Below are 144,179 nucleotides of genomic sequence, written 5' to 3'. Positions count from 1 at the left end.
CTCTGTACACTGAGCAGTCTATACCGACCTCTGTACACTGAGCAGTCTATACCGACCTCTGTACACTGAGCAGTCTATACCGCCCTCTGTATACTGAGCAGTCTATACCGCCCTCTGTATACTGAGCAGTCTATACCGCCCTCTGTATACTGAGCAGTCTATACCGCCCTCTGTATACTGAGCAGTCTATACCGCCCTCTGTATACTGAGCAGTCTATACCGACCTCTGTATACTGAGCAGTCTATAGCGACCTCTGTATACTGAGCAGTCTATACCGCCCTCTGTATAGTGAGCAGTCTATACCGACCTCTGTATACTGAGCAGTCTATACCGACCTCTGTATACTGAGCAGTCTATACCGACCTCTGTATACTGAGCAGTCTATACCGCCCTCTGTATACTGAGCAGTCTATACCGCCCTCTGTATACTGAGCAGTCTATACCGCCCTCTGTATACTGAGCAGTCTATACCGCCCTCTGTACACTGAGCAGTCTATACCGACCTCTGTACACTGAGCAGTCTATACCGCCCTCTGTATACTGAGCAGTCTATACCGCCCTCTGTATACTGAGCAGTCTATACCGCCCTCTGTATACTGAGCAGTCTATACCGCCCTCTGTATACTGAGCAGTCTATACCGCCCTCTGTATACTGAGCAGTCTATACCGCCCTCTGTATACTGAGCAGTCTATACCGACCTCTGTATACTGAGCAGTCTATATCGACCTCTGTATACTGAGCAGTCTATACCGCCCTCTGTATAGTGAGCAGTCTATACCGACCTCTGTATACTGAGCAGTCTATACCGCCCTCTGTATACTGAGCAGTCTAGACCGACCTCTGTATACTGAGCAGTCTAGACCGACCTCTGTATACTGAGCAGTCTATACTGCCCTCTGTATACTGAACAGTCTATACCGCCCTCTGTATACTGAGCAGTCTATACCGCCCTCTGTATACTGAGCAGTCTATACCGCCCTCTGTATACTGAGCAGTCTATACCGCCCTCTGTATACTGAGCAGTCTATACCGACCTCTGTGTACTGAGCAGTCTATACCGCCCTCTGTATAGTGAGCAGTCTATACCGACCTCTGTATACTGAGCAGTCTATACCGCCCTCTGTATACTGAGCAGTCTAGACCGACCTCTGTATACTGAGCAGTCTAGACCGACCTCTGTATACTGAGCAGTCTATACTGCCCTCTGTATACTGAACAGTCTATACCGCCCTCTGTATACTGAGCAGTCTATACCGCCCTCTGTATACTGAGCAGTCTATACCGCCCTCTGTATACTGAGCAGTCTATACCGACCTCTGTGTACTGAGCAGTATATACCGACCTCTGTATAGTGAGCAGTCTAGACCGACCTCTGTATACTGAGCAGTCTATACCGACCTCTGTATACTGAGCAGTCTATACCGCCCTCTGTATACTGAGCAGTCTATACCGCCCTCTGTATACTGAGCAGTCTATACCGACCTCTGTATACTGAGCAGTCTATACCGACCTCTGTATACTGAGCAGTCTATACCGACCTCTGTATACTGAGCAGTCTATACCGCCCTCTGTATACTGAGCAGTCTATACCGCCCTCTGTATACTGAGCAGTCTATACCGACCTCTGTATAGTGAGCAGTCTATACCGCCCTCTGTATACTGAGCAGTCTATACCGACCTCTGTGTACTGAGCAGTATATACCGACCTCTGTATAGTGAGCAGTCTAGACCGACCTCTGTATACTGAGCAGTCTATACCGACCTCTGTATACTGAGCAGTCTATACCGCCCTCTGTATACTGAGCAGTCTATACCGCCCTCTGTATACTGAGCAGTCTATACCGACCTCTGTATACTGAGCAGTCTATACCGACCTCTGTATACTGAGCAGTCTATACCGACCTCTGTATACTGAGCAGTCTATACCGCCCTCTGTATACTGAGCAGTCTATACCGCCCTCTGTATACTGAGCAGTCTATACCGACCTCTGTATAGTGAGCAGTCTATACCGCCCTCTGTATACTGAGCAGTCTATACCGACCTCTGTATACTGAGCAGTCTATACCGACCTCTGTATACTGAGCAGTCTATACCGCCCTCTGTATAGTGAGCAGTCTATACCGCCCTCTGTATACTGAGCAGTCTATACCGCCCTCTGTATACTGAGCAGTCTATACCGCCCTCTGTATACTGAGCAGTCTATACCGCCCTCTGTATACTGAGCAGTCTATACCGCCCTCTGTATACTGAGCAGTCTATACCGCCCTCTGTATACTGAGCAGTCTATACCGCCCTCTGTATAGTGAGCAGTCTATACCGCCCTCTGTATAGTGAGCAGTCTATACCGCCCTCTGTATACTGAGCAGTCTATACCGCCCTCTGTATAGTGAGCAGTCTATACCGCCCTCTGTATAGTGAGCAGTCTATACCGCCCTCTGTATACTGAGCAGTCTATACCGCCCTCTGTATACTGAGCAGTCTATACCGACCTCTGTATACTGAGCAGTCTATACCGACCTCTGTATAGTGAGCAGTCTATACCGCCCTCTGTATACTGAGCAGTCTATACCGCCCTCTGTATACTGAGCAGTCTATACCGCCCTCTGTATACTGAGCAGTCTATACCGGATGTTGTATACAGAGCAGTCTATACTGGATGCCGTATACAGAGCAGTCTATACTGGACGCTGTATACAGAGCAGTCTATACTGGATGCTGTATACAGAGCAGTCTATACTGGATGCTGTATACAGAGCAGTCTATACTGGATGCCGTATACAGAGCAGTCTATACTGGATGCTGTATACAGAGCAGTCTATACTGGATGCCGTATACAGAGCAGTCTATACTGGATGCTGTATACGGAGCAGTCTATACTGGATGCTGTATACAGAGCAGTCTATACTGGATGCTGTATACAGAGCAGTCTATACTGGATGCTGTATACAGAGCAGTTTATACCGGATGCTGTATACAGAGCAGTCTATACCGGATGCTGTATACAGAGCAGTCTATACCGGATGCCGTATACAGAGCAGTCTATACTGGATGCCGTATACAGAGCAGTCTATACTGGACGCTGTATACAGAGCAGTCTATACTGGACGCCGTATACAGAGCAGTCTATACCGGATGCCGTATACAGAGCAGTCTATACTGGACGCCGTATACAGAGCAGTCTATACTGGACGCTGTATACAGAGCAGTCTATACTGGATGCTGTATACAGAGCAGTCTATACTGGACGCCGTATACAGAGCAGTCTATACTGGATGCTGTATACAGAGCAGTCTATACTGGATGCTGTATACAGAGCAGTTTATACCGGATGCTGTATACAGAGCAGTCTATACCGGATGCCGTATACAGAGCAGTCTATACTGGATGCTGTATACAGAGCAGTCTATACCGGATGCTGTATACAGAGCAGTCTATACCGGATGCCGTATACAGAGCAGTCTATACCGGATGCCGTATACAGAGCAGTCTATACCGGATGCCGTATACAGAGCAGTCTATACCGGATGCCGTATACAGAGCAGTCTATACCGGATGCCGTATACAGAGCAGTCTATACCGGATGCTGTATACAGAGCAGTCTATACCGGATGCTGTATACAGAGCAGTCTATACCGGATGCTCTATACAGAGCAGTCTATACTGGATGCTGTATACAGAGCAGTCTATATCGGATGCTGTATACAGAGCAGTCTATACCGGACGCTGTATACAGAGCAGTCTATACCGGACGCTGTATACAGAGCAGTCTATACTGGACGCTGTATACAGAGCAGTCTATACTGGACGCTGTATACAGAGCAGTCTATACTGGATGCTGTATACAGAGCAGTCTATACTGGACGCTGTATACAGAGCAGTCTATACTGGATGCCGTATACAGAGCAGTCTATACTGGATGCCGTATACAGAGCAGTCTATACTGGATGCCGTATACAGAGCAGTCTATACTGGACGCTGTATACAGAGCAGTCTATACTGGACGCTGTATACAGAGCAGTCTATAACGGATGCTGTATACAGAGCAGTCTATACTGGATGCCGTATACAGAGCAGTCTATACTGGACGCTGTATACAGAGCAGTCTATACTGGACGCTGTATACAGAGCAGTCTATACTGGATGCTGTATACAGAGCAGTCTATACTGGACGCTGTATACAGAGCAGTCTATACTGGATGCCGTATACAGAGCAGTCTATACTGGATGCCGTATACAGAGCAGTCTATACTGGACGCTGTATACAGAGCAGTCTATACTGGACGCCGTATACAGAGCAGTCTATACTGGACGCCGTATACAGAGCAGTCTATACTGGACGCCGTATACAGAGCAGTCTATACTGGACGCTGTATACAGAGCAGTCTATACTGGACGCTGTATACGGAGCAGTCTATACTGGATGCTGTATACAGAGCAGTCTATACTGGATGCCGTATACAGAGCAGTCTATACTGGACGCTGTATACAGAGCAGTCTATACTGGACGCCGTATACAGAGCAGTCTATACTGGACGCCGTATACAGAGCAGTCTATACTGGACGCCGTATACAGAGCAGTCTATACTGGATGCCGTATACAGAGCAGTTTATACCGGATGCTGTATACGGAGCAGTCTATACTGGACGCCGTATACAGAGCAGTTTATACTGGACGCCGTATACAGAGCAGTCTATACTGGACGCCGTATACAGAGCAGTCTATACTGGACGCCGTATACAGAGCAGTCTATACTGGACGCCGTATACAGAGCAGTTTATACTGGATGCTGTATACGGAGCAGTCTATACTGGATGCTGTATACAGAGCAGTCTATACTGGATGCCGTATACAGAGCAGTCTCATAGGCAGAGCACTCGGAGGCCCAGTACTGATGAAGGTCACTTTGCCACCAGGGTCTTCGCCCTACCCCCCCCCCCCTTCCATCACAGACGCCTGATATAATCCCCAATGAGCCTTACATTCGGCAGTAGTACCAGCTGCAGAGACTATGGGGAACCTGCGCAGGGGCTGGAGGCAGAGAAGGTGACCCCTCTGTGCAGGCGCGATGCGGGGGCTTTATGTAAGGCGTTGCACAGTGCTGCGCATGAGCTGACATTCAGAGGGACAGAGGATGGGGGCTGGGAGCACGGACATATGGCAGAGATGTGAGAGGATAATCCCCACCAGGAGCAATCGGGGGGGGACAAGTCTAGATGTGTAATAAAGCAAGAGATCAACGAGATTCTGTGCATCCGATACAGCCCCGAACAACCCCGGGGAGATATTATACAGTGTAATACAGGAGCTGCACGGTGTATTATACAGTGTAATACAGGAGCTGTACGGTGTATTATATAGTGTAATAGAGGAGCTGTACGGTGTATTATATAGTGTAATAGAGGAGCTGTACGGTGTATTATACAGTGTAATAGAGGAGCTGTACGGTGTATTATATAGTGTAATACAGGAGCTGCACGGTGTATTATATAGTGTAATACAGGAGCTGTACGGTGTATTATATAGTGTAATAGAGGAGCTGTACGGTGTATTATATAGTGTAATAGAGGAGCTGTACGGTGTATTATACAGTGTAATAGAGGAGCTGTACGGTGTATTATATAGTGTAATAGAGGAGCTGCACGGTATATTATACAGTGTAATACAGGAGCTGTACGGTGTATTATACAGTGTAATACAGGAGCTGTACGGTGTATTATACAGTGTAATACAGGAGCTGTACGGTGTATTATATAGTGTAATACAGGAGCTGTACTGTGTATTATATAGTGTAATAGAGGAGCTGCACGGTGTATTATATAGTGTAATAGAGAAGCTGTACAGTGTATTATACAGTGTAATACAGGAGCTGTACTGTGTATTATATAGTGTAATACAGGAGCTGTACGGTGTATTATATAGTGTAATAGAGGAGCTGTACGGTGTATTATACAGTGTAATACAGGAGCTGTACTGTGTATTATATAGTGTAATAGAGGAGCTGTACAGTGTATTATATAGTGTAATACAGGAGCTGCACAGTGTATTATATAGTGTAATAGAGGAGCTGCACGGTGTATTATATAGTGTAATAGAGGAGCTGTACGGTGTATTATATAGTGTAATAGAGGAGCTGTACGGTGTATTATATAGTGTAATAGAGGAGCTGTACGGTGTATTATACAGTGTAATAGAGGAGCTGCACGGTGTATTATATAGTGTAATAGAGGAGCTGCACGGTATATTATACAGTGTAATACAGGAGCTGTACGGTGTATTATACAGTGTAATACAGGAGCTGTACTGTGTATTATATAGTGTAATACAGGAGCTGTACGGTGTATTATATAGTGTAATAGAGGAGCTGTACGGTGTATTATATAGTGTAATAGAGGAGCTGTACGGTGTATTATATAGTGTAATAGAGGAGCTGTACTGTGTATTATACAGTGTAATACAGGAGCTGCACGGTGTATTATATAGTGTAATAGAGGAGCTGCACGGTGTATTATATAGTGTAATAGAGGAGCTGTACGGTGTATTATACAGTGTAATAGAGGAGCTGCACGGTGTATTATACAGTGTAATACAGGAGCTGCACGGTGTATTATATAGTATAATAGAGGAGCTGTACTGTGTATTATATAGTGTAATAGAGGAGCTGTATGGTGTATTATATAGTATAATAGAGGAGCTGTACTGTGTATTATATAGTGTAATAGAGGAACTGCACGGTGTATTATATAGTGTAATACAGGAGCTGCACGGTGTATTATACAGTGTAATACAGGAGCTGCACGGTGTATTATACAGTGTAATACAGGAGCTGCACGGTGTATTATACAGTGTAATACAGGAGCTGTACGGTGTATTATATAGTGTAATAGAGGAGCTGTACAGTGTATCATATAGTGTATTAGAGGAGCTGTACAGTGTATTATACAGTGTAAGACAGGAGCTGTACGGTGTATTATATAGTGTAATAGAGGAGCTGCACGGTGTATTATATAGTGTAATAGAGGAGCTGTACGGTGTATTATATAGTGTAATAGAGGAGCTGCACGGTGTATTATATAGTGTAATAGAGGAGCTGTACGGTGTATTATATAGTTGTAATGGACCGTTTCAGCAGACAAGGGGTTAAGATCCGTTTAGGCGATTTGCCCCTTTCTGAGAGACAGGCACAGCTACTGCAGAACACCAAACTCCCGAACTGGATACAAAATAGCACTCCAAACTGGAACCTCGCGAATAGCTGCTAGCAGACGAACAGGAAAAGCTTACAATCAGATTACACTCCTGGCAATCAGTCTCTAACAGCATATAGGGAATCCCCCCAATAACGAGACAAGGCTCCGTGTTGAGGGTCAAGCAGTGGTCTGACTGTACTTCAGGTACAGCCTCTTTTATTCATAAAAAACAAACATAGTACTGCCCACAGGGTTTTGAAATCCAACCAATCAATATCTTACAACACACACAATGCAAGTACAGCAACCAATCGTTCACGCCCCCTAGAGGACTAGAAGGGAGACTGCGACACAGAACAGATACAACACATCCCCACAATGCATCAGGGTTTCCTCCTCTCTGTCCCGGAGACAACTGAGGGCAATCCAATTATCTCTCAGGACAAAGGGAGATCGCCAATACACATGTAGAGACAACAGGACAGACATCACCATTTAAACACACAATGGGACAATGGCACAATGGGATAATAGAAACACACCCAGCATATTCCTCCCAAGCTGACAAGTTACACTTATTATAAATAGTTACAACTTTGTGAGGTTACATTGTCCAAACATATAACTTACATCAATTTAAACAGTATAACTTGGGGACAAACCTATCCAAAATTCCCTGGAATAGGTTCAGGGGTTTAAAAGTTAGTATGGCCCATAATCCTGAGGCAAGAGGCGTTTAAACAGGCCTCTCCAAAACCCAGTGGCGAGGTTGGTTTCGCCACAATAGTGTAATAGAGGAGCTGTACGGTGTATTATATAGTGTAATACAGGAGCTGTACGGTGTATTATATAGTGTAATAGAGGAGCTTTACAGTGTATTATATAGTGTACTAGAGGAGCTGTACGGTGTATTATATAGTGTAATAGAGGAGCTGTACGGTGTATTATATAGTGTAATAGAGGAGCTGTACGGTGTATTATACAGTGTAATACAGGAGCTGCACGGTGTATTATATAGTGTAATAGTGGAGCTGTACAGTGTATTATATAGTGTAATAGAGGAGCTGTACGGTGTATTATACAGTGTAATACAGGAGCTGTACGGTGTATTATATAGTGTAATAGAGGAGCTGTACGGTGTATTATATAGTGTAATAGAGGAGCTGTACGGTGTATTATATAGTTGTAACGGACCGTTTCAGCAGACAAGGGGTTAAGATCCGTTTAGGCGATTTGCCCCTTTCTGAGTGACAGGCACAGCTACTGCAGAACACCAAACTCCCGAACTGAATACAAAATAACACTCCAAACTGGAACCTCGCGAATAGCTGCTAGCAGACGAACAGGAAAAGCATACAATCAGCTTACACTCCTGGCAATCAGTCTCTAACAGCATACAGGGAATCCCCCCAATAACGAGACAATGCTCCGTGTTGAGGGTCAAGCAGTGGTCTGACTGTACTTCAGGTACAGCCTCTTTTATTCATAAAAAACAAACATAGTACTGCCCACAGGGTTTTGAAATCCAACCAATCAATATCTTACAACACACACAATGCAAGTACAGCAACCAATCATTCCCGCCCCCTAGAGGACCAGAAGGGAGACTGCGACACAGAACAGATACAACACATCCCCACAATGCATCATTGTTTTCTCCTCTCTGTCCCGGAGACAACCGATGGCAATCCAATTATCTCTCAGGACAAAGGGAAGTCGCCAATACACATGTGGAGACAACAGGACAGACATCACCATTTAAACACACAATGGGATAATAGAACCACACCCAGCATATTCCTCCCAAGCTGACAAGTTACACTTATTATAAATTGTTACAACTTTGTGAGGTTACATTGTCCATACATATAACTTACATCAATTTAAACAGTATAACTTGGGGGACAAACCTATCCAAAATTCCCTGGAATAGGTTCAGGGATTTAAAAGTTAGTATGGGCCATAATCCTGAGGCAAGAGGCGTTTAAACAGCCCCCTCCAAAACCCAGTGGCGAGGTTGGTTTCGCCACAATAGTGTAATAGAGGAGCTGTACGGTGTATTATATAGTGTAATAGCGGAGCTGTACGGTGTATTATATAGTGTAATAGAGGAGCTGTACGGTGTATTATATAGTGTAAAAGAGGAGCTGTACGGTGTATTATATAGTGTAATAGAGGAGCTGTACGGTGTATTATATAGTGTAATAGAGGAGCTGTACGGTGTATTATATAGTGTAATAGAGGAGCTGTACGGTGTATTATATAGTGTAATAGAGGAGCTGTACTGTGTATTATACAGTGTAATAGAGGAGCTGTACAGTGTATTATATAGTGTAATAGAGGAGCTGTACGGTGTATTATATAGTGTAATACAGGAGCTGTACGGTGTATTATATAGTGTAATAGAGGAGCTGTACGGTGTATTATATAGTGTAATAGAGGAGCTGTACGGTGTATTATATAGTGTAATAGAGGAGCTGTACGGTGTATTATATAGTGTAATAGAGGAGCTGTACGGTGTATTATATAGTGTAATAAAGGAGCTGCACAGTGTATTATATAGTATAATAGAGGAGCTGTACGGTGTATTATATAGTGTAATAGAGGAGCTGTACGGTGTATTATATAGTGTAATAAAGGAGCTGTACGGTGTATTATATAGTGTAAAAGAGGAGCTGCACGGTGTATTATATAGTGTAATAGAGGAGCTGTACGGTGTATTATATAGTGTAATACAGGAGCTGTACAATGTATTATATAGTGTACTAGAGGAGCTGTACGGTGTATTATACAGTGTAATACAGGAGCTGTACGGTGTATTATATAGTGTAATAGAGGAGCTGTACGGTGTATTATATAGTGTAATAGAGGAGCTGTACGGTGTATTATATAGTGTAATAGAGGAGCTGTACGGTGTATTATATAGTGTACTAGAGGAGCTGTACGGTGTATTATACAGTGTAATACAGGAGCTGTACGGTGTATTAAATAGTGTAATAGAGGAGCTGCACGGTGTATTATATAGTGTAATAGAGGAGCTATACGTTGTATTATACAGTATAATACAGGAGCTGTACGGTGTATTATATAGTGTAATAGAGGAGCTGTATGGTATATTAAATAGTATTATAGAAGAGCTGTACGGTGTTATAGAGCAGGAGGAGCTGAGCAGATTATATATAAAGAGAACCTGTCACCATGTAATCTGCAGGCAGTGTGTTATAGAGCAGGAGGAGCTGAGCAGATTATATAGAAAGAGAACCTGTAATCATGTAATCTGCAGGCAGCGTGTTATAGAGCAGGAGGAGCTGAGCAGATTATATATAAAGAGAACCTGTCACCGTGTAATCTGCAGGCAGTGTGTTATAGAGCAGAAGGAGCTGAGCAGATTATATATAAAGAGAACCTGTCACCATGTAATCTGCAGGCAGTGTGTTATAGAGCAGGAGGAGCTGAGCTTTTTATATATACAGAGAATCTTTCACCATGTAATCTGCAGGCAGTGTGTTATAGAGCAGGAGGAGCTGAGCAGATTATATATAAAGAGAACCTGTCACCGTGTGTAACGGACCGTTTCAGCAGACAAGGGGTTAAAATCCGTTTAGGCAATATGCCCCTTTCTGAGAGACAGGCACAGCTACTGCAGAAGACCAAACTCCCGAACTGGATACAAAATAGCACTCCAAACTGGAACCTCGCTAATAGCTGCTAGCAGACGAACAGGAAAAGCATACAATCAGCTTACACTCCTGTCAATCAGCCTCTAACAGCATACAGGGAATCCCCCCAAGAACGAGACAAGGCTCCGTGTTGAGGGTCAAGCAGTGGTCTGACGTGCTGGCACACCCAGCCTGGTTTTTATTACAGTTGTTGCAAATACAGGACAGATACAATACATCCCCACAATGCATCATGGTTTCCTCCTCTCTGTCCCGGAGACGACCGAAGAGCAATCCAATTATCTCTCAGGACAATGGGAAATCGCCAATACACATGTGGAGACAACAGCACAGACATCACCATTTAAACACACAATGGGACAATGGGACAATAGAACCACACCCAGCTTATTCCTCCCAAGCTGACAAGTTACACTTATTATAAATTGTTACAACTTTGTGAGGTTATATTGTCCATACATATAACTTACATCAATTTAAACAGTATAACTTGGGGGACAAACCTATCCAAAATTCACTTGAATGGGTTCAGGGGTTTAAAAGTTAGCATGGGCCATAATCCTGAGGCAAGAGGCCTTCAAACAGCCCCCTCCAAAACACCGTGGCGAGGCTGGTTTCGCCACACATCTCCCCCCCCCCCCAGGGAAGACTAACCAGATACCTGACCTCATGCCGGTCGGTACCTGAGTTAGTCTGGCAGGCCACCCACAACCAAATACTGGACCTGTTGAATTTAGTAGCCTGTCTCTGTCCAGTGAATCCACCAAGGTTATATTGGTAGCTGGTACTCCCGGTCTCTGAGTTGCTCCCTGGCTTGGAGTGGAGGTTGCTTTGTGGGCAGGGATCAGCGGGACTCTGCCCTGGTACCAGTGCTACCACGGAAGAAGCCTGGTTGGAGTCTGGTTGTTGGAGGGGGAAACTGACTGTCTCCCCTTTGGCTAAACAGCCCTGTTGCTGGGGCACAGGACCGACTGTCCCTACCCCCTGTGCTGTAAGTGCAGAGACCACGGTCCCATTTGCACTGTTGTGGGGCTTACTATCTCCCCCTGGTGCGTTAAGCTGCCGCTGGGGAGAGGGGGTAACGAGCTCCTCTCCCATACATACTTCCAGCCGCTGGGGAGGGCGACCGACCGCCTCCGCTCCCAATACAGTGTCCTGCTGCTGGGGAAAGGAGACTGGGCTCTCTATTCCCTGTAGGACACTCTGCCGCTGGGGGACAGGACCGACTGTCTCTGCCCCCTGTAACTCCGCCTGCCGCTGGGGAATGGAGACTGGGCTCCCAATTCCCTGTACATCACACGGCCGCTGGGGAATGGAGACTGGGCTCCCAATTCCCAAAAAATCATGCTGCTGCTGGGGGGCAGGAACAACTACCTCTGCCCCCTGTAACTCAGCCTGCCACTGGGGAGGGAGGACGTTGCTCTCCTCTCCCTGCATTTCACACTGCCTTCCCGGCATATCACTCTGCTGCTGGGGAGCAGGAACAACTACCTCTGCCCCCTGTAACTCAGCCTGCCGCTGGGGAGGGAGGACGCTGCTCTCCTCTCCCTGCATTTCACACTGCCTTCCCGGCATATCACTCTGCTGCTGGGGGGCAGGAACAACTACCTGTGCCCCCTGTAACTCAGCCTGCCGCTGGGGAGGGAGGCCGCTGCTCTCCCCTCCCTGCACTTCACACTGCCGCTGGGGAATGGAGACTGGGCTCCCAATTCCCTGCAATTCACACTGCCGCTGGGGAATGGAGACTGGGCTCCCTCTGTCCCGCAACTGTAACTTCCGATGGAGGTCCACCCAACGTGGCAGCTGACCGTCACCTTCTGCCCGGTATAGTAGGGTCTTGAACACTAGACTCCTCACGAACTTCATGTATTTCTCAGCTGGATTGGGTCCGAAGAAGTTCAGCCGCAACCACATCATACGGTCAAATTCCTCAACAGAGTATCTGTACTCCACTGCTGGTTCCATCCTGGTGCTTTTAGGGTCGCTGTACTGAGACCTGCGTTGCCCTTAAGTTGTAAAATCCAAAGAAATGGTGTCTCCTGTAGCTGTCCTTCTGGCTGTAGGAACGATCCCGCTGCTTGCCACCAATTGTAACGGACCATTTCAGCAGACAAGGGGTTAAAATCAGTTTAGGCGATATGCCCCTTTCTGAGAGACAGGCACAGCTATTGCAGAACACCAAACTCCCGAACTGGATACAAAATAGCACTCCAAACTGGAACCTCGCGAATAGCTGCTAGCAGATGAACAGGAAAAGCATACAATCAGCTTACACTCCTGGCAATCAGTCTCCAACAGCATACAGGGAATCCCCCCAATAACGAGACAAGGCTCCGTGTTGAGGGTCAAGCAGTGGTCTGACGTGCTGGCACACCCAGCCTGGTTTTTATTACAGTTGTTGCAAATACAGGACAGATACAATACATCCCCACAATGCATCATGGTTTCCTTCTCTCTGTCCTGGAGACAACCGAAGAGCAATCCAGTTATCTCTCAGGACAAAGGGAAATCGCCAATACACATGTGGAGACAACAGGACAGACATCACCATTTAAACGCACAATGGGACAATAGAAACACACCCAGCATATTCCTCCCAAGCTGACAAGTTACACTTATTATAAATTGTTACAACTTTGTGAGGTTACATTGTCCATACATATAACTTACATCAATTTAAACAGTATAACTTGGGGGACAAACCTATCCAAAATTCACTTGAATAGGTTCAGGGGTTCAAAAGTTAGCATGGGCCATAATCCTGAGGCAAGAGGCCTTCAAACAGCCCCCTCCAAAACACCGTGGCGAGGTTGGTTTCGCCACACCGTGTAATCTGCAGGCAGCGTGTTATAGAGCAGGAGGAGCTGAGCAGATTATATAGAAAGAGAACCTGTCACCATGTAATCTGCAGGCAGCGTGTTATAGAGCAGGAGCAGCTGAGCAGATTATATATGAAGAGAACCTGTCACCGTGTAATCTGCAGGCAGCGTGTTATAGAGCAGGAGGAGCTGAGCAGATTATATATACAGAGAACCTGTCACCATGTAATCTGCAGGCAGCGTGTTATAGAGCAGGAGGAGCTGAGCAGATTATATATACAGAGAACCTGTCACCATGTAATCTGCAGGCAGTGTGTATAGTTTTGTCACTCATACTTGTACATGATGCAGTGTTTTACAGGATGGATATCTTTCTCTGTGTCAGTGTGTATACACACGTGGATGTCAGTCCCTAACTTACGTAACTGTGTGGCTGCATAAAATACGAGATGTCTTACACTTTTCTGTAATAGTTGGACCAATTGGTACGCACCATGATGTAACTTTGACGTTAGCCAGTGGCAGCTCATGAGTGACACTTGCCATTTGCTCAGGCCCTTTGAGGAGGCCACTTTATTTGTCATTCGCCAAGACTACGGGTGTCACGGATGTTCCTGTGACAGGTGCCAGGAGATCAGTGAGACTGGCAACACATGGTTTGATCTGACAGGTTCCTTGTGGATCAGTTTGTGTCTGTGTTGTTTCTGGTGATGGCCACACCTCTTGCCTCAGGTGTTGCTTATGTGGTCATTTATCCTTCCCTATTTATTGTGGCTTCTCCCACCATGCTGTGCGGTTTATAGCTTCAGACTGGTTTTGGATTGCTGGTGTTTGGATCTCGACAGAGTTCCTGTGCTTCCATTGCTATTTGAAGTTAAGGGTCTTCTTCCCCTTTTGTTGATTGTTTGGGTATCTTGTTTTGCTCTTTTCCCAGTCATTTGTGTTTAGGCCTGAGGGAGACTCCTGTTCTTCCTACTGTTTGGAGGAACAGGTTGTCTCTTGTCCTGACATTAGTTCCAGGGTCCTACAGGGTGAATTAGGACTTTAGGTTCCTGTGTATGAACTCACCTACCTCTGGGGTCAGTTCATATTTGCAGTCAGTCAGGACATTGACTAGGGTTTCTCTAGTAGGTGACCAGCTTCTTTCCCTAGTTTCCAGACCTTTTCCCCTCATCCCTTTCCCTCCTACATTGGGTGTGTGTTTCCCTCCCACACCAAAACATGACATTATAAACCGCCAAACCATCCTTTTTTGCTTATGTCAGTGCAGCCATGGATCCTATTGCTGTACTGGCCGGACAGCGGCAGTGGCTGTCTTTGGAGGTAGCTGACCTCTGCACGACCCTCTCGCAGATCCAACGCGTGCTGTCCTATCAACCTTATTCCTGGAGCTACGTTGCCCAAATCTAGGTTGTATAGTCTTTCTGGACGCGAAAGACTGGGCATAAGAGAGTATATTACAGAGAGTTTGGCTAAAGGACACATACGACCTTCCAAATCTCCAGTGGCAGAAGGGTTTTTCTTTCTTAAAAAGAAGGATGGAACCCTTAGGCCATGTCTGGATTTCTGTGAACTCAATCGGATTACTGTCCGTGATCCTTACCCCCTTCCTTTGATTCCTGATTTGTTTAACCAGATTGTTGGCGCCAAGGTGTTCTCCTAGTTGGACTTAAGGGGGGCATATAATCTGGTCACGATCAAGGAGGGGGATGAATGGAAGACAGCTTTTAATACCCCTGAGAGTCACTTTGAGAATCTGGTCATGTCTTTTGGGTTGACGAATGCTTCTGCGGTTTTTCAGCATTTTGTGAATTACATTTTTCATCACCTGGTGGGAAAGTTTGTTTTCGTGTATTTGGATAACATAAATTTATTCTCCAGACGTGGAGACTCATCAGGATCACGTGAGACAGGTGAGACAGGTGTTACAGATCCTAAGAGATAAAAAATTATATGCAAAACTGGAGAAGTGTGTTTTTGCTGTATAGGAGGTGCAGTTCCTGGGCTACCTATTGTCATCCTCAGGTTTTCGAATGGATCCAGAGAAAGTCCGTGCTGTATTGAACTGTGACTGACCCGAAAATCTGAAGGCTCTTATGCGTTTTTGGGGGTTTACCAACTAATACTGAAAATGTATTAAGAACTATTCAACAGCGGTGAGACCTTTAAAGGGAGTCTATCACCTAAAATGACCATTATACACCCCAAACATGATGATATCCATTACATTCCCCATTTTATAATCTTACCTTTGATATTGCTGTCCGTCGCCTATTCGCTCTTAAAAACACTTTTATTCCATATGCTAATCGGGTTCTGAAGGTGCCCAGGGGCGGCGTTTATGCGGCCGGTGCCCAGGCTCCACGGCGAGGTTCAAATCAAACCCCTCCCCTTTCACCCCTCTGGCCCGCCCTCGGTTCTTCAAATACCATCCTCCAGTCAATGAGCAATCCGGCGCCTGCGCCCTCCATTACTCACTAGGGCAGAGGCAGCAGAGCGTTTAATGCGCATGCGCCGGCCCGTACATCCCGATCTAGCCGGCGGAAGTAAACTGCCAAAATATCGGGATGTACGGGCCGGCGCATGCGCATTAAACGCTCTGCTGCCTCTGCCCTAGTGAGTAATGGAGGGCGCAGGCGCCGGATTGCTCATTGACTGGAGGATGGTATCTGAAGAACCGAGGGCGGGCCAGAGGGGTGAAAGGGGAGGGGTTTGATTTGAACAGCGCCGTGGAGCCTGGGCACCGGCCACATAAACGCCGCCCCTGGGCACCTTCAGAACCTAATTAGCATATGGAATAAAAGCGTTTTTAAGAGCGAATAGGCGACGGACAGCAATATGAAAGGTAAGATTATAAAATGGGGAATGTAATGGATATCATCATGTTTGGGGTGTATAATGGTCATTTTAGGTGATAGACTCCCTTTAAAGGACATGACTAAGAAAGGGACGGATGTCTCAGTGTGGTCCGATTCGGCATTGCAAGCCTTTTCTGCGGTTAAGGAGTGTTTCGCTTCTGCCCCTATATTCATGCAGCTGGAAAGGGCAGGGTATGATGTGTTATATACTATGATGCAGGCAGTGTATGATGTGTTATATACTATGATGAAGGCAGTGTATGATGTGGTATATACTATGATGAAGGCAGTGTATGATGTGTTATATTCTATAATGAAGGCAGTGTATGATGTGTTATATTCTATAATGAAGGCAGTGTATGATGTGTTATATTCTATGATGCAGGCAGTGTATGATGTGGTATATACTATGATGAAGGCAGTGTATGATGTGGTATATACTATGATGAAGGCAGTGTATGATGTGGTATATAATATGATGAAGGCAGTGTATGATGTGTTATATACTATGATGAAGGCAGTGTATGATGTGTTATATACTGTGATGAAGGCAGTGTATGATGTGTTATATACTATGATGAAGGCAGTGTATGATGTGTTATATACTGTGATGAAGGCAGTGTATGATGTGTTATATACTATGATGAAGGCAGTGTATGATGTGTTATATACTATGATGAAGGCAGTGTATGATGTGTTATATTCTATGATGCAGGCAGTGTATGATGTGGTATATACTATGATGAAGGCAGTGTATGATGTGGTATATAATATGATGAAGGCAGTGTATGATGTGTTATATACTATGATGAAGGCAGTGTATGATGTGGTATATAATATGATGAAGGCAGTGTATGATGTGTTATATACTATGATGAAGGCAGTGTATGATGTGTTATATACTATGATGAAGGCAGTGTATGATGTGTTATATACTGTGATGAAGGCAGTGTATGATGTGTTATATACTATGATGAAGGCAGTGTATGATGTGTTATATACTGTGATGAAGGCAGTGTATGATGTGTTATATACTGTGATGAAGGCAGTGTATGATGTGTTATATACTATGATGAAGGCAGTGTATGACGTGTTATACTCTATGATGGAGGCAGTGTATGATGTGTTATATTCTTTGATGAAGGCAGTGTATGATGTGGTATATACTATGATGAAGGCAGTGTATGATGTGGTATATAATATGATGAAGGCAGTGTATGATGTGTTATATACTATGATGAAGGCCGTGTATGATGTGTTATATTCTACTACACAGATCCGCAACCTCTAGGGATAATCCCTGCATGCGGTCAACCAGTGCATCAATTGACGCCATCACAAAACCGCTGAGTAATGGCAGTCACAGTATGGCGGGTTATAATGTCACGGCGGACAGGAACTCAGATACACAGGCAACCAAATACACAAGTGTCTAGGCTAGAGGCTGGGGACAGGTCACCTCCTAAGGGCTCTTTCACACCTGCGTTCTCGTCTTCCGGCATAGAGTTCCGTCGTCGGGGCTCTATGCCGGAAGAATCCTGATCAGTTTTATCCTAATGCATTCTGAATGGAGTGAAATCCGTTCAGGATGCATCAGGATGTCTTTAGTTCCGGAACGGAACATTTTTTGGCCGGCCAAAAATCCTGAAGACTTGCCGCAAGGCCGGATCCGGAATTAATGCCCATTGAAAGGCATTGATCCGGATCCGGCCTTAAGCTAAACGTCGTTTCGGCGCATTGCCGGATCCGACGTTTAGCTTTTTCTGAATGGTTACCATGGCTGCCAAGACGCTAAAGTCCTGGCAGCCATGGTAAAGTGTAGTGGGGAGCAGTATACTTACCGTCCGTGCGGCTCCCAGGGCGCTCCAGAGTGACGTCAGGGCGCCCCACGCACATGGATGACGTGATCGCATGGCACGTCATCCAAGCGCATGGGGCGCTCTGACGTCACTCTGGAGCGCCGCGCGGACTGTAAGTATACCGCTCACCCGCTCCTCGCTCCTACTATGGCAACCAGCGGGGAGCTGGCTGCCATAGTAACACTGAAAGCATTTTGAAGACGGATCCGTCTTCAAATGCTTTCAGTACACTTGCATTTTTCCGGATCCGGCGTGTAATTCCGGCAAGTGGAGTACACGCCGGATCCGGACAACGCAAGTGTGAAAGAGGCCTTACCTTTCCTGACTTCTCTCCCTATGCTGCTAAGCCCACATTCAGACCTTGATGGTAGGTATGAAGTGTCCTCGTGCCTGGACTGCAAAACACCCTAGAATCCCTGAGATGGTGAAAGGGGAGATGGGGCAGAAGACACACAAATAGCCTAGACCGCAAACAACACAAACAGAAACTAAACTTATCTGAGCTGGAACAGACAATCCTTCCTTCCTGAATCCTAGACCAGAATGAATTGTATAACCCACACAGCCCTCTGGGATTGAAGGCAGTGTATGACGTGTTATATACTATGATGAAGGCAGTGTATGATGTGTTATATACTATGATGAAGGCAGTGTATGATGTGTTATATACTATGATGAAGGCAGTGTATGACGTGTTATATACTATGATGAAGGCAGTGTATGATGTGTTATATACTATGATGAAGGCAGTGTATGATGTGTTATATACTATGATGAAGGCGGTGTATGACCTGTTATATACTGTGATGAAGGCAGTGTATGACGTGTTATATACTATGATGAAGGCAGTGTATGACCTGTTATATACTATGATGAAGGCGGTGTATGATGGCAAGGTTTTTAGCAGGATTTTTGAGGGTGTCAAGAGCTTTTGGGGCTCTGTGCAGTCAGGTTCCTCCGGACTCCCCAAGGCCTTCATACAAAACTGTCACCACAGGATTGTCTACAATGTCTTGTCTGCTGAAGCATTAAGACTTTCCGACCCCTGAACCCCCCCCCCCCTCCCCCATAGAATTATCTTCCTCCACCAGACCTTACAGCCGGCACAATGTAGTCAGGCAGGTAATGTTCTCCTGGCATTTATCAGACGGCCAATAGTGAAGGGAGATTGGTCCCTCTACAGAAGACCTGTCCACCGCTGCTCCAGAGTCCAGTGGCGGCTTTAAACCCTCCCATCCCACGCCTGGCATTGTGCTTGGTGATGGAAGGATGGCATGCAAAGGAGGTCTGGACTCTGCCGTTATGGAGTCAGCAGAGTATAGGTTGCTCCTCAGCACTCCGCTCTTTAACTGTACGTGGTCTTCACTTCGTGGCTGAGTTGCTGGCGTTCCTTCCACTTTACAATAATAACACGAATATCTAGGAAGGAGGACATGTTGAAGACCACTATGGTCAGCCTTTCTTCTACTGTGCAGTGAATGCGTCTATTCTTCCCTGTTATCGGCCATTTCATCATATAGCTGTTATGTTGCTGGTCTGTACGGCCGTCAGATGTATACTGAGCCTCGGCTTCTTCTTACCCCCCCCCCCATATTATTAGCGAGTCCTGGCGGCAGTGGGAAGAACCCCCCCCCATCTTGTGCTCCTTTCTTGGTGTCTGTCGTCTCCGTCGTCTATGTACAGTTCCTCCATAGATAGTAAAAAAAACGAAAAAAGTAGACTGTCCAGCTTCACCTCGCGGTGCGTATTGTATTAGGAAACGTGCTTAAAAACCAAACATTAGGCTCATTTCATCAACATGTTTCGGATGAAGATATATTACAGATCCTTCCTCATGACACATATCATGACACACGTCATGAGGAAGGATCTGTAATATATCTTCATCCGAAACATGTTGATGAAATGAGCCTAATGTTTGGTTTTTAAGCCCGTTTCCTAATAAAATGCGCGCTGCGAGGTGAAGCTGGACAGTCTACTTTTTCCGCTATTTCTCAGCCTTGGTTCCGGTTCTGTGTCCGTGCTCCTCGGTGGTGTATGGCGAGGTGAGCTCCAACTTGGTGTTTTTACGTCTCCATAGATAGTAGTAATAATAATGTAATAAGGTCATTTAAAGGGAAGGTTGAACTGATTGTCTTGGGGCCCCGGGGCCCCCTCTCCAGCTGCCGTGCTGGCTCGGAGCCAGTGGACTTTCCGGTGCTGTGGATTTTATGGTCGTCGTCATTCCTGCAGTGCTGCAAAGAGAAGGCTGTGAGCGGATTATCAGGAGCAAGGTTATACGCTGTGCGGGGGCGATCGGGGGGCACCTCACTGTGAAGGGTTAAAGAGAGCGTCTGGGGCTGAAGATCACTGTCAGACAGGCGGAGGGTGAGGGGCGATCACTGATGCACCGCAGAGCGGAGAACTATTAGCGAGGCAGCGGCACAGGAGGTGTGAGGGGGACTGCGTCTCTGCTGCCCATCCGTCCGTGGCGGGGATTTTCTTCCAGCGCCATTTTATGATTTTCATTTCGTCGCCTGCTCTCATTCACAGTTATTAACCTGTAACCGGCGGGAAATCTCATACGCAATCAGCGGCATAAAAGGAGCATCATGTAAAGCAGCCGTGTCGGAGGGGCGTACAGGACGGGCTGTCGTTATTATGAGGGTCTCTCCTGGGGGCGGCTCACAACAAACCAGCACCCCCCAGGGTCTTTATATACCGACGGTTGGCGGTGTATTCTGTGTAAACCTGTGACTATCATAAGGGGGCGGCAGTGAGGTAGGTCTCCAAATTGGAGGCCTCACGTTAAGTGGACTTTTGGGGATGGGGGGATGATGGCGTGCCAGAAGTACAACCTAGCAGAAAATGAGAGAATATTGGGACTTAAAGGGGCATTCTAGGCAAAAGTGTATACTGTCATGTCTAGTGCAGCACTGAAGGGGGCGGAGCATGCCACCAGGAGTCAGTGAACACCATTGTCATGCCCCGCCCCCCCCCCCCTGCAATAAGCACAAGTGATGTAATGTGTCACTAACAGCTTATGTATCTACAGTTAATGTTAGACTCTGCCCTCTGCTGGTCACACAGGATATTGCAGACAAAAGTAAAGATGTTTCTGAGGAAATCATGGAATGAAGTCAGATCTTTATATTTCTGATTTCGGGAGAGTAAAACCACACAGAACCTGGACTCCGGGGCTCTGGTTACACATGGAAGCACAGGGTCAGCGGGAATATTAGAGGAAGCGCATCTCACGCTTCTATTCACAAGTGATACTATTTCAAATGACCCACTAAACCCAGGAGGTCAAATTCAATATTCCGATAGTCTTAGAGTCATAAGATTGTATTCACAAGTGACCATCTGCCGAGGAACATGAAGGAATTGTGCCAGATATTCTGCTGCCATCCTGTGCTGTGGAGAGGACGATGAAGCTCCTGGGCCCCAGAGCATGGCTTATACCAGAGCCCCATCAGCTGGACCCCATCGAGCACCAGGGCCCCCGGGTGACTACCCCTGTGCACAGTATACTGCCACAGCCTGTATCCTGAAGACACAACCACTTACATTTACACACTTTCTTGCACTTTTTTATTACATTTTTTCACATTTATCTTAGCATTTTTCTCAGTCCTCTGGTAATAATAACTATTATCCTGGGCTGCTTGCAAACAGTTGACTTTGTTTGCTGTATATTTTACATTTATCTCTTTTATGTCACCGTTTTCCCCCCATTGGGTGTGGGGTGCGTGCCGCAGTATTATAACACACACAGGGCATGGATGTAACTGAGAATTTGTGGATCTCAGATGTGCCTTGACCCTATTAATGGAGGAGGATTCCAGTGATTAATGTGAATTTCCCCTGAAGGGGTGCCCAGCGGTGTACAGCTTAATCGGTCGATAAATTCATACGTTACTTGACTGAAGCCCCCGTATATTTGTAAGACATCACTTTCCAATATTCTGGTATTTGGAAGCGATGACCTGTGGTCTATAATGTCATGTGACGTCACTGTCCAGTTACTTACAGCAGCTGTGACGTTTTATCAATAATGACACCACATGATGTCATTGTCCAGTTACCTATAGCAGCTGTGAAATTTCATCAATGACATCGTGTGACTTCACTGCCCAGTTACTTACAACAAAACAGTGCTGTTTCATCCATACTAATACTGTGACTTCACTGTCCAGTTACTTACAGCAGCAGTGAGGTTTCATTTATAATGATACTATGTGACTTCACTGTCATCTGTAATGACTTCACTGTCCAGTTACATACATCAGCAGTGCTGTTTCATCCATAATAATACTGTGACTTCACTGTCCAGTTACTTACAGCAGCAGTGATGACTCATCCATAATAATACTGTGACTTCACTGTCCAGTTACTTACAGCAGCAGTGATGACTCATCCATAATAATACTGTGACCTCACTGTCCAGTTACTTACAGCAGCAGTGATGACTCATCCATAATGACACCATACGACTTCATAGTTTAGTTATTTACAGCTGCAGTGATGGTTCATCTATATTGATGCACTGTAACTTCCCTGTCCATTTACTTACAGCAGCAGTAATCTTTTGTCAGTAATGACACTAGGTGACTTCACTGCCCAGTTACTTATATTAACAGTGAATTTTAATCGGCACAGACAGAATGGGATTTCGCATTCGCGGATTACAGCAGCAGTGACATTTCATCTATAATGATACCATGTGACTTCCCTGTTCCATTAATTATAGCAGTGATGTCTCATCTGTAGTGACACTCTGTGACCTCACTGACCACTTACAACAGCAGTAATAATCAATGAGAGCATGTCATGTTATTGTCCAGTTACCTGTAGCAGCAGTGAAATTTCATTATTGACACGGTGTGACTTCACTGTCCAGTTACTCACAGCAGCAATGATGATCTGTCCATAATGACACCATGTACCTTCACTGTTCAGTTACTTACAGCAGCAGTGATGTTTGTTCCATAATAATACTGTGACTTAATTGTCCAGTAACTTATAGCAGCAGTGGTTTCTTTCTTAATACTGTGACTTTGCTGTCCAGTTACTCACAGCAGCAATGATGATCTGTCCATAATGACACCATGTACCTTCACTGTTCAGTTACTTACAGCAGCAGTGATGGTTCATCTATATTGATACACGGTGACTTCACTGTTCACTTACTTACAGAATCAGTGATGATTCATCCATAATGACACCATGTGATTTCACTGTTTCGTTTTTTACACCAGTGATGTCTCGTCGATAATAACACCACTGTTCAATGACTTACAGCAGTGATATTTCATCTATGTGAAAACCATGTGACTTCACTGTCCAGTGATGTCATGCAATGCTATGTGCTCTTGTTTAGTCCAGTGATGTCATGTGATGCTCTATGCCCCTGCTTAGTCCAGTGATGTAATGTGATGCTCTATGCCAGGCATGCTCAACCTGCGGCCCTCCAGCTGTTGCAAAACTACAACTCCCAGCATGCCCGAACAGCCTACAGCTATCAGCCTACAGCAGGGCCTTGTGGGAGTTGTAGTTTTACAACAGCTGGAGGGCCGCAGGTTGAGCATGCCTGCTCTACGCCCTTGTTTTGTCCAGTGATAAAATGTGACATTTCTATGGGAGTTCGGAGAAGAACAGAGCAAGTATGCATGCTGGGAGTAGCAGTGATGTCATGTGACGCTCTGTGTTCTTGATTAGTTCAGTGATGTCATGTGACGCTCTGTATTCTTGTTTAGTCTAGTGATGTCATGTGACGCTCTGTATTCTTGTTTAGTCCAGTGATGTCATGTGACGCTATGTGTTCTTGATTAGTCCAGTGATGTCATGTGACGCTCTGTGTTCTTGATTAGTCCAGTGATGTCATGTGATACTCTGTGTTCTTGATTAGTCCAGTGATGTCATGTGACGCTCTGTGTTCTTGATTAGTCCAGTGATGTCATGTGACGCTCTGTGTTCTTGTTTAGTCCAGTGATGTCATGTGATGCTCTGTGTTCTTGATTAGTCCAGTGATGTCATGTGATGCTCTGTGTTCTTGATTAGTCCAGTGATGTCATGTGACGCTCTGTGTTCTTGATTAGTCCAGTGATGTCATGTGACGCTCTGTGTTCTTGATTAGTCCAGTGATGTCATGTGACGCTCTGTGTTCTTTATTAGTCCAGTGATGTCATGTGACGCTCTGTGTTCTTGATTAGTCCAGTGATATCAAGTTACGCTATGTGTTCTTGATTAGTCCAGTGATGTCATGTGACGCTCTGTGTTCTTGATTAGTCCAGTGATGTCATGTGACGCTATGTGTTCTTGATTAGTCCAGTGATGTCATGTGACGCTATGTGTTCTTGTTTAGTCCAGTGATGTCATGTGACGCTCTGTGTTCTTGATTAGTCCAGTGATGTCATGTGACGCTCTGTGTTCTTGATTAGTCCAGTGATGTCATGTGACGTTCTGTGTTCTTGATTAGTCCAGTGATGTCATGTGACGCTCTGTGTTATTGATTAGTCCAGTGATGTCATGTGACGCTCTGTGTTCTTGATTAGTCCAGTGATGTCATGTGACGCTCTGTGTTCTTGATTAGTCCAGTGATGTCATGTGACGCTCTGTGTTCTTGATTAGTCCAGTGATGTCATGTGACGCTATGTGTTCTTGATTAGTCTAGTGATGTCATGTGACGCTCTGTGTTCTTGATTAGTCCAGTGATGTCATGTGACGCTCTGTGTTCTTGATTAGTCCAGTGATGTCATGTGACGCTATGTGTTCTTGATTAGTCCAGTGATGTCATGTGATGCTCTGTGTTATTGATTAGTCCAGTGATGTCATGTGACTCTCTGTGTTCTTGATTAGTCCAGTGATGTCATGTGACGCTATGTGTTCTTGATTAGTCCAGTGATGTCATGTGACGCTATGTGTTCTTGATTAGTCTAGTGATGTCATGTGACGCTCTGTGTTCTTGATTAGTCCAGTGATGTCATGTGACGCTCTGTGTTCTTGATTCGTCCAGTGATGTCATGTGATGCTATGTGTTCTTGATTAGTCCAGTGATGTCATGTGACGCTCTGTGTTTTTGATTAGTCCAGTGATGTCATGTGACGCTCTGTGTTCTTGTTTAGTCCAGTGATGTCATGTGACGCTCTGTGTTCTTGATTAGTCCAGTGATGTCATGTGACTCTCTGTGTTCTTCATTAGTCCAGTGATGTCATGTGACTCTATGTGTTCTTGATTAGTCCAGTGATGTCATGTGATGCTCTGTGTTCTTGATTAGTCCAGTGATGTCATGTGACTCTCTGTGTTCTTCATTAGTCCAGTGATGTCATGTGACTCTATGTGTTCTTCATTAGTCCAGTGATGTGATGATTACTCTGTGCCCTCCTGGGGTTTCTCTTCTGCCAGACATTCACTAGAAATAGGTTATGTTATCATTAGAAACTATTGATCAGAAAGCGTTGACGCTGGTACAACTAAAATCACCGAGAGCTGGCAGTGATCACAGACTGGATTGTATACTCGCCCCAAGTGCCCGATGTTCAAAGTGTTTGTGAAGAATACAGTATAAAATATCCTTCTAAGGTAGGTTCTGGAAGACTTGGAGTGGTGGATAGAAGACATGTCCCACAGTCGGTGATTCTCCAAAATTCATTTGCAGCACTCTCAGAATGTAAGGACAACATGGTTATGGACTCAAGCGTAGAGGGTGAGAAACCATCGACTCCTATGACTAATGTAGGCAAGACTGCAGCCAAGGACAAAAAAGATAAAGTGAAGTCTCAAAGGAAGCAGCTGTTGCTGGGTGATTCAATCATAAGAAGTGTGGAGCTTAAAGAAAATGGTTTTGTGAGATGTCTCCCTGGGGCTACTGCTAGAAGAGATAGAAGACGTATTATTAATATTGTTAAGCAAGCAAAGCAGGAAGGGGACGTGGATGTTCTTGTCCATCTAGGGACAAATGACCTGGCTTGCAATGAAGTGTCAGAGGTGAAAAAATCTTTCCTCACACTTGGTAATGACGTACAGGATTTTGCATCCACCATTTCATTTTCTGAAGTTCTGCCTGTACATAATGTTCAGAATGATAGGCAGAGGCGCATAAAGGAGTTCAACATATGGCTTGGTAAATGGTGTCAAGAGCAAGGATTTGGCTTTGTTTCTCATAATAGCTCTACTTGGAACAGAAAGGAACTGTACAAAAAAGATGGTTTGCATCTTTCTCTCAAAGGAACAAATGTACTTAGTGAACAACTCCAAGAATTTGCGAAAGAGTATTTAAACTAGGAAGGGGGGGCAAAAGAGTGAAAATAAAAGAGTCCAATTGCCCCCCGAAACAATGCCAGAACAGGTCAGATGCACAGAGGTTAAGAAATGATAAGCTCAGAGTCCTCTCTACAAATGCTCGCAGTTTAGGTAAAAAAATCAATGAACTTGGGTCAATAATGGCATCTGAGAATGTAGATTTAGTGGCTGTTACGGAGACATGGTTTAATGAAAGAAATGACTGGGACATAACCATACCAGGGTACTCTTTATACAGAAGAGACAGAGAAGGCAAGAAAGGAGGAGGAGTGGCCCTGTATGTAAAAGATAGCATTAAATCTAACCTAATACAAGTTGGTGAGGCCAACATAGAGTCAGTTTGGGTTACGTTGCAGTTTGCTAATCATGCAGTAACTCGTGTAGGTGTGATATATAGACCACCTGATCAAGTTAAAGAACTAGATGATCTACTAGTTGAAGAAATAGCTAAAATGACAATGAAAGGAGAAGTTATCATTATGGGAGATTTCAATCTTCCAGATATAAACTGGAAAACCAAAATAGCAAGTTCTACCAGGAGTACAGATATTCTAAATTCCCTACTGGGGTTATCCCTACAACAAATGGTTGAGGAGCCAACCCGGAGGGAGGCCATTTTGGATTTGATATTCACAAATGGGGATTCGGTATATGATGTCATTGTAGGCGAAACCTTGGGATCTAGTGATCACCAGTCAGTGTGGTTTAATATAAGAACTGTGAAAGAGTCCCACCACACAAAAACAAAAGTTTTAGATTTTAGAAAAACAGACTTTTCAAAAATGAAATTAGTCATAAATGAGTCCTTATCAGACTGGAACGGATTACATGGAGTCCAGGAGAAATGGGACTACTTAAAAGGTGCATTATTGAAGGCAACAGAAAATTCAATTAGACTTGTCAGTAAAAGCAAAAAAAAAAAAGAGACCACTGTGGTACTCGGCAGAAGTGGCCCAAATCATTAAAAATAAAAAGCTAGCATTTTGTAATTATAAAAAAACCCAGAGCAATGAAGATAAGGAAATCTACAAGATTAGGCAGAAAGAGGCCAAGCAAGTTATAAGAACTTCTAAAGCGCAGGCAGAAGAAAAACTAGCTCAGTCTATGAAAAAAGGGGATAAGACATTCTTCAGATATATAAATGAAAAAAGGAAATTAAAACAAGGAATAACTAAATTAAAAACAAAGGACGGAAGGTATGTAGAAGAGAATAAAGGGCTAGCCGACTGCCTTAATGAATACTTCTGTTCAGTTTTTACAAAAGAAAAAGAAGGAGAAGGACCTCCACTAGAAAGGATGACTAATAAATCGTTTGATGCATGTGTCTTTACAGAGGAAGATGTTCTAAGTTTGCTGTCTAAAGTGAAGACAAATAAATCACAGGGGCCTGATGAGATACACCCAAAATTATTAAAAGAGCTTAGTGGTGAGCTGGCAAAACCGTTAACAGATTTATTTAACCAATCATTAGTAACAGGAGTCATCCCGGAAGATTGGAAAATGGCAAATGTCGTGCCCATTCACAAGAAAGGTAGTAGGGAGGAATCGAGCAACTATAGACCAGTGAGTCTGACATCAATAGTGGGGAAATTAATGGAAACCCTATTAAAGGAGAGGATTGTGGAACATCTAAAATCCCATGGATTGCAAGATGAAAAACAGCATGGGTTTACTTCAGGGAGATCATGTCAAACAAATCTTATAGATTTTTTTGACTGGGTGACTAAAATAATAGACGGTGGAGGTGCAGTAGACATCGCATATCTAGATTTTAGTAAGGCTTTTGACACTGTCCCACATAGAAGACTTATCAATAAACTGCAGTCATTGAGCATGGACTCCCATATTGTTGAGTGGATTAGGCAGTGGCTGAGTGACAGGACAACAGAGGGTTGTAGTCAATGGAGAACATTCAAAACAAGGTCATGTTACCAGTGGGGTTCCACAGGGATCTGTACTGGGACCAATTTTGTTTAATATCTTCATAAGTGATATTGCAAAAGGCCTCGATGGTAAGGTTTGTCTTTTTGCTGATGACACAAAGATATGTAACAGGGTTGATGTTCCTGGAGGGAAACGCCAAATGGAAAAGGACTTAGGAAAACTAGAAGAATGGTCAGAACTCTGGCAACTGAAATTTAATGTGGATAAGTGCAAGATAATGCACCTGGGGCGTAAAAACCCAAGGGCAGAATATAGAATATTCGACACAGTCCTGACCTCAGTATCTGAGGAAAGGGATTTAGGAGTAATTATTTCAGAAGACTTAAAGGTGGGAAGACAATGTAATAAAGCAGCACGAAATGCCAGCAGAATGCTTGGATGTATAGGGAGAGGTATAAGCAGTAGAAAGAGTGAAGTGCTTATGCCGCTGTACAGAACACTGGTGAGACCTCACTTGGAGTATTGTGCGCAGTACTGGAGGCCATATCTCCAGAAGGATATAGATACTCTAGAGAGAGTTCAGAGAAGAGCTACTAAACTGGTCCATGGATTGCAGGATAAAACTTACCAGGAAAGGTTAAAAGACCTTAATATGTATAGCTTGGAAGAAAGAAGAGACCGAGGGGATATGATAGAAACTTTTAAATACATAAAGGGAATCAACTCGGTAAAGGAGGAGAGCATATTTAAAAGAAGAAAAACTACCACAAGAGGACACAGTTTTAAATTAGAGGGGCAAAGGTTTAAAAGTAATATAAGGAAGTATTACTTTACTGAGAGGGTAGTGGATGCATGGAATAGCCTTCCTGCAGAAGTGGTAGCTGCAAATACAGTGAAGGAGTTTAAGCATGCATGGGATAGGCATAAGGCCATCCTTCATATAAGATAGGGCCGGGGCTATTCATAGGATTCAGATATATTGGGCAGACTAGATGGGCCAAATGGTTCTTATCTGCCGACACATTCTATGTTTCTAGTGCACAGTACTGTGTATGTAACAGAGCAGAGTCTATCAGATGTCGCAGAGCTTGGCACAGTGCTGGGTCTTACATAGGACTCATATAGAGGAGGAAAGCTCTAGTTTTATGTCCAGTATATACAGGTACACATACACCGCTAAGGCCAAGTTCACACTTCACTTATTTGGTTAGTTATTTCCATCAGTTATTGTGAGCCAAAACCAGGTTTGGGTCAAAAACACAGAACAAGAGCAGATCTTCCCATTGCATCTGATATCTGTGGAGGCTTCACTAGTGGTTTTGGCTCAAAAAACTGATGGAAATAACTGACCAAATAACTGAAGTGTGAACTCAACCTTACAGGTTTCGGGCACCACTTATGTTGTTACTCATAGCTGATCGACATCTGTATATACAACACAAGCAATGCAAGTGGAGCGAGTGACATCATAGGGTGAAATTAACCAGGTGAAGATAATAGGGACCCTTAGCTGTGGCTTTGGTACAAAACTAAAAGCACATATCAACAAATGGAAAGTACGACAAAAAAATAACACTACTGGGGGCACATACCATATTTACACTATAATTTGCGACTTTTTGAACTTCTTGTGAAAAGGGGTGGTGCTTATCAGGAGGGCGTGGCTTCACATGGTCCTCTGGAGACGTCAGTTTTTGGCACATGAACTGCCATAGATGCAGCTAATGGCACATCTCACTCCAGGGCAGGGGATCTGGTGTATGGGAAGAGCAGTCCTGATAAATGTCCCTCTATGTGCTCAAAGAAATAGAGAAGGAAAGGTTCCCAGTAAATATCTTCATAAATAATGGAGAATAACATCAAATTAACGGTAAAATGTTCTGGGAAGGCCGCTATTTGGGGAAAAACACTAAATATTTCACAGTTAAACATTTCACACATAAGATCACCCCCTCTTAAAGCAGTGGCCACACATTAATGCCTTGAACAAAGAAAGAAAGAACTCGTATTTCCAGTGTAAACATTAATAATGAAAAATAAGATCCCGTATTTACAGATAAGTCCCGCAGGAAAGCAGCTATTGCCGGAAAACATCCAGAATGTTTCGCGGTACGACATTTTACGCGTATAATCATCCCCTCTTAGAGGGGCGGTCACTCGTTCAATATCATGTACTTGAAATTACCAGGACACTACAGCCATGTGGACACCGCTCCCCGATTCTCCACAAAGGCTTGGTGATAAGTTTCCCAGGACACTGCAGCCATGTGGACACCGCTCCCCGATTCTCCACAAAGGCTTGGTGATAAGTTTCCCAGGACACTGCAGCCATGTGGACACCGTTCTTCAATTCTACATAAAGGCTTGGTGATAAGTTTCCCAGGACACTGCAGCCATGTGGACACCGTTCTTCAATTCTATATAAAGGCTTGGTGATAAGTTTCCCAGGGCACTGCAGCCATGTGGACAGCGCTCTCCGATTCTCCACATGGCTTTTTGATAAGTTTCCCAGGACACTGCAGCCATGTGGACACTGTTCTTCAATTCCTCACAAAGGCTTGGTGATAAGTATCCAGGACACTGCAGCCATGTGGACAGCTCTCTCCGATTCTCCACAAGGGCTTGGTGATAAGTTTCCCAGGACACTGCAGTTTTGTGGACACCTTTCTTCGATTCTTTACAAGGGTTTCGTGATACGTTTCCCTAGACACTGCAGCCATGTGGACACCGCTCTCCGATTTTCCACAAGGCCTTGGTGATACATTTCCCAGGACACTGCAGCCATGTGTACACCGCTCTCCGATTCTCCACAAAGGCTTGGTGATAAGTTTCCCAGGACACTGCAGCCATGTGGACACCGCTCCCCGATTCTCCACAAAGGCTTGGTGATACGTTTCCCAGGACACTGCAGCCATGTGGACACCACTCTCCGATTCTCCACAAAGGCTTGGTGATAAGTTTCCCAGGACACTGCAGCCATGTGGACACCGCTCCCCGATTCTCCACAAAGGCTTGGTGATACGTTTCCCAGGACACTGCAGCCACGTGGACACCGCTTTCCGATTCTTTACAAGGGCTCGGTGATAAGTTTCCCAGGACAATGCAGCCATGTGGACACTGCTCTCTGATTCTCCACAAAGGCTTTTTGATAAGTTTCCCAGGACACTGCAGCCATGTGGACACTGTTCTTCAATTCTTCACAAAGGCTTGGTGATAAGTATCCAGGACACTGCAGCCATGTGGACAGCGCTCTCCGATTCTCCACAAAGGCTTGGTGATAAGTTTCCCAGGGCACTGCAGCCATGTGGACACCGCTCTCCGATTCTCCACAAGGGCTTGGTAATAAGTTTCCCAGGACACTGCAGTTTTGTGGACACCTTTCTTCAATTCTTTGCAAGGGTTTGGTGATACGTTTCCCTGGACATTGCAGCCATGTGGACACCGCTCTCCGATTTTCCACAAGGCCTTGGTGATACATTTCCCAGGACACTGCAGCCACGTGGACACCGCTCTCCGATTCTCCACAAAGGCTTGGTGATAAGTTTCCCAGGACACTGCAGCCATGTGGACACCGCTCTCCGATTCTCCACAAAGGCTTGGTGATATGTTTCCCAGGACACTGCAGCCATGTGGACACCGCTTTCCGATTCTCCACAAAGGCTTGGTAATAAGTTTCCCAGGACACTGCAGCCATGTGGACACCGCTTTCCGATTCTTTACAAGGGCTCGGTGATAAGTTTCCCAGGACAATGCAGCCATGTGGACACTGCTCTCTGATTCTCCACAAAGGCTTGGTGATAAGTTTCCCAGGACACTGCAGCCATGTGGACACTGTTCTCCAATTCTACATAAAGACTTGGCGATTAGTTTCCAAGGGCACTGCAGCCATGTGGACAGCGCTCTCCGATTCTCCACATGGCTTTTTGATAAGTTTCCCAGGACACTGCAGCCATGTGGACACTGTTCTTCAATTCCTCACAAAGGCTTGGTGATAAGTATCCAGGACACTGCAGCCATGTGGACAGCTCTCTCCGATTCTCCACAAGGGCTTGGTGATAAGTTTCCCAGGACACTGCAGTTTTGTGGACACCTTTCTTCGATTCTTTACAAGGGTTTCGTGATACGTTTCCCTAGACACTGCAGCCATGTGGACACCGCTCTCCGATTTTCCACAAGGCCTTGGTGATACATTTCCCAGGACACTGCAGCCATGTGTACACCGCTCTCCGATTCTCCACAAAGGCTTGGTGATAAGTTTCCCAGGACACTGCAGCCATGTGGACACCGCTCCCCGATTCTCCACAAAGGCTTGGTGATATGTTTCCCAGGACACTGCAGCCACGTGGACACCGCTTTCCGATTCTTTACAAGGGCTCGGTGATAAGTTTCCCAGGACAATGCAGCCATGTGGACACTGCTCTCTGATTCTCCACAAAGGCTTGGTAATAAGTTTCCCAGGACACTGCAGCCATGTGGACACTGTTCTCCAATTCTACATAAAGACTTGGCGATTAGTTTCCAAGGGCACTGCAGCCATGTGGACAGCGCTCTCCGATTCTCCACGTGGCTTTTTGATAAGTTTCCCAGGACACTGCAGCCATGTGGACACTGTTCTTCAATTCCTCACAAAGGCTTGGTGATAAGTATCCAGGACACTGCAGCCATGTGGACAGCTCTCTCCGATTCTCCACAAGGGCTTGGTGATAAGTTTCCCAGGACACTGCAGTTTTGTGGACACCTTTCTTCGATTCTTTACAAGGGTTTCGTGATACGTTTCCCTAGACACTGCAGCCATGTGGACACCGCTCTCCGATTTTCCACAAGGCCTTGGTGATACATTTCCCAGGACACTGCAGCCATGTGGACACCGCTCTCCGATTTTCCACAAGGCCTTGGTGATACATTTCCCAGGACACTGCAGCCATGTGGACACCGCTCTCCGATTCTCCACAAAGGCTTGGTGATAAGTTTTCCAGGACACTGCAGCCATGTGGACACCGCTCCCCGATTCTCCACAAAGGCTTGGTGATACGTTTCCCAGGACACTGCAGCCATGTGGACACCACTCTCCGATTCTCCACAAAGGCTTGGTGATACGTTTCCCAGGACACTGCAGCCATGTGGACGCCGCTTTCCGATTCTTTACAAGGGCTCGGTGATAAGTTTCCCAGGACAATGCAGCCATGTGGACACCGATCTCTGATTCTTTACAGAGGCTTGATGATAAGTTTCCCAGGACACTGCAGCCATGTGGACACCACTCTCCGATTCTCCACAAAGGCTTGGTGATACGTTTCACAGGACACTGCAGCCATGTGGACACTGCTTTCCGATTCTTTACAAGGGCTTGGTGATAAGTTTCCCAGGACAATGCAGCCATGTGGACACCGCTCTCTGATTCTTTACAAGGGCTTGATGATAAGTTTCCCAGGACACTGCAGCCATGTGGACACCGCTCTCCGATTCTCCACAAAGGCTTGGTGATACATTTCCCAGGACACTGCAGCCATGTGGACACTGCTTTCCGATTCTTTACAAGGGCTCGGTGATAAGTTTCCCAGGACACTGCAGCCATGTGGACACTGCTCTCCGATTCTCCACAAGGGCTTGGGTATACGTTTCCCAGGACACTGCAGCCATGTGGACACTGCTCTTCGATTATCCACAAAGGCTTGGTGATAAGTTTCCCAGGACACTGCAGCCATGTGGACACCGCTCTCCGATTTTCCACAAAGGCTTGGTGATAAGTTTCCCAGGACACTGCAGCCATGTGGACACCGCTCTCCGATTCTCCACAAAGGCTTGGTGATACGTTTCCCAGGACACTGCAGCCATGTGGACACCGCTTTCCGATTCTTTACAAGGGCTCGGTGATAAGTTTCCCAGGACAATGCAACCATGTGGACACCGCTCTCTGATTCTTTACAAGGGCTTGATGATACGTTTCCCAGGACACTGCAGCCATGTGGACACCGCTCTCCAATTCTCCACAAAGGCTTGGTGATACATTTCCCAGGACACTGCAGCCATGTGGACACCGCTTTTCGATTCTTTACAAGGGCTCGGTGATAAGTTTCCCAGGACAATGCAGCCATGTGGACACCGCTCTCTGATTCTTTACAAGGGCTTGATGATAAGTTTCCCAGGACACTGCAGCCATGTGGACACCGCTCTCCGATTCTCCACAAAGGCTTGGTGATACATTTCCCAGGACACTGCAGCCATGTGGACACCGCTTTCCGATTCTTTACAAGGGCTTGGTGATAAGTTTCCCAGGACACTGCAGCCATGTGGACACCGCTCTCCGATTCTCCCCAAAGGCTTGGTGATAAGTTTCCCAGGACACTGCAGCCATGTGGACACCGCTCTCCGATTCTCCACAAAGGCTTGGTGATACATTTCCCAGGACACTGCAGCCATGTGGACACCGCTTTCCGATTCTTTACAAGGGCTCGGTGATAAGTTTCCCAGGACACTGCAGCCATGTGGACACCACTCTCCGATTCTCCACAAAGGCTTGGTGATACGTTTCACAGGACACTGCAGCCATGTGGACACTGCTTTCCGATTCTTTACAAGGGCTTGGTGATAAGTTTCCCAGGACAATGCAGCCATGTGGACACCGCTCTCTGATTCTTTACAAGGGCTTGATGATAAGTTTCCCAGGACACTGCAGCCATGTGGACACCGCTCTCCGATTCTCCACAAAGGCTTGGTGATACATTTCCCAGGACACTGCAGCCATGTGGACACTGCTTTCCGATTCTTTACAAGGGCTCGTGATAAGTTTCCCAGGACACTGCAGCCATGTGGACACTGCTCTCCGATTCTCCACAAGGGCTTGGGTATACGTTTCCCAGGACACTGCAGCCATGTGGACACCGCTCTTCGATTATCCACAAAGGCTTGGTGATAAGTTTCCCAGGACACTGCAGCCATGTGGACACCGCTCTCCGATTCTCCACAAAGGCTTGGTGATAAGTTTCCCAGGACACTGCAGCCATGTGGACACCGCTCTCCGATTCTCCACAAAGGCTTGGTGATACGTTTCCCAGGACACTGCAGCCATGTGGACACCGCTTTCCGATTCTTTACAAGGGCTCGGTGATAAGTTTTCCAGGACAATGCAACCATGTGGACACCGCTCTCTGATTCTTTACAAGGGCCTGATGATACGTTTCCCAGGACACTGCAGCCATGTGGACACCGCTCTCCAATTCTCCACAAAGGCTTGGTGATACATTTCCCAGGACACTGCAGCCATGTGGACACCGCTTTTCGATTCTTTACAAGGGCTCGGTGATAAGTTTCCCAGGACAATGCAGCCATGTGGACACCGCTCTCTGATTCTTTACAAGGGCTTGATGATAAGTTTCCCAGGACACTGCAGCCATGTGGACACCGCTCTCCGATTCTCCACAAAGGCTTGGTGATACATTTCCCAGGACACTGCAGCCATGTGGACACCGCTTTCCGATTCTTTACAAGGGCTCGGTGATAAGTTTCCCAGGACACTGCAGCCATGTGGACACCGCTCTCCGATTCTCCCCAAAGGCTTGGTGATAAGTTTCCCAGGACACTGCAGCCATGTGGACACCGCTCTCCGATTCTCCACAAAGGCTTGGTGATACATTTCCCAGGACACTGCAGCCATGTGGACACCGCTTTCCGATTCTTTACAAGGGCTCGGTGATAAGTTTCCCAGGACACTGCAGCCATGTGGACACCACTCTCCGATTCTCCACAAAGGCTTGGTGATACATTTCCCAGGACACTGCAGCCATGTGGACACCGCTCTCCGATTCTCCACAATGGCTTGGTGATAAGTTTCCCAGGACACTGCAGCCATGTGGACACCGCTCTCCGATTCTCCACAAAGGCTTGGTGATAAGTTTCCCAGGACACTGCAGCCATGTGGACACCACTCTCCGATTCTCCACAAAGGCTTGGTGATACGTTTCCCAGGACACTGCAGCCATGTGGACACCGCTTTCCGATTCTTTACAAGGGCTCGGTGATAAGTTTCCCAGGACAATGCAGCCATGTGGACACCGCTCTCTGATTCTTTACAAGGGCTTGATGATAAGTTTCCCAGGACTCTGCAGCCATGTGGACACCGCTCTCCGATTCTCCACAAAGGCTTGGTGATACATTTCCCAGGAAACTGCAGCCATGTGGACACTGCTTTCCGATTCTTTGCAAGGGCTTGGTGATAAGTTTCCCAGGACACTGCAGCCATGTGGACACCGCTCTCCAATTCTCCACAAAGGCCTGGTTATAAGTTTCCCAGGACACTGCAGCCATGTGGACACCGCTCTCCGATTCTCCACAAAGGCTTGGTGATAAGTTTCCCAGGACACTGCAGCCATGTGGACACCGCTCTCCGATTCTCCACAAAGGCTTGGTGATAAGTTTCCCAGGACACTGCAGCCATGTGGACACCGCTCTCCGATTCTCCACAAGGGCTTGGTGATAAGTTTCCCAGGACACTGCAGCCATGTGGACACCGCTCTCCGATTCTTTACAAGGGCTCGGTGATAAGTTTCCCAGGACCCTGCAGCCATGTGGGCACCATTCTTCCATTCTACATAAAGGCTTGGTGATACTGCAGCCATGTGGGAATCTTATCACCAAGCCTTTGTGAAGAATCGAAGAGCTGTGCCCACATGGTGTCAGTGTCCTGGGAATTTTATCATGAAGCTTTTGTGTAGAACAGAACAGCGGTGTCCACATGGCAGCAGTATCCTGCATGTCTTGTGTGTATATATAGAGGGGAGTTATTTTATCTCCCTCAGCTATGAGTGAGGGCAAACCTGGTGCCCGAAACATGTAAGCAGTGTATGTACCTGTACTGGATTTTATAATGGACATAAAAAAGCTGCAGTTTCTGTTGGAAATTGATGCTGGAGTTTTTCTCCTCTATATGCGTCACAGTCTACAGTGCTGTTTTCTGTACATCAAAAAATCGCCATTAGGTGAGATGTACTCATTTGTTTTTCTGCTCTTCGAGGTCTGCGATTTCTATTACTAAAATGTCAGTTCCTTTTCTTCTTTTGCAGTATGGCCGGTCAGACAGTTACCGGGTGGCCACCACAGAGGACAATAAAGATGGAAAATCCACTAACAAGGCTGCTGCAGCAAAAAGAGAATTGGATGATCTCAAGAAAGAAGTATCCATGGTGCGTACTGAGCTCCTCATAATCTTCTGTTAGGATTGTTGGGTGTAGAGTTCACTTCAGTTCTTTGCCCATAGATTGAGCACTCCCATTATCCATCATATTACTCACCTGAGATGCAGTGGGGATCTCCTGAGCTCAGGACATCATCATCAGGCTTTGTAGGAATGGGCTGAGTGGTCAGACCATTGGCCCCATTAATGGTGTCCATGATGAGGTCACTAGTCTGAGCAGTTGGGCCCGTGGAACTCTTAGTCTGCCCCCAGTATCAGGGACATAGTGTGCCCATTATTGCCCATCACTAACTTTCTCTTATGTTTGCAGACAGAGCACAAAATGTCAGTGGAAGAAGTGTGCCGAAAATACAACACGGACTGTGTACAGGTCAGTGCTTCATACTTGATGCTACAAAGATGAGGCTGAGAAGCTCATGTCGTTTCCTCCATCACATGGACCATTTTCTATTCCCTAGGGGCTGACACTCAGTAAAGCAGCTGAGATCCTGGCCAGAGATGGTCCTAATGCACTCACTCCACCACCCACCACACCTGAGTGGATCAAGTTTTGTCGCCAGCTGTTCGGTGGATTCTCCATCCTGCTGTGGATCGGCGCCATTCTCTGCTTTCTGGCGTACGGTATCTTAGCGGGTACAGAGGACGAACCATCAAGGGACAATGTGAGTTATGTCTACAATGATATACTGATAAGGTGCTGGATGTCAAGGGTGCATGGGCCTCGGAGGAAGCTTGTGAGGATGATATGTGGCCCCTGCAGAGAGGGAACCCAGTTAGGTTTGGTCTTATCTGTTATTTTAATGGATTTTGAGAAACTGTGTAAAGAGCCCCCCTTACGGGCCCGACAGCATCAGGACAAACAGTGGGTAAGATTGCGGTGGTGTCCACCAGCACCAAATTAGAGGCCCCTTATGACCCTTGCTGTGGGGCCCCTATTCTCTATGTATGACCTGATACACATTTGTATATAGCATGTTGCATACCTTATAAATCCTAGAGCCGTAAAAATCAAATGCTGTGCGGTAAAATGCCACCTGCACCAGCGACAGCAAATCTGCTATTAGTGCCCCCCTAGCCAAATGTAACCATGAGAGCATGGATTATAAACTAGGTCATACATTCATTTAATGGTGCGGCCTGAGTCTGTAATAACAATAAACCTATCTGTCTCCATTATTTCTGCAGACTGGCATTGTGCAGACAGAAATGAGGAGATTGTGAATAGTAGAGCCAATCCCAGGACACAGCCAACTTTATCATTCTGCATTGATCTTCCAACCATGTAGTTGTGTGTAGATGGGTAACATGACGGCCAGGGACATAACTGTAGGGGGTGCAGGGGTAGCAGTGGCACCCTGTGAGTAGCCTCTGTGTCACATAAGAAAACAACAGTATTATAAATGGCACACGGTAGGTGGTGGTCGAGGGGGTACAGATTGTGCATTGGGTCCCAGAAGCTTCAAGTTGTACTCATGATGGTTGCATGGAGCATTAAGGTCAGCTCAAAAGGTTATGTAAAGTCAGTGGTTTTCGAGAATCGGGAGAAGGTTTGTGCAAAGCTGAGACCGAGAAGGATCCTGAAGATGTCAATGTGATGGCCTAATTCTGGTGATGGTTCCTTGACAACAAGAGTGACGACTTCTTTCTAGATTTTAGAGGTGTTTCTTCTTCTTTTAGCTGTACCTCGGAATCGTTTTGGCCGCAGTGGTGATCATCACCGGCTGCTTCTCCTACTACCAAGAGGCCAAGAGCTCAAAGATCATGGAGTCTTTCAAGAACATGGTGCCCCAGGTGTGTGACTCCTTAAAGGGAACCTGCCATGAAATTATAAGACTCCCTCATTACAAAGAACTATGGGGGAAATGTATTACAGCTGAATGGGAAAACTGGCATACAAAAGTCACTGTGTTTTGCAAAAACATTTTCCACTTTTTGGTATTTTATGCCACTCATGCCACGTTTCAAAAAAGTGGGTGGGGCTTAGTAGAAGGGGTGGGCCTCATCAGGCAAACTGAAAACTATCTTAAAATATAGTGAAAATCTGTGTTAGTCAATAGCCAGTGTAGATTTCAGTTTGTGGTGCATGGACAGCCCAAGATGGAACAAATTTATTAAGAGGTGCATGTCTCTTAATAAATGTGGCACATCTTACCCCATCTAAATTTTTACTAAGCCTGGCTTATGGAACACGTGTCTTAGTAAATCTGGCCCTATGTTTTACTCTAGAAGGCCGCAGCATGTCAGGAAAAGGTAGATTAGTAATGAGTAGGGCAGAGAAAGAATAGTATGAACATGGTGAGTTAAAATTAGGCATTGTGAGAAGTCCAGGCACAGGGAGAAAAATCTGGGTACAGTAAGAAGAGTCTGAGCATGGTGAGAAGAGTCTGGGCACAGATAGAAGTGTCTGGGTATAGTGAGAAAAATTTGGGCATAGTGAGAAAGGTTTTGGCATGGTGGGAAGAGTCTGGGCATGGAGAGAAGAGTCTGGGCGTTATGAGAAGAGTCTGGGCATTGTGAGAAGAGTCTGGGCGTTGTGAGAAGAGTCTGGGCGTTGTGAGAAGAGTCTGGGCGTTGTGAGAAGAGTCTGGGGCGTTGTGAGAAGAGTCTGGGCGTTGTGAGAAGAGTCTGGGCGTTGTGAGAAGAGTCTGGGCGTTGTGAGAAGAGTCTGGGCGTTGTGAGAATAATTTAGGCTTGATGAGAAGAGTCTGGGCGTTGTGAGAATAATTTAGGCTTGATGAGAAGAGTCTGGGCGTTGTGAGAATAATTTAGGCTTGATGAGAAGAGTCTGGGCGTTGTGAGAATAATTTAGGCTTGATGAGAAGAGTCTGGGCGTTGTGAGAATAATTTAGGCTTGATGAGAAGAGTCTGGGCGTTGTGAGAATAATTTAGGCTTGATGAGAAGAGTCTGGGTGTTGTGAGAATAATTTAGGCTTGATGAGAAGAGTCTGGGCACAGGAAGAAGCACCTAGGTATAGAGAAAGGGCCCAGACCAAAGAAGAAGAGTCCATGCACAGTCAGATGAGTCTGGGTATGGTGAGATGATTCTGGGTATGGTGAGAAGAGACTGGGTATGGTGGGAAGCATCTAGGAAAGGTAAGAAGGGGTCTTCATATGGTTATAAGAGTATGGTAAGTTGAGTCTAGGCTTGGTAAGAAGATTCTTGGTACAGGGAGAAGAGTCCAGAAATGGGGAGTAACTAAAGTCTGACCGTGATAACAAGAGTCTAGGCATTGGGATAAGAGTCTAGGCCAGGGATCCTCAAACTGCGGCCCTCCAGCTGTTGCAAAACTACAATTCCCAGCATGCACGAACAGCCTACAGGTATCAGCCTACAGCAGGGCATTGTGGGAGTTGTAGTTTTACAACAGCTGGAGGGCCGCAGATTGAGGATGCCTGGTCTAGGCATAGAGAGAAGGGTCCAGGCACAGGAAAAAAAGTCCAAGCACAGTGAAAAGATTCTGGGCACAGTGAGAAGAGTCTGGAGATGGAGAAAAGAATCCGAGCATTATGAGAGGAATCTGCACACAGAAAGCAGAATCTTTGCATGGTGAGAAGAGTATTTGCATGGTGAGAAGAGTCTTTGCATGGTGAGAAGAGTCTGGGCAGGCATGGTTAGAAGAGTCTTTGCATGGTGAGAAGAGTCTGGGCAGGCATGGTTAGAAGAGTCTGGACATGATGAGAAGAGTCTGGGCATGGTGAGATGATTCTAGGCTTGGTGATAAGAGTCTGACCTGAGGGAGTAGAGTCCAGGCACGGGGAATTGAATACAGGCTTGGGGAGTAGAGTCTGGCCATGATGAGGAGAGTCTAGACAAACGGAAAATAGTCTGGGCAGAGAGAGAAGAGTCTTGCTATGGGGAGAAGAGTCTGGGCACAAGGACAAGAGTCTAGTTACGGTGAGAAGAGTCTTGTCATGGTGAGAATAGTCAGGGCATGGTGAGAAGAGTCTAGGCTTAGTGAGAAGAGTGTGGGCACAGGGAGTAGATTCTGCCCATAATGAGAAGAGTCCAGGCATGGTGAGAAGAGTCTTGGCATGGTGGAAGAATCTGGGAATGGTGGGAAGAGTCCAGGTTTGGTGAAAGAGTCTGGGTACAGGGAAGAGTCCAGGTGTGAAGAAAAGAGTCCATTCTCAGGGAGAAGATTCCAGGCATAGAGTGGAAAGTCTGGGCACAGGAAGTTGAATTCAGGCATGGGAAGTAGAGTCTGGCCATGATGAGAAGAAAGAGTCCAAGCACAGTGAAAAACAGATTGGGCATGGGGGAGAAAATGCTGGGCATGGGGGGGAAGAGTCTGCGGCTTCTTCCTGTTTGGCTTGATTGACAGGTCTCTCCTAGTCTGTGTAAATGGAGAGACTTTTCAATTAAGTCTGGCAGGAAGAAGCTGACAGAAACCCGCCTTTCTGAATTTTCTCTCCATAATCCTGCAGCGTTTCAGAGTAAAACATAGTATTTCTTGCTGCCCAAATCTTCTGACAGGTTCCCTTTAAATCACCAGTCATATTCCATATTTTGTACCCTCTCGCCATAATCACATCTCCGTGTCTGTAGAGCCTTCCTCCTAGTCCATACATTTCCTCATTATACTCACCAATGATTACTGTCTGTTTCTTCTCCTAGCAAGCTTTAATTATCCGAGAAGGTGAGAAAATGCAACTGAACGCTGAGGAAGTTGTGGTTGGTGACCTGGTGGAGATCAAAGGTGGAGACCGCGTACCAGCCGATCTCAGGATCATTTCTGCACATGGTTGTAAAGTGAGTCATAATACACAATGATCACCAATAGTATCATTGCACAATCCCAAGGAGCATCTCTTGAGGTTAAGCTCTTCCAGAATGGTTGCATTCATTCCTCAGCAGACAGCATTGAGGAGCTTTTCCTGAAATCTTTGTATGAGTAGTTGTAGTAAGAGCTCAATAGTAACACATCAAGTTGCACAATGGCAGCTATTGGGATAACAAAGAGATTGTCTTCTTAACAGTTCCTCACTATTATTTGGAAAAGACAATTGTCAGACTGCATAACACCTATATCAAGGGAACTTCTATTGAGTGGATGAGAAGCTTCCATTATGCTCTACACTGGTTCCACCATACATATGTGACTTATCTTCAATTCCCTTTTCAAATTAAGCACTTTTTCTGTTTCTTTGCATATTTCTTCTCCTTCTCTTCCTCATTAATTTCTTCTCAAAATCTTTTCTTTTCCTTCCACCGTTTTACTCTACTACTTCAGGTCGATAATTCTTCCTTGACTGGTGAATCTGAGCCCCAGACCAGGTCCCCCGACTGCACTCATGATAACCCTCTTGAGACACGTAACATCACTTTCTTCTCCACTAATTGCGTAGAAGGTAATACATTACTTTGCTCAAGCTTTGGCCATCATTATTGGGGTTGACATAGCATGAGAAGTCAGTGGAAAGCAGAATAGCTGACTAGCAAAAAGTTTTCTTGGCAATCTACTAGAAGATTAGTATGAATTTTTTTTGGGCTACTGTAGGGAAAGCTTAAAGGTGCTCAAACACAAAGCTGTATATGGAAACTACATGTGGTCAGTATCATACGTGAGGATTAGGGATTGACCGATATTGATTTTTTAGGTCCGATACCGATAATTTGTGAACTTTTAGGCCGATAGCCGATAATTTATACCAATATTATGTGAATTTTCATTTTTGAAAATAATCAAAAAATCCTGATGAAAATGAATGTTTATTGTTAACGTGTATTATATTTTTTTTTGGGTAAATCTTTTTTTATCATTTATACTTAATATTTTGGTGTTTTTTTTCTTTTTACATTTTTTGAACTAACTTTTAGCCCCCTTAGGGACTAGAACCCTTGTCCTATTCACCCTGATAGATCTCCATCAGGGTGAATAGGACCTCACACTGTCCCTGCTGCCCTGTGCTTTGTGCACACAGCAGCATGGAGCTTACCATGACAGCCAGGGCTTTAATTGCGTCCTGACTGCCATGGTAACCGATCGGAGCCCCAGCATTACACTGCTGGGGCTCCGATCGGAGGAGGAGGGGAGAGGGGACCCTGTGGCCACTGCCACTAATGATTAATACTGGGGGGCTTGGGTGGGGGGGGGCGCACTGCGCCACGAATGTGGTTAATACTGGGGTGGGGGGCGCACTGCGCAATCAAAGATTAATACTGGGGGGCTTGGGGGGGCGCACTGCACAACCAATAATTAATACTGGGGGGCTTGGGGGGCACACTGCGCAATCAATGATTAATACTGGGGGGCTTGGGGGGCTGCAGAATCACATAGCCGGCTCCCGACCTCCATGAGCGTTAGCTGCGATCCGCGGCACCTGAGGGGTTAACTACCACAGATCGCAGCTGCTTGTCATAGAGTTCGGGAGCCGGCTATGTGATTCTGCAGCCAGCTCCCGCCTCCTGTATATGAATGAATGAGAGTTATCTTCATTGGTGGCGCAGTGGCCACAGCCCCTCCCCTTCTCTTGTCCCTGTCCTCCCACTGGTGGCAGCAGCAGCACAGGGGGAGGAGACACTGCTTCCTTCTCCCCTGTGCTGCTGAGGGAACACGGAGAGCGATCTGTGTTCACAATACGTTATCGAATTATCGGCAAAATAGATACCGATAACAGTCAAAATCCTCAATATCGGCCGATAATATCGGTAAAAAATAATCGGTCGATCCCTAGTGAGGATCCTCCTACATGTCTCTGACCAGTCTTTGCTTACAACCATTAACTCTAATGGGGTTAAAGATCCCTACAATGTTCACGCAATGTCCACCTCGAGCTACCAACACCATATAATGAATTATTATTAATATTTATTTTAAAGCACCATTACTTCCACGGTGCTGTACATCTAAAAGTATACATAATATAAAACAAAACAAGGACAAAAACAAGTACAGTAGGTGGGACCTTATTAACAGACTGGTACATGGGAGGCAAGGGTCCTGCCTGTGAGGGCTTACAATCTACAAGAGAAGTGGGGAGGAGACAGTAGGTGACGGTGAAGGCTGCTCTTGTGGCTGTATGGTGGTAGACATTCCTGAAGAGGTGAGTGTTCAGGTGGCTTTTGAAGGTTTGGATGTTGTGGGAGAGTCTGATGTGTTGAGAAATCCTGTAGACGATTGTGTGAGGAGCAGATGAGAGGAGAAAAAAAAGGAGTTGCTGTGAGAATCAGAGATTACGTGTGGGGATGTATCCGGAAAGCAGGTCAGAGATGTAAGGAGTGGACAGGTTGAGGACACCTTATATGTAGTTGTTAGTATCTCAAACTGAATTAACCGTGCAATGGGGAGTCAGTGAAGAGATTGGCAGAGGAGAAACAAAGGGAGAGGTGGACTAACCGGGCAACAGAGTTGAGGATAGATTGGAGCAGTGTGAGGGTGCCAGATGGGAGGCCACAGAGGAGAGTTGCAGTAGTTCAGGCAGGAGACGATGAGGGCATGCTTTAGCATTTTAGTTGACTGAGGGTTGAGGAAAGAGCGAATATGAGAGATGTTCTTGAGTTGAAGGCGGCAGGAGGTGGTAAGGGTTGTGTGTATGGCATGAAAGACAGAATAAAATGTTATCCCAAGGCAGCAGACTTGTGAGTCTGGAGAAAGCATGGTGCTATTAACTGTAATGGATAGGTCTGGTAGGTGGGCTGAGTGACATGGGGGAAAGATGATGAATTCTGTTTTCTCCAGGTTGAGTTTTAGGAAGCAGGAGGAGAAGAATGAAGATATAGCTGATAGACATGCTGGGATTCTGGATAGAAGGGAAGCGACATCTGGGCCAGAGAGGTAAATTTGAGTGTCATCAGCCTAGAGGTGGTATTGGAAGCCATGGAGCTCTATGATCTGTCTCAGGATGAATTTATGAATGGAGAAAAGTAGGGACTGAGTACAGAGCCTTGAGGGACACCAACAGAGAGAGGGCATGATGAGGAGGTGGTTTGTGAATTGGAGAATTAATGTTCGGCTAGAGATACAAGGAAATCCAGGAGAGGGCCAGGTCTCTGATGCGGACGGATGAGAGGGTTTGACACAGGAGAGAGTGATCAACTATGTCAAAGGCGAAGGACAGAGTGATCTAGAAGGCAGAGGACAGATCAAGAAGGATAAGGACAGAGTGATCAAGAAGGATAATGACAGAGTGATCTAGAAGGCAGGGGGCAGATCAAGAAGGAGAATGGCAGAGTAATGGAGTTTAACTGTGGCTGCTAGCAGATCATTGGTGACTTTGGTTAGGGTGGTTACAGTGGAGTGATTGGGATGGAAGCTGGGTTGTAGTGGATCAAAACGTGAGTGAGATGAGAGGAGGGAGGACAGTTCAAGGTGGACATGTTGTTTTGGAAGTTCTGATGCAAATGTGAGTATGGGACGATAGATGGATAAAGGGTCCAGGGAAGGCTTCTTGATTATGGGTGCGATGATGGCATGTTTAAAAGAAGAAAGGAATACTCCAGTGGTTAGGGACAGGTTGAAGAGATGGGTCAGGGCTGATATAAGCATAAAGGTATGGGATTGGGTCAAGGGCACAGGTGGTGAGGTGTGATCTAGAGATTAAGGTTGAAAGCTTTTCCTCAATGATGGTGGTAAATTGGGTTATGTGGGATGAACACTGAGTAGTTCCCTCAGATGCTGAGGGAGTTGTTGGTTGAAGCTTTCTGTGATGTTGTCGATTTTTTGTTTGAAATATGAGGCAAAGTGTTAGATGAGGGGTGTGGGGGGGGGGAACCGGGGGACGGAGTAGAGTGTTAAGATATTAAACAATTGTTTAGAATTGTGGGAGAGAGAAGATATAAGAAGAAGTGAATGCAGACTTAAAGTTGAGAAATGCTTGTATGTGATGAAGTCTTCCTTGGAGTGGGTTTTCTTCCAGCATCGTTCTGAAACTCTACAAGGGTGTCTCAGTTTTCGTCTGGTGAGTGTGCCAGGGTTGTCAGTTGATTTGACAAGTTCTGCGACTGAGTCATGAGCTGAAGTGATGAGTCAGAAAACAGCAGTCAGCATCATGAAGGGAAGGTATGGTGGACAGCGGTGAGGCAGAGAGTGTGTGAATAGAAAGATGTTTGAGAGTGTGTGTTTATAGACTGGAGTGCCAGTTGTTGAAAGAGTGTTTGTGAATGTAAGTAGATTGTGGTCAGAGAGGGGAGTTTGAGAGATCACATGGGGAGCAGAGGTGGGTGAAGACAAGGTCTAGTGTGTGTGTGTCTCTGTGGGTGGCTGTGGAGGACTATTGCGCACGGCCAAAGGAGGAAGTGAGACAGGAGTTCGGAGGCAGCCGGCCAACACCTCCACCATGTCTGTCTGGACAGGGACTGTGGGTAAATTGGAGTTTTTCGCAGGAGAGGCTGTGTTGGAGAGTTTCAGCCATGTTTCTATGAAAACAAAAAAAGTAAGTTTCTGGGAAATAATGAATAGGATAATTCATATAGTGACCTCAGGGGTCCACCTTATACTCCAAAATCTGGTAGCATAATCCATGCACTGGGATTGTGCTACAGGATCTCCTCATTCCCATGATCTGAGGGCCATGCAATAAATGTAATATGAAAATAGGAGAGAACTTTTAGAAATCTCATTGTTGACCTGACTGATGACCTTTTAGGTACAGCCCGTGGTGTGGTCGTTGCCACAGGGGACAGGACAGTGATGGGCCGCATTGCTACATTGGCTTCGGGTCTAGAAGTCGGAAAGACCCCAATAGCCAAGGAAATTGAGCATTTTATCCATCTGATCACCGGTGTGGCAGTGTTCCTGGGAATCAGCTTCTTCATACTCTCTCTCGTTTTGGGGTACTCCTGGCTGGAGGCCGTCATTTTCCTCATCGGAATTATTGTGGCTAACGTACCAGAGGGGCTTCTGGCCACTGTCACTGTAAGTACTGGGGACCTCTGACTGTCACAGCATATACGTGTATGAAATGTACAAGACTCTTGGTAGAGCTTAAGATCTTGCTATATTTTGGGGAACCCTTTACCCGGTTCCCTGGAGCCCCAGAGTATTTGTGGAGGGCTTTCTGGGAAACATTGTCGGCCCAGTTATATGATGATACGGAGAAGGGGGAGTATCACTGTATAAGGTAACATATAGAAAGGCATATTCTATAGACATGGCTTCAGTGTCACTGATATTGAAGTATTGACTGCCTGGGCCCCTAAAAGAAAGGGGCCAAACTGCTTGGTTAAGTGCCACAACTCTACATTTTAGTGAACAGCATCCAGCCCAACCTAGTCCTGGAATCACAACTTTTAACAATCCACTTGAATGGACTGTGCTGCAATTCCCAACTTAACCTGGGGTCCAGAGAGGCGCTCTCATATACACAGAGTGCCGTGCATTGGTGCTGGGTGATCAGACCCCACAGATGCTTACACAGTGCATTCAGGAAGTCTTCACACCCTCTCACTTTCCTCACATTCTGTTCTCTCGCTCCTTGTCCCATCAGTTCCCCCATCATTCTGCACTCAATCCCCCATAATGAGAAAGTGAGAACAGAAGGTGAGAAATCTTTACTAATTTACTAAAAAGGAAAAATTAAAATCTCACATTGACATAAGTCTTCAGCCCCTTTACCCAGAACATAAGTCTTCAGCCCCTTTACCCAGGACTTAGTTTAAGCCCCTCTGGCAATGATTCCAATCTTCTTGGAGATGATGCAACAAGGTTTGTACCTGGATTGGGGATTTTCTGCTGTTCTTCTCTGCAGATCCTCTTAAGCTCTGTCAGGTTGGACGTGGCTGTCGGTGGACAGCCATTTTCAGGTCTCTCCAGAGATGTTCCATTGGGTTTAGGGCTCTGACTGGCCCCCTCAAGGGCATTCACAGAGTTGTCCCTAAGCTGCTCCGGTGTTGTCTTGGCTGTGGTCCTAGGGTTATTGACTTGTTGGATGGTGAACCTTCTGCCCAGTCTGAGGTCCAGAGCTCTGGATCAGATTCTCATTAAGAATATCTCTGTACTTTGCTCCATTCAGGTTTCCCTCCACCCCGACTGGTCTCCCTGTCTCCTCATAATCTTGTTTCGCACAGTCCGAGAGTCCTTTAGGTGCTTTTTTTTACAACTCCGGGCAGCTTTCATGTGTCTTTTACTGAGGAGAGGCTTCTTTCTGGACAATCTGCCATAAAGTTCAGATTGGTGGAGGCTACAGTGATGGTTGACCTCTGGTGTCTTTCCAAATCATTTGCAATCAGCTGAATTTACCACAGGTGACTCCAGTCAAGGTGTAGAACATCTCAGAGATGATCCAGACAAGTGGGAGGCCCCAGAGCTAAATGTCAATCGTCAGATCAAAGGGATGAATACTTATGTCCATGCAAATTTTAGTTTTACTGACTGCAGATTGATGGGGGAAACTTTTATTTTTATTTTATTTTAGCACAAGGCCGCAACTACAAAATGTGAAAAAAGTGAGAGGGTCAGAAACTTTCCAAATGCACTGTATAATGGATATGCATGGTTTTGTCCCGGCAGGTATGTCTAACTTTGACCGCCAAACGCATGGCTCGAAAGAACTGCCTGGTGAAAAACTTGGAAGCTGTGGAGACTCTGGGATCGACATCAACCATTTGCTCAGACAAGACTGGAACCCTTACACAGAACCGGATGACTGTGGCACATATGTGGTTTGACAACCAGATCCATGAGGCTGACACCACAGAGGACCAGTCAGGTCTGGGACCATGCAGAAACTGACTTTCCCCAAGATGTCTTTTTCTGTCCTCTCACCACAACCTTCTCCTCCCATGTCTTCTCTTAGGGACTTCATTTGACAAGAGTTCGCTCACCTGGGTGGCCTTGGCTCGAATTGCTTCCCTGTGTAATCGTGCTGTCTTTAAAGCAGGCAATGACAACATTCCTGTACTGAAGGTGTGTGACCTTGACTGGAGCTGTGTGCCAAAGTGTGGGTGTCGTTGTGTACTGGCCGCCATGTAGAAGCCTGTGTATGGTTTGGTATATGACCCCATGATTGCCTCCTTCACAGAGGGATGTAGCAGGGGACGCCTCTGAGTCCGCTCTTCTTAAATGCATCGAGTTGTCTTGTGGATCAGTCAAAGCGATGAGGGAAAAGTACAAGAAAGTAGCCGAGATACCTTTCAACTCCACCAACAAATATCAGGTGAGAACTAAATGGGAAAAATAGGAACCAATTCTACTTAATGGGCCAAAAATTGTGCTTTCCTGGTCATATGATATAAGTGTGATCTGAGGGCAGTGCTGTATTCATGAGGTGCGGAGCATATACACAGTTCCAGGAGGTTCCTGTCATACCAGTGAAACTGGGGGGGAAACGTCTATCAATGGGCAAGCTAGGCTTCTTGTATCCGCACCATTCAGTAACACAGGCCCAGTGGTCACACTAGAGGAAAGGATGGTGTGGGGGTGAGTGCTGGGAATGCACATACCTGAAACAGCAGAATGTTCTTCACAGACACCCGTGAGAAGATGACATTGGGGGAGTGTGGGACATCCACAATAATATGATCTCAGCATGAGACAAACAGGCTTTGTCTGATACTGCAGCTTGCCCTCGTCCATTTCAATACTGCTGATCTGCAATACCAGACACCACCCATGGAAGCTGAGGTGCTGTCTCTGGAGGAGAGCAGTAATTCTGGATATCATTGCTGGTCCAAGACTTCAGCCCCATGACCCTCCACTGCTTCTTTCATGCCTCTCACTCTCCTCAATCACCTTTGTCATCCTCTCTCTGGAGATTAGTCCCGACTGCTGTAGATCCTGATCCTTCTTAACATTCATTTCATAACATAAAGCGTTTTACCTCTCCTCTCGCCTGACCACACACATGAACCTAATCCCATCAGCCAGACACGGCAGAGGCAAGGGCTAGAAATACAGCGTGCACACACCATCAGATACCAGAAGGATCTGTCTCTGCCTCCCGGCTCATATACAGTGTGGGAATGGAGGACATCATAATTACAATATGTACAAACACACAGGGCGGGCACACGCGATGGGGCCCCAAACTGAACTGTTTTGCCTACTCGAAGTGACAATATGTGCAGCCACCACTAGGAGGAGCTCATTATACATTCAGTATATAGCTGTATAATCTGTAGTGAGCTCCCTCTAGTGGTGGCTGTATAATCTGTATGTAGTGAGCTCCTCTAGTGGTGGCTGTATAATCTGTATGTAGTGAGCTCCCTCTAGTGGTGGCTGTATAATCTGTATGTACTGAGCTCCCTGTAGTGGTGGATGTATAATCTGTATGTAGTGAGCTCCTCTAGTGGTGGCTGTATAATCTGTATGTAGTGAGCTCCCTCTAGTGATGGCTGTATAATCTGTATGTAGTAAGCTCCCTCTAGTGGTGGCTGTATAATCTGTATGTAGTGAGCTCCGTCTAGTGGTGGCTGTATAATCTGTATGTAGTGAGCTCCCTCTAGTGGTGACTGCATAATCTGTATGTAGTGAGCTCCTCTAGTGGTGGCTGTATAATCTGTATGTAGTGAGCTCCCTCTAGTGGTGGTTGTATAATCTGTATGTAGTGAGCTCCCTCTAGTGATGGCTGTATAATATGTATGTAGTGAGCTCCCCCTAGTGGTGGCTGTATAATCTGTATGTAGTGAGCTCCCTCTAGTGGTGACTGTATAATCTGTATGTAGTGAGATACCTCTAGTGGTGGCTGTATAATCTGTATGTAGGGAGCTCCCCCTAGTGGTGGCTGTATAATCTGTATGTAGGGAGCTCCCCCTAGTGGTGACTGTATAATCTGTATGTAGGGAGCTCCCCCTAGTGGTGGCTGTATAATCTGTATGTAGGGAGCTCCCCTAGTGGTGACTGTATAATCTGTATGTAGTGAGCTCCCTCTAGTGGTGGCTGTATAATCTGTATGTAGTGAGCTCCCTCTAGTGGTGGCTGTATAATCTGTATGTAGTGAGCTCCCTCTAGTGGTGGCTGTATAATCTGTATGTAGTGAGCTCCCTCTAGTGGTGGCTGTATAATCTGTATGTAGTGAGCTCCCTCTAGTGATGGCTGTATGACCTGTATGTAGTGAGCTCCCTCTAGTGATGGCTGTATGCCCTGTATGTAGTGAGCTCCCTCTAGTGGTGGCTGTATAATCTGTATGTAGTGAGCTCCCTCTAGTGGTGGCTGTATAATCTGTATGTAGTGAGCTCCCTCTAGTGGTGGCTGTATAATCTGTATGTAGTGAGCTCCCTCTAGTGGTGGATGTATAATCTGTATGTAGTGAGCTCCCTCTAGTGGTGGCTGTATAATCTGTATGTAGTGAGCTCTCTCTAGTGGTGGCTGTATAATCTGTATGTAGTGAGCTCCCTCTAGTGGTGGCTGTATAATCTGTATGTAGTGAGCTCCCTCTAGTGGTGGCTGTATAATCTGTATGTAGTGAGCTCCCTCTAGTGGTGGCTGTATAATCTGTATGTAGTGAGCTCCCTCTAGTGGTGGCTGTATAATCTGTATGTAGTGAGCTCCCTCTAGTGGTGGCTGTATAATCTGTATGTAGTGAGCTCCCTCTAGTGGTGGCTGTATAATCTGTATGTAGTGAGCTCCCTCTAGTGGTGGCTGTATAATCTGTATGTAGTGAGCTCCCTCTAGTGGTGGCTGTATAATCTGTATGTAGTGAGCTCCCTCTAGTGGTGGCTGTATATCTGTATGTAGTGAGCTCCCTCTAGTGGTGGCTGTATAATCTGTATGTAGTGAGCTCCTCTAGTGGTGGCTGTATAATCTGTATGTAGTGAGCTCCCTCGTGGTGGCTAGTGGTGGCTGTATAATCTGTATGTAGTGAGCTCTCTCTAGTGGTGGCTGTATAATCTGTATGTAGTGAGCTCCCTCTAGTGGTGGCTGTATAATCAGGTGATTTTCCTATTTCATGACGTAAAGTCATGATTTTATTAAAGACACGGAGGCGAGTATTGCTATTCTCCTTCTTTACTCTGACCAATAGCAGCAAAGATAAAAAGAAAATATTGAACATTTGAACAGCCCCTCCCCATAGTCCCAGTATAACAGGCCACTCCGCCTGCAAATCCTCCTCTTTCTTGTAACTCAAGTCCGAACATGCAACAGAACCGGAAAACCAAGAGTCCAGAACATCATGGAACAACAACCGCCTTCCATCCGGAAGCGAAACGAGAAGAGCCGGAAACAGCGCCGAAGGATGCTCCTCGTCCTGTCCACATCAACCGAACGGCCGGAACCAAACTGCCGACGACGTAGACCAACAGACACCGCACACCGGGCCGGTCTCAACCTGAAAAGGTGAAAAACAGAAAATGACAGTAACAAAATTGGGACAAGGTATCCAAAATCAACTGGTTGCGATAAACCTACTCAGGAAAAACTCATAGAGTTAAGATCAACATGCGCATGACAACAAATCAATAACACGTGTAGAATAAACATCAGTCATAATAATAAACATACACATAGGGAGGGAACTCAGGGTGGGCAATACTCGCCTCCGTGTCTTTAATAAAATCATGACTTTACGTCATGAAATAGGAAAATCACCTGATTTTATTACAAGACCCGGAGGCTCATATTGCAAGTTCAAAGTTAAGACAAATTCTCAATGATTGACGAGAAAACGTGAGGACCTGGACGGAAGTAAAATTCTCTGAACGTGGACACCCTGGACCAGTCCGCCAACTTCAAAATGTCCTCCAACCTGGCGCCAGACACCGCCAAAGAGGTAGCGGATGCCCCCCTAGCGGAATGCGCCGAAAAAATGGAAGTGTCCACGCCCGCCAATTCCATGACCCACTTCATCCACCTAGCCAGCGTGGGAGTGGTCACCGGGGCAAAAGGACGAATGGTAGAGAGGAAAAGATGAGAAAACTCCCGTGATCGATGAAGGGAAGTGCGAGCTTCATACTCCTTGAGGCATTCCACCGGACAGAGAGAAGGCGAGGCCGGGAAAGCCGGATAAGCGACTGAGCGTATGTGAGACTTGGTCCTCCTAGAGATGTCAAAGGAGACCCCCTCCGGAGTATACGAGCGGGCATCATAATCCAAAGCCCGGACGTCAGACACCCGCTTGCAGGAGATTAGACAGAAAAGAGTGACGAGCTTCGCCGACAGTTGCCGTAAGGACAGGTCTGAATTCTGAGGCCAAGAAGATAGAAAAGAAAGAACACAAGACACGTCCCAAGTCGCCGAAAATCTAGGTCTAGGAGGCCGAGACATCCGAGAGCCACGCAATAGACGGCATACCAAAGGATGTTGCCCTGCAGGAGTACCGTCAAACCCCTGGTGGGACGCCGAAATGGCCGACCTGAAAAGGCTGATCGTGCGATAGGCCTTGCCCTGATCGAAAAGAGAAGATAGGAAGTGCAAGATCTCCGTCACAGGTGCCGAAACGGGATCCAAGTCCCTAGCCACGCACCAGCGATCCCAAGATCCCCAGGCAGATCTGTAGGATCTTCTGGTTCCTGGGGCCCAAGCGTTCTCCAAAAGGACCCTAGCTGTTCCCGAAACTCCCGGGACCTCCCAGGGTCCCCTGAAATTCGACACGCCAACAGGCGCAGAGATCCGTCCAGGAGAAGAGGATGTAGCTGGTGATTCGGACCTCGGAGGAGAGTCTGAGATGTCGGGAGCAGGCACGGGGTCTCTATCATCATCTCCAGAAGCTGAGGAAACCACGACTGGGAAGTCCAAAACGGGACCAGCAGAACCAGGTCCGCTGCATGACGGCGTACTTGAATCAGGGTCCTGGGAATCAGCTGGAAGGGGGGGAAAGCGTAAAGCAGGCCCCGTGACCAATCCTGTAGGAACGCGTCCACAGCTTCGGCCTCCGGGTCCGGGCGCCAACTGTAGAAACGTGGCCGCTGCGTGTTCAGGCGGGAGGCAAACAGGTCGATACAGCAAGGCCCCCAAAGAGACGTTAAGGAACGGAACACCGCTGGATCTAACTGCCAGTCGCTGGAGTCGGAGAGATATCGAGAGCTCCAATCCGCCCGAATGTTCTGGACGCCCGGAAGATATTCCGCCAAGACAATCAACTCCTTGTCTAGACAGTAGTCCCAGAAATCCTTCGCCAACCGAGAGAGGATGGTGGATCGTGTACCACCCATGCCATTGATGTAACGCACCGCCGACACGTTGTCCATGCGAAGTTGAATGCAGGCCTTGGCCGAGTCTCTCGTGAAACTCTTGATTGCGAACGAACCTGCCAACAGTTCCAGCGCATTGATATGGAATCCCGCTTCGTCCGCTGACCAGCCGCCTCCGGTTGAGATCCCCTCGCAGTGAGCTCCCCAGCCCGACAGGCTGGCATCCGAATCCACCACGAAGTCCGGACGATGACCGAAAATAGCCTTGCCGTTCCAAGCTTGTAAATTGTGGATCCACCAGGACAGCTCCTCCCTGGTTTCCTCGTCCAGGGAAATCCAATCCGCATAGGAAGCCCCCTTCCGGAGGTGGAAAATCTTCAGACGCTGGAGGGCCCGGTAATGTAGTGGGGCTGGGAAGACCGCCTGGATGGATGACGCTAGAAGACCTATGATCCTGGCTAGTTGACGCAACGGGATCTGGGAGGACGACTTGACTCTGCCCAACTCCTTCCGAATGGACCGAACCTTGGACGATGGTAGGCTGAGAGTCCCTGCCGTGGAATCCACCAGAAACCCCAGGAACTCCATCTCGCGAGCCGGGGTGAGACAGGACTTCTCCTGATTGAGAAGGAAACCCAGATCCAACAGGAGATCCATCGTCCAGCGAAGGTGATCTAGTAACACCGCATGATCTTGTGCCATGATCAGGATGTCGTCCAGATAGACGATTAGGCGAACTCCCCGACTGCGTAACCAGGCCATAGCAGGGCGCATCAGCTTGGTGAAGCACCACGGAGCAGAAGAGAGGCCGAAAGGGAGGCATGTAAACCGCCAAACTCTGTCCTTCCAAAGGAAACATAGAAGGTTCCTGGACGCGTCCTCGACAGGGACGGTAAGATAAGCGTCCTTCAGGTCCAACTTGACCATCCAATCGCCCACTAGAAGTAGGTCCCGAAGGAGATGGATGCCCTCCATCTTGAAATGGCGGTACCTGACGAACGCGTTGAGAGCGCGCAAATTGATGACGGGCCGTAGCTGGCCCCCTTTTTTCGCCACCAAGAAAATGTTGCTGATTATCGCACCAGGAGATGCCGGAGCCGGCTCTATGGCCCCTTTGCGGAAGAGATCTGATAGCTCTGAGTCCACAAGCCTGCGGTTCTCCACCGACAGCACTGCCGGGTGTGGGGGCGGAATGGATAGGTGGGAAGATGTCAGCTCTATGTGGAAACCCCTGACCGTAGAGAGAATCCATCGGTCCGAGGTGATGCGTGACCAAGCTCGGGAAAAGAGCCGGAGTCTGCCCCCTACACAAACAGTTAAAGAATTGAAATGAGGCATTGGTCTTACCATAAGGTCGTCTGGAACCAGGGTTTCCTCTGTATCCTCTAGGTCTCCAGGATCCTCCCCGGGAAGGGAAAAAGGAAGATGTCTCTCGCCTCTGCTCCTGGAACGCAGGTCTCTGGGAGAAGGAGCCTCTGCCCGTAGTACGGGACTGAAAATGGGCACGGCCGGACAGACGGCCCCTGAAACACCCGTTTCATAGAACTCTGGGCCTTATCGAGTGCTGTAAAAGCACCGACAAACCGTCCTAAGTCCTTAATAAAAGACTCGCCAAACAGCAGGCCCTGGGCCTCCTTACCGGCTTCGGTAAGCGCCAAGTTGGATAGTTTAGGCTTAATCTTGAAAAGTATGGCCTTGCGCCGTTCAATGGCCAGGGACGTGTTAACGTTTCCTGCCACGCAAATCGCGCGCTGCACCCACTCGCGCAGCTCTAGAGGGTCTACTTGCTTACCCTCGGCCTTGGCAGCCTCGGCCAGGTCAAAAATCTTTGCCAGGGGGCCAAATACGTCCAGGAGCTTGTCCTGACAGGCACGCAGGGCCGACTCCAGACCCTTCCTCGGATTCCACCCAGATTTGGTGAGGAATTGGGTCATTTTGGGGTCTACCGCTGGAGTCTCGCAAACCCTGTTGGGAATTATGGGTCTGGGGCATTCAGCCCTAAGCTTGTTGCGCGCCTCTTTGGAGAGGGGGCAACGCACGCGGGCCTCCAAATACTTGGAGACATGCTCCAACGGCAACCACTCCGCTGACCGAGGGTGGTGTAGGGAATCCGGGTCAAAGAGAGGTTCCCCTGATGGGTCCGTCAAGGACACATCTGCTGCCGAAACCATGGAGCTGCACCCGGGTAAGGGGTTAGAATCTATGACCCCGGAAGGGTCGTCCTCTGCCTCCTCAAAGGCGTCATCTATGGCCTCCTCATCAGAACCGACTTCAGAGCCGGAAGCTGTATCCTGCAGTGCTCTAGCACTTTTCCACCTGCGCGTATGTTCTGCCTGACGCGTACAGGCTCTCTTGCGCGAACCCAGCGCGCCAACATTGGTGGAGACAACGTCACCAGTCAAGCGTGTTCTGGAGGCAAGCCCTGGCCCGGTTGGTTTAGAAACCGTAGCGGGCTGTGGGGCGGTAGAGGCGGCTGGATGGGAGGCAAGGGCCTGGGCAATAGACTGGGATATGACCGAAGTCATTGATCCCATAGCCGCAGCAATCGCATTGGATAAGGTATTTTGAAAAACCAGGGAAGGATCCGCAGAGGGCGTCCCTGTATCACAATCGTCCCCAGAAGGGGTTAAATCAGCCTGAAGCATATCCTCTTCCATAGGGCCCTGCCCACTGAGATCTGTATTGGGCATAATCACACAGCCCGCCTCTATATCTGTAGTGAAGGGGTTAATCTGAAAACTAATCCTACCCTAAGAACTCCGCTGGTGAGGATTTTCCCCAGCCAGGGAGAGGAACTAGAGTGGGGGAGAAAAACCTGATAGAAAAAAACAGGAGCCGGTAGTAGGGAGGCCGCCGAGCACAGGAGCCGGAGAGCAGATGCAGGGCAGTGTGCGCCGAGACTCCGGAGCGCCGCACTGAAACCGGAAGCGGAAGCGCCCGAGATCTCGCGAGATCTCGGGCGGAGCGAAGCGCGGCAAGCAGGAGCGCCGGCGGCAAGATCAGAGGTGAGCCGCGGCGCGAAAGAGAAGCGGATGGGGGATGGAGACCGAGGGGAAGTGCGCAGAGTGAAAAGGACTGGGAGAAAACCAGTCAGATGTCAAAAAGTAAAAACCCTGATAGGGAAAAGGGACAGACAGAAGGGGATGATAACCCCAAAGGGGATAATCGGACACACAGGGGTACTCCTGAAATAGCAGGGTCACCAGAGCTGGGCCAAGGAAATACACAGCATCAGGCAATGGGAAGATCCCACAAAACAACCTGCAAACAATAGAATATCCCACAAAACCCCAAAAAAAGGGGGAAAAACCAATAAGATAACAGTAATAGTAAACAGGCAAATATCACAGGTACTTATCTCTGCGGTCAGCAGCAAAGAAAGAGGAGGATTTGCAGGCGGAGTGGCCTGTTATACTGGGACTATGGGGAGGGGCTGTTCAAATGTTCAATATTTTCTTTTTATCTTTGCTGCTATTGGTCAGAGTAAAGAAGGAGAATAGCAATATGAGCCTCCGGGTCTTGTAATAAAATCTGTATGTAGTGAGCTCCCTCTAGTGGTGGCTGTATAATCTGTATGTAGTGAGCTCCCTCTAGTGGTGACTGTATAATCTGTATGTAGTGAGCGCCCTCTAGTGGTGGCTGTATAATCTGTATGTAGTGAGCTTCCTTTAGTGGTGGCTGTATAATCTGTATGTGGTGAGCTCTCTCTAGTGGTGGCTGTATAATATGTATGTAGTAAGCTCCCCCTAGTGGTTGCTGTATAATCTGTATGTAGTGAGCTCCCTCTAGTGGTGACTGTATAATATGTATGTAGTAAGCTCCCCCTAGTGGTTGCTGTATAATCTGTATGTAGTGAGCTCCCTCTAGTGGTGACTGTATAATCTGTATGTAGTGAGCTCCCCCTAGTGGTGGCTGTATAATCTGTATGTAGTGAGCTCCGTCTAGTGGTGACTGTATAATCTGTATGTAGTGAGCTCCCCCTAGTGGTGGCTGTATAATCTGTATGTAGTGAGCTCTCTCTAGTGGTGGTTGTATAATCTGTATGTAGTGAGCTCCCTCTAGTGGTGGCTGTATAATCTGTATGTAGTGAGCTCCTTCTAGTGGTGGCTGTATAATCTGTATGTAGTGAGCGCCCTCTAGTGGTGGCTGTATAATCTGTATGTAGAGAGCTCCCTCTAGTGGTGACTGTATAATCTGTAAGTAGTAAACTCCCTCTAGTTGTGGCTGTATAATCTGTATGTAGTGAGCTCCCCCTAGTGGTGGCTGTATAATCTTTATGTAGTGTCCTTGTAGTGGTGGCTGTATAATCTTTATGTAGTGAGCTCCCTCTAGTGGTGGATGTATAATCTGTATGTAGTGAGATCCCTCTAGTGGTGGATGTATAATCTGTATGTAGTGAGCTCCCTCTAGTGGTGGCTGTATAATCTGTATGTAGTGAGCTCCCTCTAGTGGTGGATGTATAATCTGTATGTAGTGAGATCCCTCTAGTGGTGGATGTATAATCTGTATGTAGTGAGCTCCCTCTAGTGGTGGCTGTATAATCTCTATGTAGAGAGCTCCCTCTAGTGGTGACTGTATAATCTGTAAGTAGTAAACTCCCTCTAGTTGTGGCTGTATAATCTGTATGTAGTGAGCTCCCCCTAGTGGTGGCTGTATAATCTTTATGTAGTGTCCTTGTAGTGGTGGCTGTATAATCTTTATGTAGTGAGCTCCCTCTAGTGGTGGATGTATAATCTGTATGTAGTGAGATCCCTCTAGTGGTGGATGTATAATCTGTATGTAGTGAGCTCCCTCTAGTGGTGGCTGTATAATCTCTATGTAGTGAGCTCCTTCTAGTGGTGGCTGTATAATCAGGTGATTTTCCTATTTCATGACGTAAAGTCATGATTTTATTAAAGACACGGAGGCGAGTATTGCTATTCTCCTTCTTTACTCTGACCAATAGCAGCAAAGAAAAATATTGAAACATGTGATCAGCCCCTCCCCATAGTCCCAGTATAACAGGCAACTCCGCCTGCAAAACCTCCTCTTTCTTTGTAAACCAAGTCCGAAAGTCCAACAGAACCGAAAACCAAGAGTCCCAGAACATCATGGGAACAAAACCGCCACCCATCCGGAAGCGAACCGGGAACAACTGGAAACAACGCTGAAGGATGCTCCTCGTCCTGTCCACATCACACGATCGGCTGGAACCGAACTGCCGACCCTCCGAACCACGACGTAGACCAATGGGTACAGCACACCAGGCCGGTCTCAACCTAAAAAGGTGAAAAACAGAGAATGATAGAAACAAATTGGGACATTGCATCCAACATCAAAATGGTTGCGACAAACCTACTCAGGAAAAAACTCATAGAGTTAAAACCAATGTGCGAATGACAAACAAATCAAAATCATCCATAGTTAAACATATACATAGGGAGGGAAACATAGGGTGGGCAATACTCGCCTCCGTGTCTTTAATAAAATCATGACTTTACGTCATGAAATAGGAAAATCACCTGATTTTATTACAAGACTCGGAGGCTCGTATTGCAAGTTCAAAGTTAAGACAAATTATCAATGATGGATGAGAAAACATGAGGACCCGGCCTAAAATAAAATTCTCTGAACGTGGAGACTCTGGACCAATCTGCCAACTTTAAAATGTCCTCCAGTCTGGTGCCAGAAACCGCTAAAGAGGTAGCAGATGCCCCCCTAGCGGAATGCATCGAGAAAAGAGAAGTGTCCACGCCCGCAAATTCCATGACCCACTTCATCCACCTAGCCAGCGTGGGAGTGGTTACTGGGGCAGAATGGTAGAAAGGAAGAGCTGAGGAAACTCCTGCGATCAATGAAGAGAAGTGCGAGCTTTATATTCCTTGAGGCACGCCACCAGAAAAGGCGAGGCCGGGAAAGCAGGATAAGCGACCGAACGTATGTGGGTCTTAGTCCTCCTAGAGATGTCAAAGGAGACCCCCTCCGGGGTATACGAGCGGGCATCATAATCCAAAGCCCGGACGTCTGACACCCGCTTGCAGGAAATCAGACAGAAAGGGGTGACAAGCTTCGCCGACAGCTGCCTTAGGGAAAGGTCTGCATTCTGAGGCCAAGAAGACAAAAAAGAAAGGACACAAGATACATCCCAAGTGGCAGAAAACCTAGTCCTCGGAGGACGAGACATAAGAGAGCCGCGTAAGAGACGGCAGACCAAAGGATGTTGACCCGCAGGAATGCCGTCAAAACCTTGATGAGACGCGGATATGGCCGATCTGAACAGGCTGATCGTGCGATAGGCTTTGCCCTGGTCAAATAGAGAAGACAGGAAATGCAAGATCTCCGTCACAGGTGCCGAAACTGGATCCAAGTCCCTAGCCACGCACCAGCGAGCCCAAGATCCCCAGGCTGATCTGTAAGATCTTCTGGTTCCTGGGGCCCATGCGTTCTCCAAAAGGACTCTAGCTGTTCCCGAAACTCCCGGGACCTCCCAGGGTCCCCTGAAATCTGACATGCCAACAGGCGCAGGGATCCGTCCAAGAGAAGAGGATGCGGTTGGTGATGCGGACCTCAGAGGAGAGTCTGAGATATCGGGAGCAGGTACGGGATCTCTATCATCATCTCCAGAAGGTGGAAAACCACGATTGGGAGTTCCAAAATGGGACCAGAAGAACCAGATCCGCCACATAACGGCGTACTTGAATCAGGGTCCTGGGAATCAGCTGGAAGGGAGGAAACGTGTAGAGCAGGCCCTTGGACCAATCCTGTAGGAACGCGTCCACCTCTTCAGCTTCCGGGTCCGGGCGCCAGCTGTAGAAGCGTTGTAGTTGCGTGTTCAGGCGCGAAGCAAACAGGTCGATGCAGAAAGGTCCCCAAAGCGACGTTAAGGAACAGAACACCGCTGGATCTAACTGCCAGTCGCTGGAGTCGGATAGATACCGAGAACTCCAATCCGCATGAATGTTCTGGACACCTGGAAGATATTCCGCTAAGACAATCAACTCCTTGTCTAGGCAGTAGTCCCAGAAGTCCTTCGCCAAACGAGATAAGATGGTGGAACGGGAGCCGTCCATGCCGTTGATGTAACGCACTGCCGACACATTGTCCATGCGTAGTTGAATGCAGGATCTGGCCGTGTCTCTCGTGAAGCTCTTGATGGCGAACGAACCTGCCAACAGTTCCAGCACATTGATATGAAATCCTGCTTCGGCCACTGACCAGCCGCCTCCAGTTGTGATCCCCTCGCAATAAGCTCCCCAGCCCGACAGGCTGGCATCCAAATCCACCACGAAGTCTGGACGATGACCAAAAATAGCCTTGCCGTTCCAAGCTTGCATATTATGGATCCACCAGGACAGCTCCTCCTTGGTCTCCTCGTCCAGCGAAATCCATTCCGCATAGGAAGCTCCCGTCCGCAGGTGGGAAATTTTCAGACGCTGAAGAGCCCGGTAATGTAGTGGGGCTGGGAAAACTGCCTGGATAGATGAGGCCAGCAGACCTATGATTCTCGCTAGTTGATGCAATGGGATCTGGGAAGATGACTTGGCTCTGCACAATTCCTTCCGTAACGACCGAACCTTGGCCAGTGGCAGGCTGAGTGTCCCCGCCGTGGAATCCACCAGAAACCCCAGGAACTCCATCTCGTGAGACGGGGTGAGGCAGGACTTCTCCTGATTGAGGAGGAAACCCAGATCCGACAGGAGATCCATCGTCCAGCGAAGGTGATTCAGTAACACCGACCGATTCTGGGCCATGATCAGAATGTCGTCCAGATACACGATGAGGCGAACTCCCCGACTGCGGAGCCATGCCATAGCCGGGCGCATCAACTTGGTAAAGCACCACGGAGCTGAAGAGAGGCCGAACGGGAGGCATGTGAACCGCCAAATCCTGTCCTTCCAAGAGAAACAGAGAAGGTTTCTGGACGCGTCCTCGACAGGGACAGTAAGATAAGCGTCCTTCAGGTCCAACTTGACCATCCAATCGCCCACCTGCAGAAGGTCCCGAAGGAGATGGATGCCCTCCATCTTGAAGTGGCGGTACCTGACGAACGCGTTGAGAGCGCGTAAATTGATGATGGGCCGCAGTTGGCCCCCTTTCTTCGCCACTAGGAAAATGTTGCTGATTATCACAAAAAGGGACATCGGAGCCGGCTCTATGGCTCCCTTGCGGAAAAGATCTGACAACTCTGAGTCCACCAGTATGCGGCTCTCCACCGACAGCACTAGAGGGTGTGGAGGCGGAATCGACAGTGGGGAGGACGTAAGCTCGATGTGGAAACCCCTGACCGTGGATAGGACCCATTGGTCTGAGGTGATACGGGACCAAGCTGGAGAAAAAAGACGTAGTCTGCCCCCTACACAAACATTTAAAGAATTGAAATGAGTTGGAAGACTTACCGTAGGGACGTCTGGAATTAGGATTCCCTCTGTATACTCTTGAACGCCAGGAACTTCCCCGGGAAGGGAAAAAAGACGACGGCTCCCGTCTGTGCTCCTGGAAGGCAGATCTCTGAGAGAAGGAGCCTCGGCCCAAACCACGGGATTGAAACTGGGCACGGCCGGACAGGCGGCCCCTAAAACTGCTGGCCCTGGTAGAGACCCTACCGTGGAAAACCCTCTTCATAGAGCTTTGGGCTTTGTCTAGGGCAGTGAAAGCTCCAACAAAACGCCCTAGGTCCTTGATGAAGGACTCGCCAAATAATAGGCCCTGGGCCTCCTTACCAGCCTCAGTAAGAGCCAGGTTAGATAACTTGGGCTCAATTTTGAAAAGAATGGCTTTACGCCTCTCGATAGCTAGGGACGTATTTACGTTACCCGCTATGCAAATGGACCGTTGCACCCATTCGCGCAGTTCCACAGGATCTACCTGCTTATTCTCGGCCTTTGCCACTTCCGCAAGGTCAAACAATTTAGCTAGCGGCCCGAAAATGTCAAGGAGCTTGTCCTGACAAGATCTTAACGCTGACTCCAGACCCCTACGCGGGTTCCACCCCGATTTAGTGAGTAACTGGGTCATTTTGGGGTCCACAGAAGGAGTCTCGCAAACCTTATTGGGGATGACAGGTCCGGGGCATTCCGCCCTAAGTTTATTGCGAGCCTCTTTGGAAAGAGGGCAGCGCACACGAGCCTCCAGGTATTTAGAAACATGCTCCAATGGCAACCACTCAGCAGAACAGGGATGGTGGAGCGAATCCGGGTCAAACAAGGGTTCCCCGGAGGGATCCGTCAAAGATGCAGGCATGATCTCTGCAGCCGACATTTGGGAGCTACACCCGGGAAGAGGGTTATGATCTATGACCCCGGAGGGGTCCTCCTCTGCCTCCTCAAACGCCTCCTCAAAGGCGTCATCCATAGCCTCCTCATCGGATCCGACCTTCAGACTATAAGACACACTTTTCCCACCCGAAAAATGGCAACGTGTCATATAGTCCGAAAGTCTGTTTCCATTATGAAAGTGGTCATTAGCATGCGGGAAGGACAGGGAGGTGAGGACAGCGCTGTGCTGGCTGGACTAGCCTTCCCTGGTCTTCTGGGTCCCGCTGTGGTGTTCTGACTGTGCACAGTGGCAGAACGTAGTGCATGTAGGTGTCCTGGATCTGTGGCGCTATCCGGAGCAAGCAAGGTAAGTTTACTTATTTTTGTAACGTCTGATCTGAGTTCTGATGGGGTCTGGGGGGGTCCAATCTGAGGCTGAGTGGGGCTGGGGGGGCCATCTGAGGCTTATAGGGTCTGTTCTTAGGATTATGGCTGGGGGTGCGATTTAAGGCTGATTGGATTTGATCTGAGTCTTTTGGGGGCGGGGGGGATTGATCTGAGACTAAGGACTAAGTGTCTGAAACGCGTCAACTGGTGTTGGAGTGTGAGGTTTGATCCACATGCTGTAATTTTGCTACCACAAATGAAGAGACAAGCGACACAACAATTACTTTGCAGTGCTGGAACTTCATTTATCATTGTTTTGCTGGGATGTCTGATCTGAGGCCAATGGGGGCCGAGGGGTCTGACCTGAAGCTGGTGTGGGCTGGGAGCTGCGATCTGAGGCTGATTTGATCTTTTAGGGGCTGGGGCGTTCTGATCTGAGGCTGATGGAGGCTGGGAGGGTTTGATAGGGGTCTGATCTGAGGCTGGAAAGATCTGATGGGGGTCTGATCTGAGGTATAATGAAGAATGGGGGTCTTATGGGGATCTGATTTGGGGGCCTGCTCTGAGGTCTGATGGAAAATATTTTTTTCTTATTTTCCTCCTCCAAATCCTAGGTGCGTCTTATCGTCGGAAACCCCCCAGTAATAACTGTAATAATCACGTTTGGTATAGCATGGACATCACAGGGAGTTTAAAGACCCCACCTGCCAATGCTGGCATTTCCACATAATGAGCATCTCCCATTCTGGGGCCACTACACCAGTCATTTTTGGTATTTAAAACAATTGGCATTGTGAAAACATGTTGGCGCCTGTATGTCCATCAGAGTGGAGGGGAAGGCGTACTTGATATTTCACATCTGCCAGCTGAGTGAGAGAGGTCGAGTACACGTGTAATGAAGGCCTCCCCTGAAGGCTGGGCCAAAACTGGGAGGACTCCTCTCAACGCCACTCCTTAACAAATTGGGATAAAAATGAGGGATTTTGGACATTTCTTTGACGCAATATGGGGATCCGATGAACATTGGATTGTGTTCCACGTTCCCCGAGACCAGAAACAGACTCTTATCAAGCCGTTCACTAAGTATAAAGGACCTTTCTGTATTAGTCCTTTTATTTTTCTAACGTTCTGCACATTTATCTTTGTTATTCCTTTTTATTTCTTGGAGCCTGAGTCCTGTACATTTTCATTACATTAATGGTTTACCCTCCATTGTAAGTGTATGAGTGTGGTTTGTGTTACCGTGTGTCTGCTATTAGTGTGGCCTGTGCTACTGGGCGCCTGCCGGGGAGCGAGCGCTGCAGGGTTTTCCATGAGCCCACAATTAATGTAAATATCATAGAGGGTGGAAGTATGTTGGGGTGTGATTTATGTTCAATCTGTGGCCTGCGTGTAGGGGCGTGAGACATTGAGTGCGTGAAATAGATGGACTCTTGGCAGTCGCCCCCACCCCCCGGGTCATGTGACAGGAGGGTCCCTGTAGGTGACAGTACATTCAGGGGTTCTCTTCATGGGGTCGCGTGATGTGCATGCACACCCCAGATTGTGTTAACCATTGCCTAGCTGTTCCCTTGATGATATTCGCCTTACTGGATCTTGAAAAAACTTTATTTTACCTTAATTAAGAAAATATGAGGGGTTGTAGTACATACATTTCTAGTAAGGAATACGTGAGCTTCTTTATACCTTGTCTTCCTCCTCAGCTGTCCATCCATGAGACTGAAGACCCTAATGATAACCGCTACCTGCTTGTAATGAAGGGGGCCCCTGAGAGGATCCTGGATGTCTGCTCCACCATAATAATCCAGGGCAAAGAGCAGCCACTGGATGAGGAGCTGAAAGAGGCATTCCAGAATGCGTACCTGGAGCTCGGAGGACTTGGGGAGAGAGTGCTGGGTATGCAAAAACCAAACCATGCGCCTCATACACAGAGGAAATCGTTCTATAACTATAGAAATATAGTATACATATGGCTGGCCATGTCTGAGGACACGATGATCACAGCGCTGTGCACAATCCTACATACAGAGACCAGAGAGACATGTGAAAGCTCTCACATCTGATATCTAGGCTGAGATTTCATTGCCCGGGGATGCACTCCTGAGAGATTCTGATGGAGACATGTCCCTTCATCTTGGAGAGCTTGCACGTCATGGTGATGTCTTCTCTTTCTCTTCTCTGCAGGATTCTGCCATTATTATTTCCCAGAGGAACTGCATCCCAAGGGCTTCGCTTTCGATACTGAGGACCTTAATTTCAGCACTGAGAACCTCTGCTTTGTAGGACTCATGTCTATGATTGACCCACCCAGAGCAGCTGTACCTGATGCAGTGGGCAAATGCAGAAGTGCGGGGATCAAGGTGAGGCGGGGGTGTTGAAGGGGAATCCTGCTAGAAAAGACCAAATAGATCTGAGGTTGACTACAGGATTGGTGGGGACCATGAGTTTTGGTTGTCTGGCAGCTTCCTGGGCATGGGGACTGCAATGGTCTCCAACCTGTGGTTCTCCTACTTGAGGATCACCTTCCTAGGCACTGCTCATGTCCATTATTTTACCCTTTGTTCAGTATGATGTTGACAGGGAGCAACATTTTGGGAAACACCAACGATTCGATCTTCTGCAAGGACTCCATGATATGCAGAAGAAAAGAAAGAAGACATTTCTGGTCTACATCACAGGGACCATAATCTGATTCTTATGTTCCGCCAGGTAATCATGGTGACCGGGGATCATCCAATCACAGCCAAAGCTATTGCCAAAGGTGTGGGCATCATCTCAGAGGGTAATGAGACTGTGGAAGATATCGCAGCCAGACTCAACATCCCAGTCTCCCAGGTCAATCCCAGGTAGGACAGAACCAGTAGAGCATGTTCATAACGTGATAGAAGGAGGATCATAGGTCTGGGATCTGAGGTCTAGGCTGCTGTTGAGTTGTTGGGTCCTCCAACATGAGGGGTCTTTATGGTCCTTGTTCGATATTGTTTTCCACATGCTAAGACAATATTTTACACCTCTGTGTAAGTTCTGCAGGGACATAGACCTGGGATAGTCCTACAGACAGCAGTTTAGACCTCAGCTTCCTGGATCCCTTAAGTAGGGAGAGAAAGACAGTGAAGAAACTAATATAAAGAGTAATGAGGATGTAGGAAACTGACTAATGGTTCTGTGGATGTGGTCTCACCAGGGATGCCAAGGCTTGTGTCATCCATGGTACAGACCTGAAGGACATGAGCGCAGAGCACATGGACGAGATCCTGCAGAACCACACAGAGATTGTCTTTGCCCGCACATCCCCACAGCAGAAACTCATCATTGTGGAAGGATGCCAGCGCCAGGTGAGGGCACAGCATGGCACACTGCCCCGAAATGCATGGATGTGAAACATTGCAGGCTATGGATAATTTGGTGGTAATTTATGGTTCGGAATGATAGAAACCAATGGTGTGTGTACAATGGAAGGAGCCCATATAGCTGTGATAGGGATCAATTCAGATTAGCCACTGCCCCTCACCCCAAATGCACAACCTGGTGACATAACGGGGATAAAAGAAGACCCATGTCCATCAAGTTCAGCTGGAGGAGGGCAGAGGATGCAAATCAAGGGCCCTTTTTTCTGTGGGTCCTCTTTGTAGATCCCTGTGTGAACCCTACATACGTGGCCCACCAGTGACTCAGAGACCCCTTATCTACTATACAGACAGTACAGCCCAGACAATTCACAGGAAATGACAGTCATAGTGGCACTAGGACAACAATTGGGACCTTGTCTTATCTAATTTCTGATCTTTCTCAGGGGGCTATAGTGGCGGTCACTGGTGATGGTGTCAATGACTCCCCGGCTCTGAAGAAAGCCGACATCGGGGTGGCGATGGGAATTGCAGGTTCTGATGTCTCTAAACAAGCCGCTGATATGATCTTGCTGGATGATAATTTTGCTTCCATTGTCACCGGTGTGGAGGAAGGTAAGAAGGGATGGATGATGTGTGGCAGACAAAGCGTTGAACCCAAGTCGCCTCCATAGAGAAATAAAAAAAATGTTTTCCTTCCACAGGTCGCCTGATCTTTGATAACCTGAAGAAGTCCATCGCCTACACCCTGACCAGTAACATTCCTGAGATCACCCCCTTCCTGCTCTTCATTATGGCCAATATCCCTCTTCCTTTGGGCACCATCACCATCCTGTGCATTGATCTGGGCACTGACATGGTGAGTTTGGAAGGGGGGAAGATGACATCGTGTCTAATGCTCCACACACATGGTCCCACAGAGGAGGCCGATATCCTTTATTATGGCTATAACTTCATGAAAACCTGTGTTTTAGGTGCCCGCCATCTCCCTGGCCTATGAAGCTGCTGAGAGCGACATCATGAAAAGGCAGCCAAGAAATCCCCGTACAGACAAACTGGTGAATGAACGACTGATCAGCATGGCATACGGGCAGATTGGTGAGTATTTATGTGATGGCAAGCAGTGGTCCGGATTTTGGTAGGTTCTTGCATTATATTATTCACTACTGTAAAACGCAGTCATCATTAACGCACAGCATTTACATCTGATCAGATCCCCATCGATCCCTGCAGCGCCATCACAGGCGAAATCAAGCATTACACAATGCGCACTGATATCAATGGACGGTGTGTGCAGGACATGCTGGGTCCTCCAGAGTAAGACACGCTGGGTAGCTGTTCTCTCTGGCGTTTAGATGAAGGGCCTCTTTATTAACCAGCACGTCTCTAATATCGTAATTGGAAATGAGGTAATTCGGGCAATCCCTCCAATTCTGAGTTAATAGAGTGGGCCCTCTGCTCAGGACCTCGTAGAGTGTATAATACTTCCATTTCACTGGTGTTGCAGGAAAATTGACCCCTTAGGTTATATCAACATGACTGAAGAAAAAATGGAGGTTAAAAACAGCAAAACAGTCCACTATTTATGGCCTTTTTTTTCACAGCTGCCTTTTTGAAAAAGGACCATTAAACAGCCCCTTGTATAGATACTGTCAGCGTGAAAAAACAGACAAAACAGGACACGTCCGGTGTTCATGGTCCATTTAAGAAATGAATGTGGACTAACTCATTAGACAGTCATTGTTCTGAAAGCGGAGGTCACACGTACCCAAGGCCTCACTGCCAGTTCCCACCACAGATCACAGCTGATTGATGGGGATGATTCTATATCTCGCCTAATCACTGATGAACACGTCCTAACAAAGGACATAAAGGCACGGATGACATAAAGCTTCCAACTTTCCATCATTCGTCTTCTGCTTCTTGCGTTTCGTCTCAGGTATGATCCAGGCTCTCGGCGGCTTCTTCTCCTACTTAGTCATCCTTGCAGAGAATGGGTTCTTGCCATCACACTTGATTGGTATTCGTTTAAATTGGGATGACAGAACGGTTAATGACTTGGAAGACAGCTATGGCCAACAATGGGTGAGTGTCAAGCATCTTCATGGTGGAGACTCAAATCCAAACGTCATTCGAGCCCTTACTAAAGCCCCGCTGAGGTCAGCTGCAGCTCCTGCTCATGGTCTTCATTCCCCCTTTTGATATTGCTGTCCATGGGGCACATATTTGGCTTGTGCAAATTTCCATTGGTTACTTTGAGCACTTTTGGTTTGGTTCACGACGCATGAAATTTAACTTACAAGCAGCCTTCGATTCATTTATAGCAGAGGATCAGCGGGCTGGTGGAGATTTGCTCCCACCTTCATTCACCTCATGTCTATGCTCTCCTTCAGACATACGAGCAGCGCAAGATTGTGGAGTTCACATGTCACACGGCCTTTTTCGTCAGTATTGTGGTCGTCCAGTGGGCTGACGTCATCATCTGCAAAACCAGAAGAAACTCCGTGTTCCAGCAGGGCATGAAGTAAGTGATCAAATGGCAGTATCATCTTTAGTCACAATTTATACTTATTTTTTAGAATTTTTTAAGCTTCCCATAGTTTGGTACATTTCTAAAAATAGGCTTTTTTTATATTTGAGCTGTTCCTGTGAATTTAAGTCACACCGAAATAGATTTCTTATTTGCGTTCTTGTCATTCTCTTCTGTAAATGTTAATACATTACAAGTCTGAGCAGGGACTTCTCTAAGGGCAGGTTATTTTATTATAAGTCTGAGCAGGGACTTCTCTAAGGGCAGGTTATTTTATTACAAGTCTGAGCAGGGACTTCTCTAAGGGCAGGTTATGTTATTACAAGTCTGAGCAGGGACTTATCTAAGGGCAGGTTATTTTATTACAAGTCTGAGCAGGGACTTATCTAAGGGCAGGTTATGTTATTACAAGTCTGAGCAGGGACTTATCTAAGGGCAGGTTATTTTATTACAAGTCTGAGCAGGGACTTCTCTAAGGGCAGGTTATTTTATTATAAGTCTGAGCAGGGACTTCTCTAAGGGCAGGTTATTTTATTACAAGTCTGAGCAGGGACTTATCTAAGGGCAGGTTATTTTATTACAAGTCTGAGCAGGGACTTATCTAAGGGCAGGTTATTTTATTACAAGTCTGAGCAGGGACTTATCTAAGGGCAGGTTATTTTATTATAAGTCTGAGCAGGGACTCATCTAAGGGCAGGTTATTTTATTACAAGTCTGAGCAGGGACTTCTCTAAGGGCAGGTTATTTTATTATAAGTCTGAGCAGGGACTCATCTAAGGGCAGGTTATGTTATTACAAGTCTGAGCAGGGACTTCTCTAAGGGCAGGTTATGTTATTACAAGTCTGAGCAGGGACTTATCTAAGTGCAGGTTATTTTATTACAAGTCTGAGCAGGGACTTATCTAAGGGCAGGTTATTTTATTATAAGTCTGAGCAGGGACTTCTCTAAGGGCAGGTTATGTTATTATAAGTCTGAGCAGGGACTTATCTAAGGGCAGGTTATGTTATTATAAGTCTGAGCAGGGACTTATCTAAGGGCAGGTTATGTTATTACAAGTCTGAGCAGGGACTTCTCTAAGGGCAGGTTATTTTATTATAAGTCTGAGCAGGGACTTATCTAAGGGCAGGTTATTTTATTATAAGTCTGAGCAGGGACTTCTCTAAGGGCAGGTTATTTTATTACAAGTCTGAGCAGGGACTTATCTAAGGGCAGGTTATTTTATTATAAGTCTGAGCAGGGACTTATCTAAGGGCAGGTTATTTTATTATAAGTCTGAGCAGGGACTTCTCTAAGGGCAGGTTATTTTATTACAAGTCTGAGCAGGGACTTCTCTAAGGGCAGGTTATTTTATTACAAGTCTGAGCAGGGACTTATCTAAGGGCAGGTTATTTTATTATAAGTCTGAGCAGGGACTTCTCTAAGGGCAGGTTATTTTATTACAAGTCTGAGCAGGGACTCATCTAAGGGCAGGTTATGTTATTACAAGTCTGAGCAGGGACTTATCTAAGGGCAGGTTATTTTATTATAAGTCTGAGCAGGGACTTATCTAAGGGCAGGTTATTTTATTACAAGTCTGAGCAGGGACTTATCTAAGGGCAGGTTATGTTATTACAAGTCTGAGCAGGGACTTATCTAAGGGCAGGTTATTTTATTACAAGTCTGAGCAGTGACTTATCTAAGGGCAGGTTATTTTATTATAAGTCTGAGCAGGGACTTCTCTAAGGGCAGGTTATTTTATTATAAGTCTGAGCAGGGACTTATCTAAGGGCAGGTTATTTTATTATAAGTCTGAGCAGGGACTTATCTAAGGGCAGGTTATTTTATTACAAGTCTGAGCAGGGACTTATCTAAGGGCAGGTTATTTTATTATAAGTCTGAGCAGGGACTTATCTAAGGGCAGGTTATGTTATTACAAGTCTGAGCAGGGACTTATCTAAGGGCAGGTTATTTTATTACAAGTCTGAGCAGGGACTTATCTAAGGTCAGGTTATTTTATTATAAGTCTGAGCAGGGACTTCTCTAAGGGCAGGTTATTTTATTACAAGTCTGAGCAGGGACTTATCTAAGGGCAGGTTATTTTATTACAAGTCTGAGCAGGGACTTCTCTAAGGGCAGGTTATTTTATTATAAGTCTGAGCAGGGACTTATCTAAGGGCAGGTTATTTTATTATAAGTCTGAGCAGGGACTTCTCTAAGGGCAGGTTATTTTATTATAAGCCTGAGCAGGGACTTATCTAAGGGCAGGTTATTTTATTACAAGTCTGAGCAGGGACTTCTCTAAGGGCAGGTTATTTTATTACAAGTCTGAGCAGGGACTTCTCTAAGGGCAGGTTATTTTATTATAAGTCTGAGCAGGGACTTCTCTAAGGGCAGGTTATTTTATTACAAGTCTGAGCAGGGACTTATCTAAGGGCAGGTTATTTTATTACAAGTCTGAGCAGGGACTTCTCTAAGGGCAGGTTATTTTATTATAAGTCTGAGCAGGGACTTATCTAAGGGCAGGTTATTTTATTATAAGTCTGAGCAGGGACTTCTCTAAGGGCAGGTTATTTTATTATAAGTCTGAGCAGGGACTTCTCTAAGGGCAGGTTATTTTATTACAAGTCTGAGCAGGGACTTATCTAAGGGCAGGTTATTTTATTATAAGTCTGAGCAGGGACTTCTCTAAGGGCAGGTTATTTTATTATAAGTCTGAGCAGGGACTTATCTAAGGGCAGGTTATTTTATTATAAGTCTGAGCAGGGACTTATCTAAGGGCAGGTTATTTTATTACAAGTCTGAGCAGGGACTTATCTAAGGGCAGGTTATTTTATTATAAGTCTGAGCAGGGACTTATCTAAGGGCAGGTTATGTTATTACAAGTCTGAGCAGGGACTTCTCTAAGGGCAGGTTATTTTATTATAAGTCTGAGCAGGGACTTATCTAAGGGCAGGTTATTTTATTATAAGTCTGAGCAGGGACTTCTCTAAGGGCAGGTTATTTTATTACAAGTCTGAGCAGGGACTTATCTAAGGGCAGGTTATTTTATTACAAGTCTGAGCAGGGACTTCTCTAAGGGCAGGTTATTTTATTACAAGTCTGAGCAGGGACTTCTCTAAGGGCAGGTTATGTTATTACAAGTCTGAGCAGGGACTTCTCTAAGGGCAGGTTATGTTATTATAAGTCTGAGCAGGGACTTATCTAAGGGCAGGTTATGTTATTATAAGTCTGAGCAGGGACTTATCTAAGGGCAGGTTATGTTATTACAAGTCTGAGCAGGGACTTATCTAAGGGCAGGTTATTTTATTACAAGTCTGAGCAGGGACTTATCTAAGGGCAGGTTATTTTATTATAAGTCTGAGCAGGGACTTATCTAAGGGCAGGTTATTTTATTATAAGTCTGAGCAGGGACTTATCTAAGGGCAGGTTATTTTATTATAAGTCTGAGCAGGGACTTCTCTAAGGGCAGGTTATTTTATTACAAGTCTGAGCAGGGACTTATCTAAGGGCAGGTTATTTTATTACAAGTCTGAGCAGGGACTTCTCTAAGGGCAGGTTATTTTATTACAAGTCTGAGCAGGGACTTCTCTAAGGGCAGGTTATGTTATTACAAGTCTGAGCAGGGACTTCTCTAAGGGCAGGTTATGTTATTATAAGTCTGAGCAGGGACTTATCTAAGGGCAGGTTATGTTATTATAAGTCTGAGCAGGGACTTATCTAAGGGCAGGTTATGTTATTACAAGTCTGAGCAGGGACTTATCTAAGGGCAGGTTATTTTATTACAAGTCTGAGCAGGGACTTATCTAAGGGCAGGTTATTTTATTATAAGTCTGAGCAGGGACTTATCTAAGGGCAGGTTATTTTATTACAAGTCTGAGCAGGGACTTATCTAAGGGCAGGTTATTTTATTATAAGTCTGAGCAGGGACTTCTCTAAGGGCAGGTTATTTTATTACAAGTCTGAGCAGGGACTTCTCTAAGGGCAGGTTATTTTATTACAAGTCTGAGCAGGGACTTATCTAAGGGCAGGTTATGTTATTACAAGTCTGAGCAGGGACTTCTCTAAGGGCAGGTTATTTTATTATAAGTCTGAGCAGGGACTTATCTAAGGGCAGGTTATGTTATTACAAGTCTGAGCAGGGACTTCTCTAAGGGCAGGTTATTTTATTATAAGTCTGAGCAGGGACTTATCTAAGGGCAGGTTATTTTATTATAAGTCTGAGCAGGGACTTCTCTAAGGGCAGGTTATTTTATTACAAGTCTGAGCAGGGACTTCTCTAAGGGCAGGTTATTTTATTACAAGTCTGAGCAGGGACTTCTCTAAGGGCAGGTTATGTTATTACAAGTCTGAGCAGGGACTTCTCTAAGGGCAGGTTATTTTATTACAAGTCTGAGCAGGGACTTCTCTAAGGGCAGGTTATGTTATTACAAGTCTGAGCAGGGACTTATCTAAGGGCAGGTTATGTTATTACAAGTCTGAGCAGGGACTTATCTAAGGGCAGGTTATTTTATTACAAGTCTGAGCAGGGACTTATCTAAGGGCAGGTTATTTTATTATAAGTCTGAGCAGGGACTTATCTAAGGGCAGGTTATTTTATTATAAGTCTGAGCAGGGACTTATCTAAGTGCAGGTTATTTTATTACAAGTCTGAGCAGGGACTTATCTAAGGGCAGGTTATTTTATTATAAGTCTGAGCAGGGACTTCTCTAAGGGCAGGTTATGTTATTACAAGTCTGAGCAGGGACTTATCTAAGTGCAGGTTATTTTATTACAAGTCTGAGCAGGGACTTATCTAAGGGCAGGTTATTTTATTATAAGTCTGAGCAGGGACTTCTCTAAGGGCAGGTTATTTTATTATAAGTCTGAGCAGGGACTTCTCTAAGGGCAGGTTATTTTATTATAAGTCTGAGCAGGGACTTATCTAAGGGCAGGTTATTTTATTATAAGTCTGAGCAGGGACTTCTCTAAGGGCAGGTTATTTTATTACAAGTCTGAGCAGGGACTTCTCTAAGGGCAGGTTATGTTATTACAAGTCTGAGCAGGGACTTATCTAAGTGCAGGTTATTTTATTACAAGTCTGAGCAGGGACTTATCTAAGTGCAGGTTATTTTATTACAAGTCTGAGCAGGGACTTCTCTAAGGGCAGGTTATGTTATTATAAGTCTGAGCAGGGACTTCTCTAAGGGCAGGTTATTTTATTACAAGTCTGAGCAGGGACTTCTCTAAGGGCAGGTTATTTTATTACAAGTCTGAGCAGGGACTTATCTAAGGGCAGGTTATGTTATTACAAGTCTGAGCAGGGACTTCTCTAAGGGCAGGTTATTTTATTATAAGTCTGAGCAGGGACTTATCTAAGGGCAGGTTATGTTATTACAAGTCTGAGCAGGGACTTCTCTAAGGGCAGGTTATTTTATTATAAGTCTGAGCAGGGACTTATCTAAGGGCAGGTTATTTTATTATAAGTCTGAGCAGGGACTTCTCTAAGGGCAGGTTATTTTATTACAAGTCTGAGCAGGGACTTCTCTAAGGGCAGGTTATTTTATTACAAGTCTGAGCAGGGACTTCTCTAAGGGCAGGTTATGTTATTACAAGTCTGAGCAGGGACTTCTCTAAGGGCAGGTTATTTTATTACAAGTCTGAGCAGGGACTTCTCTAAGGGCAGGTTATGTTATTACAAGTCTGAGCAGGGACTTATCTAAGGGCAGGTTATGTTATTACAAGTCTGAGCAGGGACTTATCTAAGGGCAGGTTATTTTATTACAAGTCTGAGCAGGGACTTATCTAAGGGCAGGTTATTTTATTATAAGTCTGAGCAGGGACTTATCTAAGGGCAGGTTATTTTATTATAAGTCTGAGCAGGGACTTATCTAAGTGCAGGTTATTTTATTACAAGTCTGAGCAGGGACTTATCTAAGGGCAGGTTATTTTATTATAAGTCTGAGCAGGGACTTCTCTAAGGGCAGGTTATGTTATTACAAGTCTGAGCAGGGACTTATCTAAGTGCAGGTTATTTTATTACAAGTCTGAGCAGGGACTTATCTAAGGGCAGGTTATTTTATTATAAGTCTGAGCAGGGACTTCTCTAAGGGCAGGTTATTTTATTATAAGTCTGAGCAGGGACTTCTCTAAGGGCAGGTTATTTTATTATAAGTCTGAGCAGGGACTTATCTAAGGGCAGGTTATTTTATTATAAGTCTGAGCAGGGACTTCTCTAAGGGCAGGTTATTTTATTACAAGTCTGAGCAGGGACTTCTCTAAGGGCAGGTTATGTTATTACAAGTCTGAGCAGGGACTTATCTAAGTGCAGGTTATTTTATTACAAGTCTGAGCAGGGACTTATCTAAGTGCAGGTTATTTTATTACAAGTCTGAGCAGGGACTTCTCTAAGGGCAGGTTATGTTATTACAAGTCTGAGCAGGGACTTATCTAAGGGCAGGTTATGTTATTATAAGTCTGAGCAGGGACTTCTCTAAGGGCAGGTTATTTTATTACAAGTCTGAGCAGGGACTTATCTAAGGGCAGGTTATTTTATTATAAGTCTGAGCAGGGACTTATCTAAGGGCAGGTTATTTTATTATAAGCCTGAGCAGGGACTTATCTAAGGGCAGGTTATTTTATTATAAGTCTGAGCAGGGACTTCTCTAAGGGCAGGTTATTTTATTATAAGCCTGAGCAGGGACTTCTCTAAGGGCAGGTTATTTTATTATAAGTCTGAGCAGGGACTTCTCTAAGGGCAGGTTATGTTATTACAAGTCTGAGCAGGGACTTATCTAAGGGCAGGTTATTTTATTATAAGTCTGAGCAGGGACTTCTCTAAGGGCAGGTTATTTTATTATAAGTCTGAGCAGGGACTTATCTAAGGGCAGGTTATTTTATTATAAGTCTGAGCAGGGACTTATCTAAGGGCAGGTTATTTTATTATAAGTCTGAGCAGGGACTTCTCTAAGGGCAGGTTATTTTATTACAAGTCTGAGCAGGGACTTCTCTAAGGGCAGGTTATGTTATTACAAGTCTGAGCAGGGACTTATCTAAGTGCAGGTTATTTTATTACAAGTCTGAGCAGGGACTTCTCTAAGGGCAGGTTATTTTATTATAAGTCTGAGCAGGGACTTATCTAAGGGCAGGTTATTTTATTATAAGTCTGAGCAGGGACTTATCTAAGGGCAGGTTATTTTATTATAAGTCTGAGCAGGGACTTCTCTAAGGGCAGGTTATTTTATTATAAGTCTGAGCAGGGACTTCTCTAAGGGCAGGTTATTTTATTATAAGTCTGAGCAGGGACTTCTCTAAGGGCAGGTTATTTTATTATAAGTCTGAGCAGGGACTTCTCTAAGGGCAGGTTATTTTATTATAAGCCTGAGCAGGGACTTATCTAAGGGCAGGTTATTTTATTATAAGTCTGAGCAGGGACTTCTCTAAGGGCAGGTTATTTTATTATAAGTCTGAGCAGGGACTTCTCTAAGGGCAGGTTATTTTATTATAAGCCTGAGCAGGGACTTATCTAAGGGCAGGTTATTTTATTATAAGTCTGAGCAGGGACTTATCTAAGGGCAGGTTATTTTATTATAAGTCTGAGCAGGGACTTCTCTAAGGGCAGGTTATTTTATTATAAGTCTGAGCAGGGACTTATCTAAGGGCAGGTTATTTTATTACAAGTCTGAGCAGGGACTTCTCTAAGGGCAGGTTATTTTATTATAAGTCTGAGCAGGGACTTATCTAAGGGCAGGTTATTTTATTACAAGTCTGAGCAGGGACTTATCTAAGGGCAGGTTATTTTATTACAAGTCTGAGCAGGGACTTATCTAAGGGCAGGTTATTTTATTATAAGTCTGAGCAGGGACTTATCTAAGGGCAGGTTATGTTATTACAAGTCTGAGCAGGGACTTATCTAAGGGCAGGTTATGTTATTACAAGTCTGAGCAGGGACTTCTCTAAGGGCAGGTTATTTTATTATAAGTCTGAGCAGGGACTTATCTAAGGGCAGGTTATGTTATTACAAGTCTGAGCAGGGACTTATCTAAGGGCAGGTTATTTTATTACAAGTCTGAGCAGGGACTTATCTAAGGGCAGGTTATTTTATTACAAGTCTGAGCAGGGACTTATCTAAGGGCAGGTTATTTTATTATAAGTCTGAGCAGGGACTTATCTAAGGGCAGGTTATTTTATTACAAGTCTGAGCAGGGACTTATCTAAGGGCAGGTTATTTTATTATAAGTCTGAGCAGGGACTTCTCTAAGGGCAGGTTATTTTATTACAAGTCTGAGCAGGGACTTATCTAAGGGCAGGTTATTTTATTATAAGTCTGAGCAGGGACTTATCTAAGGGCAGGTTATTTTATTACAAGTCTGAGCAGGGACTTATCTAAGGGCAGGTTATTTTATTACAAGTCTGAGCAGGGACTTATCTAAGGGCAGGTTATTTTATTACAAGTCTGAGCAGGGACTTATCTAAGGGCAGGTTATTTTATTACAAGTCTGAGCAGGGACTTATCTAAGGGCAGGTTATTTTATTACAAGTCTGAGCAGGGACTTATCTAAGGGCAGGTTATTTTATTACAAGTCTGAGCAGGGACTTATCTAAGGGCAGGTTATTTTATTATAAGTCTGAGCAGGGACTTATCTAAGGGCAGGTTATTTTATTACAAGTCTGAGCAGGGACTTATCTAAGGGCAGGTTATTTTATTACAAGTCTGAGCAGGGACTTATCTAAGGGCAGGTTATTTTATTACAAGTCTGAGCAGGGACTTATCTAAGGGCAGGTTATTTTATTACAAGTCTGAGCAGGGACTTATCTAAGGGCAGGTTATTTTATTACAAGTCTGAGCAGGGACTTCTCTAAGGGCAGGTTATTTTATTACAAGTCTGAGCAGGGACTTATCTAAGGGCAGGTTATTTTATTACAAGTCTGAGCAGGGACTTATCTAAGGGCAGGTTATTTTATTACAAGTCTGAGCAGGGACTTATCTAAGGGCAGGTTATTTTATTACAAGTCTGAGCAGGGACTTATCTAAGGGCAGGTTATTTTATTATAAGTCTGAGCAGGGACTTATCTAAGGGCAGGTTATTTTATTACAAGTCTGAGCAGGGACTTATCTAAGGGCAGGTTATTTTATTATAAGTCTGAGCAGGGACTTCTCTAAGGGCAGGTTATTTTTATTATAAGTCTGAGCAGGGACTTCTCTAAGGGCAGGTTATTTTATTACAAGTCTGAGCAGGGACTTCTCTAAGGGCAGGTTATTTTATTACAAGTCTGAGCAGGGACTTATCTAAGGGCAGGTTATTTTATTATAAGTCTGAGAAGGGGTTTCGTTATTTTATTATAAGTCTGAGAAGGGGTTTGACAGCTCCTGCCTTCTCTCCATGGTCTGTGTCAGGCTGTCACTGCAGGAGACCCCACATATGGCTGCCCCCGGTGGCCAGCTACAGCCCGCACCATAAATATTGCATTGTGCAGGCCTCAGGACGTTTATTTACACCATATACAGTACTGTGCAAAAGTTTTGGGACGGTGTGGAAGCAATGCTGCAAAGTAAGAATACTTTCAAACATAACATGGAAAACACTGCCGCACGTCCTTCTGCTTCTCTCGGGGGGCGCCAGGGGGGGACCACACACATTAGATAGAAGAAGGTTGACGGATTAACAACGACTAAACATTAGTTTCACGGCTGTGCACGTTGTAGTCCAGACTGGCTGTAACTTCAACGATGATCCAACAATCTTTCTGGAAGGATTCAAAGAAAGATCTTTCTCCGTGGACATCTTCTTCTCCCTGGCTGTAGCGCCCAGGAAAAATAGTAAGTGCAGTGAGATCCCTGCGCTATCCCCTACATATCCTGATACTTAGTTTATAATGTCTGAACCATGAAAGGTCCACTTTATGTGTGGATAGTCATACTGAGGTCCAGGGAAAATCAATCTGGTGGCTTTATAAAGAGCTCCAAGTATGGAATCAGCGGAGGTCCATGATGATGGCGTCTCCGTGTAGGCTCCAGCCGGTATCTACTCCTATGTCACAGATCTGCCGGTAACTGTCACCTTCATTCTTTGTACAGGAATAAGATCCTCATTTTTGGCCTGTTTGAAGAAACCGCCCTTGCAGCGTTCTTGTCTTACTGCCCCGGGATGGACATCGCACTGAGAATGTACCCCTTAAAGTAAGTCCATGGGCCTCATCTAATAGGAGAAGACGGCGGCTCTGCGTTTATTGTCAGTTCTGTAGAATATTCTAGGGATGCATTTGGCTTTACTTGTAGCACTGCAACAGGACAGTCATGGTAATCAATACAAAGACCCCCAAAAGCGGGGGGCCAGGTGCATGGGTTACCATTGCATAGCCATACCTGGCAACAACCAGTATGGCCACCATTACATCTCCAGCAGGGGTGAGGGCGGCTTAAAGCGCTCTGTCCACCAGACACTAGTATAAAAAATAGACTGGATGCATCATAAAAGTCCGATTGATGATCCCCGACGGGTGGGCCATACCATTCTACCAGCCATGTACAACCCCCGCAGCAGCACATATCACCGAAGAGCACACTAATCCGGATCTCTGCTTTATCCATAGGCCCAGCTGGTGGTTCTGTGCCTTCCCATACAGCTTCCTCATCTTTATATATGATGAGATCCGGAAACTTATCCTTAGAAGACACCCAGGAGGTAAGTGCTCAGCATATGCTACATGGACGAGGCAGGTACAGTGAATTCTATGCCTAGAGCACACCTGTGTCACGTCTGCCGACTGAGGTCCATAGAGGAGGCTGCACGGACAGCGTCTATACAGGAGCTCATAATGCATGTACAATGCGGTTCTCTAATACAGTGATGCTCAACCTGCGGCCCCCCAGCTGTTGTCAAACTTCCACAATGCCCTGCTGTAGGCTGTCCGCGAATGATGGGAGTTGTAGTTTTGCAACAGCTGGAGGGCCGCAGGTTGAGCATGCCTGCTCTAGGGTGAGAAAAAACATTCTTCTCCAGAAATAGCATCTCTTATGGGCTGCTGCTGGTATTGCAACTCATTCCCATTCAAGTGAATGAAGCTTAGCCCAAGGGAGGTGCTAGATCTGCCCTCCGTATTCTCCCTATGGGTCTACACATTTAGTCATGTCACAAAGACGACCAGTGCTGTGACATTAGGAGGGTCCCAGAGCACAATGTGATACTAATGGATCCATGGCACCTGGTAATAGGAACTGATCAGGGTCCTAGCTCCTGGCCCCCAACTCCTGTAACAGTGGGGAGCCCTTTAAAAGGGGTTTTCCAAGATTTGTTAACAGATAACCTATCCTCTGGCTAGGTCTTCAGTATCTGATCGGTGGGGGTCCGACGCCCCAGGCACAGCGCTGTACATTGTATAGTGGCCATGCTCGACATCGCGCTCAATGGGGCTCAGCTGCACCTAGTCCACGTGACCAATGAATGTGAGCTCACGTGGCCTAGGAAAACCTGGAGAAGGCCTGTTTTAAAAAGCTGATAGGACACCAGAGGATAGGACGTCAGCTAAAAAATCTCAGTGACCTCAGTAATTCTGACTCGTCTTCATTCGCTTCCTTACAGGATGGGTAGAGAAAGAGTCGTATTATTAAATCCCCAAGACATGGATCCTCTCCAACCCGTGAACCCCCCCCCCCCACCCCAACAAAGAAAAGCAACAGAAAAAACAAAATGAACCCCGAAAACAAAACCAGCAACAACCACCCCCACCAGAATCAAGAAGCGCAACGTCCGCTGTGAGCTCCCAGCCTTCTGTTCCAGACTCCACTTTGGTTCTGTTCCGCTCATTTCTCCCCCGTTTCTGTACAATTATAAATATATATATATCTTATATATAGTTATAAATAGCGGCGCTTTACGTTCAGCTTTAGGTTTCTGGTTTAGTTTTTTTTTAGTTTCTTTCCTTTTTATTATTTACTATAGTATTATAAGGAGGGGGACAGAGGATTTTAACAGTGAGGGGGAAGGGATGGGATTAACCCCTTCACTGCTGGCCACTCTGGTACTGGAGGAGCACAAAGTGGGACTTGGGAGGGGAAGGTGGAGTGATATCACATTTATGGGGGGGCTGCAATAGAAACCCTATTAACCTCAGTGCTGCCGAATGCGTATGAACGCAGCTCTGCCCCTAAGGTGCTGGTTCATCAGCTCGGGGGTTAATCCAGGGATTTTTTAGGGCACCAGGACTGGTGTCTGGTTAGGAGCCGTAGGGTTTTAAGGGGCATCAGTAGGTCCCTGTTAACCCCTAGACTTTCAAAGAGACCTGCAGAGCATCGCTCTTACTGAAGTCTCATTTGTGTAATAATTCCCCCTTCACTCATCCACCCACCTACTATTCCTCATATCTGATATGCTTCGTCTATATGCGAGTGACAGGTGCGTGTGACCGTCCGTGTATTGGGAGGGGGTGAGAGGAGCGTGTAACCCTCCGTGTATTGGGAGGGGGTGAGAGGTGCGTGTAACCGTCCGTGTATTGGGAGGGGGTGAGAGGAGCGTGTAACCCTCCGTGTATTGGGAGGGGGTGAGAGGTGCGTGTAACCGTCCGTGTATTGGGAGGGGGTGAGAGGAGCGTGTAGTTGTCCGTGTATTGGGAGGGGGTGAGAGGTGCGTGTGACCGTCCGTGTATTGGGAGGGGGTGAGAGGAGCGTGTAACCGTCCATGTATTGGGAGGGGGTGAGAGGTGCGTGTAACCGTCCGTGTATTGGGAGGGGGTGAGAGGTGCATGTAACCGTCCGTGTATTGGGAGGGGGTGAGAGGAGCGTGTAGTTGTCCGTGTATTGGGAGGGGGTGAGAGGAGCGTGTAACCGTCCGTGTATTGGGAGGGGGTGAGAGGAGCGTGTAGTTGTCCGTGTATTGGGAGGGGGTGAGAGGAGCGTGTAACCGTCCGTGTATTGGGAGGGGGTGAGAGGAGCGCGTAGTTGTCCGTGTATTGGGAGGGGGTGAGAGGAGCGTGTAGTTGTCCGTGTATTGGGAGGGGGTGAGAGGAGCATGTAACCGTCCGTGTATTGGGAGGGGGTGAGAGGAGCGTGTAGTTGTCCGTGTATTGGGAGGGGGTGAGAGGTGCGTGTAACCGTCCGTGTATTGGGAGGGGGTGAGAGGAGCGCGTAGTTGTCCGTGTATTGGGAGGGGGTCAGAGGAGCGCGTAGTTGTCCGTGTATTGGGAGGGGGTGAGAGGAGCGCGTAGTTGTCCGTGTATTGGGAGGGGGTGAGAGGAGCGCGTAGTTGTCCGTGTATTGGGAGGGGGTGAGAGGTGCGTGTAGTTGTCCGTGTATTGGGAGGGGGTGAGAGGTGCGTGTAGTTGTCCGTGTATTGGGAGGGGGTGAGAGGTGCGTGTAACCGTCCGTGTATTGGGAGGGGGTGAGAGGAGCGTGTAACCGTCCGTGTATTGGGAGGGGGTGAGAGGAACATGTCCAGATGTCTATTAGGGGGTGAGAGGCAGGTGTAACCATTTGTGCACGTCCTGACGTCCACTTACTAAGAGGGGGTGATTGGTACATGTCCTGATGTCTGTGTATTAGGAGGGGTGATCGGTACATGTCCTGATGTCTGTGTATTAGGAGGGGTGATCAGTACATGTCCTGACGTCCGTGTATTAGGAGGGGGTGATTGGTACATGTCCTGACGTCCGTGTGTTAGGAGGGGTGATTGGTACATGTCCTGACGTCCGTGTATTAGGAGGGGTGATTGGTACATGTCCTGACGTCCGTGTATTAGGATGGGTGATCAGTACATGTCCTGACGTCCGTGTGTTAGGAGGGGTGATTGGTACATGTCCTGACGTCCGTGTATTAGGATGGGTGATCGGTACATGTCCTGATGTCTGTGTATTTGGAGGGGTGATTGGTACATGTCCTGATGTCCGTGTATTAGGAGGGGTGATTGGTACATGTCCTGACGTCCGTGTATTAGGAGGGGTGATTGGTACATGTCCTGACGTCCGTGTATTAGGAGGGGGTGATGTCTGTGTCCTGACGTCCGTGTATTAGGAGGGGTGAGTGGTACATGTCCTGACGTCCGTGTATTAGGAGGGGCGAGTGGTACATGTCCTGATGTCTGTGTATTAGGAGGGGTGATTGGTACATGTCCTGACGTCCGTGTATTAGGAAGGGTGAGTGGTACATGTCCTGACGTCCGTGTATTAGGAAGGGTGAGTGGTACATGTCCTGACGTCCGTGTATTAGGAGGGGCGAGTGGTACATGTCCTGATGTCTGTGTATTAGGAGGGGTGATTGGTACATGTCCTGATGTCTGTGTATTTGGAGGGGTGATTGGTACATGTCCTGATGTCCGTGTATTAGGAGGGGTGATTGGTACATGTCCTGACGTCCGTGTATTAGGAGGGGGTGATGTCTGTGTCCTGACGTCCGTGTATTAGGAGGGGTGATCGGTACATGTCCTGATGTCTGTGTATTTGGAGGGGTGATTGGTACATGTCCTGATGTCCGTGTATTAGGAGGGGTGATTGGTACATGTCCTGACGTCCGTGTATTAGGAGGGGTGATCGGTACATGTCCTGATGTCTGTGTATTAGGAGGGGGTGATGTCTGTGTCCTGACGTTCTTGTATTTGCAGGCTGTGAGATCCCGTATATATTCTTCACGTGTAATATCTCTACAGACGAGAGGACCAGGGCGCTGGGGGAACAAGTGACACACACATTACACCATCAATGGTTAATGTATCGGGGAGGAGATAATGGGAGTTGCTGTAGTACCGGGAAGGGCTGGACAGCAGAAGCGCGACAGGGAAAGGGATTCCTTCTGGAGGGATATGAGGAATAGCAATGACAGAAGCCGGAACATCAAAGGTCAGGTAAGCAATAAGAGGTGGAGGTCAGCCGGGAATATGGCGGTGGGTGGGAGGTCCTAAATCAGGCGGCAAGGTGACAAGAGGGCCCCTGGTACCTCTACTCGGTGGCATATGTATCTGTTCTGTGTCTCCACCCTCCTCTTGCATTAGTTTTTGTCAGGTTGTCAACATTTTTTTTATCTTGTGTTTTCCTGCCATTATCTGTGATTTACAAAAATAAATAATAAAAAATACCCCAAAAAAATGCAAACAGCCCCATTACACTGTGTATTGTTATGTGGCACCTCAGCCCTACCCCCAAAAACTGCAAACCACCCCATTATACAGTGTATAAAAAAATGGCACAACGCCTCAAAGAAACTGCAAACCACCCCATTATATCGTGTATGAAATCGCACAACGCCTCAAAGAAACTGCAAACCACCCCATTATACAGTGTATAAAAAATGGCACAACGCCTCAAAGAAACTGCAAACCACCCCATTATATCGTGTATGAAATGGCACAACGCCTCAAAGAAACTGCAAACCACCCCATTATACAGTGTATAAAAAATGGCACAACGCCTCAAAGAAACTGCAAACCACCCCATTATATCGTGTATGACATCGCACAACGCCTCAAAGAAACTGCAAACCACCCCATTATATCATGTATGAAATGGCACAACGCCTCAAAGAAACTGCAAACCACCCCATTATATCGTGTATGAAATCGCACAACGCCTCAAAGAAACTGCAAACAGCCTCATTATATCATGTATGAAATGGCACAACGCCTCAAAGAAACTGCAAACCACCCCATTATACAGTGTATAAAAAATGGCACAACGCCTCAAAGAAACTGCAAACCACCCCATTATATCGTGTATGAAATCGCACAACGCCTCAAAGAAACTGCAAACAGCCTCATTATGCCGTGTATGAAATCGCACACAATTTTTTTTTAAATAGCCCCATTACACTGTGTATGACAACACGTAACACCTCAACCCTACAAACGGCCCCATTATACCAAGTATGAAACCATTTGAATCCTCAAAAATCTCCAAAAGACATTGCAGCGCGGTGCATTTGGTAGAGAGGCAAGTAGTTTACTAATGTTCTTGTAGACAGGAAGAACTCTCTTCCCCCAGTCCCTGGAACATCTGGTCCGGGATGGACTGTTGCTCTTGGATGCCCTGCAGATTCATAATAGCTCTAAAGGTGTTAAGCAGGGAGTCCGTGTTTTCTGCCAAACAAAGGAGGCGACCAGAACCATCAGCAGAAGAGTCTACCTCGGACAACACTTCTTCTCATCCTGGTGTTTGGGGTCTGTGAAGGGAGGACTGTTCCAGAGAGAGAGGAGCCAATCTTAGGTTGATAGCCCAGTCGACTTCTTGCTTGATAAGAGATCTCATACTCTTCAATAGGGAGGGTGACTCCACAGAGGCCATCTTCTCCATACACTTGGCACATAACTATATTTTATTAGGTGGATAGACTTCCTGCACTCTCTGCTAGACTTAAACTTACCTCTGCCCTAAAAAAAAAAATAAGAAGAGTCACAAGAATAATTTGCCAGTTAGGAAAAAAAGTTAGGCAGGAGACCACCTCCAGGAGCCAAACACAAGTGCAAGGTAAGAGCATATGTGCACCGACTTCAGAGGTGGAGGCTTATCGGGATAGGGGTTGTAGGAGGATCCCCAGACTAGCGGGCCAGAGTCACAGGGAAGTATCACCTAGCAGTAGCACTGCACCTGCAGTGGCATGATACGAGACGTAGAACCTGCTAAAATATTTGCCTACACTGGCCTCTCGTCACTGCTGCGGCTCCGGCTAGTGATGTGACCATTCGCTGCCCAGGGGATGTGTCCACCAAGGACAGCACCCAATCCTCTGGATTGCCCCTCCATCGGAAGCACTGCCAAGCGCGGGACTGCCTAGACTAAGGGGGACTGTGCCTGAAAACACTGCAGCACGCTGCCACCCAGGACCCCTAGTAAGTCCCCAGCCCTAGCAGACAGCATTGGAGAAATGAACAGGTTAATGACTGGCCTCAGCAGTACCGTGTCCCCACATGCGTCCAGTCATTGGCTCCACCAGGAAGCAGGTAAGTATGGATCTCTCCACAGGGACCACTGCCTTGGGGGAGGGGAATTAAAAAATAAAATGAAGTCTTGACAACCCCTTTAAGGCTGGGATTTTTCTAAAGAAAAAAGGTTTAACACAAAAATGCAGGTGTAGGCGGAGCCTCTAGGGATTCTATACATAATCAGTCTCTCTCTCTGCTGGGCTCCACTGGGAGAGAAGTGGCGATGGATGCCCATTAACGCCATTCCTGCAGGCAGCACAGAATCACAAATGATCCAACGAAGCCCCGTCAGGCTGTAAGACACCATTCAGATGGTAATCTCTGGATAGTCAGGATCTCTTGCACTTCTGTTGGGGTGTGCATTACACTGGTTGTCCCATCCCTCTAATAACACGTGAGCTCAGAAACATCTGCCGACGATTGGGAGAAGACATGGACAGCCATATGTAATACCTGCAGTATTATGGAGTGGTATTAAATGAAGGCTGGGGGGCACAGGTGACACTCACCCTAAAATACACTCATTTCCCAAACAAAATATCGCCCCCAGATAGAAATGTCTGCAGTTATGTCTAAGCAGATATGTAAATGATCAGAGGTGTGGTCTGATTAGACACTGGGTCTTGCCACAAAATGGGTAAAAGTTCTCAGAAGCTACTCTTGGGTAGTGTACCCCTTGGTTGGAGATCACCGTGTGCTAGACATGCCTTTACAATGCACCCGAAGACATTTTTCCAGTTGACAGACATGGGGAGGGAGGCATCACTGGACTGAGAGAAGCAGGATTAATTGACACGATCTAAGCTGTTCTGACCTCATTGTTAGGAGGTTTTGGGGGCAGTGGTTATGTGAGGACATGCACACACTGTGAACAGGCTCTGGGCGGTCCAGACAGACGATCAGTAAAGAGGATTGTTTGATCCGTAGACAAGCAGATCCCACAGTTCCATTGTGCACCATTCACACAGTTGGCCCCTTCATTACACACTTGTCTCTGCCTGGACCATTTCCACACTCTTAGCAGAAGAAATTTGGTGTCACAGCCCCCATTATGTGTCCTCAATTGACAGCCAGTCACCATCCCCTTCATTTACAGCGGTGTTGTGAACAAGAAACATGGACTGGAACCCTTATAGTCTTTAATAATGAATCCAGGTTCTTCTTGGGATCTCACATTGGTCAGGTTGGAGAATAGAGGCCTCGTGCTTCGATCCTGCCTCTGCTGTGGAGGGACACACTGCCCCAACTGCTAGTGTGATTATCGGGTAAGCCATCACATAGGACAGTCAGTCACCCCGAGTAGTGATACAAGAATACTAACAGCTCAGTGATATCTGCAGGACATCCTGCCGCCACATGTGTTCCTCTCTTGGCAGAGCTGACAACTGGCATTTTTCAGCAGGGGTTTCCCAGGAACATCTCCAGATTACAACACCTCCTTGGTTGCCATATCTCATCCTGCATCCAAGCTAGAGGCCGTATCATCTTGGATCCAGGCCGTATCTCATCCGGCATCCAGGCCAGAGGCCGTATCTCATCCGGCATCCAGGCCAGAGGCCGTATCTCATCCTGCATCCAGGCCAGAGGCCGTATCTCATCCTGCATCCAGGCCAGAGGCCGTATCTCATCCTGCATCCAGGCCAGAGGCCGTATCTCATCCTGCATCCAGGCCAGAGGCCGTATCTCATCCTGCATCCAGGCCAGAGGCCGTATCTCATCCTGCATCCAGGCCAGAGGCCGTATCTCATCCTGCATCCAGGCCAGAGGCCGTATCTCATCCTGCATCCAGGCCAGAGGCCGTATCTCATCCTGCAGGAGTACAGATATTCTAAATTCCCTACTGGGATTATCTCTACAGCAAGTAGTGGAGGAGCCAACCCGGAAGGAGGCCATTTTAGATTTAGTATTCACAAATGGGAATTTGGTATCTGATATTACTGTAGGGGGAAAGCTTGGGATCTAGTGATCACCAGTCAGTGTGGTTTACTATAAGTACAGTGACTGAGGCACACCACACAAAAACAAAAGTATTCGATTTTAGAAAAACTGACTTTTCTAAAATTAGATTAATGGTATATGAGTACCTATCAGACTGGAACAGTTTCATTGGAGTCCAGGAGAAATAGGACTACTTAAAAGTGGCACTATTGAAGGCAACAGAAAATTGCATTAGGCTTGTCAGTAAAAGCAAAAAAAACAAAACAAAAAAAAAACACAACACAAAGATGACAGGCAAATTTATAAGATTAGGCAGAGAGAGGCCAATCAAGTTATAGGAGCTTCTAAAGCACAGGCAGAAGAGAAATGAGCTCAGTCAGGGAAAAAAGGCGATAAGACATTCTTCAGATACATAAATGAAAAAAGGAAACTAAAACAAGGAATTAAATTAAAAACTAAAGAAGGAAGGTATATGGAAGAAGATAAAGAACTAGCTGACTGCCTCAATGACTACTTCTGTTCAGTTTTTACAAAGGAAAATGAAGGAGAAGGACCTCAGTTAGGAAGGAAGACTAATGAATCTTTTGACGCATGTGACTTTACAGAGGAAGAGGTTCTAAGTCAACTGTCTAAAATTAATACAAATAAGTCACAGGGGCCTGATGGGATACACCCAAAGCTATTAAAAGAGCTCAGCAGTGACCTAGCAAAACCATTAACAGATTTATTTAACCAATCACTGGCAACAGGAGTCGTCCCAGAAGATTGGAAATAAGCAAATGTTGTGCCCATTCACAAGAAAGGTAGTAGGGAGGAATCGGGCAACTATAGGCCAGTAAGCCTGACATCAATAGTGGGAAAATTAGTGGAAACCATACTTAAGGAGAGGATTGTGGACCATCTAAAATCCCATGGATTGAAAGATGAAAAACAGCATGGGTTTACTTCAGGGAGATCATGTCAGACTAATCTTATTGATTTTTTTGATTGGGTGACTAAAATAATAGATGGCGGAGGTGCAGTAGACATCGCTTATCTAGACTTTAGTAAGGCTTTTGACACTGTCCCACATAGAAGGCTTATCAATAAAGTGCAGTCATTGGGCTTGGACTCCCATATTGTTGGATGGATTAGGCAGTGGCTGAGGGACAGACAACAGAGGGTTGTAGTCAATGGAGTATATTCAGACCACGGTCTTGTTACCAGTGGGGTACCTCAGGGATCTGTTCTGGGACCTATATTGTTTAATATCTTTATCAGCGACATTGCAGAAGGCCTCGATGGTAAGGTGGGTCTTTTTGCCGATGACACAAAGATTTGTAACAGGGTTGATGTTCCTGGAGGGATACACCAAATGTAAAAGGATTTAGGAAAACTAGAGGAACGGTCAAAAATCTGGCAACTAAAATGTAATGTTGATAAGTGCGAGATAATGCACCTGGGGGGTAAAAACCCAAGAGCAGAATATACAATCAGTGATACAGTCCTAACCTCAGTGTCTGAGGAAAGGGATTTAGGGGTCATTATTTCAGAAGACATAAAAGGTAGGCAGACCATGTCATAGAGCAGCGGGAGATGCTAGCAGAATGCTGGGGTGTATAGGGAGAGGCATTACCAGTAGACAGAGGGGGGCGCTCATGCCGCTCTACAGAGCACTAGTGAGACCTCATCTGGAGTATTGTGCGCAGTACTGGAGACCATATCTCCAGAAGGATACTGAAACTTTGGAGAGAGTTCAGAGAAGAGCTACTAAACTGGTCCATGGATTGCAGGATAAAACTTACCAGGAAAGATGAAAGGACCTTAACATGTAGAGCTTGGAAGAAAGACGAGACAGAGGGGAGATGAGAGAGACTGCTAAATACATAAAGGGAGTCAACAAGGGAAAAGAGGAGAGAAGATTTACAAGAAGAAAAACTGCTACAAGAGGACCTAGTGTTACATCAGAGGGGCAAAGGGTTAACAGTAATATCAGGAAGTATTACTTTACTGAGAGAGTAGTGGATGCAGGGAATAGCCTTCCTGCAGAAGTGGCAGCTGCAAATACAGTGGAGGAGGTTAAGCATGCATGGGATAGGCATAAGGCCATCCTTCATATAAGATAGGGTCGGGGGCTATCCATAGTATTCAGTATATTGGGCAGACTAGATGGGCCACATGGTTCTTATCTGCCGACACATTCTAGGCTTCTATGTATCCAGGCTAGAGGGCGTTATCTCATCCTGGATCCAGGCCAGAGGCCGTACATAGATCATCATTTCGGTCACACAGAGAATGCTTCCTCCCAACCACTTTTCCTTGGGGCGGATACTTTTGGTCAGTGAGTGTATATTGGTTGTATATTTCACAAGTAAGAGAAGAAGATGTAACACCCACCTCATCCCGCTCCAGCGCCTCCTCGGCCCCGCTACTGGACTCCAGCAATGTCGACACAAGATTAATGGAGCAGGAAGAGCAGAGACCAACATGAGCAGGGAAGAGACAGTACTGCGGGGATAGGAGCTGGAACAGCACGGCCATAATTCCCTGGGGCCCCAGAGCAGACAAGTGACACATGGCTACCTCTGCGCGGTGTCACACACAGGACAGACGCACAGTGTGTACATTACAAGTTTATTACATGATCACATATATAGAAAACACCCGACCTCTTACTGCAGACATTTATCCCCCGGGAACATCCCAGGATTCGTAGTTCACCGGGTGTAACCAGCCGCCACCTTCGTGAACGCCGTACTATACCGTCCGGCGGTCACTGACCCATCACATACTGTGCAAAGGTTGCGGTAAAGTGCTCACTGACAATGGGATTTAATAAAGGGAGAGCGGAAACGACAGGTTAAAATACACAGTCCAACAGGTCCCTTCGCTGGTACCATGAGAGGAGACCGCAACCGAGACGCCTTACACTGGTTCCATCTGCAGCTCCTCGATGTCCCCCTCAATCTCATGGAAGGAGGCATGGGAGCCGATGACTACGAGGGTGGCACCTGGGAAAAAGGGAGGAAATGATGAGAGATCTCACACTACAGGAGGCACAGTTACAAGAAAGAACAGATGTAGCAGAGCCGAAATACCCAACTATAATAGCTGACAAATATATTGGATGAACCAAACACAGCTGCGCAGATCGGGCCCCCAAAATTACCATCTAAGAAGTGGTCTCCAACAGCTGCTAAACTACAACTCCCAACAAGCCCTGAAATACTACCAGGATCCTGGCATTCAGAACAGAGTGTTACCCATAGTGAATCAGAGGACTATGGGAGCTCCCTGCTCTGGGAGATGACGAGTCACACGTTCAGATGGACGCTCCTACAGGGTTCTCCATGCCAGGAAACCACTGGGCGCAGAGTCTTAGCTAGACCCCACTGGACGCAGAGTCTTAGCTAGACCCCACTGGACGCAGAGTCTTAGCTAGACCCCACTGGACGCAGAGTCTTAGCTAGACCCCACTGGACGCAGAGTCTTACCTAGACCCCACTGGACGCAGAGTCTTACCTAGACCCCACTGGACGCAGAGTCTTACCTAGACCCCACTGGACGCAGAGTCTTACCTAGACCCCACTGGACGCAGAGTCTTACCTAGACCCCACTGGACGCAGAGTCTTACCTAGACCCCACTGGACGCAGAGTCTTACCTAGAACCCAGAACACGGCAGCACCAGCTCCGGCGAGCCAGAAAAACGGAAAGGAGACAGCGCCGGCCAATCCATACTGTTGAGCAGTGCTGACCTCACGACCTGCAACCAGAAATAAGTTATTACTACAACATAAGTGAAGGACAAGGCCGGGGGGCGGGGGGAGACAATGAGGGAAAATCTGAGATGGCAGCGGCGAGACTGGAGAAAACTGCAGCCCAGAACCAGGACTACAACTCCCAGCGCTGCACAGGTATAAACCCCCTGCCCTGTACAGATATTATATATATCACTATATACCCCTCCGTCCTGTACAGATATTATATATCACTATATACCCCTCCGTCCTGTACAGATATTATATATCACTAGATACCCTCCGTCCTGTACAGATATTATATATCACTATATACTCCCCCGTCCTGTACAGATATTATATATCACTATATACCCCCCCGTCCTGTACAGATATTATATATCACTATATACCCCCCCGTCCTGTACAGATATTATATATCACTATATACCCCCCCGTCCTGTACAGATATTATATATCACTAGATACCCCACCGTCCAGTACAGATATTATATATCACTAGATACCCCCACCGTCCAGTACAGATATTATATATCACTAGATACCCCACCGTCCAGTACAGATATTATATATCACTAGATACCCCCCCCCCCGTCCTGTACGGATAGTATATATCACTATATACCCCCGTCCTGTACGGATATTATATATATCACTAGATACACCGCGCGCCCCCCCCGTCCAGAAATTATATCTTACCAAATAGGACCATCTTGGACTGCAGCGTTTTCAGGTAAATGATGTAACAGGCACCAAAGAAGATGGCGATGGCAATGAGTAGCATGGGGCTGGTGATGCTGTGAGGAGGAAAGGATGGGAGTAGTTATTGTCCAGCGAGGATCATCACAGATCTGGATCTTCCCATACTATTCTCTACACTCCTTTCACACAATTACACGGTGTAAACTGAAAATTTCTAAAATCACTTTATTTTAAAAAAAAAAGTCATGGCCTCTAGGGGTCTCGCCTCCACCTAGTGCACAGTCCACAGAGACTCTGAAGACGTTTGAGAGAAAGTGGGGGCGCGTCAGAGCGAGCCGAGACCCTGAGGCTGAGGAACTCACAGGAGCCTCCTGCCCTTCTGCGATTTCTCTCTCCTCATCAGCTTTCTGAGCTCCCTAAAGGAAGGGAGGCGAGTGCATACAGTACTAGCAAAAGGAAGACACCCCCGGCTTCTGAGTGAAATTCATCCATCTGTGCAGTTGAAACAGGGAATAATATGGCTGAAAAACTTTAGGGAAGCCCTAAAAACACCAGTCCCTTCACAGTTCTGATTTTACAGAGAAGCACAGCCATTATACAAAGTGTATGTGGAAACTGACCTTTAATTGATAAAAGTTCTGCGCCTTCATTTAGATCGTGAGGCAGCTTTTTCACTCATTACCCGGAGATATACTCTGCTATAGGCGCAGCACTGCCAGGACACGCCGATTGGAGATATTTGTTATGAGGCCATTCTTGAGAAATGTCCTCAACTGATTAATATGAAAACGGAGCTTCATGAAGAAGCTGCAGGACTACTTCACCAAGGACACAGGCCTTTCATCAAGAAAACAAAAATCAACAAAGGGCCAGTCCAGGGGCTCCATCAGTCTGACGCACGCTCACCGCAAAGCATGCGGCCCAATCATTGGGTTATTCACACCACGGGAAAGAAACGCGCCAATGAGGTTTAGGCCGGGCCAGCAGTCACATGGGACTCGTCTCCCGCTCATTCTGTCAGGACTGTAAATATACTATTCTATAGAATACTGACAGGCTGAACGGGAGATGACAAATAACAGAATAAAAAATTCTATGTCCCGACCTTAGTAAGTGATGAGATGAGCGGCCTGGGTGGTGGCGGAGCGAGGCACCATGCAAGGGAACTGAGATCTGCAGAAGCTGAGCCCCCTCCACTGGAATAAGACTTGTTCTCAGCAGTAGCTTGTGGTCAGAGAAGAGGTCTGTAATTCCAATAGAGGGCGCTCTATGTTCAGCCCAGAGGTAATTTTTTATTTTTTTTACATGTTGACCCACGTCCACTGCTACTAAATTGCAATATTTGAATGTTGGACAACTGCGAAGATGAACATTACTTTGACGGGTAATTGGATTATCCATTTAGCTTCCACAGGGCACCAAGCAGGAGTTTACCCCGCCTCCCGGGGACGGGAATCAACGCCGAGACCAACAGTGTAAAAGCCCTCTACCTGCTCCAGTCAGTGACCAACAGTGTAAAAGCCCTCTACCTGCTCCAGTCAGTGACCAACAGTGTAAAAGCCCTCTACCTGCTCCAGTCAGTGACCAACAGTGTAAAAGCCCTCTACCTGCTCCAGTCAGTGACCAACAGTGTAAAAGCCCTCTACCTGCTCCAGTCAGTGACCAACAGTGTAAAAGCCCTCTACCTGCTCCAGTCAGTGACCAACAGTGTAAAAGCCCTCTACCTGCTCCAGTCAGTGACCAACAGTGTAAAAGCCCTCTACCTGCTCCAGTCAGTGACCAACAGTGTAAAAGCCCTCTACCTGCTCCAGTCAGTGACCAACAGTGTAAAAGCCCTCTACCTGCTCCAGTCAGTGACCAACAGTGTAAAAGCCCTCTACCTGCTCCAGTCAGTGACCAACAGTGTAAAAGCCCTCTACCTGCTCCAGTCAGTGACCAACAGTGTAAAAGCCCTCTACCTGCTCCAGTCAGTGACCAACAGTGTAAAAGCCCTCTACCTGCTCCAGTCAGTGACCAACAGTGTAAAAGCCCTCTACCTGCTCCAGTCAGTGACCAACAGTGTAAAAGCCCTCTACCTGCTCCAGTCAGTGACCAACAGTGTAAAAGCCCTCTACCTGCTCCAGTCAGTGACCTAGGACACAAGTCTGATGCAGAACAAAAATACATTTATAGAAATATACATAAGCCGAGATCCCACGACTGTGCACTGCCGTGCCGGGCTGGAGCATGCGCACTGCGATGCCCATCGTTGGCACGGCATCGCTTTAACCCCTTTTGGGACACAGCCTTATTTCACCTTAAGGACCCGGCCATTTTTTGCTAATCTGACCAGTGTCACTTTAAGTGGTGATAACTTTAAAACGCTTTTACTTATCCAGGCCGTTCTGAGATTGTTTTTTTTCGTCAGATATTCTAATTCATGACACTGGTAAAATGAATAAAAAAAAATAAATATATATATATATATATATAAATATATATATAAATATATATATAAATATATATATATATATATATATATATATATATATATATATATATATATATATATATATATATACATACACACACACACACACACACACATATATACATACACACATACCAAATTTACCCAAAATTTGTAAAAAAGTTGCAAATTTCCAAGTTTCAATTTCTCGACTTCTATAATACATAGTAATACCTCCCAAAATAGTTATTACTTTACATTCCCCATATGTCTACTTCATGTTTAGATCATTTTGGGAATGACATTTTATTTTTTGGGGATGTTACAAGGCTTAGAAGTTTAGAAGGAAATCTTGAAATTTTCAAAAACCCAATTTTTAGGGACCAGTTCAGGTCTGAAGTCACTTTGCGAGGCTTACATAATAGAAACCACCCAAAAATGACCCCATTCTAGAAACTACACCCCTCAAGGTATTCACGTTAACGTCGTTAACCCTTTAGGTGTTCCACAAGAATTAATGGAAAATAGAGATACAATTTCAAAATTTCACTTTTTTGGCAGACTTTACATTTTAATATTTTTTTTTTCCCAGTTACAAAGCAAGGGTTAACAGCCAAACAAAACTCAATATTTATGGCCCTGATTCTGTAGTTTACAGAAACTCCCCATATGTGGTCGTAAACTGCTGTATGGGCACACGGCAGGGCGCAGAAGGAAAGGAATGCCATACGGTTTTTGGAAGGCAGATTTTGCTGGGCTGTTTTTTTTTTTACACCATGTCCCATTTGAAGCCCCCTTGACGCACCCCTAGAGTAGAAACTCCAAAAAAGTGGCCCCATTTTAGAAACTACGGGCTAGGGTGGCAGTATTGTTGGTACTAGTTTAGGGTACATATGATTTTTGGTTGCGCTATATTACACTTTTTGTGAGGCAAGGTAACAAGAAATAGCTGTTTTGGCATCGTTGTTATTTTTTGTTATTTACAACATTCATCTGACAGGTTAGATCATGTGATATTTTTATAGACCAGGTTGTCACGGATGCGGCGATACCTAATATGTATAACCTTTTTATTTTATTTATGTAAGTTTTACACAATGATTTTTTTTGTTTTAAAAAAAATGAAATCATGTTTTAGTGTTTCCATAGTCTGAGAGCCATAATTTTTTCAGTTTTTGGGCGATTACCTTGGGTAGGGTATGATTTTTGCAGGATGAGATGACGGTTTTATTGCCACTATTTTGGGGTGCGTGTGACTTTATGATCGCTTGCTATTACACTTTGTGTGATGTAAGGTGACAAAAATAGTATATTTAGCACAGTTTTTATCTTACATTTTTTACCCCTTACATCTGAGGGGTTAGGTCATGTGATATTTTTATAGAGCCAGTCGATACGGACGCGGCGATACCCAATATGTATACTTTTTTTCCCCCTATTTTTTTCAATTTTTTTTTAACTTTATTTGGGGAAAATGACGTTTGTTTATTTTTACTTGAAACAAAATTTTTTTTGGGGGGCGGGGGGACACACTTTATTTTTTGTCCCACTTTGGGACTTGAACTTTTGGGGGTCTAATCCCTTTAGCAGGCACCGGCCGCTGTTCAGAAATACACAGTGTCCTTAAGTACCAGGACATCAGGGCGTACCTGTACGCCCTGTGTCCTGAAGAGGTTAACTACTGCGCATGCTCCGACGAACTGCGCATGCGCAGTAGGTAAAGCGATTCAGTGCCTACAATGGGCATCGCGGGATCTCGGCAGGACCTTAGGATGACGCAACGGAAAAGGAGGGCGGGCATATGTAGAGCCTGGGGAACAATGAAAAAAAGGCAGGGCAGCCTGGGCACTAACACAGTGAACGCCGTCCCTGGGCATTTGAGAGTGCTCATTTGCATATCAAAGTTCGTTTTTCCAGCTTCTGCAAGTCTAAAAACAAAGACACCATTACATTCATGTAAAAGGTGTGCGACAATGTAAGCACTGTATATGGCCATATGGAGGTGACAGACTCCCTTTAACAGGCATCTGACGACATCCAAATTATGATATTTGTCTTCCACCGTTGAGATAACCTGAGGGCAGAAAGAAGGAAGAGATATTTCCTGCTGACAATGAAATTTTGAAAATACTTTCCGAAGAGAGGAGGGCGCATGTTTCAGGACTATTTTATCTTCAAATATCGTTAGATAAGGAGGCTTGTAGGAGAAGGCTTGGATCTCTCCCACCCTCCCTGCTGTAGAAGTCGCTATTAGGAAGGCTGTTTTTAGGGAACGTAATCTGGCATTTCTCCAATGGGTTCAAAAGGATGTTCCGCGAGTATAGGACTAGATTTAAATCCTATGGGGATGTAGTGGAACAGAAGGATGGCCGGATTCTGCTTGCTCCCTTAATGAAACATCTGACAATCTAAGAAACTACAGAGGGCAGCAATCTGCACATTTAGGCCTCTTTCAGGGAAAAGGTGCGGGTGCGTTGCGGGAACATGCGCGATTTTTCCACGCGCGTGAGAAAAATCGGCATGTTTGGTACCCAAACCCGAACTTCTTCACAGACTTGGGATCGGTGTTCTGTAGATTGTATTATTTTCCCTTATAACATGGTTATAAGGGAAAATAATACATTCTGAATACAGGATGCTTAGTACAATAGCGCTGGAGGGGTTAAAAAAAAAAAAAAAAAAAAAAAAAAAAAAGTAAAATAATAATTTAACTCGCCTTAATCCACTTGCTCGCGCAGACGGCATCTCTTCTGTGCTGTGTGCAGGAAAAGGACCTGTGGTGACGTCACTCCGGTCATCACATGGTCCATCGCATGATCTTTTACCATAGTGATGGATCATGTGATGACCGGAGTGACGTCACCACAGGTCCTTTTCCTGCACACAGCACAGAAGAGATGCCGGGTGCGCGGGCAAGTGGATTAAGGCGAGTTAAATGTATTTTTTTTTAACCCCTCCAGCGCTATTGTACTATGCAGTCTGTATTCAGAATGCTATTATTTTCCCTTATAACCATGTTATAAGGGAAAATAATAATGATCGGGTCTCCATCCCGATAGTCTCCTAGCAACCGTGTGTGAAAAATCGCACCGCATCCACACTTGCTTGCGATTTTTACGTAGCCCTATTCACTTCTATGGGGCCTGCATTGCGTGAAAAACAATTGCGATTTTCACGCAACGCACAAGTGATGCGTGAAAATCACCGCTCATGTGCACAGCCCCATAGAAATTAATGGGTCCCGATTCAGTGCGGGTGCAATGCGTTCAACTCACGCATCGCATCATCGCAGAATACTTGCCAGTGTGAAAAGGGCCTTAGGGTACTGACTCAAACCCTTATCTAGACCTTCTTAGAGAAAATCCAGAATTACCTGAACATCTGGGCACATGGAGGGATCCCAGGAACCTGCTAAGAAACAAAGAAAAGCCTTCAAAGTTCTCAGGTGGATTTTGGATCTAATAGCTTTTCTGCTTTCCATCAGTGTGGATATTACCGCATCCGAAGTCATTTTGCCCACAAAATGGCTCATTCAGAATCCAGGCTGCCAGCTTCATCTGAGAGACGCTTGGATGTTGGGATGGTCTGATATCAAAGGTCCAGAATCTGAGGAAAAAGCCAAAATTCCCCTCTTGATAGTGTGTAAAGAACCGGGAACCATGCCCTCTATGACCAATAAGGAGCCACTAGAATCAGATAGCTCTTCTCCTCAGCTGCTTTTGTCTTTGGTATCAAGGAAGAAATGCGTACAACAGACCTTTTGGCCATAGGCCCGAAAAAGCATCCACCAGAAACGGATGGTCCTGGTAGAATAGGAAACAGAATTGACCCATTTTTATGTTGGTTTTTATGGCAAAGAGGTGTAGAATAGGGACCCTCCACTTCTTGCAAATCTGATTGAAGATTGACTGATTTGGACTGGATTTCCCGCCCTTAGACTCTGTCCGCTCAGGTAGTCTGTTAAGAGGTTATCTTTCTCTTTTACATGGACTGCAGATATTGACTGTAGGTGTTCTTCTGCCCACGTAAACATTGAGGCCGCAATCAGGGTTAGCTTCTTGTTCCTCCTGCTGTACTGAACTGCAGTAAGCTCTTTGACCTTGGAGCATTCCTGGCACAGGTCTGGATGCCAGGTCCCCTGTTCCATTTGCTGATCGCGGTGGGCTCCCCATCCTATACCGCTTGCATTCGTTGTAATGATGACCCCGGTTCAATTGGCATCATTGTACCTCCTGATTTAAAATTTTTCTGAAGCGGCCACCGGTTCAGAGATTTTTTTTTTTTACTTAGACGGGTACTCTTACTCTCTTGTCCAGAGAAAATTGAGTTTTGTCCTGAGTTAAAAGGAAAGACTGTAATGTCCTTACATGCACCTGTGTCCACCTTACTGCTGGTATGGTGGACGTCAATAGACCTAGGATCATCATGATGCCCCTGATTGATAATTTTGGCGACTGACAAAAGGCTGATATTTTCTGTACTAGGCTCTGCTTCTTTTGATCTGCAAGAAAAAAAAGTTACAAGATAAGAATCCAACCCGACTCCCAGGAACACTTTTTGCTTTGATTCTCCCAATTTATAATCCAGCCTTAAGCTTTCAGAGTTTCATTTACCGTCTGCAGATGGGTCCTGAGGTGGTCCTCTGTTTGAGCTGCTATTAGAAAATTGTCCAGGTGGGAAGGGGGATGAAAAATATGCCCTTCTGATATAAAACCCTGTAACTTCTGCTATTATTTTTGTAGAAATCCTCGGTGCGGATGAGAAACGTAAGAATGGTAAGAACTGAAACTGGAGATCAAAAAGGCAATTGTTTATGTACAGAGCAATTCACAAGAATGTTTGATGGCCCTTGAGGATTGCCACATGGTAGTACACATCTGCCAGGTCCAGTGTCGCCATCTAGCAATCCTGAATCAGTAAATTGATAGTTGATTTGACAGTTTCCATCTGAAATTTCTTGTAAAATAATACGTGCCTGCTTGGTGATTTATTATTGCTCTGTAGGATCCACTTGGTTTTCTTAGAAAAACTGGAGGGTAGAACCTTTCCCCTCTTTGGCCTTTCCAGAAGCTGGATTAGAACCTATTTTTGGAGGAGGAGAAGCCGGGACTACAGAAGCTGGATTAGAACCTATTTTTGAAGGAGGAGGAGGAGAAGCCGGAACTACAGAAGCTGATTGATTGCTTTCTCTTAGTCTTTTGTTTAGAAAGACCTTTTCTGGTGGAGGAGACAAACTCTAGTTTGTACCATGATGAATAACATCTAGGATCCATGGGGACATGGACACTTCCCCCCTACCTGGTGTCAGTGCTTTGACTGTCCAGACAATTTGTCTGGGTGAAAAGGCCAAATGGAGGCGTTTTCCTTTTTCTTCTGGTCAGGCTTACCACGTTCTTGGGTCTGAACGGAGCGTCGTTTGGTGAAAATATTTGCGACTCCGTTGGAAGGCCTTTCTTCCTCTCTGACGCTTTGCCTAGAACGTTGTCTATCACCTTTGCAGGAGATTCCACACAATCTGTTCTTAGATGCTGTGTCTCCTGACCCTGATCTTAGCCAAACCGTTCTGCGAGTAGCATTAGACAGGGCTGCCGATCTTGCTGAAAGCCTCACTAAGTCTGCTGAAGCATCTGTGATAAAATTGGAGGCCTGTTTTAATCCCGGTAGAGGATAATATATCCTCCCTTGGTGTATCCGAGACCAGATGTTCTTCTGAGAGTGATAATGTTCTGGCTGTGTATGTAGCAGCAATACTAGGTCTCAATATGGCTGTATAAGATTCCCATGATCTTCTCAGGATAGATTTGCATTTCTTATCCATAGGGTCTCGCAGCAGTCCCATGTCTTCAAAGGGCAGCAATGATGTATTTTTGGGATTCTCGCCACAGGAGCATCTATCTTTGGGGTCTTGTCCCAAGGAGTAGAATCTTCATCATTGAAGGGATACTTCCTTTTAAACATTTTGGAAATACTGGATCTTTTTTCTGGATCTTTCCACTCATTGGATATTCAACTTATTATTATCATGAACTGGAAATCTGCGTCTCATCTCCTAGGCCCTGGAACAAACCTAAAGACTGTGCGTGTTGGTCTCCATGTTGTTACCTGTCCCTGGGAGGCGGGGTAACCTACAGTCGGTGCCACTGGGGAGGCATTCGGAAAAATTTAAATTAAAAAAAATAAAATGAAATTGGCAGTAGGCGGCGCTTTTCATTTTAATTTTGGCACAGAAAATGCCTACAGAGATGAAATCAGAATCTCAAATTGTCGTGGTGCCTTTCATTTATGAATTCTGAATTTGATTTTTAAATTTTGACCATAAAATGCCAAAAGAGGTAACAATAATGAAATGGCAAATGGAAAATTAAAAGATAAAAGTATTTATTTATTTTTATTTAATTTTACACGTGTTTCTGTTGAAAATTAAACTGCAAATAAAAGTATTTTATTTTACATTTTGGCAAAGATTGTGAACACGTGGGTCGAAAATGAAATGGCAAATTCTTTTTTATATTCATTTTTGCTGCTTTTACAACCCATACATTTTAGGGGACATAGAGCCCATTATGTTATATTAAAGGGGTTCTCCAGGTCTTTAGTATTAATAACCTATTCTCAGGATAGGTCACCAATATCAGACTGGAAGGGGTTGGACACTTGGCATCCCCACCAATGAGCTGTTTTTGGCAGCCAAAAAAACATAACAATGAATGGAAATGGAAGAACAAGGCTACCGACACCCCGTAGTGGCCATGCCAGGTACTGCAGCTCAGCTCCCATTCCAGTGAATGGTACCCCAGTATGGCCAATAAACCGTGTAGGGACCTTCAGCTCTCACCTGCGTTCAGTCCAGAATTTCCAGCTCAGAATCAGTACAAGATAGGAAATGTATGTACACAGTGACTGCACCAGCAGAATAGTGAGTGCAGCTCTGGAGTATAATACAGGATGTAACTCAGGATCAGTACAGGGTAAGTAATGTATGTGCACAGTGACTGCACCAGCAGAATAGTGAGTGCAGCTCTGGAGTATAATACAGGATGTAACTCAGGATCAGTACAGGATAAGTAATGTATGTACACAGTGACTGCACCAGCAGAATAGTGAGTGCAGCTCTGGAGTATAATACAGGATGTAACTCAGGATCAGTACAGGGTAAGTAATGTATGTACACAGTGACTGCACCAGCAGAATAGTGAGTGCAGCTCTGGAGTATAATACAGGATGTAACTCAGGATCAGTACAGGGTAAGTAATGTATGTACACAGTGACTGCACCAGCAGAATAGTGAGTGCAGCTCTGGAGTATAATACAGGATGTAACTCAGGATCAGTACAGGGTAAGTAATGTATGTACACAGTGACTGCACCAGCAGAATAGTGAGTGCAGCTCTGGAGTATAATACAGGATGTAACTCAGGATCAGTACAGGGTAAGTAATGTATGTACACAGTGACTGCACCAGCAGAATAGTGAGTGCAGCTCTGGAGTATAATACAGGATGTAACTCAGGATCAGTACAGGGTAAGTAATGTATGTACACAGTGACTGCACCAGCAGAATAGTGAGTGCAGCTCTGGAGTATAATACAGGATGTAACTCAGGATCAGTACAGGATAAGTAATGTATGTACACAGTGACTGCACCAGCAGAATAGTGAGTGCAGCTCCGGAGTATAATACAGGATGTAACTCGGGATCAGTACAGGATAAGTAATGTATGTACACAGTGACTGCACCAGCAGAATAGTGAGTGCAGCTCTGGAGTCTAATACAGGATGTAACTCAGGATCAGTACAGGATAAGTAATGTATGTACACAGTGACTGCACCAGCAGAATAGTGAGTGCAGCTCTGGAGTATAATACAGGATGTATTATATAAAGGTGAACATATGCTGTAACTCGGATGAAGCCCTTTCTAATGCTAGAAATGAGGCCCATAGTCGGAGTAGACGGAGGATGGCGCAGGCAGTACTCACATGCAGTACAGGATAAGTCCCAGGAAAATGAAGATGTAGTTGCTCTGAAAATGCTCCACATTTCGTGTCACTCGCTTACACACGTCTCCAAAGTTCTGTGGCCGGGAGAAGCGTCTCTGATCAATAAAGTTATTCCAGGGGCGGATGTGGGCTCGGCGGCGGTCAAACCAGTCCTTGGCTGTAGTTTGAGTTATCATCTTGGGAAAGATCCTGAGGAGATAAAACAGGTAAGAGACAAATGAGAGAAACAGAAGAGAAGCCGCCTCAATTCTCAAGTCCGAAAATCATCATCTCAGGAGGGGGGCGGATCCATGGATAATACATCAAGAACGTATCGTACAATCCAGATCGTTCCGAGTGTAGAGAGAAAAAAGCGAGCAGAGGCACGGCACACAGAGGACCCGAATCTCCGCTAAATCGGGTACACAGGAGCAGTATTATAGTAGTTATATTCTTGTACATAGGGGCAGTTTTATAGTAGTTATATTCTTGTACATAGGAGGCAGTATTATAGTAGTTATATGCTTGTACATAGGAGGCAGTATTATAGTAGTTATATGCTTGTACACAGGAGCAGTATTATAGTAGTTATATTCCTGTACATAGGAGGCAGTATTATAGTAGTTATATTATTGTACATAGGAGGCAGTATTATAGTAGTTATAGTCTTGTACATAGGAGCAGTATTATAGTAGTTATATTCCTGTACATAGGAGCAGTATTATAGTAGTTATATTCTTGTACATAGCAGCAGTATTATAGTAGTTATATTCGTGTACATAGGAGCAGTATTATAGTAGTTATATTCCTGTACATAGGAGCAGTATTATAGTAGTTATATTCCTGTACATAGGAGCAGTATTATAGTAGTTATATTCTTGTACATAGGAGCAGTATTATAGTAGTTATATTCTTGTACATAGGAGCAGTATTATAGTAGTTATATTCTTGTACATAGGAGCAGTATTATAGCAGTTATATTCTTGTACATAGGAGGCAGTATTATAGTAGTTATATTCTTGTACATAGGAGGCAGTATTATAGTAGTTATATTCCTGTACATAGGAGGCAGTATTATAGTAGTTATAGTCTTGTACATAGGAGCAGTATTATAGTAGTTATATTCCTGTACATAGGAGCAGTATTATAGTAGTTATATTCTTGTACATAGCAGCAGTATTATAGTAGTTATATTCGTGTACATAGGAGCAGTATTATAGTAGTTATATTCCTGTACATAGGAGCAGTATTATAGTAGTTATATTCCTGTACATAGGAGCAGTATTATAGTAGTTATATTCTTGTACATAGGAGCAGTATTATAGTAGTTATATTCTTGTACATAGGAGCAGTATTATAGTAGTTATATTCTTGTACATAGGAGCAGTATTATAGCAGTTATATTCTTGTACATAGGAGCAGTATTATAGTAGTTATATCCCTGTACATAGGAGGCAGTATTATAGTAGTTATATTCTTGTACATAGGAGGCAGTATTATAGTAGTTATATTCTTGTACATAGGAGGCAGTATTATAGTAGTTATATAATAATATGTTGTTGGTTAAATTTCTACTTTTATAACGATTCCAAGTGAATTAAGAATAACTTCTTTTAAATGGAACCTGTCACCTCATAAAACCATCCCAGGCAGCCGGCAGTACCTGACAGTAGCCGGCAGCGTGTTTCCGACGATATTTTTCTTCCTGAAGGCCGATGCGGCTAAAGCTCAGAAAACGTTGTTTTATCCCCTGCCGACGCGCGCTTCTCTGGTCAGGCTTGAAGTCATGTAGGCAGCGGCCTCCTCGCTTCAAGTCACGGTAACCACGCCCCCTTCCATGCCCTTTGCTGTGACTGACAGCCGGCAGTTTGGCTGGCTTTGTCACAGCAAAGGGGCGTGGTTACTGTGACTTGAAGCGAGGAGGCCGCTGCCTACATGACTTCAAGCCTGACCAGAGAAGCGCGCGCCGGCAGGGGATAAAACAACGTTTTCTGAGCTTTAGCCGCATCAGCCTTCAGGAAGAATAATATCGTCGGAAACACGTTGCGGGCTACTCTCGGGGGACTGCCGGCTACTCTCGGGGGACTGCTGGCGGACTGGCATGGCTTTTGGAGGTGACAGGTTCCGTTTAATCTTCATAATTCGTTGCCCCTTTGATAGGCGCCGCACATGAGAATATATGAAGAATGGCGCCTACTTGTTGATGAGACCGGCGGGTCCTTCTTCTGCGCCTCCATTGATCACATTCCCGTTTTTGGCGGCCATGGTCACTGGTAACGGAGCCTGTGACAGAGAGAGAGACAGACGTCAGGTCGGAGGATCCACTGAGAGGAATGTGCAGCAGATCTCCTGTAATCCGGGATCCACGAGATCTGAAGGTTCTGGATTATAAACCTACGTCCTACCAACAATTACGGACGGTGCGGACTTTCTGGGCGGTTATAAAGCAGATTCAAGGAATATCCGAGTATATTGTACGTCTGGAGGTCGGATATAACAGGATGATAAATCTGTGACTGCAGGAGGACAACGTGGAGGCCACCGACAGCCGCCATACCGAGGACGCCGGAGCCGAATCGACCCCGGGAAGATTTCCCATTCATCTCCTAAGGAAATATGTAGAAGATCCGTCTGAGGAACCTCTGTCGGTGCAGAGCGGTCGGGGAGGCTTCCTCACATCGCAGTCACCAGTGATGTCACCAGGCTTTCCAGGATCCAGTCACTGACAGGCCGGATCTGCACGGGTTAACCCTATAATAGCCCTGCCGGGTGAGGTCACAGCTATTACAGGTCATCGCTCTAGAATTAAACTTCCAGAACGTTCCAATAGACTGGGTCTAGGTTCTTCACCATAATCATGAGCTGTTTGCTGTCAGTGAATGGAAACATCCTGACGGATCTTTACCATGCTGCGGTTTTATTCCCCTTTCCCTGCCTTCCGAAAACAATAACTTTCCAATGTATCGACGGAAATCCGCTATTCTCGGTGGCTCCGTCGCATCAGATTGGGGGGGGGGGGGGTCGATGGCTCCACCATAAACCGCTGTAAGGCGAGTCTCGTAGGGGCGTAGAGTTACGTTTACGTTCTGATGCAGGACATTCGCTGTCATTGTTTCCGCCATACCACATGAATCGCTCCGCGCTATCCTGTAAACTGCGGGGCTCACCGATCCCATCCATCAGGCCCCACCCATCTCCCCGATTTCATAGAAATGGCGCTTCCGTTATTTTCTTTGAAGTAACAGTAATGTGAAGGGAGCCCAAGCACAGCCGCACCGCACACCCCAGAGGATGCACCTGCCGCCTAGAACTACAAGTCTCAGCCAGAAGGTGTCAGGTACCACCCGCCTAGAACTACAAGTCTCAGCCAGGAGGTGTCAGGTACCACCCGCCTAGAACTACAAGTCTCAGCCAGAAGGTGTCAGGTACCACCCGCCTAGAACTACAAGTCTCAGCCAGGAGGTGTCAGGTACCACCCGCCTAGAACTACAAGTCTCAGCCAGGAGGTGTCAGGTACCACCCGCCTAGAACTACAAGTCTCAGCCAGAAGGTGTCAGGTACCACCCGCCTAGAACTACAAGTCTCAGCCAGAAGGTGTCAGGTACCACCCGCCTAGAACTACAAGACTAACAGCCAGGAGGTGTCAGGTACCACCCGCCTAGAACTACAAGACTAACAGCCAGGAGGTGTCAGGTACCACCCGCCTAGAACTACAAGTCTCAGCCAGGAGGTGTCAGGTCCCACAGCAGCTGGGAGACCCTCCTACCCGGGGACAGCGCTCCGCACTCACTTACCTCCTCTCCCGTCCGCGACCGGAACTGATTTGGCACAGGCCGGAAAAAATACGAGGAAAACAGCTCCCGAAAGGCTGCTGCCATAGCAACTAGAGCCACGACGGCAAACGCGATGACGTCACCCAGAACTGCATTCTGGGATCGGTAGTTCTGACTGATTTCGGTGTAATTAGAATATTATTTGCATTGTGGTTAAGGAAGCCCCGCCCTGAGTTATTTGCCGTCAATCAAAATGTGCAGCGCTGTGATTGGCTGAAGGCAGCCGCAGTTCAGACGTGGCGTTCAGGGCTTTCAGCCAATCAACGTGGGACACCGTCACAGAGGCGCTCTGATTGGCTGGAGGAGCGCAGTGTGCCGTGGCGCCATTTCTGGAAAGCTTCATGAGAGACGTTTCTGGCAGACGCTAATGGAGCCCGCGCTGTGAGGGACGGGTCACGTGAGGCGGCCTGCGGTTTTTTGTAAAGCCCTTTTCACACAGGGTTTATCTCTGTGAAGAAAAACTACATTTGAGACTTGTTTTTACAAAAATTTTTCTTCTTTGTTTCCAGGTGTTTTTGAAGCGTCGGATGTGTGGCTTCGAGGATGCGGTACGTGTTAGGGAAATTCTATAGGAAATATGAAGCGGGCACGCGTTTCCTGGTTAACCCCTTCAGCACACACCCTTTTTCAGGCTGATTTCTCGCTGTGAGTGGTGACGCTTCTTCTCATCAGGCGATTCTGAGATTTTTTTTCTCGTAACACATCGCACTTCATGTTAGTGACAACGTTCAGTTGATTTGTGTCACCTTTATTTATAATAAAATCTCAGATGTAGAGAAAACTGGAAAAATTATCAATTTTCAAATTCAGAATTTCCGTGCTTTTAAGACCGTGAGTGTAACCCAGACAATAGTGATTAATTAAGGGGTGACTAACGTAAAATATGAAAATCCGGCATACAGGACGTGACAACCTCTTCTGACAACGCCAGAACCAGCCCCGGACCTCACATGGATCCAGAGATCTCCTCATTCATTGCTCTTCTAGATTTATATCGAGCTGCAGCTCAGGGGCGTGTCTTACTGCTGCAGCTCAGGGGGCGTGTCTTACTGCTGCAGCTCAGGGGCGTGTCTTACTGCTGCAGCTCAGGGGCGTGTCTTACTGCTGCAGCTCAGGGGGGAAGGACAAAGAAATATGAAAACAAACATCAGGTGGCGCAAAATTTTAATTAAATGCAATTACAAAAGTATTCAGATCCAGCTGCTGGTGTGGAAACTGTAGAATATTTTTCATGGGACAACACTTTTAACATTCGCCGTACATCTACTTTATGTCGGCGTCACTTTGTAAATGTCATTTTATTTTTTAAGATGTTAGAAGGCTTAGAATTTTAGAAGGAATTTTTAAAATTTGCAAGAAATTTTCCAAAACCCACTTTTTAACCCCTTAAGGACCAGGCTCATTTTCACCTTCAGGACCAGGCCATTTTTTGCAAACCTGACCAGTGTCACTTTAAGTGCTCATAACTTTAAAACGCTTCGACTTACCGAGGCCGTTCTGAGATTGTTTTTTCGTCACATATTGTACTTCATGACACTGCTAAAATTGGGTCAAAAAAGTTAATTTTTTTGCATTAAAAAATACATTTTTTACCAAAGATTTTGAAAAATTAGCAAATTTCAAAGTTTCAGTTTCTCTACTTCTGTAATACATAGTAATACCCCCAAAAATTGTGATGACTTTACATTCCCCATATGTCTACTTCATGTTTGTAGCATTTTGGGAATGATATTTTATTTTTTGGGGATGTTACAAGGCTTAGAAGTTTAGAAGCAAATTTTTAAATTTTTGAGAAATCTTCAAAATCCCACTTTTTATGGACCAGTTCAGGTTTGAAGTCATATTGTGAGGCTTAGATAATAGAAACCTCCCAAAAATGACCCCATTCTAGAAACTACACCCCTCAAGGTATTCAAAACTGTTTTTTCAAAATTTATTAACTTTAGGTCTTCCACAAGAGTTGATGGCAGATGGAGAAACAATTTTGAAATTTCTATTTTTTGGAAAATTTTCCAATATAATCAATTTTTTCCAGGAGTAAAACAAAGGTTAACTGCCAAACAACACTCAAAATGGGTTGCCCTGATTCTGTAGTTTGCAGAAACACCCCATATGTGGTCGTAAACTGCTGTTTGGCCGAACGGTAGGACATAGAAGGAGGGGAACACCATATGGGTTTTGGAAGGCAGATTTTGCAGGACTGGTTTTGTTTATACCATGTCCCATTTGAAGCCCCCTGTTGCACCCCTAGAATAGAAATTTCAAAAAAGTGACTCCATCTAAGAAAGTACACCCCTCAAGGTATTCAAAACTGGGTTTACAAACTTTGTTAACCCTTTAGGTGTTCCACAAGAGTTAATGGCAGATGGAGAAACAATTTAGAAATTTCTATTTTTTGGAAAATTTTCCAATATAATCAGTTTTTTCCAGGAGTAAAACAAGGGTTAACTGCCAAACAGCACTCAAAATGGGTTGCCCTGATTCTGTAGTTTGCAGAAACACCCCAAATGTGGTTGTAAACTACTGTTTGGCCAAACGGCAGGACATAGAAGAAGGGGAACACCATACGGTTTTTGGAAGGCAGATTTTGCTGGACTGGTTTATTTACACCATGTACCCTTTCAAGCCCCCTGATGCCCCCCTAGAGTAGAAACTCCATAAAAGTGACCCCATCTAGGAAACTACGGGATAAGGTGGTTGTTGTTTTGGGACAATTTTTGGGGTAAATTAGATTTTTGGTTGCTCTATATTACACTTTTTTGAGGCAATGTAACAAAAAAATTTAATTCTAAAATTGTTTCTACATTCGCTATTTAGTTTTGTGGAACACCTAAAGGGTTAACATAGTTTGTAAAGTAACTTTTGAATACCTTGAGGGGTGTAGTTTCTTAGATGGGGTCACTTTTTTGGAGTTTCTAGTCTAGGCTACATCAGGGGGGCTTCTAATGGGACATGATGTAAAAAAAAAAAACTGTCCATCAAAATCTGCCTTCCAGAAACCGTATGGAGTTCCCTTCGTTCTATGCCCTGCCGTGCGGCTATATAGCCATTTACGACCACATATGGGGTGTTTCTGCAAACTACAGAATTGGGGCAATAAATGTTTAGTTTTGTTTGGCTGTTAACCCTTGCTTTATTACCGGCAAAATGGATTTAAATTAAAATTTTGCCCAAAAATAGGTGTTTTGGCACCGTTTTTATTTTATATTTTTAACACCGTTCATCCGAGGCGTTTGGTAAAAAGTTATTTTTATAGCGACGACTTTTACGCACGCGACGATGCCCAATATGTATGGGATGCGGGGGGGGCAAGTGGCAGGGGGGGTCTGGGGTCTGAAAGTTGAAACAAAAAAGTTTGGAATAAATGTGCTTTTTTTTTTTTTTTTTTTTTTCAAACTTTTCCCTTCTACCCCTGCCTAAAGGTGCCTCTCCCTCACTGACCCTAACCTACCTGGGTGGCGATGGGTGCAGGAGGGTGATGGATGCCGATTTAGGGGGACACAGGAGCTGGTGCTGGACGATGCTGCACGGTCAGGGTGCTGGACAGGAAGAGGAGGGGAGAGAGGAGCGCAGGAAGTTTGAATCTCGCGCCTCTCTTCCCTGCACCAATCAGCACCCTGGACAGCGGCGTTCAGCACCAGGGCCAGCACCGCCTCCTCAAATCCTCGGACTGCGATTGGTGGTGTAAAATTACGCCACCGATCGCAGTCTTTTTCCGGTTCATCGGGTCACAGGACACCCGAATGGACCGGAAACGCAGAAAACCGCAGGTCTGAATTGACCTGCGGTTTTCTGCGATCGCCGATACGGGGGGGTCCAATGACCCCCCCCCTGCGTTGTTACGGGATGCCGGCTGAATGATTTCAGCCGAAATCCCGTTTCGATTAACCCCCGCGGCGCCGGAATTCAGATTTTAAGTCAGGACGTACCGGTACGTCCTCAGTCCTTAAGGACTCGGGAAATAGGGCGTACCGGTACGTCCTCGGTCCTTAAGGGGTTAAAGGACCAGTTCAGTTCTGAAGTTCTTACGTAGTAGAAACTACCCATAAATTATGCATATAAATTAGGAAACTGCACCCCTCAAGTTATTCAAATCTGATCAAATTTAAATCTTTGTTAACCCTTTAGGTGTTCCACAAGTAGTAAAGGAAAATGGCGATAATAAAAATAAAATTATTTAGAAATTTAAAGATTTCTCATTTTAATCAATTTATCATGTAACACATCAAGGGTTAACAGCCAGAAAAACATCAGTATTTATGACCCCAATTCTGTGGTTTACAGAAACCCCCCATAAGTGGTTTCAAACTTCTGTATGGGCACACAGCAGGACACTGAAGGGAGGGAGCGCCGTATGGTTTTTGGAGGGCAGATTCTGCTTGAATGGTTTTCGAGCACCATGTCACATTTGAAGTAACCTTGAGGCACCCGCACAGTGGAAATGCCCAAAATGTTTTTTTCAGCGCTCAGTATTACACTTTTTGTGGACCAGGTGACCAAAAAGATGGCTGTTTTGGCCGTTATTTTTTATGGTGTTCACTTGATGGGGTAGGTCATGTGATTAGTTTTTTATAGCGCTTGTCATTACAGATGCAGCAAAACCTTATGTCTTTTTTTTTATTCAGTTTTACACAATAGAAGCTTTATGAAAAAAAAAAAAGTTTGGCGCCATTTGGTGAAAGCCGTATTTCTTTTATTTTTCTGGCTGTGGTCTTGTGTGGGGGCTTATGTTTTTTCAGGATGATTTCATTGGTGCCATTTTTGACTTTTTGATCGCTTGGTATTACAAGGTGACTAAAAATGGCTGTTTTGGCACAGTTTGTATTTGACTGGGTGTAGTATTTTAGAGCCGGTCATTACGGACACAGTGATACCCAATCTGTCTTTTTTTTTTTTTTTTTTTTACTTGAAACTTTTTTTTTTTAAGATTGCAAAACACTTTTTGCCCCACTATGGGACTTCAGCTTTTGGAGATCTGATCCCCTCTTTAATGCATTACTATACTACTGCCAGTGTTCCTATGAGACCCAGCCTGGGGACTGGGCCTCATAGGCTTCCATAGCTGGCAGGTCCTGAGGCCCCGTCATCACAGTGTGGCAGGCTGATGGGGTGAGAGAGGGAGCCCCCCTCCCCTCTGTTAACCCTGCACAAGCCACGATCAGCATTGACCGCAGCATATAAGGGGTTAATACGCCGCATCAATGCTTTCACCGATGCTGGCGGATACAGCCCGGCCCTTGCCATTGATCTTTTAGTCACTGTCCACAGCGCTGTACATGTACGGTGCAGGTTTCCTACAGGTTAACCCCTTTAGTAGAGAACCACTTCTCTCCTTAAATCCCAGGCCTATTTTTGCAAATCTGACTTGTCATTTTATGTGGTAATAACTCTGGAACGCTTTTACTTATCCTAGCCATTTTGAGATTGTTTTCTTAAGACATAATGCTGTGCACTTCCACCCTCACACTACCTTTTCTCTACAGAGCTGTGTGCACCTGCCCTCATACTGCCCTCTCTCTCCCCAGTGCCGTGCACGCCCATCCTCACACTGCCCTCTCTCTCTCCAGTGCTGTCCGCTTCCGCCCTCACACTGCCCTCTCACTCCAGTGCCATGCGCTCCTGCCCTCTCTCTCCAGTGCCGTGCACTCCCATCCTCACAGTGCCCTCTCTCTCCAGTGCTGTGTGCTCCTGCCCTCATACTGCCCTCTCTCTCCCCAGTGCCGTGCACGCCCATCCTCACACTGCCCTCTCTCTCTCCAGTGCTGTCCGCTTCCGCCCTCACACTGCCCTCTCTCTCCAGTGCCATGCGCTCCTGCCCTCTCTCTCCAGTGCCGTGCACTGCCATCCTCACACTGCCCTCTCTCTCTCCAGTACCGTGCACTCCCATCCTCACAGTGCCCTCTCTCTCCAGTGCTGTCTGCTTCCGCCCTCACACTACCTTTTCTCTACAGAGCTGTGTGCGCCTGCCCTCATACTGCCCTCTCTCTCCCCAGTGCCGTGCACGCCCATCCTCACACTGCCCTCTCTCTCTCCAGTGCTGTCCGCTTCCTCCCTCACACTGCCCTCTCACTCCAGTGCCATGCGCTCCTGCCCTCTCTCTCCAGTGCCGTGCACTCCCATCCTCACAGTGCCCTCTCTCTCCAGTGCCGTGCACTCCCATCCTCACAGTGCCCTCTCTCTCCAGTGCCGTGCACTCCCATCCTCACAGTGCCCTCTCTCTCCAGTGCTGTGTGCTCCTGCCCTCATACTGCCCTCTCTCTCCCCAGTGCCGTGCACGCCCATCCTCACACTGCCCTCTCTCTCCAGTGCTGTGTGCTCCTGCCCTCATACTGCCCTCTCTCTCTCCAGTGCCGTGCACGCCCATCCTCACACTGCCCTCTCTCTCTCCAGTGCTGTCCGCTTCCGCCCTCACACTGCCCTCTCACTCCAGTGCCATGCGCTCCTGCCCTCTCTCTCCAGTGCCGTGCACTCCCATCCTCACACTGCCCTCTCTCTCTCCAGTACCGTGCACTCCCATCCTCACAGTGCCCTCTCTCTCCAGTGCTGTCTGCTTCCGCCCTCACACTACCTTTTCTCTCCAGAGCTGTGTGCTCCTGCCCTCACACTGCCCTCTCTCTCTCCAGTGCTGTGCACTCCCATCCTCACAGTGCCCTCTCTCTCCAGTGCTGTCCGCTTCCGCCCTCACACTGCCCTCTCACTCCAGTGCCATGCGCTCCTGCCCTCTCTCCTGTGCAGTGTGCTTCCGCCCTCATACTGCCCTCTCTCTCCAGTGCCATGCGCTCACACCCTCAGACTGCCCTCTCTCTACAGTGCTGTGCGCTCCCGCTCTCATACTGCCCTCTCCAGAGCTGTGTGCTTCTGCCCTCATACTGCCCTCTCTCTCTCCAGTGCCATGCACGCCCATCATCACACTGCCCTCTCTCTCCAGTGCTGTCCGCTTCCGCCCTCACACCGCCCTCTCGCTCCTGCCCTCTCTCTCCTGTGCAGTGCGCTCCCGCTCTCATACTGCCCTCTCCAGTGCCCTGCGCTCAGACTGCCCTCTCTCCAGAGATGTGTGCTTCTGCCCTCATACTGCCCTCTCTCTCTCCAGTGCCATGCACGCCCATCATCACACTGCCCTCTCTCTCCAGCACCACGTGATCATAGCCTTAGGGTACCTGCACACGGTGCAGATGACACACGTTTGCTCTGGACAACTACTCGTACTGACAAACTGCAATGTAGTACAGCAGCAGCAAAGTGTATGACATTAGACAGATCTCATGTATACTTTGCTTTTTTTTCTTCCATGCAGAAACTGACCTGCAGCGTGGATTCTGTAATCTGCAGCATGTCAATTATTTGTGCGATTTTTGGTGCACACGTCACCCTTTTCAAGGGAAGGGTGAGATCTGAGGAAAATCTGCATCAGAATCTGCAAGTAAAACATGCAGTGTTTAGTGCATAAACGCACAGAAATCAGCATGAAAAACCAGGGCTGTGGACTTAAAAGGGGTTATGTTCCTAACTGAGCAAATGTAACAGATTTCCAATTCACTCACTTTATCTCCAGTGGCTGGTTTCTCAGATTTCACTGAGGGTCACATGACCTGTGATGTCAGCTTCTCTCCCTGCTCTGATAAAGGTCGTTTACAAGCCTGTAAACGAGAAGTCACTGTGCTGGCCACGCCACACCACGCCCCCCCCTTCACTGCCGGGCTGCTCTCTAGCCTAGGATTCTTAACCCCTTCAGCTGCACAGCTCTGCAGGCAGTGAGGAGACAATGCTGAGCACTGGAGCTGACAGACTAGAGAGAGCATTGCACAAGAAGGTAGGGGGAAGATCCTGTGTGTATTAGCAGTGTCATTATACAGCTGGGACATGTAGTTCTACACTTACAAGTTGCCGTTTTCTCCCAGCTCTTGTATCCACTCCCTTAGCAGTGTCATTATACAGCTGGGACTTGTAGTCCTACACATAAAACATGCTGCAGAGTCTCGCAGCAGGCAGACATGTCACTCAGGGCAGATTTAGTATTCACTCCCTTAGCAGTGCAGGGGGAAGGGCAGAGATTGTTTTTATTGCATGTAAACAAAGGGCCAGAAAAGAACCAGGGAAATGAGGAAATATATATTTATTATATTTTCTTTTTTGCATAAAACTTGCTTAGCTCAGTTATATATCAGATTTTCAGTGCTATATTATTTTTTTTTCATAACTCGGACAACCCCTTTAAAGCTGATTTTGAGGGGAGTTTGTAGAAATCTGAAGACTCCAGCTCAAAAAAATAAAAATATTTGTATTGTATAATTAATGTAATAACTTACAAATTTATTTTATGTTCTATTAATCTAATGTCCTTATTTATCAAAACAGTGATAAGCCGTGTGTTCTGGGGGTGAGATAATCAGTTCTCACCTCTCCTGTTTCCTCTTGTCCTTCTACTATACACAGTGATAAGCAGGGTGTTCCAGTGATAGATAATCAGTTCTCACCTCTCCTGTCCTTATACAATATACAGTGAGAAACAGGGTGTTCTAGTGGTGTTAGATAATCAGTAGTGTTGAGCGAGCATGCTCGGCCGAATACCTGTTCGGCTCGAGCATCGCTATGTTTAGCACATGGCGGTACTTGGCCGAGTACCCATGTGCTCGAGCGCCATGCTAGAGTCTCCTTGCACGTTTCGCGGCTGCTAAGCAGCTAATAAACATGCAGGTAAGTGCTGCCATCACTGTAATGCCAGTAGCCATGTTGGTGGGTGTCTGCAGTGACTTGTGACATCTGTTCAGCAATATCTTTTGTGTGTCAGGGGCAGAGATAGGAAGAATATTATTGAAAACAATTATATTTTTTTCAAGAATTTATCCACATTTTTCCTATAAACGGTCCCTTATAACATTTGATATGAAGAGGGCGAGCAGTAAGGGATAGGGAAGTGGCCATGATGCTGATGGTTCACGCAGAGGTCGTGGCCCTGGGAGCGTTGAAACTGTGCCTGCTGCCAGAGCACAAGAAAAACAATCATCCAAGATACCGAGCTTCATGTCCCAGTTTGCAAGGCGGCGCAGGACACCACTTTTGAAGTCAGCCCAGTGCGAGCAGGTGGACGGTTGGATTGCAATAGATAGTGCTTCCAGTCGGTTAAGCACCACCCTGTCTTCCACCAAGTCAAGTCTCAGTAGCCAGGAGTCTGGTCCACACAATCCACCCTGATCCTCCTTCCTCTCACCATTTACAGTCTAGCCAAACAAGTGATCCCATACTCGGATATTCCGAGGACCGCTTTGCATCGCCATTAATTGATTTGGCCCTCTTGCCAAGCACGCTTGAAGAGGGACCTGAGATTTTGTGCCCCGATTCCCAAAGTAACAAGAACATGACGCTGGGGAACGGCAATTTGTGTTTAATGAGGTGAGATGCTGATGAGACACAGTTGGCAATTAACCGCAATTACTGTCTCAAGAGGTTGAGGAAGAGGATGATACACAGTTGTCAATAACTGAAGTTGTGGTTAGGTCAGGAGGATGATAAGAGTGAGGAAGAGGAGGTGCTGGACAACGAGGTCACTGACCCAACCTCGGAAGGTGGCAACAAGGAGAGCAGTACAGAGGGGGAGGGATCTGCAGCACTGCAACAGGCTGGAAGAGGCAGTGCGGTGGCAAAAAGTAGAAGGCGGGCACCACAGAACAGGGTCCGCAACTGTTCCACGGAGCAGTATGGCGCTTTTTTTTTAGGAAGTAGTAGTTTGCAACCTGTGCCACACTGAAATGAGCCGGGCGTAAACACTAGCAACCTCACCACCACCAGCATGATCCGCCACATGTCATCAAAGCACCCTAATAGGTGGGCCAAACACCTGGGTCCACAATCTGTGTCTGCGGGTCACACCACTGCCTCCTCTTTCCCTGTGTTACCTGCTGCCCAACCCCCTGTCCAAGACGCAGGCCCAGATGCCTCCCGCCCTGCACCTGGACCTTCGCAAGCACCATCAGCGACCACATCCACTTCCCTGTCCCAGTGCAGCATCCAAATATCATTACCTCAGGCATTTGAATGCAAGCTAGATGTAAACTGGAAAACCAAAATAGCTAGTTCTGCCAGGAGTACAGATATTCTAAATTCCCTACTGGGATTATCTCTACAGCAAGTAGTGGAGGAGCCAACCCGGAAGGAGGCCATTTTAGATTTAGTATTCACAAATGGGAATTTGGTATCTGATATTACTGTAGGGGAAAGCTTGGGATCTAGTAATCACCAGTCAGTGTGGTTTACTATAAGTACAGTGACTGAGTCACACCACACAAAAACAAACGTTTTATATTTTAGAAAAACTGACTTTTCTAAAATTAGATTAGTGGTATACGAGTCCCTATCAGACTTGAACAGTTTCATTGGAGTCCAGGAGAAATGGGACTACTTAAAAGTGGCACTATTGAAGGGAACAGAAAATTGCATTAGGCTTGTCAGTAAAAGCAAAAAAAAGATCAGAGGCTGGGGGGGGAGGCAGATCAGAGGCTGGGGGCAAGCAGATCAGAGGCTGGGGGGAGGCAGATAGAGAGAGAGTGGTTAATGGAGGCTGCAAGCACCACCTTGGCATGTATAAAGTTATTGGTTTAGAGAGGGGTTAATGAAGGCACCTCCAAGGTGCTTTCATTAACCTCTTCAAACCAATAACGTTATACATGCCTAATGCCAAGGTGCTTCCATTAACCCCTCCAAACCCAATGGGCATGTATAAAGTTATTGGTTTGGAGGGGTTAATGGAAGCACCTTGGCATTAGGCATGTATAAAGTTATTAACCCCTTCAAACCAATAACTTTATACATACCTAATTACGTACGTTATTTTAAGTAGCTTTTTCTTATTAGATTACTCGATGAATCGAGAAATATAATCGATAGAATACTCGATTACAAAAATATTCGTTTACTGCAGCCCTAGTGACAGGAAAATTTATAAGATGAGGCAGAGAGAGGCCAAACAAGTTATAAGAGCTTCTAAAGCACAGGCAGAAGAGAAATTGGCTCAGTCAGTGAAAGAAGGTGATAAGACATTCTTCAGATACATCAATGAAAAAAGGAAACTAAAACAAGGAATTACCAAATTAAAAACTAAAGAAGGAAGGTATATGGAAGAAGATAAAGAACTAGCTGACTGCCTCAATGAATACTTCTGTTCAGTTTTTACAAAGGAAAATGAAGGAGAAGGACCTCAGTTAGGAAAGAAGACTAATGAATCTTTTGATGCATGTGTCTTTACAGAGGAAGAGGTTCTAAGTCAGCTGTCTAAAATTAATACAAATAAGTCACAGGGGCCTGATGAGATACACCCAAAGCTATTAAAAGAGCTCAGCGGGCTTGGACTCCTATATTGTTGAATGGATTAGGCAGTGGCTGAGGGACAGACAACAGAGGGTTGTAGTCAATGGAGTATAGACATCGCTTATCTAGACTTTAGTAAGGCTTTTGATACTGTCCCACACAGAAGGCTTATCAATAAAGTGCAGTCTTTGGGCTTGGACTCCCATATTGTTGAATGGATTAGGCAGTGGCTGAGGGACAGACCACAGAGGGTTGTAGTCAATGGAGTATATTCAGACCAGGGTCTTGTTACCAGTGGGGTACCTCAGGGATCTGTTCTGGGACCCATATTGTTTAATATCTTTATCAGTGAAATTGCAGAAGGCCTCGTCAGTAAGATGTGTCTTTTTGCTGATGACACAAAGATTTGTAACAGGGTTGATGTTCCTGGAGGGATGCACCAAATGGGAAAGGACTTAGGAAAACTACAGGAATGGTCAAAAATCTGGCAACTAAAATGTAATGTTGATAAGTGCAAGATAATGCACCTGGGGCGTAAAAACCCAAGAGCAGAATATACAATCAGTGATACAGTCCTAACCTCAGTATCTGAGGAAAGGGATTTAGGGGTCATTATTTCAGAAGACTTAAAGGTAGGCAGACCATGTCATAGAGCAGCAGGACATGCTAGCAGAATGCTGGGTGTATAGGGAGAGGCATTACCAGTAGACAGAGGGGGGCGCTCATGCCGCTCTACAGAGCACTAGTGAGACCTCATCTGGAGTATTGTGCGCAGTACTGGAGACCATATCTCCAGAAGGATATTGATACTTTGGAGAGAGTTCAGAGAAGAGCTACTAAACTGGTCCATGGATTGCAGGATAAAACTTACCAGGAAAGATGAAAGGACCTTAACATGTAGAGCTTGGAAGAAAGACGAGACAGAGGGGAGATGAGAGAAACTGCTAAATACATAAAGGGAATCAACAAGGTAAAAGAGTAGGGAAGATTTACAAGAAGAAAAACTGCTACAAGAGGACATAATGTTACATTAGAGGGGCAAAGGGTTAACAGTAATATCAGGAAGTATTACTTTACTGAGAGAGTAGTGGATGCAGGGAATAGCCTTCCTGCAGAAGTGGTAGCTGCAAATACTGTGGAGGAGTTTAAGCATGCATGGGATAGGCATAAGGCCATCCTTCATATAAGATAGGGCCAGGGGCTATCCATAGTATTTAGTATATTGGGCAGACTAGATGGGTCAAATGGTTCTTATCTGACGACACATTCTATGTTTCTATGTAAGTGCAAATACCCAGCCACCCACAGGCCATAGCACTAAATGCACAGTTTTCCAAATTACTGGCCCCGGAAATGTTGCCATTTAGGCTTGTGGACACTGAGGCTTTCTGCAGCCTGATGTCGGCGGCCTCCTCTCGTTACGCAGTCCCAGCCGCCACTATTTTTCAAGGTATGCCATTCCAGCCTTACCCCAACACGTGTCCCTTAACATCACACGTGCCCTTACCAAAACGCAGTTACAGGGAAGGTCCACTTAACCACGGACACAAGGAAGAGTGCTTTCGGCCAGGGACGCTACATTTCCCTGTCGGCACACTGGGTGAATGTTGTGGAGGGCGGAAGCGTTTCGTACCCTGGGATGGCACAGGTGCTACCAACGCCAAGGATTGCGGGCCCCAATTTCATCAGGGTTTCCACCATCACCTACGTTAGTGGCTCCAACCCCCACTTATCCTCCACCTCCGAAGTATCCGCGAGCAGCACCAGTCAGTCATCCGTTGGTAGCTGGAAGCAGTGTAGCACCACGGTGGGGAAGCAGCAACAGGCCATGCTAAAGCTGATCTGCCTAGGTGACAAACAGCACACCGCCGCAGAGCTGTGGAAGGGGATAAAGAGACCAGACTGAGCTGTGGCTCTCGCCACTCAACCTACAACCAGGCATGGTTGTGTCTGATAATGGCCGTAACTTGGTGGCGGCTTTGGAGCTCGGCAAGTTCACACACATCCCATGCCTAGCCCACATCTTAAACTTAGTGGTTCAGCGGTTTCTCAAAACCTACCCCAATTTGCCTGAGCTACTGGTGAAGGTGTGCCGCGTGTGTGCTCATTTCCGCAAGTCAGACAGCTTCCGCCGGTCTGTCAACGCTGCAGCAGCGCTGGAAATTGCCAACTCACTGGCTGTTGTGCGACGTGAGCATGCGCTGGAACTCTATGTTCCACATGTTGGCCAGGCTTTGTGAGCAGCAGAGAGCCGTAGTGGAATACCAGCTGCAACATGGTTGTCGCCTTTCCAGTCAGCTTCCGCTCTTCACAAGCGAGAAGTGGGCATGGATGTCTGACCTCTGTGAGGTTTTAAAAAACTTTGAGGAATCAACACAGATGGTGAGTGGCGATAACACTATTATCAGAGTCACCATCTCACTTCTGTGTCTACTCAAACGTTCGCTGCTCACAATTAAGACTGACGCTTTGCATGTGGAAGAGGTGGAAATGGGGGAAGATATTACACAGGGTGATAGCCAGACCACCCTCAGTTCGTCTTCTCAGCGCAAATTGGATGATGAGGAGGAGGAGCAGGAGACTGTTGCCTCCGCTACAGAGGGTAGTACCCATGGAAGTTTAATTCCATCTGTTCAGGTTGGGTGGGCAGAAAAGGAGGAATAGAATGAGGAGATGGACAGTCATTCTCCTGATGACGACAGCGAAGTCTTGCCTGTTAGTACTCTGGGACACATGGCTAACTTCATGTTAGGCTGCTTTTCCCGCAACCCGCGTGTTATACACATTTTAGACAACACGGATTACTGGGTATTCACCCTTCTCGACCCCTGCTACAAAGAGAACTTGTCATCTCTCATTCCTCAGGTGAAGAGGACGAGCAAAACTATGCAATACCAGAAGGTCCTTGTTGAAAAATTGCTCCCAAAATTTCCATCTGACAACGCTTGCAGCAGAGTCCGTACTTCCTTGGGCAACCGAGGAGGTGAGACGAGGGGAACATACAGCAGTTCCAACAGAGGCAGAGCAACACTCCAAGGCCTGGGACAGTTTCATGACATCCCACCAGCACCCTCACCTGATGCGTGGCCCAGTGTCACAAGGAGGGAAATGTTTTGGAAGATGGTGGAGTACGTAACAGACCGTGTCAGCGTCCTCAGTGATTTCTCAGTGCCTTACAACTACTGGCACTCTACGCCTTGGAGGTCCTGGCCTGCCTTACCGCCAGCGTTTTGTCTGAGCGGGTCTTTAGTGCTGCTGGTGGCATTATAACAGATAAGTGTATCCGCCTGTCAACTGAAAATGCTTACAGGTTGAACAAGGCCTGGATTGCCCCTGACTTCTCAACTCCACCAGAGGACAGCGTATTAACATAAAGGCACTTTAAATGTGTTGTTTATTATGTACTGCAGGGGTCCAGATGGCGACCAAAATGGTCGCCAATGCAACTTAGGATTGCAAAATGGCGACAAGACTTTGTAATCTTGTCGCCATTTGCGCCTAGACCCTCCACTGCTCTGCCGCTTTAAGAAGAAAGCAGACACACAGCAATCCAATAACAGAGCTCCATACAGTACAGAGCTCTGTTATTAGTGAGGTGGCTGCTGATTGGTCAGTATCAGCGTGCTGCCGTAGTATTGGCTGCTCCTCTCACACCCTACTTCTCTCACGCTGAACACAGCAGCTTGCTCTTCAGTTATGAAAACAGGGAGTGCGCTAACTGCCGGCTGCTCCATAGACAAGGGGCAGCCTAAAGTAGACGAGTTATTCAGTCATGCGACGCACGGAGGTGAGCGTTCTGTGTCAACTGCACCATGTGCTGAGGGTGCCCTGTGCCCCCATGTAAGGGGTAAGTGGTGGAGAAGGGAGGGCACTGATGGTGGACAGCTGATTCCATAGCTGGTTTACGCAATTCTGTCACAGGGCCGGGGGTCACATAGCATTATATCGATTTATGATGCTATGTAACCCTTACAGTTCTGGAATGTATTGGATAAAACTGACATAATGCTGTCAGTGTTATCCAATACATTCCAGAACTGTAAGGCCCCTTTCACACGGGCGAGTTTTCCGTGCGGGTGCGATCCGTGCGGCGAACGTATGGCACCCGCACTAAATCCTGACCCATTCATTTCTATGGGGCTGTGCACATGAGCGATATTTTTAACGCATCACTTGTGCGTTCAGTTGAAATCGCAGCATGCTCTATATTTTCCGATTTTGACGTGACGCAGGCCCCATAGAAATGAATGGGGTGTGTGAAAATCGGATGGCATCCGCAAGCAAGTACGGATGCCGTGCGATTTGCACGCATGGTTGCTAGGAGACCATCGGGATGGAGACCCGATCATTATTATTTTCCCTTATAACATGGTTATAAGGGAAAATAATAGCATTCTGAATACAGAATGCATAGTAAACCAGCGCTACAGGGGTTAACAAAAATAAAAAATAATTTAACTCACCTTAGTCCACTTGCTCGCGAAGCTGGCATCTCCTTGTGTCTCCGCTGCTGATGAACAGGACCTGGGGTGAGCTACTCCATTAAATAGAGCTTAAGGACCTTCGATGACGTCACTCCGGTCATCACATGATCTTTTACCATGGTGAATCACCATGGTAAAAGATCATGTGACGTACCATGTGATGACCGGAGTGACGTCATCGAAGGTCCTTAACCTGTATTTAATGGAGCAGCTCACCCCAGGTCCTGTTCATCAGCAGCGGAGACACAAGGAGATGCCAGCTTCGCGAGCAAGTGGACTAAGGTGAGTTAAATTATTTTTTATTTTTTTAACCCCTCTAGCGCTGGTTTACTATGCATTCTGTATTCAGAATGCTATTATTTTCCCTTATAACCATCTTCAGAACATCAATCCCAAGCCCGAACTTCTATGAAGAAGTTCGGGTTTGGGTACCAAACATGCGCGATTTTTCTCACGCGAGTGCAACGCATGACAATGTTTTGCACTTGCGCAGAAAAAATCGCGCATTTTCCCGCAACGCACCCGGCTCTTATCCGGGCAAAAAAAATGATGCCCGTGTGAAAGAGGCCTAAGGGTTACATAGCATCATAAATCAATATAATGCTATGTGATTCCTGTCAGTGTTGGGAGGTCAGGGTGGGTGCTGTGTTGCGGACTCGCTGCAGGAGTAAAGCTAGTCTGCAAGGGGCCAAAGTCACCATGTATCCCCAGTCTTATCTAACCCGTGGTTATGTAATAAATGGCCATTTGGGACAACCACTTTACACCCCTCTTTTTTTTTTGCACTTAGTCCATCCTTTTTGTATGCACAGTACGGGTGATGTGCAGGAGAGGTCCACCGGTGCTCCTCATTAAAATATGGCTGTTACCTGCCAGGCTTCAGGTGGAGTCTCGACAGAACAGCAGGGTTAGGGCATGCAGCATCGCAGACATGGTGAGCGGGAGAGGTTGCAATTAGGGAACAAAGTTTATGCGAATAGACTTCAGATGATTCATCCAAAGTCGATTCGCTCATTCCTAGTCGCAATAACGACTGTACAAGCGCCATGGAGGGGACATCCTCTGCGCCTCGAGGAAGGAAGGTTTGTACACAAACAGAGGATTCTTTACGGTAAGAGCAGTGAGACTATGGACTCTATACTGTAAGAGCAGTGAGACTATGGACTCTATACTGTAAGAGCAGTGAGACTATGGACTCTGTACTGTAAGAGCAGTGAGACTATGGACTCTATACTGTAAGAGCAGTGAGACTATGGACTCTTTACTGTAAGAGCAGGGAGACTATGGACTCTTTACTGTAAGAGCAGTGAGACTATGGACTCTATACTGTAAGAGCAGTGAGACTATGGACTCTATACTGTAAGAGCAGTGAGACTATGGACTCTTTACTGTAAGAGCAGTGAGACTATGGACTCTTTACTGTAAGAGCAGTGAGACTATGGACTCTTTACTGTAAGAGCAGGGAGACTGTGGACTCTATACTGTAAGAGCAGTGAGACTATGGACTCTTTACTGTAAGAGCAGTCAGACGATGGACTCTTTACTGTAAGAGCAGTGAGACGATGGACTCTTCACTGTAAGAGCAGTGAGACTATGGACTCTTTACTGTAAGAGCAGTGAGACTATGGACTCTATACTGTAAGAGCAGTGAGACTATGGACTCTATACTGTAAGAGCAGTGAGACTATGGACTCTATACTGTAAGAGCAGTGAGACTATGGACTCTACTGTAAGAGCAGTGAGACTATGGACTCTCTACTGTAAGAGCGGTGAGACTATGGACTCTCTACTGTAAGAGCGGTGAGACTATGGACTCTATACTGTAAGAGCGGTGAGACTATGGACTCTATACTGTAAGAGCGGTGAGACTATGGACTCTTTACTGTAAGAGCAGGGAGACTGTGGACTCTTTACTGTAAGAGCAGTGAGACTATGGACTCTATACTGTAAGAGCAGTGAGACTATGGACTCTATACTGTAAGAGCAGTGAGACTATGGACTCTTTACTGTAAGAGCAGTGAGACTATGGACTCTTTACTGTAAGAGCAGTGAGACTATGGACTCTTTACTGTAAGAACAGTGAGACTATGGACTCTATACTGTAAGAGCAGTGAGACTATGGACTCTATACTGTAAGAGCAGTGAGACTATGGACTCTATACTGTAAGAGCAGTGAGACTATGGACTCTATACGGTAAGAGCAGTGAGACTATGGACTCTATACTGTAAGAGCAGTGAGACTATGGACTCTTTACTGTAAGAGCAGTGAGACTATGTACTCTTTACTGTAAGAGCAGTGAGACTATGGACTCTATACTGTAAGAACAGTGAGACTATGGACTCTTTACTGTAAGAGCAGTGAGACTATGTACTCTTTACTGTAAGAGCAGTGAGACTATGGACTTTTTACTGTAAGAGCAGTGAGACTATGGACTCTATACTGTAAGAGCGGTGAGACTATGGACTCTTTACTGTAAGAGCAGTGAGACTATGGACTCTATACTGTAAGAGCAGTGAGACTATGGACTCTATACTGTAAGAGCAGTGAGACTATGGACTCTATACTGTAAGATCAGTGAGACTATGGACTCTATACTGTAAGAGCAGTGAGACTATGGACTCTATACTGTAAGAGCAGTGAGACTATGGACTCTATACTGTAAGAGCAGTGAGACTATGGACTCTATACTGTAAGAGCAGTGAGACTATGGACTCTATACTGTAAGAGCAGTGAGACTATGGAATCTATACTGTAAGAGCAGTGAGACTGTGGACTCTATACTGTAAGAGCAGTGAGACTATGGACTCTATACTGTAAGAGCAGTGAGACTATGGACTCTATACGGTAAGAGCAGTGAGACTATGGAACTCTCTGCCTGAGGAGGTGGTGATGGTGGGTACAATAAAGGAGTTCAGGAGGGGCCTGGATGTATTTCTGGAGTGTAATAATATTACAGGCTATAGCTGCTAGAGAGGGGTCGTTGATCCAGGGAGTTATTCTGATGCCTGATTGGAGTCGGGAAGGAATTTTTTATTCCCCTAAAGTGTTGAAAATTGGCTTCTACCTCACAGTTTGTTTTTTTTTGCCTTCCTCTGGATCAACCTGCAGGATAACAAGCGGAACTGGATGGACAAATGTCTTTTTTTGGCCTTATGTACTATGTTACTAGTATCTACTCTAATGTTTGATAAATGTATGTGGACTTGTCCACGTAGCGGCTTTGCAGGTCTGCTCTATAGATGCATTTGCTTTTTCAGCCCAAGATGTTGACACTGACCTCGTAGAGTGGGCTCACAGTTTTTGGTGGAATCACTACTGACAATTTGTAGGCTTCGGTGATTGCAATTTTGATCCACCTAGACCGGGAGCTTTTTGTAGCTTTATGACCTCTATTTGCCACTAGAAACTGCACAAACAAGTAGTTTGATTTTCTAAAGGACTTAGTAGTTTCTAGATAGATCAGAATGGCCCTTCTCACATCCAATGTATAAAATAAGATTTCTCTTTCCGATTTCAGATCCATACAAAGCAAGGGAACGATAATCTCTTCCTGCCTGTGAAAATTGGATACAACCTTGGGTAAGAACGTTTCATCCAGTCTGAACACTATTCTGTCTGGAAAAAACGTGAAGAAAGGTTCAACTATTTTTAGAGCCTGAATCTCACCTACTCTGCGCACAGAAGTAATGGCCACTAAAAATAATGTCTTGACAGAAGACTATCTTAGAGAGGCCTCAGACAGTGGTTAAAGGGAGAAACTGTCAATCCTGACAAGACTAGGTTAAGATCCCAAGGAGATGCAACTGGTCTTTGGGAAGACCTCAAGCTATCCGCTCCTTTGAGAAAATGGATGATCCATGGGTGATCTGCAATTTTATTTTTATTTTTAAACGGAACTTAATGCGGACACATGAACTCTCAGGGTATTCGGACGTAACCCCTTTTCGAACCCTAGTACTGTCTGAATAGAATACATTTGTGCAACATTTTTTGATTTATTACACCAGTAACAAAATCTCTTCCAAACCTTAGAATACATTTTTGAGGTTACCTCCTTTCTGCTGGCTGCCATGGTATTAATTACTGTATATTCCTGCGTATAAGACTACTTTTTAACACATGAAAATCTTCTCAGAAGTCGGGGGTCGTCTTATACGCCGGGTGTCGTCTCATATGCCGGTATACAGCGTGCTGAAACTTACTTCCTAGCAAGACTGGAGAAGCTGTCCTTCTCCAGCTTCAGGGACAGGCGCCCTCTAGCTGAGCCACCGTGTGCTGCATCCCGGCCAGCCGCTCCTGAAGCAGCCCCCTCTTCCTGCTCTCAGTGGTTTTCTCATGCCGGCAGTATCACATTGCGTACTACCGCTCAGATCGCCAGGGAGAGCTGACCCACCCAATCCAAGCAGGCTTTGTATGCAGTGTGCACAGAAAATACCGCTACATCGCTTGCTGTGATTGGCTGGTTGTTGTATACTGGGTTGGATTGGTGATTCTGAGGGAAGGCGGGGGGGGGGAGCAGGAGCGTCTGCACTTCAGCCAATTCCAATGTTGGCGGATCTCTAATGAAGTTTGGTGTGCATCTTATCTGTGGTGAAAAAACAGAGTCTATCTAGGGAGCAGATACACGTGGTGGTGAATACAGTACAACACCAGTATCTGTACATACAGTACAGCACCAGTATCTGCATCGGTTCATACAGTATAGCGCCAGTACATACAGTACAGCACCAGTATCTGTACCGGTTCATACAGTACAGCACCAGTATCTGTACCGGTTCATACAGTACAGCACCAGTATCTGTACCGGTTCATACAGTACAGCACCAGTATCTGTACCTGTACATACAGTACAGCACCAGTACCTGTACATACAGTATAGCGCCAGTACACACAGTACAGCACCAGTATCTGTACCTGTACATACAGTACAGCACCAGTATCTGTACCAGTACATACAGTACAGTATACAAATGGCTAACAGTCAAGACCCCATCATGGCTCTACCAGCAAGAAGAAAGAAATATGAAGCCAGTTTCAAACTTAAAGTTGTAAACTTTGCCATGGAACATAATAACTGCGCTGCTGCAAGACAATGTGGAGTAACAGAAAAGATGGTTTGCGACTGGAAAGCAAATTAAAAGCATTAAAGAGTATGCCAAGGGGTAAGTGTGCATTAAGGAGAGGCACCCCACATTGGCCAGAACTCGAAAAACATGTAGCAGACATGGTGAATGAGCATCGCCAAAACGGTTATGTAGTGACACAAAATAAAATATGTTTGTTTGCACTTCAGTGGCCAAATCTAACCCAGATCACAGCAACAGATTTAAGGCCACTGCATCCTGGTGCACTAGATTCTTGGAAAGGCATAGTATGGTACTGAGGCAAAAGACGAAAATTGCACAACAATTACCTGCAGATCTTGATGCCAAAGTAAATGTTGTTGGAGGGGTAGTCTTATACGGCGACTATAGCCCAAACCCTATATTTCAACTGGAAAAGTCTTATACGCCGGAAAATACGGTATATCAGACAGGCCTTTGAATTTTAATGTCGCCCTTTCAGGTTCTATGCAGATAGATGTAACCTCTCCATCCTGGGATGGAACACTTGACCTTGAGATAATAGATCCTGCACCAAGGGAAGCACCCACAGGCTTTGGACTGAGGAGTTTCAGAAGAGGGAACCAGGAATTTTTTGTCCATAAAGAGGCTATCAAGAGGACGTGAGCTTTTTCCTGACAAATCTTTTTTAGAACCCTGGAAATCAGCTGAAAGGGAGGAAATTCATATGCAAGATTAGGGCCAGTGCATCTACCCCTATGTTTCCATCAATAGGGTTGAGGGAAAAAAACTTTTTTAGCTTTGTATTCCTTGCAGACGCGAACAGGTCTACTTGGGGAGTTCCCCATCTGTCAGCTATCTGGAGAAAAATCTGCTTTCTGATGAATTTACTGGAACAAAAAAATTCCACAGAAAAAACTAAGATAAAAACATCCTGCACGATATGATATACAAATGTGCGGATGTCCCTGGCCATATTATTAAGAAAACCACAGAAATAAGATAATAATGCACTTAGTAAAGTAGATGCAAGCACTATATATGGACAAAGTCCTTACTCTGATATGATAATATCAGACACTTAGTCAATATATTTTGATCAAAACACATATAAGCCCGCCTACCGAACGCCAAGGTGGTCTCAGGTCAGGCGGCTCCTACGCTAAACCTACCTAAGCCGTTGGGCTTCTATGTTCAGGAGCGCAGACCCCGCACACATGGTGTGCTGCTCCTAGTCACCTCCATGTGCATCAAGCAACCAATGGGAGGAGGAGCAAGCACAGCCATATGTACCACCTAATTAAGGCGCTCTATTGGATAGGGGAGGGGGCAAAAGTGCAGAGGACTGCTACTCCCAAGATAATAGGTGCACATTCACACTTGAAGGTGCCACTCCTCAAGCAAATACTACATAGACAAAAATATACATATATAGTGCTTGCATCTACTTTACTAAGTGCATTATCATCTTATTTCTGTGGTTTTCTTTAATAATATGGCCAGGGACATCCACACATTTGTATATCATATCGTGCAGGATGTTTTTATCTTAGTTTTTTCTGTGGAATTTTTTTGTCCATGTAGTATTTGCTTGAGGGAGTGGCACCTTCAAGTGTTAATGCGCACCTATTATCTTGGGAGTAGCATTCCTCTGCACTTTTGCCCTTCCTATCCAATAGAGCGCCCTGATTAGGTGGTACATATGGCTGTGCTTGCTCCTCCTCCCATTGGTTGCTTGATGCACATGGAGGTGACTAGGAGCAGCACACCATATGTGCGGCGTCTGCGCTCCTGAACATAGAAGCCCAACGGCTTAGGTAGGTTTAGCGTAGGAGCCGCCTGACCTGAGACCACCTTGACGTTTGGTAGGCGGGCTTAGATGTGTTTTGATCAAAATATATTGACTAAGTGTCTCAGATATTATCATATCAGAGTGAGGACTTTCTCCATATACAGGTCCTTCTCAAAAAATCATCATATTGTGATAAAGTTCATTATTTTCTGTAATGTACTGATAAACATTAGACTTTCATATTTTAGATTCATTACACACAACTGAAGTAGTTCAAGCCTTTTATTGTTGTAATATTGATGATTTTGGCTACAGCTCATGAAAACCCAAAATTCCTATCTAAAAAAATTAGCATATAATGAAAAGGTTCTCTAAACGAGCTATTAACCTAATCATCTGAATCAACTAATTAACTCTAAACACCTGCAAAAGATTCCTGAGGCTTTTAAAAACTCCCAGCCGGGTTCATTACTCAAAACCGCAATCATGGGTCAGACTGCCGACCTGACTGCTGTCCAGAAGGCCATCATTGACACCCTCAAGCAAGAGGGTAAGACACAGAGAGACATGTCTGAAGGAATAGGCTGTTCCCAGAGTGCTGTATCAAGGCACCTCAGTGGGAAGTCTGTGGGAAGGAAAAAGTGTGGCAGAAAACGCTGCACAACGAGAAGAGGTGACCGGACCCTGAGGAAGATTGTGGAGAAGGACCGATTCCAGACCTTGGGGGACCTGCGGAAGCAGTGGACTGAGTCTGGAGTAGAAACATCCAGAGCCCCCGTGTACAGGCGTGTGCAGGAAATGGGCTACAGGGGCCACATTCCCCAGAAACAGCGGCAGAAGCGCCTGACCTGGGCTACAGAGAAGCAGCACTGGACTGTTGCAGGTCATTCGGAAATCAAGGTGCCAGAGTCTGGAGGAAGAGGGGGAGAGGGAAATGCCAAAATGCCTGAAGTCCAGTGTCAAGTACCCACAGTCAGCGATGGTCTGGGGCGCCATGTCAGCTGCTGGTGTTAGTCCACTGTGTGTTATCAAGGGCAGGGTCAATGCAGCCGCTATCAGGAGATTGTGGAGCACTTCATGCTTCCATCTGCTGAAAAGCTTTATGGAGATGAAGATGTCATTTTTCAGCACGACCTGGCACCTGCTCACAGTGCCAACACCACTGGTAAATGGTTTACTGACCATGGTATTACTGGGCTCAATTGGCCTGCCAACTCTCCTGACCTGAACCCCATAGAGAATCTGTGGGATATTGGGAAGAGAAAGTTGAGAGACGCAAGACCCAACACTCTGGATGAGCTTAAGGCCGCTATCGAAGCATCCTGGCCCTCCATAACACCTCAGCAGTGCCACAGGCTGATTGCCTCCATGCCACGCCGCATTGAAGCCTCCTGGGCCTCCATAACACCTCAGCAGTGCCACAGGCTGATTGCCTCCATGCCACGCCGCATTGAAGCATCCTGGGCCTCCATAACACCTCAGCAGTGCCACAGGCTGATTGCCTCCATGCCACGCCGCATTGAAGCCTCCTGGGCCTCCATAACACCTCAGCAGTGCCACAGGCTGATTGCCTCCATGCCACGCCGCATTGAAGCATCCTGGGCCTCCATAACACCTCAGCAGTGCCACAGGCTGATATTATGATTGTAATGAATCTAAAATATATGAAAGTCTAATGTTTATCAGCACATTACAGAAAATAATGAACTTTATCACAATATGCTAATTTTTTCAGAAGGACCTGTATAGTGTTTGCATCTACTTTACTAAGTGAATTTACTAGAACCCTGCTTAGAAAGTCTGCTTAGGTTTTGGGAGCCTTTTAAATGTACTGCGCACAGGGACCTCAGATGTATCTCTGACCAAGAAAATATATTTTCCGGCACTTGATTTAGGGCTACACTCCTTGTTCCTCCCTGCCGGTTTAGATAGGCCACTACTGTTGTGTTGTCTGATCTCACTTGTATGTCTTTTCATTCTACTTTTGAGATAGAGCATTTACTGCCTCCCAAACAGCGGTTAATTTTTTCCGATTGGAGGATAGAACTATTTGTTCCTTAGATCATTGACCTTGGAAAGAGTGTTGAGAGCAATGAGCCCCCCAACCCCACAGGCCTGCATCCGTCGTAATTATTTCCAGGTGTCTGCGACTTCAGGGAACCCCTCTCTGTAGGTGAACTTGGTTCAGCCACCACAATAGAGACTGAATTACAGATGGAGAAATGGAGATTTTTCCTTCTAGCGAACTTCTATTCCTGTTCAAATTCTCTAGTAGCTATTGCTGAAATACTCAAGAATGGAACTGGACACATTTTACCGCTGGGATACAGGCAGTTCGAGTGCCTAAAAGTTTCACGGCCTCTGACTGTGCAAAACGGACGAACAAGAAATTTTAAAACCTTATCTATTACACCTGAGACTTTGAGGGGGGAGAAAGTTTTTTTTTTTGATGCGTGGAGTCTAGCAATACACCTATAAAAATTATTTTTTGAGTTGGGCAGGGGTTTGATTTTTTTCCCCCAATTTAAAACCCAACCTATTTAATAGAGGATCTGACAAGTTCAAAATAGGCCGTTTTCTAAGTATTCTTTTGAGTTTCCTACTACTAGATAGGGAACAATGATGTTTAGTCTTATATATAGTCAATGATGTTTAGTCTCTCATATGAGCAACTACCTCTATCATGACCTTGGTAAATACCCTTGGAGCGTAAGTGATTCTAAACGGGAGAACCTGGAACTGGAAATGTTGTTGAGCCTCTCCCATGAAAACTGCTATCCGAAGGAAATTCAGACTTTTCGAATACCGGAATATGATAAATATGCGTCCCTTAAATCCTGGGAAGCCATAAAGTCCTTCTTTTAGCAGATTTATGGTAGATTTTATAGACTCCATTTAGAATTTTTCACATCTGATGAATTTGTTCAGGCTCTAAGTTTATCAGACGGAATTTTCAGTTTAAAAAAAAAAAAAAAAAACTTGAATAACCTGTTTGTTGTTGGTGAAATGGGACAATTGCTTTTAGTCAACAGCTTCAAAATGGCCTTCTCCAGTTTCTCTTGTAAAAAGGCTGATTTCTGGATAGGGGTTACCTTGAACGCATCTATAGGTAGAGGAAGATAGAAAGAAATTTCGTAGCCTACTGATTCGAGGTAATTTCATCCCATTACTTTGCAAAAGATTTTAATCTTCCTCGCACCTGATGTCTGGCGACATTGTTTAGAGGTTTTAGAGCTCTTGGGGTTGAACAAGAAACCTCTCCCTCTTCCAAATTTTTGACCTTTACCTCTGTCAGATCTTTTAGACTGGAAGAACCTCCCTTTTTAATGGGAAATTTTCTTTTGTTACACCTGGAAAGGATTTTTTAGTCAGAAGCCTTCTCCAAAATCCTCTCCAGGTTCTAACCAAACAATAAATTTCCGTGAAAAGGGAGACTACATAGCTTAATTTTTGAGCTGATGTCACCCGTCCAAGATTTTAACCACAGAGCCCTTCTAGACGACAGATAAAGCTGTAGATCTTGCCTTTTTCCCAATGGATTCTGCGGTAGCGTCTGAAAAAAAATAAAAAAAAAATCTACTGCGTTCAATAAAAGAAGGGACCTTTAAGGAATCATAGGGAGTGTTTTTTTTTTTTTTTTTTTTCCATAAGAGACTAATTGCTGCAACCACCTTTTACGAGATCTGGCCGAATTAGGCTTAAAAAGAGCTGCAGCTCATTCCCAGGATTTTTTCAGACACAAATCTACTTTATCCATAGGTCTTTTAGGGGACCCCATGTCCTCAAAGGGAAGGGCATTAGCTCCTTTAACTAATTTAGAAAGGGAGACGTCTAACTTAGGACAGGATGTTAACAGGGTTTAGTCTTCCTCATTGAAAGGGAGTCTACGCTTAATTGTCCTGGGAATGAATAGCTTCCTATCCGGAGCCTTCCAGTCCCGTTTAATCAATTCATGCATCTTCTTATGAACCAGAAAAATGTTTTTTCCGTTGTTCAAGGCCACTAAACATTTCGTCCTCTACCAACCTTTGTACCTTCTCATCCGAGAGGTTCATACTCTAACCGCTTTAATTCATTCTTTAGCATCTTCAGAAGAAAAAAAATAACATTTTAAATTCAGTGTCAGACCAAGAGGAATCCTCCAAATCCTGAGACTCTAAATCTGGGTCCTGTTTTGAGTCTGAGGAAGAAAAATCTGAGCTGACCATTTTAGGATCCCTGCGTCTTGATGTAGAGGGACCGGGTACGGATACAGGATTTTCAGTTAAGGCCAAATGCATTTCTTGTCTGATTAGGTCTCTTAGTTTTTCTCTAATAGAGGGAACTAAATCTTTTGCCATGTTAGAAGTACATTTTTTGCAAACTTTCTTTGTCCAGGATTCAGGTAATTTTAAATTACAATGAAAAAATGAGCGGGCACTCATACACTTGGCAACCAAATTGACATATGCCGAAAATATTTATTATTAAATCCCCATAAAATTAAAGTATTAAAAATAATAAAAACAATGTATTATAGCATAGTATGACATACAAAAACTACAATCACAAACTATGGTAGATATAATTGATATTGTATTGAATGATAAAATATTTGATAATAAAATATTCAATACTATTCAATAATATATAGTCGATAAATTCACTGATATAAATCACACACCAAAAACTTCAAGTATTGTCCAGGTCTTATATATGCTGTTATTATGAAGGGGGGGGGGTGTTTCCTCTGTGACTCTATCCCAGATTGGGAAAATGAGTGTCACTTTAAATATTGTAGGTGTATTTCCCTTGGGAACATAATGTATTCATAAAATGTCCACAGGAACCCTGATAATGTTGGACTAAAAAGTCTCTTATGGCATTTCCTTTTAAAGTCGAAGTAAACTTTAAATCGGTATTTGGCTTACCGTCTGGTATCTGCTGTCTCCCTGTTGCTTAACCCCTTAGGGACCCCATGACGTACCGGTACAGCATAGATCCCGAGTCCTTAAGGACCCATGACGTACCGGTACGTCATGAGTTTAAAGACAGATTGCGGCACTGTTGGGGTTAATTCGCACAGGATGCCGGCTGAAATCATCCTGTCAACGCTGGGGGGGGGTCATATGACCCCCCCGTATCGGCGATCGCAGCAAACCGCAGGTCAATTCAGACCTGCGGTTTGCTGTGCTTTTGGCTGAATCTGATCCCCGCGGGAAACTTCAAAATGCCCACCCCCCCTGCACCCCTGGATGGTTTTATGGCGGCAGGTGGTGCAGGGGGGGGGGTGTTGCGGGCGGCGCGGTGCGGCAGGCGGGATCGCGATCCCCCGCCTCCCGCCGAATAATCGTTGGTGTACAGTGGTATACCAGAGTGTCAGCACATTGCTGACACTCTGGTATAAATGGCTGACATCTGTGAATGGATGTCAGCCGTTTAACCCTTTTCATACAGCGGGCCGTACAGACCGCTGTATGGAAAGCGTTAACAGTAAGATGCGGCTCCCTCCCTCTCCCATCGGGGGGCTGCTGTGCCTTTGCAGCCCCCCGACAGGATGGGGTGACAGAGGGAGGGAGCCCCAGTACTTACCCTTCCCCGTCTGCGAAGTTGTGGCCACAACTTCGCAGACGGGGAAGGTTCCCATGGCAACAGGACGCCTTCTCAGGCGTCCTGCTGTCCATGGTGCTAAACAGATCGGTGCTAAAGGCATAGATCTGTTCAGACAAAGTGTAAGTAAAATACAGTACAGTACAATATATATTGTACTGTACTGCATTATACAGACATCAGACCCACTTGGATCTTCAAGAACCAAGTGGGTCTGGGTCAAACAAAAGTAAAAAGTGAAAAAAAAAAAAAGTATCACTGCTTAAAAATGAAAAAAAAATAATATTCCCTACACATGTTTGGGATAGCCGCGTCCGTAGCGACCTGATCTATAAAACGGTCATGTTACTTTCCCCGCACGGTGAACGCCATAAAAATAAAAAAATAAAAACTATGAGAAAATTGAAATTTTGCACACCTTACTTCCCAAAAAAGGTAATAAAAGTGATCAAAAAAGTCGCATGTACGCCAAAATAGTGCCAAACCATCTCATCCCACAAAAAATGAGACCCTACCCAAGATAATCGCCCAAAAACTGAAAAAACTATGGCTTAGACTATGGAAACACTAAAACATGATTTTTTTTATTTCAAAAATGAAATCATTGTGTAAAACTTACATAAAAAAAAAAGTATACATATTAGGTATCGCCGTGTCCGTATCGACCGGCTCTATAAAAATATCACATGAGTTAACCCCTCAGGTGATCACCGTAAAAAAATGAAAATAAAACCGGTTTAAAAAAAGCAATTTTTTGTCATCTTATGTCACAAAAAGTGCAATAGCAAGCGATCAAAAAGTCATATGCACCCCAAAATAAGTGCCAATAAAACCGTCATCTCATCCCGCAAAAAATGAGACCCTACTTAAGATAATCGCCCAAAAACTGAAAAAACTATGGCTCTTAGACTATGGAGACACAAACTTTTTGTTTTAAAAATGAAATCATTGTGTAAAACTTACATAAATAAAAAAAATTGTATACATATTAGGTATCGCCGCGTCAGTGACAACCTGCTCTATAAAATTACCACATGATCTAACCTTTCAGATGAACGTTGTAAATAACAAAAAAAGAAAAACTGTGCCAAAAAAGCTATTTCTTGTTACCTTGCCGCACAAAAAGTGTAATATAGAGCAACCAAAAATCATATGTACCCTAAACTAGTACCAACAAAACTGCCACCCTATCCCGTAGTTTCTAAAATGGGGCCACTTTTTTGGAGTTTCTACTCTTTTTTTGACACCATGTCCCATTTGAAGCCCCCCTGATGCACATCAGGGGGGCTTCAAATGGGACATGGTGTCAAAAAAACCAGTCCAGCAAAATCTGCCTTCCAAAAACCGTATGGCATTCCTTTCCTTCTGCGCCCTGCCGTGTGCCCGTACAGCAGTTTACGACCACATATGGGGTGTTTCTGTAAACTACAGAATCAGGGCCATAAATATTGAGTCTTGTTTGGCTGTTAACCCTTGCTTTGTTACTTGAAAATCTGCCCAAAAAGTGAAATTTGGAAATTGTATCTCTATTTTCCATTAAATCTTGTGCAATACCTAAAGGGTTAACAAAGTTTGTAAAATCAGTTTTGAATACCTTGAGGGGTGTAGTTTATTAGATGGGGTCACTTTTAGGGAGTTTCTACTCTAGGGGTGCATCAGGGGGCTTCAAATGGGACATGGTGTAAATAAATCGGTCCAGCAAAATCAGCCTTCCTAAAACCAAACGGCGCACCTTTCACTCTACGCCCCGCTGTGTGGCCGTACAGTAGTTTACGGACACATATGGGGTGTTTCTGTAAACGGCAGAGTCAGGGCAATAAAGATGCAGTCTTGTTTGGCTGTTAACCCTTGCTTTGTTAGTGGAAAAAATTGGTTAAAATGGAAAATTAGGCAAAAAAATGAAATTCTCAAAATTTCATCCCCATTTGCCAATAACTCTTGTGCAACACCTAAAGGGTTAACGAAGTTAGTAAAATCAGTTTTGAATACCTTGAGGGGTGTAGTTTATAGAATGGGGTCATTTTTGGGTGGTTTCTATTATGTAAGCCTCGCAAAGTGACTTCAGAGCTGTAGTGGTCCCTAAAAATTGTTTTTTTGTAAATTTCTGAAAAATTTCAATATTTGCTTCTAAAAGTTCCAAACCTTGTAACGTCCCCAAAAAATAAAATATCATTCCCAAAATAATTCAAACATGAAGTAGACATATGGGGAATGTAAAGTCATCACAATTTTGGGAGGTATTACTATGTATTACAGAAGTAGAGAAACTGAAACTTAGAAATTTGCAGATTTTTCAAAATGTTTGGTAAATTTTATTTATTTTTTGCATGAAAAAAAAACTTTGACTTAATTTTACTAGTGTCATGAAGTACAATATGTGACGAAAAAACAATCTCAGAATTGCCTGGATAAGACAAAGCGCTGTTAAAGTTATCACCACTTAAAGGGACACTGGTCAGATTTGCAAAACATGGCCAAGTCCTTAAGCCCCATTTCACCTTAAGGGGTTAAGTGGAGCTTTAAATGTCTGCCGGCTTATTTGATCGCTCCTTCCAGCAAGCTGGTTCAAATTTCGCGGGAGTTCCAAAGATCGCGGGAGCTGACACTCTGTTCCGCAATTTCCTTCGGTACAGCTTTGACGATAAAAGTAGTTCCTTTACTGTAAGAATGTTTTCTTTCTCTGTATGGCCATACAGTTTTATCGGAGGCTTCTCAATACAGGTACATCACTTGTTTCACAATAAGCGTTTCGGGTAGATTCGCTCTCCCTTCCTCAGTGGTCAATATTCAGAAAAAAGACCGGCACTCACTGTTCGGCGATTCAGGTAGCTTTATTCAAAGCAACACGTGTTTCGGCTCAACAATGAGCCTTTGTCAAGCATAATGAACTGAATTACAAAGCAATTTAAATAGAGCGCCATGTCCGGCGTTCAGACGTGATGACGTCACATTGTCATGGTAACAATATGTATACAAAGTGAAACAAAACATTGTAACTGAAGACGGATCACTTAAGTCAGTGATCGCAATAATGAATAGTATATTTATATAAAAGGAAAAACGGGACAAGAAAAAAAGGATAAAGATGGCAAGCATGTGGTGCAAACATACACAGAAGCCGATTAGACTAAACAAAGTAAAAAAAATAGTAATAATAAATATCCTAAGATATCTCCATCTCTTTCAGGCTAAAATAAATTCAAGGAATTTCATATATTTCGCATTATTTTTCAATTTTCATTTTTTTCTGTGACTAAAAAGGAGACAAAATTAATCCAAAAATGATACACAACAATAAGCAATATTTAATATTAATACCTTATAGGAAGGAACTCACTTCATAGTCTCGATTGAGACCTTTTGGTTCCAGAGTCTGCAGGGTGTGGATCCAATAGCTTTCCCGTTTTTTTAAGCATTAATAACCTGTTGCCACCTCTACGTGGTTGCTGTATCTGTTCAATAATTAGGAATCTTAGTTGTGATATGTTGTGAGAACATCTGTCAAAATGAAAGGGGACAGGCAATAGCAGATTTTTCTTCCGTATACTGGACTTGTGATTACTGAACCTATCTTTCATCCTGACAGATGTCTCACCAATATATACCAAGCCACAGGGGCATTTCAACAGGTATACTACATAATTGCTATCACAGGTAAAAAATCCTTTAACTGGGAATTTTTTACCTGTGTGCGGATGGGAAAAAGTTTCACCTTTAATCACTGCTGAGCAATGGACACACTGCAGACACGGGAAGGTGCCCTTTTTTGGAGTGGACAAAAAAAGTTGACGTGGCATCTTACTGCCACCTATATCCGCTTTAACAATTGTATCCCTGATATTTCTGGTTCTTTTGTAGCAAATCATCGGTACATCTCTGAATTCAACAACATCAGGGTAGGCTGCACGCACAATCCCCCAGTATTTATTGATCACATGTCGGAATTTGTTAATCCACGGGTGATACTTGACAATAAAGGGTAACCGTCTATTGTCGCTGCAAGTTCTTTTTTTATATGCCTCACCACTACATTTCTTAATCTCACCATCCAATAGAGGTTTCGGATAGCCCCTGGATGAGAATTTATCTGCCATCTCCTGCAATCTCGTTTTTTTCAATGCTTCATCTGACACAATTCTTTCTACACGCCTAAACTGTGAGAGAGGCAGAGATTTTTTTACTGACGGTGAATGATTGCTAGAGAAATGGAGCAGACTATTTTTGTCCGTTTTTTTTATATGTAGATCAGTCTGTACTGAATTGTCAGGGCCTTTCATTACCCAAGTGTCCAAGAAGTTCATTTTGTTTAGATCACTTTGAACCGTGAATGATAATTCAGGCCATACGTTATTTAAATGTTTGGTGAATAGGTCCAGTGACTCGATGCCGCCCCGCCATACGCAAAAAATATCGTCTATAAATCGACGCCAAAAAATGCTAAATTGCGTATATAATGAATTACTGTATACAAAATGTTGTTCAAACCAGGCCATATAGCGATGCGGCATGCGAGCCCATCGCGGTCCCCCGTTTCTGCTTGAAGAATGTGTCCTGGAATAAAAAGTAGTTCTCCTCTAGAACTAATTGTAATAATTAAAGAATTTTTTTTTTTTCTTGCGCACTATAATCAGAAAATTCCAGGACCCATTCCACAGCAGTGAGGCCTTTCACATGTTCTATAGATGTATACAAACTGCTTACATCATAAGTAACCAGAAGGTCTCCTGTCTCTAAATGTACATTTCTAATCTCGGACAAAAAATGAGTGGTATCCAATAAAAAAGAGGGCGTTTTCTTTATCAAAGGAGTCAAAACCTTTTCAAGAAGCATCGCCGGTGCAGACAATATTGAATCATTGGAGGCTACAATTGGCCGACCAGGTGGCGCTGTCAAACTTTTGTGAATTTTAGGCAACGTGTATAATACAGGGGTTACCGGGTGTTGATTAATTAAAAATTGACCCAATTTATCTATTAACCCTTTATCCTTATGTATACTTACAATTTCAGACAATTTACGCTTAATATCAAAAACCGGATCCCTGTCTAATGGATGATATGTATCATGGTCAGATAATTGTGCTAAAATTTCAGAAACATAATATTCCTTATCTAGCATTACCAACGAACCCCCTTTGTCTGCAGGTTTAAACATAATAGATTTATCATCTAATATGGTGCGTAATGCATACCTTTCTTCCTTAGATAAATTTTGTGCGATGGCCAAACCCTCATGACGGAAATCAGAGATGATTGCATCAAAATCTCTCTGCACCAAAGATATGTAGGTCTCAGCAGGATGATGTATTTTTGGAGGCTGAAAATTACTCTTTAATCTTAAACCAAATTGGTTCAAGTTTAAACCTGTTTGTGTGGGAATACTTGATGTGGAGACCGACATATCTTTAGTTGCAAAATGAGCTTTTAAACGTATACTCCTAAAAAAACTGCGACAGTCCATATCAAATTGAAAACTATCAAAAGATTCAGTAGGACTAAACGAAAGACCTTTCTGTAACAGATTTAACTGTATAGGAGTTAAATTTTTAGATGATATATTGTATAATAAAGTCTCATTTATACCTGGGACCTCGTTGCCATTGGTGCTTGCGGCTCCCCTATAATGGCGTCCTGCTCTCCTGGTATTCTTCCTCTTCGGCGTCTTTGTCCTGCAGACAAAGGGGGTTCGTTAGTAATGCTAGATAAGGAATATTATGTTTCTGAAATTTTAGCACAATTATCTGACCATGATACACATCATCCATTAGACAGGGATCCGTTTTTTGATATTAAGCGTAAATTGTCTGAAATTGTAAGTATACATAAGGATAAAGGGTTAATAGATGATAAATTGGGTCAATTTTTAATTAATCAATACCCGGTAACCCCTGTATTATACACGTTGCCTAAAATTCACAAAAGTTTGACAGCGCCACCTGGTCGGCCAATTGTAGCCTCCAATGATTCAATATTGTCTGCACCGGCGATGCTTCTTGAAAAGGTTTTGACTCCTTTGATAAAGAAAACTCCGTCTTTTTTATTGGATACCACTCATTTTTTGTCCGAGATTAGAAATGTACATTTAGAGACAGAAGACCTTCTGGTTACTTATGATGTAAGCAGTTTGTATACATCTATAGAACATGTGAAAGGCCTCACTGCTGTGGAATGGGTCCTGGAATTTTCCGATTATAGTGCGCAAGAAAAAAAAAAAAATCTTTAATTATTACAATTAGTTCTAGAGGAGAACTACTTTTTATTCCAGGACACATTCTTCAAGCAGAAACGGGGGACCGCGATGGGCTCGCATGCCGCACCGCCATACGCAAATAGCTATATGGCCTGGTTTGAACAACATTTTGTATACAGTAATTCATTATATACGCAATTTAGCATTTTTTGGCGTCGATTTATAGACGATATTTTTTGCGTATGGCGGGGCGGCATAGAGTCACTGGACCTATTCACCAAACATTTAAATAACGTATGGCCTGAATTATCATTCACGGTTCAAAGTGATCTAAACAAAATGAACTTCTTGGACACTTGGGTAATGAAAGGCCCAGACAATTCAATACAGACTGATCTACATATAAAAAAAACGGACAAAAATAGTCTGCTCCATTTCTCTAGCAATCATTCACCGTCAGTAAAAAAATCTCTGCCTCTCTCACAGTTTAGGCGTGTAGAAAGAATTGTGTCAGATGAAGCATTGAAAAAAAACGAGATTGCAGGAGATGGCAGATAAATTCTCATCCAGGGGCTATCCGAAACCTCTATTGGATGGTGAGATTAAGAAATGTAGTGGTGAGGCATATAAAAAAAGAACTTGCAGCGACAATAGACGGTTACCCTTTATTGTCAAGTATCACCCGTGGATTAACAAATTTCGACATGTGATCAATAAATACTGGGGGATTGTGAGTGCAGCCTACCCTGATGTTGTTGAATTCAGAGATGTACCGATGATTTGCTACAAAAGAACCAGAAACATCAGGGATACAATTGTTAAAGCGGATATAGGTGGCAGTAAGATGCCACGTCAACTTTTTTTGTCCACTCCAAAAAAGGGCACCTTCTCGTGTCTGCAGTTTGTCCATTGCTCAGCAGTGATTAAAGGTGAAACTTTTTCCCATCCGCACACAGATAAAAAATTCCCGGTTAAAGGATTTTTTACCTGTGATAGCAATTATGTAGTATACCTGTTGAAATGTCCCTGCGGTTTGGTATATATTGGTGAGACATCTGTCAGGATGAAAGATAGGTTCAGTAATCACAAGTCCAGTATACGGAAGAAAAATCTGCTATTGCCTGTCCCCTTTCATTTTGACAGATGTTCTCACAACAGATCACAACTAAGATTTCAAATTATTGAACAGATACAGCAACCACGTAGAGGTGGCAACAGGTTATTAATGCTTAAAAAACGGGAAAGCTATTGGATCCACACTCTGCAGACTCTGGAACCAAAAGGTCTCAATCGAGACTATGAAGTGAGTTCCTTCTTATAAGGTACTAATATTAAATATTGCTTATTGTTGTGTATCATTTTTTGATTAATTTTGTCTCCTTTTTAGGAAATCCTCCCACATAATCAAGGGATAATTCTATGCAGCAATGAAAATATATATATTTTTGTTCTTTTTTCCTTACTTGCAGTTTCCATGCATTTCTTTGGGGACACATGCGTTTTTTTTTGCCCAGATGTTCCAATACTTGAAGTTTTTGGTGTGTGAATTATATCAGTGAATCTATCGACTATATATTATTGAATAGTATTGAATATTTTATCATTCAATACAATATCAATTATATCTACCATAGTTTATGTGATTGTTTTTATTATTTTTAATACTTTAATTTTATGGGGATTTAATAATAAATATTTTCTGCATATGTCAATTTGGTTGCCAAGTGTACGAGTGCCCGCTCATTTTTCCATTGTTACATTTACTTTTCAACAGAGGGTGGAGTGATTCCCTCTATATGAGCTTGCAGCACCACCCTGTAACTACTAAGGAGTGAGCCACTACAATTTTAAAGAACAAATTACACATTTCCTAGGTTTAGGATTTGTTTTTGCTCTCTAAGCGCCATCTTTATCGTTGTACATGCATACAGGGATAAAACAGAGGTAACAAGGGGATTATCTTAGGTAAATTATATAACTAGCATCTCCCCATGTGTACAGG

General features: G+C 45.5%; 2 protein-coding genes across 2 annotated transcripts; one reads left to right on the top strand and one right to left on the bottom strand.

The window, feature by feature from the left end:
- Positions 1 to 37,641: 37,641 nt before the first annotated feature.
- On the top strand, positions 37,642 to 82,692 carry ATP1A3 (ATPase Na+/K+ transporting subunit alpha 3). The gene is made up of 21 exons (XM_044282653.1): positions 37,642 to 37,753; positions 38,075 to 38,134; positions 38,223 to 38,426; positions 42,380 to 42,514; positions 42,996 to 43,113; positions 47,350 to 47,618; positions 49,212 to 49,410; positions 49,498 to 49,607; positions 49,723 to 49,857; positions 66,093 to 66,285; positions 66,574 to 66,749; positions 67,099 to 67,235; positions 67,574 to 67,724; positions 68,183 to 68,351; positions 68,441 to 68,595; positions 68,711 to 68,834; positions 69,676 to 69,821; positions 70,130 to 70,260; positions 80,301 to 80,402; positions 80,816 to 80,907; positions 81,805 to 82,692. Exons 1-21 carry the CDS (start codon positions 37,751 to 37,753, stop codon positions 81,831 to 81,833), a joined length of 2,838 nt encoding a protein of 945 aa, XP_044138588.1. The 5' UTR covers positions 37,642 to 37,750; the 3' UTR covers positions 81,834 to 82,692.
- Positions 82,693 to 91,660: 8,968 nt separating this feature from the next.
- RABAC1 (Rab acceptor 1) lies at positions 91,661 to 107,855 on the bottom strand. Its single transcript, XM_044282652.1, has 6 exons — positions 107,720 to 107,855; positions 106,123 to 106,208; positions 103,926 to 104,135; positions 93,499 to 93,596; positions 92,703 to 92,804; positions 91,661 to 92,051 (listed from the first exon to the last, which is right to left on the bottom strand). Exons 1-6 carry the CDS (start codon positions 107,801 to 107,803, stop codon positions 91,966 to 91,968), a joined length of 666 nt encoding a protein of 221 aa, XP_044138587.1. The 5' UTR covers positions 107,804 to 107,855; the 3' UTR covers positions 91,661 to 91,965.
- Between the last annotated feature and the right edge of the window lie 36,324 nt (positions 107,856 to 144,179).

The sequence above is a fragment of the Bufo gargarizans genome, chromosome 2, assembly GCF_014858855.1.
Source record: "Bufo gargarizans isolate SCDJY-AF-19 chromosome 2, ASM1485885v1, whole genome shotgun sequence".
NCBI lineage: Eukaryota > Metazoa > Chordata > Amphibia > Anura > Bufonidae > Bufo > Bufo gargarizans.
Note: the sequence above shows the minus strand (reverse complement) of the source record. Positions and strands in the feature narration are given on the sequence as shown.

Excerpts from the sequence above, each read along its gene's own strand:
- ATP1A3 (XM_044282653.1), top strand. Across the intron at positions 38,135-38,222 it reads ACAACACGGACTGTGTACAG|GGGCTGACACTCAGTAAAGC; the intron begins GTCAGTGCTTCA and ends TCTATTCCCTAG. Across the intron at positions 38,427-42,379 it reads ACGAACCATCAAGGGACAAT|CAAGCTTTAATTATCCGAGA; the intron begins GTGAGTTATGTC and ends TTCTTCTCCTAG.
- RABAC1 (XM_044282652.1), bottom strand. The coding sequence starts at position 107,803 with ATGGCAGCAGCCTTTCGGGAGCTGTTTTCCTCGTATTTTTTCCGGCCT. Across the intron at positions 93,597-103,925 it reads GGACTTATCCTGTACTGCAT|CATCACCAGCCCCATGCTAC; the intron begins GTGAGTACTGCC and ends TCCTCCTCACAG. Across the intron at positions 92,052-92,702 it reads TGCCGTGTTCTGGGTTCTAG|GTGCCACCCTCGTAGTCATC; the intron begins GTAAGACTCTGC and ends CCTTTTTCCCAG.